Source organism: Siphateles boraxobius, unplaced genomic scaffold, assembly GCF_051911475.1.
Source record: "Siphateles boraxobius isolate OS27281-9 unplaced genomic scaffold, OSU_SipBor_1 19, whole genome shotgun sequence".
NCBI classification, from domain to species: domain Eukaryota; kingdom Metazoa; phylum Chordata; class Actinopteri; order Cypriniformes; family Leuciscidae; genus Siphateles; species Siphateles boraxobius.
The window spans coordinates 163526-285421 of NW_027508799.1; the positions used below are offsets into that span (position 1 = coordinate 163526).

A 121896-nucleotide genomic window follows, 5' to 3' on the forward strand; every position below is an offset into this window, starting at 1 on the left:
CATTTCATTATTTGTGTGTATTCATTTTAATATTGGTTTTTTTACATTTAAAGTGTCATTTAAATATTTGTGTATTCATTTTAATAAAACATTTTAAGTGCCATTGAAATATTTGTGTGTATTCATTTTAATAAAACATTTAAAATGTCTTAAAGTAATCTAATAAATCATATCTCTCAAATCATATCCCTCACAAAAAACACACATATTTGAAGAAACATTTTTATTCATTTTATTCAATCATAAACAACATGTAATATGCATTTTTTTAAAATAATATACACAAAAAAAAACATTTAATAAAATATTTGAAGTGTCTTAAAACAAATCTGATAAATCATGTCAATCAAATCATATCCCTCCATTTTTATTCATTTTATTAAATAATCAACAACATGTAATGTGCAATATTTAAAAATAATAATAATACACACAAAAAAATATAAATCAATATAATGATGTCATAGATAAATGAAGACGCAGGCGCAGTTGATCACACGCAGAACACGGGTTCGAATCCAGCAGGCGGAGGGTGACTTGTTTCAAATGTGACTAAAATATAGCCCTAATAATGTTGCAGGGGAAATTTGTGGGCAAATTCTCGTTTTTCGCGTCTTTTTGGCTTGTGTGCGGGGGCGCAAAGATTGGGCCCCTTCTTTTACGCAGCGAGCGCTCTACCATTTGAGCTAATTCCCCTCGATGATGGAGAAGAGGTGTCCATCGCTCTCAAAGACAAAGACGAGGCGCGATCCCTAGCACGTGTGCAGGTGCTGCAGCGTGATTTCCAATGACCACAAAAAAGAGGCCGCATTTCCTCTGTGCTGGCAACTTTGCACTGGCTACCTTTTAATTGTAGATTTAATTAAAATATTGCGCTTTAAGCCATGCAAGCTTTAATGTTTTCGGCCCGGCAGCAGCAGGGAGGACGTATGTTTAGGCTCGTTGGTCTAGGGGTATGATTCTCTCTTAGGGTGCGAGAGGTCCCGGGTTCAAATCCCGGACGAGCCCATTATCAGGCTTTGCTTTTAATCTCTAAACCCACTGAGAATCATTATTTTTGAAAATAAATAAACATTTTTAAATATTTTTTGTTTACAATACAGAATTATGTGACATCATGCCTCAAGCGGGAGGCATTCTTTGAGTGCACTTCTTCCAAACCTTAAGGATGTCCAAAGGTGTCAGTGTATTTATTTGCGTTTCCGAACTTACCTGTTGCTAAACAATCACTGGATAACTTTTTCACACTGCTTGCTCTTCTCACTCACTCAACCTGAGCAGACAGGATGGTGGAGATTCATTGTTCTAATAATTAGAGGAACAGTTTTTCCTTATTGTGTCTGTGTGCATGCTTCATGTCTGTGGGCATCATACTTTTTTTTACTGAATTCATCACGACTCATTTTCCTTCTTTCATTCCATCTAATCCTCATTCTCAAAGAGCTATATTGATCCCATATTCCTTACATCAATAAAGTGTACACTGTGTTCTTTGCTTCTTGACACTAATACCATTTTCTTCACTGTTATTCCTAAATATAATCATAATTATTATTAATACTTGTTTAAAATTACTGCTTCGCCGGCTGTTTGTGGACTGCATTTATGGCATATTACTATCAAATAACAGTCATCCTTATATTGTTTATGTTACTGTTCACTCAGAGGCCTGTGCCGGTCCGTCTCCATCAGCGGAAACAGCACAGACACCAGCTCTTCCTCATCATCAGCCACCAGCTGAGCTTCCTAGTCACTGGAGAGATCATCTTCCACCTTTCCAGCATGAGTGGATCCGGAACACACTGTTTAAGGCCAACATGCGAACCGAAAAGCCAGAAATAGTGTCCCAGCTGAAGCTTTGGTGGTATCCTCCTCAGCCCCCTTTAATAAACACCCAGCCACCCGCCTCACCTGACCTCTTCTTCTGTCGGCCCATTTTCTTATGGATGCCGCTAAAGATGTGGTTGTTTCCTCTTGTCTGCGTTCGCCCAGACTGTGGTAAGCACAGACTTACAGCGGCAGGACTTTACCGTACCGTGCGCAAGGTCTTGGACATTGATGGGTGGTATGACCTTGCCACTGAGTATCTGGAGTGCAAACGCTGCAAAAAGAAGTATCCAGCTTGGAATGAGGACATCTTAGGACAGCTGGATATGGGCCACCGCAGTCAGTTTCCAGCTTTGCTGACATACAGGTAATTCATAATGACAATCATTCATTATCAGGCGCTTTTATTTGTGTTATTTTTTCCAACCAAAGCATTTGCATGATTATACTGTTGTTTCTTTAGATACTCATGTGACAACCGGGTGGTGAGGATGATGAGGGAGAGGACATTGGGCAACAGTGTGACTCAGCTCTACAAGAAGCTGATGGAATAACACAGTGAGGCATGGACACAGCGTGTCCTGCAGTACCTGACTGCCTGTGAACCATTCACAAGGTCCTCCCTTGTGCAGCCTCCTGTGTTTGCTGAGCCTCCCCTCTTACCTGCCCTTCCTAAACCTAAGTGGCTGTTAGCTGTGTACGCCAGGGATGTTCTGGGGCGACTGGACGAGGTCAAGGCCAAAATAACATCTGTATTTGGCTGTTTTCTCAAGATGGACTCCACAAAAAAGGTATCACAGCCCTGTTTATATCCAGAAATTGTCCAGATATGGATATGTGTGTGTGTGTACATAATGCACAGTTATGAGTTTTTATTTTGTTTTGTTTTTAAAAATCTTTTTTTTTCTTCAATAGGTCACAAAAAAGCTTGCCGGTGCTGCTTCAGGAACAGCTGCCTGGTGCACAAATGTTGGTAACGAACACGGCCAAGTCCTTGTCTCTGTCCTAACAGCCGCCGAGGGACATGCACTGGACCCCATGGCAGCTGGCCTAATGAAACGCTACCGAGAGGCAGGAGAGGCATCCCCAAAGGTGATGTACGTGGACAGAGATTGCTGCAGTCAGCACGGCCAGTCTCAGGTGAAGGCCATGTTTTCGGAGTGGGATGAGCTTGAAGTGCGCCTGGACATCTGGCATTTCATGCGGCGATTTGCTGCAGGTGTCACGACAGAGGCTCATCAGCTCTATGGGATCTTCATGGCACGTCTATCCATGTCCATATTCCAGTGGGATTCAGAGGATGTGGCTGCTCTTCGCCGTGCAAAGGAGGGTGAGCTGGCAGCAAAGAAGACTGGCTACATCTCAGAAAAGGCGGTCAGTGCTAGCATTAACCGGAGGGAGTTGGCACTGCACTGCCGGAGGAGGACCAGGGGGGAGGAGGAGACCACCATATTGATTGGGTCACTGATTGATCAGTTTGACAGTGCGGACGGGAAGGATACTCTGGGAGTTCCACTTCTGAACCATGAACGGATCCAGCAGATATGGAAAGAACAGCGGAAGCATGTACAGTGTATCCAAGACCCAGAGCACTTTCCGCTCTACATAAAGAAGGGGACACTGAAGAAAGGCGGTGTGGAGCTGTGCTGCTACAGGTGTGCTCGAGGCTCTACCTCCTTGGAGTCATTCCACCTCCACCTGAACCGTTTTATTCCAGGTATTACATACATATGGATTAGTAATTTTTCTGTAAAAAAATATAAGCACTGTAACTGCTTCCATTACGTTAAATTAATGTCACATTAATAAATGTCACACTTTTACAGTTCTTTTCTGATGTCATAAAAGCATTGACAAAGCTGTCTTGCCTCACAAATCACTAATAACTCTGGTTATAATGACAATAATTGTTTTTATGTAATTACATAACTCTATTACATGTAACCAGCTACTTCATAGCACCTCATGTGTAGTAAATATATTGTACATATGTGACATATAAAACCCTTTTTTTTTTTTTTTTTTTACTTTTAGGAACCAGTGCCAGTGATGCGCATTTTCAAGCCTATCTCCTTGAGGGCTTGATGCGTTGGAATGATCACCGGATGGAAGATGCCATAAAAGTAGCGTCCTCCATCCGGTCATATGGCAGTGCCATGAGAGAGGTTGTGGACCAGCTTAGCAAGACAGTCTTTGGGAAGCCCTGGGATGAGCGCTATCGCCCTCCTGGAGCATATACAGGCAAGACATTCATTAATTTGTTATTTTGTAATACTCTACTAAGTATCAATTTAGCCTTAAATGTACTAGACAATATATTAAGACATTTTTTTCCCCTTTTATTCTCGTAGGTGAATTGCTAGGAATAGAGTACCTTTACAGCCAGACTGGCAAAACACTGACTCCAGTGCTCCAGAACCCAGAGGATGAAGACAGGCTGGTGGAGGAAATTGATGACCAAGACCTGCAAGATGAGGGGTTTGAGGAAGAGATCACGGAGGACATCACAGTTCCAGTGCTGTACGAGAATGACCCCTGCCATGATCTCGCAAACAGCCCCTCATCTTTGCCTCAGCCTCAGTCCCCAGCATCACTGGCTGATGTATCAATGGCTGACGTGCCACTGGCTGAGCCATCCACATCAACTAGAGAAGGACACCAACTTGCCCCTGCCCCTTCAGTGTTGTCACAGCCATCTGACACTGGAAGCAGTTTCTCCGACGAGGCTCAGGTAAAACACTTTAAGGTCTTTATTTAATTTCAATCTCGTTTTATTCCACATATATTAACATTAATCTGAATTTACTAGGGAGCAGTCATTGGGCCCGATGGCATTGCTGGGTGGGACAAGGTCCAGGATAAGGCAGGTTACCTGGTTGGTCTTCGTGAGGCTCCTTACCTCACTGACCTGCAGGTGACAGAGGCCATTCAGCTGTGGACAGCTCTCCATGACATAGACAAACAGCGGGTCAACTATCAGCCTCGACATCAGCCTCAGCTGACACATGGACGCTTTAAGGCACCAAAGCGGTCCGGAGTCACAACGGGTGTGGAGATTGTAAAACGGTGTCTGATTGGACATCCCGGGGGACCAGCACAGTGGCCCAGCACCAGCCGCTTGGTTGAGGCCATTTGTACAAAGCTGTGTGCTTTACACAAGTCGCCGACCAAGAAGGCTGGAGTTTGCCGCCCCAGGTGGTCTAAAATCCTCTCGGATTACCACCACATCCGAGAGCTGTTGCTTAACAATCGCAGGCTGATGGATGAAACAATGATCCAGCTGTTTGAGCTAAACCAGAAGACACTCATTCAGTGGTAAGCAAGGCACATTATTTTCTTCAAATTAACTGAATACTTTTTTAAACATATATATAATACATGTAATTTATTTTCAGGTTTCAACGGCAGCAGAAAAAACAGGAAATGAGTGTCCTCGCTCAGGGACTGACTCCACCTGACCCAATTGCTGTGGCTGATACGCAGCTTCCTCCACCGAGGGAAAAATTGGATGAAGCGGCATCGACCTCACGCCCAAAACATACATTTACCCTTCCGCCAAATTGAGAAGGACAGGCTCCTCTTCTGCGACCAGGTCGACGGCCTGCTGCTGCCACCACCATGGTGTGCCCCATTGCACCTGCCCCCACAGCATCAGGAGTTGTGCAGCCCATTTCAGCACCTGGGTCATTGTCACTAGTCCTTAACCCAGACATGACCGTGTCAATGGTGATTCCACCTTCTGGTGCTTCAACATCCGGTGCAGGCCCAGCCCGTTACACCCAGAGGAACAGGCGCCGGCGGGTCCAGGAGACGGAAAGCGGAGTCCATAAGAGGAAGTATGTGCGAGGGGTAACCTTTAACATGTGCAGCAAATGTGGGCAGCCCAAAACCAAAGAGTTTGGCCATAGCCGATATGGTAATGCCACATTTTGCTTGCGTGCCTCAAATGGAAAATCTTTAGATGACTGGTTGGCAGAACAGCGCCAGCAAAATACAAGCCAAACTCCACCTCCTCAATAAACAATTTGCTTTTTCCTGTATATATTTTGTATATATTACTGTACATGGTTCCACCCAGTCTTTCATATTGTCCTATATATATATATATATATATATATATATATATATATATATATATATATATATGTGTGTGTTTGTGTCTGTGTACTCATTTCATTATTTGTGTGTATTCATTTTAATATTGGTTTTTTTACATTTAAAGTGTCATTTAAATATTTGTGTATTCATTTTAATAAAACATTTTAAGTGCCATTGAAATATTTGTGTGTATTCATTTTAATAAAACATTTAAAATGTCTTAAAGTAATCTAATAAATCATATCTCTCAAATCATATCCCTCACAAAAAACACACATATTTGAAGAAACATTTTTATTCATTTTATTCAATCATAAACAACATGTAATATGCATTTTTTAAAAATAATATACACAAAAAAAACATTTAATAAAATATTTGAAGTGTCTTAAAACAAATCTGATAAATCATGTCAATCAAATCATATCCCTCCATTTTTATTCATTTTATTAAATAATCAACAACATGTAATGTGCAATATTTAAAAATAATAATAATACACACAAAAAAATATAAATCAATATAATGATGTCATAGATAAATGAAGACGCAGGCGCAGTTGATCACACGCAGAACACGGGTTCGAATCCAGCCCGCGGAGGGTGACTAGTTTCAAACGTGACTAAAATATAGCCCTAATAATGTTGCAGGGGAAATTTGTGGGCAAATTCTCGTTTTTCGCGTCTTTTTGGCTTGTGTGCGGGGGCGCAAAGATTGGGCCCCTTCTTTTACGCAGCGAGCGCTCTACCATTTGAGCTAATTCCCCTCGATGATGGAGAAGAGGTGTCCATCGCTCTCAAAGACAAAGACGAGTCGCGATCCTTAGCACGTGTGCAGGTGCTGCAGCGTGATTTCCAATGACCACAAAAAAGAGGCCGCATTTCCTCTGTGCTGGCAACTTTGCACTGGCTACCTTTTAATTGTAGATTTAATTAAAATATTGCGCTTTAAGCCATGCAAGCTTTAATGTTTTCGGCCCGGCAGCAGCAGGGAGGACGTATGTTTAGGCTCGTTGGTCTAGGGGTATGATTCTCTCTTAGGGTGCGAGAGGTCCCGGGTTCAAATCCCGGACGAGCCCATTATCAGGCTTTGCTTTTAATCTCTTAGGGCAACCAGGATATTTATCAGAAATTGGGGATAAAATGAGCCAGAGAGAGGCCGGTTAGCTCAGTTGGTTAGAGCGCGGTGCTAATAGTGCCAAGGTCAAGGGTTCGAACCCCGTACGGGCAACTCATTTTCTCTCTGGGACCTTCGCTCTGCTCTTCTCGAAAATGTCTGGCGGTCTCCCAGACATGACTGCTGGCTAAACCGCACAAGTACCTGGCCGAATTAGCTCAGTTGGGAGAGCGTTAGACTGAAGATCTAAAGGTCCCTGGTTCAATCCCGGGTTGCGGCAGAGGAACCACGTCCGCCTCTCTTAGTCGAGGCGGTCTATTGACCAAACGCCAGCTCTTATCTACCTGATTCCACCTAGCCTCATCGTTATCTGTCTCTCAGACAGCCAGCTATCAGGGTTTGTTTGTTCCATGGTGTAATGGTTAGCACTCTGGGCTTTGAATCCAGCGATCCGAGTTCAAATCTCGGTGGGACCATCATTTGCCAGGAATGTGTGCAGTACCTCGTTCGAAAAAACATTTTCGGCAGCACTGAGTCGCAAGAGCTCATCTAGGTAGTGCCCCTTGAAGGGGGGCGTAAAAACGATGTACAGCACTGGAGAATGCAGGCATCGATCCCGCTATCTCTCGCATGCTAAGCGAGCGCTCTACCATTTGAGCTAATTCCCCTCGATGATGGAGAGAAGGTGTCCATCGCTCTCAAAGACAAAGACGAGGCGCGATCCCTAGCACGTGTGCAGGTGCTGCAGCGTGATTTCCAATGACCACAAAAAAACAGGCCGCATTTTCTCTGTGCTGGCAACTTTACACTGGCTACCTTTTAATTTAATTTAATCAAAAAATTGCGCTTTGACTCCAGCGATCCGAGTTCAAATCTCGGTGGAACCTTTTTAGGTTCTTTGTGGAAGGGAGGGAAAAAACAGAGGTGATGCGCAACTGCTGACGTGGCGGTGAAATTGGCACTCTCAAACCGAGTCGGAATCGGGGAAACATGGGCTTAAAAAGCAAAGGAATGTGTGCAGTACCTCGTTCAAAAAAACTTTTTCGGCAGCACTGAGCCGCAAGAGCTCATCTAGGTAGTGCCCCTTGAAGGGGGGGCGTAAAAAGGATGGACAGCCCTGGAGAATGCAGGCATTGATCCCACTACCTCTCGCTTGCGCTTGCTGCTTCCTACCGATTGAGCTAAAGTAAGCCCAAAGTAAGCCCACGTGAGCCAATCGCGTTTCTCTGCTGTGGCTTACTTTTGACCAATCGCGTTTCTCTCCTGTGGCTTACTTTTGACCAATCGCGTTTCTCTCCTGTGGCTTACTTTTGACCAATCGCGTTTCTCTCCTGTGGCTTACTTTTGACCAATCGCGTTTCTCTCCCATGGCTTACTTTTGACCAATCGTGTTTCTCTTCTGTGACGTACTTTTGACCAATCAGCGGCTCCTATTATTGTCATCTTTGCAACAGGTAAGGCTATTCTTCATTACTGTATAATCGTTTAATATTTATTCATATACATTGTGTATTTTTGGAAAATTAGACATGCCAATATAGCTAGCTAGCGTGTATATTACAGGTTTACTTCAGTACCTGTGAACCTGTAACTTTTCCCATGATAAAATACAGAAAAGAAAACATGTAGCTACTGTTAAGTTAATTAGCCGGCCGCTAATTAAGCTATATCCTCCTGAGACCAAAAAAAGTTTAGTTAATAATTTAGTATTTTGTGTGTCATTACATTGTTTAGAGCATAAGAAAGTTTTTTGCAAAAACGTTTTTTTTTTTTTTATAATGTTCATATAGGTTATACTATGTCTTCTGTATAGGACACTACTAGGACTCATTTTTTATTATTATTTTATTTAAAAAGACGTGATCTAAAAAAAAACCATTGTTTTTGCCTATTCATGTCTTTAAATAAAATAATAATAAAAAATGAGTCCTAGTGTCCTCTACAGAAGACATAGTATAACCTATATGAACATTAAAAAAAAAAAAAAACGTTTTTGCAAAAAACTTTCTTATGCTCTAAACAATGTAATGACACACATATTACTAAATTAACTACACTTTTTTTGGTCTCAGGAGGATATAGCTTAATTATATCAGTGTTTTATATCCTGAAATTGTTTAGGTTTCAGGATTTTATATACCAAACTTTGTATGAAGATGATTCCCAACTATGTTATAAAAGATAACAGAATGATTTGATATAGACTTCCATTTTGCTTTATGCAATATGTGTGTAAAATGGCCATAAGCGGGTTTTCCCATTTTATACAATGTATCTATGTATCTAATTTGCATATTAATGTATTCTTGGGGCAACATGTAATGAAAAAAGAACCGAATAATGGGAGTTAGTAGTAATTGCCAAGATTTTCATAATAATATCTAATATTTCATATAATTTCTTTCCATATTGTCACCCAAAATGCCTGAAAAACATGATTTAAGTCCTGCTGTGTAGTTTGCTAAATTATTGTAACACACTTAACATACAGGTATCTTTTAGATTGACACAGGTAATAGTCTCTTTCGGATTTTCATTTCAGAAAATGTACGCATACCCCGTTTTTCGTCGCCAGTCAGCAACATCAAACCGTCTCCTCATGGCGCCATCGGCGGAGGCGAAGCAACTTCAAAATGTGGTGTCTGGAAGGGCCAAATCGAAGGAGGAGGTGCTGGCAGAGGCAAGTACTTTTGTCTGCACAAACGGTGGAGATCCCAGTGACCAGTTTTTAGTACTGGCTCACTGCAAACTTCAGTTTGGGATGTACCAGGGTCAGAGATTTAGATGGCTCCTGGAAAACTCTCTGGGGTACGCAGTGTATTTGGGGCTCAGCATTTCCAGTGAGAAAGCGCAGACAACCCCCCTGTCAGAAAATAAACAACTGTTCCTACAGTACACTTCTCATATTAGAGAGATGGCAGAAGAAGTAGAGAAGTATAAGAGGAAGCAGGAAATGCAAGCAGAAGCCCGGGCAACTGGAGACCAGGGCTGCTTGATGGTGGAGTTTGGTGACTTTCAGGGCCGGTCCATGAAGGATGTTTATGAAGACCAGAGCAATGAGGCCGAATCCCTCATCAGGTACTTGGTTAAGGCAGATGCCAGGCCCAACACTAACATGGCCATTTTCAAGGCGTATGTCCTGAAAAGACGGGCTTCTGATATGGGCACCAGTGTACATCAGCCTGCACGTCCACCTGCAGCCTCCAGTACCTCTGCACGTCCACCTGCAACCTCTAGTGCCTCTGCACGTCCACCTACAGCCATCCAAACTGGTTTACAGCAGACCGCCACTGTGAAAGCACTGTTGGCGCGTGGCAAACATTTGTCACCTTCACAGCTGGCAAAAAATCTAATGTCACCAGTTAAACCCTGTGAGTAGGAGTGTAAATATAGAATTTTCCCTACAGCAGTTCTACATGTATTCATTTATCGTCATGGCAAACTTGTCCACTTGTTGTTTCCAGATCCATTACTGCAGTCCACTTTACCTCCTCCGGCAGCAGAACCCCCAGCCAAACATTTGGTCCGAAAGCAGCTTTTCGCTACTGGTAAGTAAGCAACATCTTACATATGTTTGTCTCCATGTATTGATCACAGTAATAGTTTTAACATTTGTGCTCCAGGCACTTCCATTCCCACTGCTGAAGATGATGATGAGGAGCTGGTATTTGCTGCATCACAATGTGAAGCACAGCTAAATACAGGTGTGGCATATGACACAAATGCAAATATTATAAGAATGTTTTGTGGAAACCCACTGAGAATCATTATTTTTGAAAATAAATAAACATTTTTAAATATTTTTTGTTTACAATACAGAATTATGTGACATCATGCCTCAAGCGGGAGGCATTCTTTGAGTGCACTTCTTCCAAACCTTAAGGATGTCCAAAGGTGTCAGTGTATTTATTTGCGTTTCCGAACTTACCTGTTGCTAAACAATCACTGGATAACTTTTTCACACTGCTTGCTCTTCTCACTCACTCAACCTGAGCAGACAGGATGGTGGAGATTCATTGTTCTAATAATTAGAGGAACAGTTTTTCCTTATTGTGTCTGTGTGCATGCTTCATGTCTGTGGGCATCATACTTTTTTTTACTGAATTCATCACGACTCATTTTCCTTCTTTCATTCCATCTAATCCTCATTCTCAAAGAGCTATATTGATCCCATATTCCTTACATCAATAAAGTGTACACTGTGTTCTTTGCTTCTTGACACTAATACCATTTTCTTCACTGTTATTCCTAAATATAATCATAATTATTATTAATACTTGTTTAAAATTACTGCTTCGCCGGCTGTTTGTGGACTGCATTTATGGCATATTACTATCAAATAACAGTCATCCTTATATTGTTTATGTTACTGTTCACTCAGAGGCCTGTGCCGGTCCGTCTCCATCAGCGGAAACAGCACAGACACCAGCTCTTCCTCATCATCAGCCACCAGCTGAGCTTCCTAGTCACTGGAGAGATCATCTTCCACCTTTCCAGCATGAGTGGATCCGGAACACACTGTTTAAGGCCAACATGCGAACCGAAAAGCCAGAAATAGTGTCCCAGCTGAAGCTTTGGTGGTATCCTCCTCAGCCCCCTTTAATAAACACCCAGCCACCCGCCTCACCTGACCTCTTCTTCTGTCGGCCCATTTTCTTATGGATGCCGCTAAAGATGTGGTTGTTTCCTCTTGTCTGCGTTCGCCCAGACTGTGGTAAGCACAGACTTACAGCGGCAGGACTTTACCGTACCGTGCGCAAGGTCTTGGACATTGATGGGTGGTATGACCTTGCCACTGAGTATCTGGAGTGCAAACGCTGCAAAAAGAAGTATCCAGCTTGGAATGAGGACATCTTAGGACAGCTGGATATGGGCCACCGCAGTCAGTTTCCAGCTTTGCTGACATACAGGTAATTCATAATGACAATCATTCATTATCAGGCGCTTTTATTTGTGTTATTTTTTCCAACCAAAGCATTTGCATGATTATACTGTTGTTTCTTTAGATACTCATGTGACAACCGGGTGGTGAGGATGATGAGGGAGAGGACACTGGGCAACAGTGTGACTCAGCTCTACAAGAAGCTGATGGAATAACACAGTGAGGCATGGACACAGCGTGTCCTGCAGTACCTGACTGCCTGTGAACCATTCACAAGGTCCTCCCTTGTGCAGCCTCCTGTGTTTGCTGAGCCTCCCCTCTTACCTGCCCTTCCTAAACCTAAGTGGCTGTTAGCTGTGTACGCCAGGGATGTTCTGGGGCGACTGGACGAGGTCAAGGCCAAAATAACATCTGTATTTGGCTGTTTTCTCAAGATGGACTCCACAAAAAAGGTATCACAGCCCTGTTTATATCCAGAAATTGTCCAGATATGGATATGTGTGTGTGTGTACATAATGCACAGTTATGAGTTTTTATTTTGTTTTGTTTTTAAAAATCTTTTTTTTTCTTCAATAGGTCACAAAAAAGCTTGCCGGTGCTGCTTCAGGAACAGCTGCCTGGTGCACAAATGTTGGTAACGAACACGGCCAAGTCCTTGTCTCTGTCCTAACAGCCGCCGAGGGACATGCACTGGACCCCATGGCAGCTGGCCTAATGAAACGCTACCGAGAGGCAGGAGAGGCATCCCCAAAGGTGATGTACGTGGACAGAGATTGCTGCAGTCAGCACGGCCAGTCTCAGGTGAAGGCCATGTTTTCGGAGTGGGATGAGCTTGAAGTGCGCCTGGACATCTGGCATTTCATGCGGCGATTTGCTGCAGGTGTCACGACAGAGGCTCATCAGCTCTATGGGATCTTCATGGCACGTCTATCCATGTCCATATTCCAGTGGGATTCAGAGGATGTGGCTGCTCTTCGCCGTGCAAAGGAGGGTGAGCTGGCAGCAAAGAAGACTGGCTACATCTCAGAAAAGGCGGTCAGTGCTAGCATTAACCGGAGGGAGTTGGCACTGCACTGCCGGAGGAGGACCAGGGGGGAGGAGGAGACCACCATATTGATTGGGTCACTGATTGATCAGTTTGACAGTGCGGACGGGAAGGATACTCTGGGAGTTCCACTTCTGAACCATGAACGGATCCAGCAGATATGGAAAGAACAGCGGAAGCATGTACAGTGTATCCAAGACCCAGAGCACTTTCCGCTCTACATAAAGAAGGGGACACTGAAGAAAGGCGGTGTGGAGCTGTGCTGCTACAGGTGTGCTCGAGGCTCTACCTCCTTGGAGTCATTCCACCTCCACCTGAACCGTTTTATTCCAGGTATTACATACATATGGATTAGTAATTTTTCTGTAAAAAAATATAAGCACTGTAACTGCTTCCATTACGTTAAATTAATGTCACATTAATAAATGTCACACTTTTACAGTTCTTTTCTGATGTCATAAAAGCATTGACAAAGCTGTCTTGCCTCACAAATCACTAATAACTCTGGTTATAATGACAATAATTGTTTTTATGTAATTACATAACTCTATTACATGTAACCAGCTACTTCATAGCACCTCATGTGTAGTAAATATATTGTACATATGTGACATATAAAACCCTTTTTTTTTTTTTTTTTTTACTTTTAGGAACCAGTGCCAGTGATGCGCATTTTCAAGCCTATCTCCTTGAGGGCTTGATGCGTTGGAATGATCACCGGATGGAAGATGCCATAAAAGTAGCGTCCTCCATCCGGTCATATGGCAGTGCCATGAGAGAGGTTGTGGACCAGCTTAGCAAGACAGTCTTTGGGAAGCCCTGGGATGAGCGCTATCGCCCTCCTGGAGCATATACAGGCAAGACATTCATTAATTTGTTATTTTGTAATACTCTACTAAGTATCAATTTAGCCTTAAATGTACTAGACAATATATTAAGACATTTTTTTCCCCTTTTATTCTCGTAGGTGAATTGCTAGGAATAGAGTACCTTTACAGCCAGACTGGCAAAACACTGACTCCAGTGCTCCAGAACCCAGAGGATGAAGACAGGCTGGTGGAGGAAATTGATGACCAAGACCTGCAAGATGAGGGGTTTGAGGAAGAGATCACGGAGGACATCACAGTTCCAGTGCTGTACGAGAATGACCCCTGCCATGATCTCGCAAACAGCCCCTCATCTTTGCCTCAGCCTCAGTCCCCAGCATCACTGGCTGATGTATCAATGGCTGACGTGCCACTGGCTGAGCCATCCACATCAACTAGAGAAGGACACCAACTTGCCCCTGCCCCTTCAGTGTTGTCACAGCCATCTGACACTGGAAGCAGTTTCTCCGACGAGGCTCAGGTAAAACACTTTAAGGGCTTTATTTAATTTCAATCTCGTTTTATTCCACATATATTAACATTAATCTGAATTTACTAGGGAGCAGTCATTGGGCCCGATGGCATTGCTGGGTGGGACAAGGTCCAGGATATGGCAGGTTACCTGGTCGGTCTTCGTGAGGCTCCTTACCTCACTGACCTGCAGGTGACAGAGGCCATTCAGCTGTGGACAGCTCTCCATGACATAGACAAACAGCGGGTCAACTATCAGCCTCGACATCAGCCTCAGCTGACACATGGACGCTTTAAGGCACCAAAGCGGTCCGGAGTCACAACGGGTGTGGAGATTGTAAAACGGTGTCTGATTGGACATCCCGGGGGACCAGCACAGTGGCCCAGCACCAGCCGCTTGGTTGAGGCCATTTGTACAAAGCTGTGTGCTTTACACAAGTCGCCGACCAAGAAGGCTGGAGTTTGCCGCCCCAGGTGGTCTAAAATCCTCTCGGATTACCACCACATCCGAGAGCTGGTGCTTAACAATCACAGGCTGATGGATGAAACAATGATCCAGCTGTTTGAGCTAAACCAGAAGACACTCATTCAGTGGTAAGCAAGGCACATTATTTTCTTCAAATTAACTGAATACTTTTTTAAACATATATATAATACATGTAATTTATTTTCAGGTTTCAACGGCAGCAGAAAAAACAGGAAATGAGTGTCCTCGCTCAGGGACTGACTCCACCTGACCCAATTGCTGTGGCTGATACGCAGCTTCCTCCACCGAGGGAAAAATTGGATGAAGCGGCATCGACCTCACGCCCAAAACATACATTTACCCTTCCGCCAAATCGAGAAGGACAGGCTCCTCTTCTGCGACCAGGTCGACGGCCTGCTGCTGCCACCACCATGGTGTGCCCCATTGCAAATGCCCCCACAGCATCAGGAGTTGTGCAGCCCATTTCAGCACCTGGGTCATTGTCACTAGTCCTTAACCCAGACATGACTGTGTCAATGGTGATTCCACCTTCTGGTGCTTCAACATCCGGTGCAGGCCCAGCCCGTTACACCCAGAGGAACAGGCGCCGGCGGGCCCAGGAGACGGAAAGCGGAGTCCATAAGAGGAAGTATGTGCGAGGGGTAACCTTTAACATGTGCAGCAAATGTGGGCAGCCCAAAACCAAAGAGTTTGGCCATAGCCGATATGGTAATGCCACATTTTGCTTGGGTGCCTCAAATGGAAAATCTTTAGATGACTGGTTGGCAGAACAGCGCCAGCAAAATACAAGCCAAACTCCACCTCCTCAATAAACAATTTGCTTTTTTCCTGTATATATTTTGTATATATTACTGTACATGGTTCCACCCAGTCTTTCATATTGTCCTATATATATATTTATATATATATATATATATATTTATATATATATATATATATATATATATATATATATATATATATATATATATATATATTTGTGTTTGTGTCTGTGTACTCATTTCATTATTTGTGTGTATTCATTTTAATATTTGTTTTTTTACATTTAAAGTGTCATTTAAATATTTGTGTATTCATTTTAATAAAACATTTTAAGTGTCATTGAAATATTTGTATGTATTCATTTTAATAAAACATTTAAAGTGTCTTAAAGTAATCTAATAAATCATATCAATCAAATCATATCCCTCACAAAAAACACACATATTTGAAGAAACATTTGTATTAATTTTATTCAATCATAAACAACATGTAATATGCAATTTTTAAAAAATAATATACACAAAAAAAAACATTTAATAAAACATTTGAAGTGTCTTACAACAAATCTGATAAATCATGTCAATCAAATCATATCCCTCCATTTTTATTCATTTTATTAAATAATCAACTACATGTAATGTGCAATATTTAAAAATAATAATAATACACACAACAAAAATATAAATCAATATAATGATGTCATAGATAAATGAAGACGCAGGCGCAGTTGATCACACGCAGAACACGGGTTCGAATCCAGCCCGCGGAGGGTGACTTGTTTCAAATGTGACTAAACTCCTGCATAATGCACAGGAATATAGCCCTAATAATGTTGCAGGGGAAATTTGTGGGCAAATTCTCATTTTTCGCGTCTTTTTGGCTTGTGTGCGGGGGCGCAAAGATTGGGCCCATTCTTTTGTGCAGCAAGCGCTCTACCATTTGAGCTAATTCCCCTCGATGATGGAGAGAAGGTGTCCATCGCTCTCAAAGACAAAGACGAGGCGCGATCCCTAGCACGTGTGCAGGTGCTGCAGCGTGATTTCCAATGACCACAAAAAAACAGGACGCATTTCCTCTCTGCTGGCAACTTTGCACTGGCTACCTTTTAATTGTAGATTTAATCAAAAAATTGCGCTTTGAATCCAGCGATCCGAGTTCAAATCTCGGTGGAACCTTTTTAGGTTCTTTGCGGAAGGGAGGGAAAAAACAGAGGTGATGCGCAACTGCTGACGTGGCGGTGAAATTGGCACTCTCAATTCCGAGTCGGAATTGGGGAAACATGGGCTTAAAAAGCAAAGGCTTCATCTGCTTCTTGCTATCGTGCTTCTGGACTCAATGACTTAAATCCTTGCTATCGTGCTTCTGGACTCAATGACTTAAATCCTGCTGCTCATGGGAAAAGTTGACACACGCCAAGGTTCCATGGTGTAATGCTTAGCACTCTGGGCTCTGAATCCAGCGATCTGAGTTCAAATCTCGGTGGGACCTGCTTTTGCCAGGAATGTGTGCAGTACCTCGTTTGAAAAAACTTTTTCGGCAGCACTGAGCCGCAAGAGCTCATCTAGGTAGTGCCCCTTGAAGGGGGGCGTAAAAAGGATGGACAGCACTGGAGAATGCAGGCATCGATCCCACTACCTCTCGCTTGCGCCTACTGCTTCCTACCGATTGAGCCAAAGTAAGCCCAAAGTAAGCCCACGTGAGCCAATCGTGTTTCTCTGCTGTGGCTTACTTTTGACCAATCGCGTTCTCTCCTGTGGCTTACTTTTGACCAATCGTGTTTCTCTCCTGTGGCTTACTTTTGACCAATCGCCTTTCTCTCCTTTGGCTTACTTTTGACCAATCGCGTTTCTCTCCTGGCTCTGCTCTTGTGGCTTACTTTTGACCAATCGGCGACCGCTATTATTAGGCAAGGCAAGGCAAGGCAAGTTTATTTATATAGCACATTTCATACACAATGGTAATTCAAAGTGCTTTACATAGAAGAAATTAAAATAATCAAAAGAAATCAGAATAATTAAAACAGTTTGGAATAAAATATAAAATACAGAAATAATCAAATGAAATCAGAATAATTAAACCATAAAATAAAATACAGTGCAAACAGTAGGACGAACAGTGGCACAGTGCTCATTCAGTAAATGCACAGTTAAACAGATGTGTTTTGAGTCTGGATTTGAATGTGACTACTGTAGGAGCACATCTGATCTCTTCTGGAAGCTGGTTCCAGCTGCGGCTGGCATAGTAGCTAAAAGCTGACTCGCCATGCTTAGAGTGAACCCTTGGTATTTCTAGCCGATGTGATCCTAACGATCTGAGTGATCTGTTGGGTCTATATTCACTGAGCATATCTGGAATGTATTGAGGTCCTAGGCCATTGAATGATTTATATACCAGTAATAATACTTTAAAATCAATCCTAAATGTAACTGGCAGCCAGTGTAAAGACCTGAGGACTGGTGTGATGTGTTCATATTTTCTGGTTCTGCTCAGAATCCTAGCAGCAGCGTTCTGTATGAGCTGCAACTGTCTTATGGTCTTTTTGGGAAGGCCAGTGAGAAGTCCATTACAATAATCCACCCTACTGGTGATGAAAGCATGCACAAGTTTTTCTAAGTCTTGACTGGAAACAAAGCATCTAATTCTTGCAATATTTTTCAGGTGATAATATGCTGATTTAGTTATTGCTTTGACATGACTACTGAAACTAAGGTCTGACTCTAGAGACACACCCAGATTCCTGACTTGATTTTTAGTTGTTTGACCCCTAGACTGAAGGTATGCGTTCACCTTGAGAACTTCATCTTTGTTTCCAAACGCAATGACTTCAGTTTTGTATTTGTTTAACTGAAGAAAGTTTTGGCACATCCAATTGTTTACTTCATCAATGCATTGGCAAAGGGAGTCAATGGGGCTGTAATCGTTAGGCGATAGGGATAAGTAGAGCTGTGTGTCGTCTGCATAGCTATGGTAAGCCATTTGGTTCTTTCTCATTACTTGGCTCATTGGGAGCATGTACAGGTTGAATAGGAGTGGCGCAAGAATTGAGCCTTGAGGGACTCCGCATGTCATGGATGTCCACTCAGACTTATGGTCTCCTATACTCACATAATAACCTCTGCCTCGTAAGTATGACCTGAACCATTTTAGGACTATCCCAGAAAGCCCGACCCAGTTTTCCAGCCTGTCAAGAAGTATTTTGTGATCGACAGTGTCAAATGCAGTACTGAGGTCGAGTAGTACCAGCACTGATAATTAGCCTGTATCAGTATTTAAGCGAATATCATTTATTATCTTTATGAGCGCGGTCTCTGTACTGTGGTGGGGTCGGAAACCAGAGTGAAAATGGTCAAAGTATCCATTCGAGCGTAAGAATTTGATCAGCTGATTGAAGACAACTTTTTCAATGATCTTGCCTATGAAAGGAAGATTTGATATCGGTCAATAGTTGTTTAATATGGTCTTATCCAGATTGCTCTTTTTCATGAGGGGTGTAGGATTACAAATTTTATTTTAAATGTATAATTGAGCTTCCAATACAATAGCATAGAAACTGAGAAAGTTTATTAGTTTGAATTTTGTATCTAAGGTAAATGATGTCACAAACCTGCCTGTTCCTGTCTGTCCAGCTCTCTATTGTAAGTTAAATTGGTCAGAGCACTGAGACTATCACCTTTTGTCTTTATGCACTGCCTGGCCATTAAGATAATGTGAAGGTATCGGTGAAGAGTCTGGCTGATTGGATTAGGATATTTACATTACACTGTTATGCTGATTGGATTAGGATTGGTAACACTCTCAGTCTAGGGCACATCCTTAACCCAGATGCCTCATTTGCATGCTTTTGTTTCCACCTTTATGTAACTCCTCCTCCTGAAAGGGTATATGAACTAAATGTATACTGCCTTAGTTAGACTTGATTGAGATGACTACAGCGACGAAATAAAGAACTTATACCTCAACAATCTCCTGGTCTGCAACTCTATCTTTTCTACACTTGAGAAGAAGAAGTTCACAACAGGGGCTTGACGACAGCAGTTTTCAGGGAGGTCGGAAAACTCCCAGAGAGAAGTGAGGCATTTACCACTTCCAGGAGATCTGCTTCTAAGCTGTGTAACACATTTTTGAAAAAAGATGTGGGAAGTGCGTCAAGGGCACAGGTTGATGTTTTTAGTTGCTGTACGGTTTCTTCCAAAATGTTGCCATCAATTTCTTCGAAATCAGACATAGTGGCTACTTTCTCGTGCTGTTGTCTGATCTGCCTGACCCCAGCGCAACTCAAGGATGAGCTGATCACCTTTCTGATATTATTGATTTTCTCAGAGAAGAAAGAAGTAAACTCACTGCACTTTCTCACTGAGAGCATTTCACTGGGAATCTGGCTTGGGGGGGTTGTCAGTCTCTCTACAGTAGCAAAAAGAGTGCGCGTGTTGTTTATATTGCTGTTTATAATATTCGAGAAAAAAGTCTGTCTAGCTTTGCTTAGTTCCTTATTGAAAGCATGGATGCTGTCTTTGTAGATGTTATAATGGACTACACGTTTTGTCTTCCGCCACATGCGCTCTGCTTTTCTGCATTGTCTTTTCATATTTTGCACTGCTGTTGAGTTTCTCCAAGGTGCTTTTTGCCTGCCACTCTTCTTCCTGACTTTCACAGGAGCAATATCATCAATTACACTCTTAACTTTTGAGTTAAAAGAATCAAGGAGAAAATCAACAGAGTCAGCAGATATGCTTGGTGTTAAAGATATAGCCTTCATAAATAGTAGACTAGTGTTCTCATTTAAGCATCTCTTCTTGACAGACACAGATCTAGCTTCAATGGCAGGAGAGATCAATATATCAAAGAAAATACAAAAATGATCAGACAGTGCTACATCCTTAATAACAATTGATGAAATGTTTAGACCCTTACTGATAAGTAAATCTAGAGTGTGTCCACGATTATGTGTGGGTCCATGTACATGCTGAGTCAGATCAAAAGTTTTTAAAACAGTTTTGATTTCTTTTGCCATATTGTTTTCTGCATTATCTATGTGAATGTTAAAATCTCCAGCAATGGCAAAGCAGTCAAACTCTGAGGAAATTGTTGATAACAGTTCTGTTAAGTTCTCAGCAAAAGCTGGAGAGTATTTTGGAGGCCTGTAAACAATGATAAGTAAATTGCGTGGAGCACCTTTTAACACAATACCCAGATACTCGAAAGACGGGTAATTCCCAAATGATATTTGCTTACATTGATAGACATCTTTATAAAGAGCAGCTAAACCTCCACCTCTTCTGACAGCTCTGCAGACACTCATAAAAGTAAAGTTAGGAGGGGCTGTTTCATTGAGGACTGTTGCACTGCAACTTTCTTCTAGCCAAGTTTCATTTAGCAACATAAAATCCAGGTTGTATGTGGTTATTAAGTCGTTGACTAAAAGTGATTTATTTTTAAGTGAGCGGATGTTTAAAAGTGCTAACTTAACAGTCTTACTTTTTGTCCCCACAGCAATCTTGGTATGTCGTGTAATAGGCACCAGATTAGATGGGTTTGCTGTACGGCTTTTGAAGGCCTTAGACTTTCTATCATGTAATCGAACAGCAATAGAAAAAGATACAGGCACACTGGGTTCCCGCTTGTTCTGTAAACATTTGAGAAAGTTATTGTTATCATAGCGGGGACCCGACACATATCACTGAGAGCTGGTATCAGTTGTTTTTGGTTCACCTCGAGCCGCTGGAGGAGGGTGTGGGCCATGGCGCTGTGGCAGAGGCCGAAGAGCTCTCACAGGAGGAGGGGGAGGGCGAGCTGGGCCCGCAGGCTTTGGTGGTTGTGGGGCCTGGCGTTTTTTGGTTGGTATCTGGGGGCTCGCAGCAAAAGAGTGGGATAGTCTAGTTCCAGCATGCACCAGTTGTTCCATTTTCTCTGAGAAGCACAGAAGTGGAGATGCTGGAGAGAGTGATAATGTTTCCGGTGAGAGGGATTTTTGCTCTGGTGTTATTGAAGGCTGTAATATGCTGTCCTGGTTTCCCTGGCTGTTTTCCAGAAAGTCGTCTATGGGTGCTGTATCTTGGAGCAGTGCTGGTATGTCACAGTCTGTATGTGGTGAGCTCTGTGGGCAGGGCTCAGCTGAGATTGTGTCCGTGAGCAGAGGTTGTTGTGGCTGAGTGGTGTTATCACTGTCCTTGTGTGATGTGTCAACCGCATGTCCATTCAGGTGCTGAAGTGAAATCCTGTGGTCATTCATACTGTATCCAGGTGTGTGTGTGCCATTCAGGTTGAGTGGATTGGCACACATTGCAGAAGGATGACGGAGGGAGAAGTAGATATTGTCCTTTAGCACTCTTGAACCAAGTTTGTTTGGGTGGTGGCCATCCTGTTGAAACAGTTGCCTCTGACTCCAGAAAAGATTGAAGTTATCAATAAAGTTCACTCCTTTTATATTGCAGGTTTTTTGCAGCCATGTATTAAGCCCAAGCAACCGTGAAAACCTGTTTGTTCCTCTTGCTGGGAGTGGTCCACTGATGAATGTTTGAACTTTCAGTCTTTTAAGTGTTTCAAAAAGTTCATTGAAATCCTTTTTAAGAAGTTCCGACTGCTCTTTATGAATATCATTCTTCCCCACATGAATGATGAGTCGATTTGCAGTCTTATGTTTCATCAGAATGTTCTGAAGTTCCCTGTTTACATCAGAAGTTGTTGCTTGTGGAAGGCAGCACGTTGTTGTATCCCTGCTATTAATGTTTCTGATTACGGAGTCGCCCACTATCAGAGTCCTGGGCTCGGCTGCACTGTGAGCTGAGTGCCGCTGTCTGCTCGACCTTGAGCCCCAGTTAGCATCAGTGTTAGCTACTGGCTGATTCTGTCTGTGTGCGATCACATTCATCAAATTTGGGGATTCCTCATTCATTAATACTTCAAATCTGTTCTCAAGATGTATAGGCGGTGGTAGGAGACCAGTGTTTGCAGTCCTTGTCAGAGCCGTATCTGGGGTAGAGGATGCTACTGCAGTAATATGTGATGCTCATGACAATCTGATGTCTCGAGTGCCTTTGGGTCTCGCACCCTGTTTGTGCCATCGATTAGTAAAACGATCGGCTTGTTTCTCTACACTCAGTATGGCCTGTCGAGAAGCACTAGATTCATGGGACTCACCGGCTGAATGCTGAGGACGTCCATGACGAAGCTCTGTTGTGTGTTCCGTCTGGTTTGGTGGTCCCGCAATTAACTTTGTTTCAAGAATTGCAATCCTTTGTAAAAGTCTGTGGCATTTGGAGCAGCAGGTAGATTCCAGAGGAGGCATTTTCTTATCCTTATGAATGTAGGCAGTTGTGTTTTCTCTTCCCCGGAATGTAAGCTTTCAGTGGGAGGCTGGTCGAATAAAATAATTCTGCTTTTTTTTGTAGTAATCCAAGCGTTTGAGCACTGTGCTGATTTGCTGAAGTTAAAATTAGGTGATAAAAGGAGATAAATTATAGAAATATAAAAGCGATAGAGCAAAGCGCGGAGCAGTAAGCGAGAGCGTCCGAACAGTAGCTGAGCAGGAAGTAGTCGTCATCCGTAGTAATTATCGTCATCTTTGCAACAGGTAAGTCTATTCTTCACGACTGTATAATCGATCATTATTTATTCATAAACAGTGTTTGTTTTTAGACAATTAAACATGCCAATAAAGCTAGCTAGCGTGTAATAGCACACGTTTTCTTCTGTACATGTGAACCTGCAACTTTACCATGATATACAGTAAAAAACATGCCACTACTGTCAAGATAATTAGCCGACCGCTAATTAAGCTATATCCTCCTTAAACCATTTTTTTTGTTGTTGTTAATTTAGTATTTTTTTGTGTCATTCATTACATTATTTTGAGCACAAGAAGATTTTTACTAAAACCTTTAAAAAAAAAGTTTAATTCATATATGTTATACTATACTATGTTATACACCAGTATACATATTTATGTTATCTTTTTAAATACTATGTTATACATATTTAAAAAGACATGAATAGGCAAAAACAAGTGTTTTTTTGTTTCAACAAATGATTCTCAACTATGTTATAAAAGATATACCAAAACGATTTGATATACCATTTTAAGTTTTAGATCTGTTTGATGATCATATTATTATGAATTGTCATAAACGCCTTTATGTTATATTTGGTGTTTCTTAGTAATCTCTGCCACAAAAGCTAAACAAAACAAAACGATTTAAGCATGGCATGATACCAGCAAGATTGTACCAAGAAGTGTTATTTATTTTCTTATTAATTAGTTCATCACACTATTTACAATTTGTACACAAGGCAATTCAAAGTGATTCACAGTTGTATAAAAATCAATAATGCTTATGCTCATAATAATAATAATCATTAATTATTATAATATTATAATAATTAATTACATAAAAAAATGCTGTAGTAAAATACTTTCAGTTGGAATATGACAGCTATGTAACGTTCTGTTTATGCCTGTGTCCTTTCAGATTATGTATGCATACCCGGTTTTACAAAGAACCTCTGAGGGTCGACTCCTTATGGGGCCAACTGAGGAGGCCAATAGGAGGAAGATCGTGTTGGCAGGGAGGGCCAGGTGTAAAGAGGAGGTCCTGGCTGAGGCCACTGCCTTTGTGAGGCAGAATGGAGGGAATCCTGGAGACCAGTTCCTGGTTCTGGCTCACTGCAAGATCCAGTTTGGGAAACACCAGGGTCAGAGGTTCCTGTGGCTGCTGAAGAACTCACTGTGGTATTTCTGCTATCTGGTCAGCAGCATTTTGGGGGAGGAGGAGAGGGACAACCCGCTGTCGGACAACAAACACCTGTTCCTCAGATACACCTCGCAGATCAGGGAGGTAGGCGAGGCTGTAGAGGTGTATCAGAAAAAAAACAGGCCATGCTGCAGGATGCCCACAGGACAGGAGACTCTTGGTGTCTGATGGTGGAGTTTGGGGATTTTAAGGGTAGGTCAATAAAGGAGGTGTATGAGGACCCAAGCAAGGAGGCCCAGGCTCTCATCACCTACCTGAAGAAGGCAAAGGCCGGGCCTAACACCAATATGGCCCTTTTCAAAGCATACGTGCTGAAGAGGCAAGCTCCAGCCCACGTGCCCACCGCCACTGTGCCCACTGCATCTGTCCTCACTGCTGCTGTGCCCACTGCCACTGTGTCTGTTCCTCCTCCACCTACTGCCACTAAGAACAGCCCACTGCTGGCAACCAATGTGAAGGCCCTGTTGGCGCGGGGGAAGCATTTATTTGCTTCACAGCTGGCACAAAAGATTTTGTCTCCAGCCAAACCCTGTAAGTGGGTAAGTTTTTTCTTTTTTCTCCAGCCACTGCAGGCTCGAGAGGCCCTGCTCCTACCCCGGCTCGTGCTACTGCCCCTGCTCCTGCCCCTTATCCTGCTCCTCCAGCATTGTGGACCCCTGGCCAGGTGTCCCAGTCGCCTGCAGAGCTTCCTGTCCACTGGAAAGAGCAACTCCCATCTTTCCAGCAAGGCTTTCAACCCCTGTCCCTCTGCACCAAGACCATCCTCACTACAGCCACCCACAGGACTGCAGCGCCCTGCCCAGCCTCCTCTGCAGTCTCCTCCTCTGCACCCTGCCCAGCCTCCTCTGCAGTCTCCTCCTCTGCGCCCTGCCCAGCCTCCTCTGCAGTCTCCTCCTCTGCGCCCTGCCCAGCCTCCTCTGCAGTCTCCTCCTCTGCGCCCTGCTCAGCCTCCTCTGCAGTCTCCTCCACAGCCTTCTGTCCAGCCAAGTGCTGCCTCTGCTCCTGCAACATCAACTGGGTCCAGTGTTGCAGACCAGGCTCCTGTAAGTAAGCTTCTCATTATTCGTGTGCAGGTCCTGCAGCGTGATTTCCAATGACCACAAAAAAAGAGGCCCCATTTCCTCTGTGCTGGAAACTTTGCACTGGCTACCTTTTAATTGTTGATTTAATCAAAAAATTGCGCTTTAAGCCATGGAAGCTGAAATGTTTGCGGCCCGACAGCAGCAGGGAGGATGTATATTTCGGCTCGTTGGTCTAGGGGTATGATTCTCGCTTAGGGTGCGAGAGGTCCCGGGTTCAAATCCCGGACGAGCCCATTATTAGGCTTTGCTGTTAATCTCTTCAGCCTGATTAGGGCAACCAGGATATCTCTGAGCAATTGGGGATAAAATGTGCCAGAGAGAGGCCGGTTAGCTCAGTTGGTTAGAGCGTGGTGCTAATAACGCCAAGGTCGCGAGTTCGATCCCCGTACGGGCCACTCATTTTCTCTCTGTGACCTTCGCTCTGCTCTTCTCGAAAATGACGGGCGGTCTCCCATACATCCATGCTGGCTAAACCTCACAAGTACCTGGCCGAAATAGCTCAGTTGGGGGAGCGTTAGACTGAAGATTTAAAGGTCCCTAGTTCAATCCCGGGTTTCGACAGAGGAACAACCTCCGCCTCTTTTAGTCTACCTGATTTCACCTCTCAGACAGCCAGTTAGCAGGGTGTTTTGGTTCCATGGTGTAATGGTTAGCACTCTGGGCTTTGAATCCAGCGATCCGAGTTAAAATCTCGGTGGAACCTTATTAGGATCTTTGCGGAAGGGAGGGGAAAAACAGAGGTGATGCGCAACTGCTGACGTGGCGGTGAAATTGGCACTCTCAAACCGAGTCGGAATTGGGGAAACATGGGCTTAAAAAGCAAAGGCTTCTTTTGCTCTTTACTATCGCGCTTCTGGACTGAATGACTTAAATCTCTGCACCACATGGGAAAAGTTGACACACGCCGAGGTTCCATGGTGTAAGGGTTAGCACTCTGGGCTCTGAATCCAGTGATCCGAATTCAAATCTCGGTGGGACCTTCATTTGCCAGGCTAAACAGCACAGGTACCTGGCCGAAATAGCTCAGTTGGGAGAGTGTTAGACTGAATATCTAAAGGTCCCTGGTGTAAGGAACTCAGCTTTTTGGAAATATTAATAATCAATAATATCTTGTTATTATTAATTATAAATATTTGGGTCAGTTAATTGGATTAACTTGATGTGGCTGAATTAATATTACAATCAATTAATCAGTTCTTCCAACGAACTATTTTGATTATTAATTTATTCTAATAAAGGGTATCTTCCATGGCCACCGAAGAATAATTATTTCTTCGTCTGTACAGTACTTTGAGCCAGTAGCAAAAACCGTGATCGTAAAGTCACTTGTATTGCAAACAAAACAGAACCAAATACATATTATGTACAAGTTTTATTAACAAAATATAGATATTTATATGAATATAAATAAACTAAACAACATACACACATGAATACATAAATAGGTTAGTGATAGGATGAAATTGGAAACCGGAAGAGGGTCTATGAGAAGAACCATCAGAATTTCATTTTCACATTTCATTGAATTGAATACTTGCATTTGTAATGGGAACAATTCTTGAAGTTGTTGAAAATTGAAGTCGTTGATGGTTCCGGCAGCGTCAAGTGGAAGTTGGTTGAGCGTTCTCTTTCTCCAGGAACGCATGATTGGAAGTGAGGAAGTCAAAAGGATGGGTGATTGGAGTCGTTGTTGGTTGGAGTCTTTGTTCCAAAACTCCTAAGATTGTCCTTGGTTCTTTGTGAGAGAGTCTTCTCTCTCCTGCCCGAGCCCACCTCTGGTTGGAATCAAGGCCTGCTGGGCCCTTGGGGCCCCCGTGGAGGGGGAGGGGGCTCCCCAGTCTCACCAGAACAGTGTTGCGGCTGGATGAAAAAACTAAGAGAGGGCGGTCACTGTTGCCTGCCTCTGATATACCTTGAGAAAGAACCAACCCCTAAGGTTTGAATGGACCTATGAGTAAGGTGACATGTCCGAGAGGGGAAGCGGCTCTTAGTTGATTTATGGTCTTTGTCCCCAGCATGCTTAGACTGTTCATTCAAGCTCAAATAGACATAACAAATTCACATTGCATTCTAAGAGAAGGTGATGTACATCAAAGTGTGTGTCATTAAATGAGGATTAATTTGCTAGGAAGCATGATACAGGTGAGGTTATATTGACCGTTGGGTGGTTGTTCAACCACATACACCCCAATCAAACATACCATGTTGGTATACCTAATAGTACACGAGACAGTAAATCATCACAGTTTCTGTGAGGCATGTTCCTTCATAGATCAGAGTAACACCGCAAAGTTTATTTAATTAAAGATGGTCTCTCTCTCTTAAGCATGTGGCGCATGTGGCCACATTCCTTTGAGGTCGTAAAGTCTGTTATCAGTCTTAAAGTGTTCTGTAACCGGACACCCGGCTGACAAAGTAACTTCATTTGTGAGGTTAGTTTTGGGGGAGAGTTTCATAGACCTTTATATTCATTAAATATAGTGAATATGAATAATTAGTGTGTGTCTGATTGGTCCAGACCCTACACTGGTTCAATCTCGGGTTTCGGCAGAGGAACCACGACCGCCTCCTTTAGGCTACCTGATTCCACCTAGCCTCATCGCTATCTGCCTCTCAGACAGACAGCTGGGAGGGTGTGTTGGTTCCATGGTGTAATGGTTAGCACTCTGGGCTTTGAATCCAGCGATCCGAGTTCAAATCTCGGTAGAACCTTTTTAGGTTCTTCGCGGAAGGGAGGGAAAGAACAGAGGTGATGCGCAACTGCTGACGTGGCGGTGAAATTGGCACTCTCAAACCGAGTCGGAATTGGGGAAACATAGGGTGCTTCTCAATATCCCTCCTCGTCTCCTCGTTCCTCTGTCCTCCATCCTATGACCCGGAAACCGATCGAGCTCAGCCATCTTGAAGGACATCTCAATTCTCTAATTGCACCGCGAGGAGGCGAGGATCGAGGAGTGAGGAGGCTTTCAGAGGAGTCATGAGCGAGGATACACAGGTGTATCCTATGCGGAAGTGTTTTATTGACTAAACGTGACGCACGTATACATTCTCCTCCCCCTTCACATCGGTCACAATCTGTTTTAAAGTATACTTTACCTTTGCAGTTTATATAAACCACACATTACACATATTTCAACAGGGTATCTTGCTTTATTATTATTTATTATGAATTTCTTAAATAAACAAACTGCAACAACATGAGGGCAGATACTTTGAGCGCTGCTGATGACGCTATGAAGTGACGCTCGAGTGATCAAGTATTCCAATGTATAAAAAAGCTTTCATTCGATTCCTCCATCCTCATTTTTGTCATTCATTACATTATTTTGAGCACAAGAAGATTTTTACTAAAACCTTTAAAAAAAAAAGTTTAATTCATATATGTTATACTATACTATGTTATACACCAGTATACATATTTATGTTATCTTTTTAAATACTATGTTATACATATTTAACTCTTCGGGGTCGCCGATCACGCCGGCGTGATCAAGTTACATGACCAGTTTAAGACGTCGAAGCATAAAAACAAAGTCACGTTGAGCGCTGCCGTCCACTTCTGTCGAAAGTGCTGGCTTTAAATTCTATTTTACTTTTTGTTTTGTGTTGATAGACCAAGTAAAAACGGAAATATTTAAACTTTATATAAAAAAATACTGACGCGTTCGTAAAAGAACGCCAGATGTGATGCGACAGGCGTTGCATTTATTCTAATAACTTTGTCGGTTTTTGTCATAAAACAAAACGGAGAAAAATGTGTGAATCTGCTGACTCTGCTATTCAGGCTGCACATTTTAGGGAATGGAGGAGTGGCCAACTGAGCTAAGAAGCAAAATTGAAAGGCAGAGGATTTACGGAGTTGACAAAGAGAGACATATATACGTTATATATAGAGAGAGAGATTATTGCTAGTTTTTGGAAGAGTTTGAGTAGATTTTGAGAGTAGTTTAGGAGTAGTGTAGATAGTTTAGGAGTAGTGTAGATAGTTTAGGAGTAGTGTAGATAGTTTAGGAGTAGTGTAGATAGTTTAGGAGTAGTGTAGATAGTTTAGGTAGTTTAGGAGTAGTTTAGGAGTAGTTTAGGAGTAGTTTAGGAGTAGTGTAGGAGTAGATTTAGATAAACTGTTTTGAGGAGAGGCACAGATAAAAAATAAAAAAACACCTGATATTTGTTGTAAATAGTTGTATGTATAATTTGATTTTGTGTTCATTTTACCTTTTGTATGGTATATTTGCACTATTGAGGAACCCCTCTTACTCAAGGAATGAAAGCCCTGTAATGTAGATATCTGTGTAATTGTACATGAAGTGTTTTGTAGAGTTTCTAAGCAAAAAAGAAAAGAAAAAACGCCTATTGCCACACCTGCTTTTTGCTGCATTTAGTTTAATTTTATCTCAATTTTACATTTTTTTTATGTTGTTTTTGCACTATTTGCGAACCCTCATACTCTGGGAATGCAAGGCCTTAAATATAGCTCTCTGAATAATTGTGTGCACAACATTTTTTTAAAAAGTGGCTGAGCTAATAAGAAAGAAAAAAAGCCTATGGCTACACCCGCTTTTTTTTGTAAATCATATTTTTTTTGTATATAGGTTGATTATATCTGAATTGTACCTATATATGTTGACATTTACAACTTGTGTTTACATTTTAAACCTTTTAAAATGCTTCATTGAGCATGTTTGTGTTTTTTGTAGTAGAAAAGCTATAATTTTTCTATTCGGATTTTGTGTTTTTTGTGCGATTTTGGGTCCAGTATGTTGATACAGTACATCAAAGTGAACAACTAATTCTCTGGTCATATAGGTGATGTTGTGCTGAAAAAAATTATACCAAACATTGGTATGGTAAACATTTGTTTATGTTGCAAAATTTAAAAAAAATAAAAGTACTCAAAAACGTCCAAAATAGCCCAAGACTCCGAAGGGTTAAAAAGACATGAATAGGCAAAAACAAGTGTTTTTTTGTTTCAACAAATGATTCTCAACTATGTTATAAAAGATATACCAAAACGATTTGATATACCATTTTAAGTTTTAGATCTGTTTGATGATCATATTATTATGAATTGTCATAAACGCCTTTATGTAATATTTGGTGTTTCTTAGTAATCTCTGCCACAAAAGCTAAACAAAACAAAACGATTTAAGCATGGCATGATACCAGCAAGATTGTACCAAGAAGTGTTATTTATTTTCTTATTAATAAGTTCATCACACTATTTACAATTTGTACACAAGGCAATTCAAAGTGATTCACAGTTGTATAAAAAACAATAATGCTTATGCTCATAATAATAATAATAATAATCATTAATTATTATAATATTATAATAATTAATTACATAAAAAACAAATGCTGTAGCAAAATACTTTCAGTTGGAATATGACAGCTATGTAACATTCTGTTTATGCCTGTGTCCTTTCAGATTATGTATGCATACCCGGTTTTACGAAGAACCTCTGAGGGTCGACTCCTTATGGGGCCAACTGAGGAGACCAATAGGAGGAAGATCGTGTTGGCAGGGAGGGCCAGGTGTAAGGAGGAGGTCCTGGCTGAGGCCACTGCCTTTTTGAGGCAGAATGGAGGGAATCCTGGAGACCAGTTCCTGGTTCTGGCTCACTGCAAGATCCAGTTTGGGAAACACCAGGCTCAGAGGTTCCTGTGGCTGCTGGAGAACTCATTGGGGTATGCCTGCTATCTGGTCAGCAGCGTTTTGGGGGAGGAGGAGAGGGACAACCCGCTGTCGGACAACAAACACCTGTTCCTCAGATACACCTCGCAGATCAGGGAGGTAGGCGAGGCTGTAGAGGTGTATCAGAAAAAAACAGGTCATGCTGCAGGAGGCCCAGAGGACAGGAGACTCTGGATGTCTGATGGTGGAGTTTGGGGATTTTAAGGGTAGGTCAATGAAGGAGGTGTATGAGGACCCAAGCAAGGAGGCCCAGGCTCTCATCACCTACCTGAAGAAGGCAAAGGCCAGGCCTAACACCAATATGGCCCTTTTCAAAGCATACGTGCTGAAGAGGCAGGCTCTAGCCCACGTGCCCACCACCACTGTGCCCGTTGCATCTGTCCTCACTGCTGCTGTGCCCACTGCCACTGTGTCTGTTCCTCCTCCACCTACTGCCACTAAGAACAGGCCACTGCTGGCGACCAATGTGAAGGCCCTGTTGGCGCGGGGGAAGCATTTATTTGCTTCACAGCTGGCACAAAAGATTTTGTCTCCAGCCAAACCCTGTAATTGGGTAAGTTTTTTCTTTTTTCTCCAGCCACTGCAGGCTCGAGAGGCCCTGCTCCTGCCCCGGCTCGTGCTACTGCCCCTGCTCCTGCCCCTTATCCTGCTCCTCCAGCATTGTGGACCCCTGGCCAGGTGTACCAGTCGCCTGCAGAGCTTCCTGTCCACTGGAAATAGCAACTCCCATCTTTCCAGCAAGGTCTTCAACCCCTGTCCCTCTGCACCAGGACCATCCTCACTACAGCCACCCACAGGACTGCAGCGCCCTGCCCAGCCTCCTCTGCAGTCTCCTCCTCTGCGCCCTGCCCAGCCTCCTCTGCAGTCTCCTCCTCTGCGCCCTGCCCAGCCTCCTCTGCAGTCTCCTCCTCTGCGCCCTGCCCAGCCTCCTCTGCAGTCTCCTCCTCTGCGCCCTGCTCAGCCTCCTCTGCAGTCTCCTCCACAGCCTTCTGTCCAGCCAAGTGCTGCCTCTGCTCCTGCAACATCAACTGGGTCCAGTGTGGCAGACCAGGCTCCTGTAAGTAAGCTTCTCATTATTCGTGTGCAGGTCCTGCAGCGTGATTTCCAATGACCACAAAAAAAGAGGCCGCATTTCCTCTGTGCTGGAAACTTTGCACCGGCTACCTTTTAATTGTAGATTTAATCAAAAAATTGCGCTTTAAGCCATGGAAGCTGAAATGTTTCCGGCCCGGCAGCAGCAAGGAGGATGAATGTTTCGGCTCGTTGGTCTAGGGGTATGATTCTCGCTTAGGGTGCGAGAGGTCCCGGGTTCAAATCCCGGACGAGCCCATTATTAGGCTTTGCTTTTAATCTCTTCAGCCTGATTAGGGCAACCAGGATATTTATATCCCGGGTTTCGGCAGAGGAACCACGTCCGCCTCTTTTAGTCTACCTGATTCCACCTAGCCTCATCGCTATCTGCCTCTCAGACAGCCAGCTATCAGGAAGTGTTGGTTCCACGGTGTAATGGTTAGCACTTTGGGCTTTGAATCCAGCGATCCAAGTTCCAATCTCGGTAGAACCTTTTCAGGTTCTTTGCGGAAGGGTGGGAAAAAACAGAGGTGATGCGCAACTGCTGACGTGGCAGTGAAATTGGCACTCTCAAACAGAGTCGGAACTGGGGGAAACATGGGCTTAAAGAGCAAAGGCTTCATTTGCTCCTTGCTATTGTGCTTTTGGACTCAATGACTTAAATCTCTGCTGCTCATGGGAAAAGTTGACACACGCCAATGTTCCACGGTGTAATGGTTTGCACTCTGGGCTCTGAATCCAGCGATCCGAGTTCAAATCTCGGTGGGACCTGCTTTTGCCAGGAATGTGTGCAGTACCTCGTTCGAAAAAACTTTTTCGGCAGCACTGAGCCGCAAGAGCTCATCTAGGTAGTGCCCCTTGTAGGGGGGCGTAAAAAGGATGGACAGCACTGGAGAATGCAGGCATCGATCCCGCTACCTATCGCATGCTAAGCGAGCGCTCTACCATTTGAGCTAATTCCCCTCGATGATGGAGAAGAGGTGTCCATCGCTCTCAAAGACAAAGACGCACAAGTACTTGGCCGAAATAGCTCAGTTGGGAGAGCGTTAGACTGAAGATCTAAAGGTCCCTGGTTCAATCACGGGTTTCGGCAGAAGAACCACGTCCGCCTCTCTTAGTCGAGGCGGTCTATTGACCAAAGGCCAGCTCTTATCTACCTGATTCCACCTAGCCTCATCGCTATCTGCCTTTCAGACAGCCAGCTATCAGGTTGTGTTTGTTCCATGGTGTAATGGTTAGCACTCTGGGCTTTGAATCCAGCGATCCGAGTTCAAATCTCGGTGGGACCTGCATTTGCCAGGAATGTGTGCAGTACCTCGTTCGAAAAAACATTTTCGGCAGCACTGAGCCGCAAGAGCTCATCTAGGTAGTGCCCCTTGAAGGGGGGCGTAAAAAGGATGGACAGCACTGGAGAATGCAGGCATCAATCCCGCTACCTCTCGCATGCTAAGCGAGCGCTCTACCATTTGAGCTAATTCCCCTCAATGATGGAGAGAAGGTGTCCATCGCTCTCAAAGACAAAGACGAGGCGCGATCCCTAGCACGTGTGCAGGTGCTGCAGCGTGATTTCCAATGACCACAAAAAAACAGGCCGCATTTCCTCTGTGCTGGCAACTTTGCACTGGCTACCTTTTAATTGTAGATTTAATCAAAAAATTGCGCTTTGACTCCAGCGATCCGAGTTCAAATCTCGGTGGAACCTTTTTAGGTTCTTTGTGGAAGGGAGGGAAAAAACAGAGGTGAGGCGCAACTGCTGACGTGGCGGTGAAATTGGAACTCTCAAACCGAGTCGGAATCGGGGAAACATGGGCTTATAAAGCAAAGGCTTCATTTTCTCCTTGCTATCGTGCTTCTGGACTCAATGACTTAAATCTCTGCTGCTCATGGGAAAAGTTGACACACGCCAAGGTTCCATGGTGTAATGGTTAGCACTCTTGGCTCTGAATCCAGCGATCCGAGTTCAAATCTCTGTGGGACCTGCTTTTCCAGGAATGTGTGCAGTACCTCGTTCAAAAAAACTTTTTCGGCAGCACTGAGCCGCAAGAGCTCATCTAGGTAGTGCCCCATGAAGGGGGGGCGTAAAAAGGATGGACAGCCCTGGAGAATGCAGCCATCAATCCCGCTACCTCTCGCATGCTAAGCAAGCGCTCTACCATTTGAGCTAATTTACCATTTGAGGCCGAAGAGCTCTCACAGGAGGAGGGGGAGGGCGAGCTGGGCCCGCAGGCTTTGGTGGTTGTGGGGCCTGGCGTTTTTTTGGTTGGTATCTGGGGGCTCGCAGCAAAAGAGTGGGATAGTCTAGTTCCAGCATGCACCAGTTGTTCCATTTTCTCTGAGAAGCACAGAAGTGGAGATGCTGGAGAGAGTGATAATGTTTCCGGTGAGAGGGATTTTTGCTCTGGTGTTATTGGAGGCTGTAATATGCTGTCCTGGTTTCCCTGGCTGTTTTCCAGAAAGTCGTCTATGGGTGCTGTATCTTGGAGCAGTGCTGGTATGTCACAGTCTGTCTGTGGTGAGCTCTGTGGGCAGGGCTCAGCTGAGATTGTGTCCGTGAGCAGAGGTTGTTGTGGCTGAGTGGTGTTATCACTGTCCTTGTGTGATGTGTCAACCCCATGTCCATTCAGGTGCTGAAGTGAAATCCTGTGGTCATTCATACTGTATCCAGGTGTGTGTGTGCCATTCAGGTTGAGTGGATTGGCACACATTGCAGAAGGATGACGGAGGGAGAAGTAGATATTGTCCTTTAGCACTCTTGAACCAAGTTTGTTTGGGTGGTGGCCATCCTGTTGAAACAGTTGCCTCTGACTCCAGAAAAGATTGAAGTTGTCAATACAGTTCACTCCTTTTATATTGCAGGTTTTTTCAGCCATGTATTAAGCCCAAGCAACCATGAAAACCTGTTTGTTCCTCTTGCTGGGAGTGGTCCACTGATGAATGTTTGAACTTTCAGTCTTTTAAGTGTTTCAAAAAGTTCATTGAAATCCTTTTTAAGAAGTTCCGACTGCTCTTTATGAATATCATTCTTCCCCACATGAATGATGAGTCGATTTGCAGTCTTATGTTTCATCAGAATGTTCTAAAGTTCCCTGTTTACATCAGAAGTTGTTGCTTGTGGAAGGCAGCACATTGTTGTATCCCTGCTATTAATGTTTCTGATTACGGAGTCGCCCACTATCAGAGTCCTGGGCTCGACTGCACTGTGAGCTGAGTGCCGCTGTCTGCTCGACCTTGAGCCCCAGTTAGCATCAGTGTTAGCTACTGGCTGATTCTGTCTGTGTGCGATCACATTCATCAAATTTGGGGATTCCTCATTCATTAATACTTCAAATCTGTTCTCAAGATGTATAGGCGGTGGTAGGAGACCAGTGTTTTTAGTCCTTGTCAGAGCCGTATCTGGGGTAGAGGATGCTACTGCAGTAATATGTGATGCTCGTGACAATCTGATGTCTCGAGTGCCTTTGGGTCTCGCACCCTGTTTGTGCCATCGATTAGTAAAACGATCGGCTTGTTTCTCTACACTCAGTATGGCCTGTCGAGAAGCACTAGATTCATGGGACTCACCGGCTGTATGCTGAGGACGTCCATGACGAAGCTCTGTTGTGTGTTCCGTCTGGTTTGGTGGTCCCGCAATTAACTTTTTTTCAAGAATTGCAATCCTTTGTAAAAGTCTGTGGCAGTTGGAGCAGCAAGTAGATTCCAGAGGAGGCATTTTCTTATCCTTATGAATGTAGGCAGTTGTGTTTTCTCTTCCCCGGAATGTAAGCTTTCAGTGGGAGGCTGGTCGAATAAAATAATTCTGCTTTTTTTTGTAGTAATCCAAGCGTTTGTGCACCGTGCTGATTTGCTGAAGTTAAAATTAGGTGATAAAAGGAGATAAAATATAGAAATATAAAAGCGATAGAGCAAAGCGCGGAGCAGTAAGCGAGAGCGTCCGAACAGTAGCTGAGCAGGAAGTAGTCGTCATCAGTAGTAATTATCGTCATCTTTGCAACAGGTAAGTCTATTCTTCACAACTGTATAATCGATCATTATTTATTAATAAACAGTGTTTGTTTTTAGACAATTAAACATGCCAATAAAGCTAGCTAGCGTGTAATAGCACACGTTTTCTTCTGTACATGTGAACCTGCAACTTTACCATGATATACAGTAAAAAACATGCCACTACTGTCAAGATAATTAGCCGACCGCTAATTAAGCTATATCCTCGTTAAACCATTTTTTTGTTGTTGTTAATTTAGTATTTTTTTGTGTCATTCATTACATTATTTTGAGCACAAGAAGATTTTTACTAAAACCTTTAAAAAAAAAGTTTAATTCATATATGTTATACTATACTATGTTATACACCAGTATACATATTTATGTTATCTTTTTAAATACTATGTTATACATATTTAAAAAGACATGAATAGGCAAAAACAAGTGTTTTTTTGTTTCAACAAATGATTCTCAACTATGTTATAAAAGATATACCAAAACGATTTGATATACCATTTTAAGTTTTAGATCTGTTTGATGATCATATTATTATGAATTGTCATAAACGCCTTTATGTTATATTTGGTGTTTCTTAGTAATCTCTGCCACAAAAGCTAAACAAAACAAAACGATTTAAGCATGGCATGATACCAGCAAGATTGTACCAAGAAGTGTTATTTATTTTCTTATTAATAAGTTCATCACACTATTTACAATTTGTACACAAGGCAATTCAAAGTGATTCACAGTTGTATAAATAACAATAATGCTTATGCTCATAATAATAATAATCATTAATTATTATAATAATATAATAATTAATTACATAAAAAAGAAATGCTGTAGTAAAATACTTTCAGTTGGAATATGACAGCTATGTAACGTTCTGTTTATGCCTGTGTCCTTTCAGATTATGTGTGCATACCCGGTTTTACGAAGAACCTCTGAGGGTCGACTCCTTATGGGGCCAACTGAGGAGGCCAATAGGAGGAAGATCGTGTTGGCAGGGAGGGCCAGGTGTAAGGAGGAGGTCCTGGCTGAGGCCACTGCCTTTGTGAGGCAGAATGGAGGGAATCCTGGAGACCAGTTCCTGGTTCTGGCTCACTGCAAGATCCAGTTTGGGAAACACCAGGGTCAGAGGTTCCTGTGGCTGCTGGAGAACTCACTGGGGTATGCCTGCTATCTGGTCAGCAGCATTTTGGGGGAGGAGGAGAGGGACAACCCGCTGTCTGACAACAAACACCTGTTCCTCAGATACACCTCGCAGATCAGGGAGGTAGGCGAGGCTGTGGAGGTGTATCATATAAAACAGGCCATGCTGCAGGAGGCCCAGAGGACAGGAGACTCTGGATGTCTGATGGTAGAGTTTGGGGATTTTAAGGGTAGGTCAATGAAGGAGGTGTATGAGGACCCAAGCAAGGAGGCCCAGGCTCTCATCACCTACCTGAAGAAGGCAAAGGCCAGGCCTAACACCAATATGGCCCTTTTCAAAGCATACGTGCTGAAGAGGGAGGCTCCAGCCCACGTGCCCACCACCACTGTGCCCACTGCATCTGTCCTCACTGCTGCTGTGCCCACTGCCACTGTGTCTCTTCCTCCTCCACCTACTGCCACTAAGAACAGGCCACTGCTGGCGACCAATGTGAAGGCCCTGTTGGCGCGGGGGAAGCATTTATTTGCTTCACAGCTGGCACAAAAGATTTTGGCTCCAGCCAAACCCTGTTAGTGATTTGCAATCTTTAAAATCATTACAGTATATATTATGCAGTATATATGTCTAACGAAAATACGTGTTCAACAGCTGCAGGACCACGTGTACATCCTGCGTCTGAGTCCGCAGCCCGGAGACAGCTCTTTACATGTGGTGAGTATCACTTAACGCATACAAGTGTGTTGGTGACATGTGCTTAGTGTTTCATGTTATTTTACAGACTCTGTGCTACGGATTTTTTTGAGGAGGAAGATGACCTGGAGATGGCAACTGTAGCCTCGCAAACTGAGGAACAACTTCCTCAAGGTATGTAAATCTTGAACAATATTTTACAAACAATTACAAATAAAACAAAACAGTATTTTTTAAATGACATATTATTTTATTTCACAACACAGAGGAATGGCACTTCTCAGGTGTCAATCTACATTCACTCTTTGAGTGAACATCCTCAAAGGAAAAAAGATCATTTAAAGGTGTATGTAAAAGGTTTTATTTCATTTTTTATCGTAATCACTGACTAAAGCTCATTCTTGTCATCTCACACTTCCCCCCCTCCCCTTGGAATAAGTGGCTGTTGTAGTGTTTGGTCTGCTTCGCTTCACACTTGGCTGATCCCATCTTTTTTTCTTCTTGTATTTCTTCTAATGGTGCTTGGATGAAAAACAGGATGATTTTCACTGCTTCCTTCCATCTTTTCATCATCATGTCATCTCTCTACTAATCATACATGCTTTGCAGTAAACCTTGTAATCGCAGTAGCTGTCCAGCAGAGCTGAGAAAGTCATGCAGTGAAAGTCTAAAACAATAAGATAATTTTGTTGTGTTTTTTTACGCTCCAGCCACTGCAGGCTCGAGAGGCCCTGCTCCTGCCCCGGCTCTTGCTACTGCCCCTGCTCCTGCCCCTTATCCTGCTCCTCCAGCATTGTGGACCCCTGGCCAGGTGTCCCAGTCGCCTGCAGAGCTTCCTGTTCACTGGAAAGAGCAACTCCTATCTTTCCAGCAAGGCCTTCAACCCCTGTCCCTCTGCACCAGGACCATCCTCACTACAGCCACCCACAGGACTGCAGCGCCCTGCCCAGCCTCCTCTGCAGTCTCCTCCTCTGCGCCCTGCCCAGCCTCCTCTGCAGTCTCCTCCTCTGCGCCCTGCCCAGCCTCCTCTGCAGTCTCCTCCTCTGCGCCCTGCCCAGCCTCCTCTGCAGTCTCCTCCTCTGCGCCCTGTTCAGCCTCCTCTGCAGTCTCCTTCACAGCCTTCTGTCCAGCCAAGTGCTGCCTCTGCTCCTGCAACATCAACTGGGTCCAGTGTTGCAGACCAGGCTCCTGTAAGTAAGCTTCTCATTATTCGTGTGCAGGTGCTGCAGCGTGATTTCCAATGACCACAAAAAAAGAGGCCGCATTTCCTCTGTGCTGGAAACTTTGCACTGGCTACCTTTTAATTGTAGATTTAATCAAAAAATTGAGCTTTAAGCCATGCAAGCTGAAATGTTTGCGGCCCGGCAGCAGCAGGGAGGATGTATGTATCGGCTCGTTGGTCTAGGGTTATGATTCTCGCTTAGGGTGCGAGAGGTCCCGGGTTCAAATCCCGGACGAGCCCATTATTAGGCTTTGCTTTTAATCTCTTCAGCCTGATTAGGGCAACCAGGATATTTCTGAGAAATTGGGGATAAAATGTGCCAGAGAGAGGCCGGTTAGCTCAGTTGGTTAGAGCGTGGTGCTAATAACGCCAAGGTCGCGGGTTCGATCCCCGTTACGGGCCACTCATGTTCTCTCTGGGACCTTCGCTCAGTTGGTTAGAGCGTGGTGCTAATAACGCCAAGGTCGCGGGTTCGATCCCCATTACGGGCCACTCATTTTCTCTCTGGGACCTTCGCTCAGTTGGTTAGAGCGTGGTGCTAATAACGCCAAGGTCGCGGGTTCGATCCCCGTTACGGGCCACTCATTTTCTCTCTGGGACCTTCGCTCTGCTCTTCTCGAAAATGACGGGCGGTCTCCCAGACATCACTGCTGGCTAAACCATACAAGTACCTGGCCAAAATAGCTCAGTTGGGAGACAGTTTGACTGAAGATGTGAAGGTCCCTGGTTCAATCCCGGGTTTCGGCAGAGGAACCACGTCCGCCTCTTTTAGTCTACCTGATTCCACCTAGCCTCATCGCTATCTGCCTCTCAGACAGCCAGCTAACAGAGTGTGTTGGTTCCATGGTGTAATGGTTAGCACTCTGTGCTTTGAATCCAGCGATCCGAGTTCAAATCTCGGTGGGACCTGCATTTGCTAGGAATGTGTGCAGTACCTCGTTCGAAAAAACTTTTTCGGCAGCACTGAGCCGCAAGAGCTCATCTAGGTAGTGCCCCTTGAAGGGGGGCGTAAAAAGGATGGACAGCACTGGAGAATGCAGGCATCGATCCCGCTACCTCTCGCATGCTAAGCGAGCGCTCTACCATTTGAGCTAATTCCCCTCGATGATGGAGCGAAGGTGTCCATCGCTCTCAAAGACAAAGACGAGGCGCGATCCCTAGCACGTGTGCAGGTGCTGCAGCGTGATTTCCAATGACCACAAAAAAAGAGGCCGCATTTCCTCTGTGCTGGCAACTTTGCACTGGCTACCTTTTAATTGTAGATTTAATCAAAAAATTGCGCTTTGAATCCAGCGATCCGAGTTCAAATCTCGGTGGAACCTTTATAGGTTCTTTGCGGAAGGGAGGGAAAAAACAGAGGTGATGCGCAACTGCTGACGTGGCGGTGAAATTGGCACTCTCAAACCGAGTCGGAATTGGGGAAACATGGGCTTAAAAAGCAAAGGCTTAATTTGCTCCTTGCTATCGTGCTTCTGGACTCAATGACTTAAATCCTTGCTATCGTGCTTCTGGACTCAATGACTTAAATCTCTGCTGCTCATGGGAAAACTTGACACACGCCAAGGTTCCATGGTGTAATGGTTAGCACTCTGGGCTCTGAATCCAGCGATCCGAGTTCAAATCTCGGTGGGACCTGCTTTTGCCAGGAATGTGTGCAGTACCTCGTTCGAAAAAACTTTTTTGGCAGCACTGAGCCGCAAGAGCTCATCTAGGTAGTGCCCCTTGTAGGGGGGCGTAAAAAGGATGGACAGCACTGGAGAATGCAGGCATCGATCCCACTACCTCTCGCTTGCGCCTACTGCTTCCTACCGATTGAGCCAAAGTAAGCCCAAAGTAAGCCCACGTGAGCCAATCGTGTTTCTCTGCTGTGGCTTACTTTTGACCAATCGCGTTCTCTCCTGTGGCTTACTTTTGACCAATCGTGTTTCTCTCCTGTGGCTTACTTTTGACCAATCGCCTTTCTCTCCTGTGGCTTACTTTTGACCAATCGCGTTTCTCTCCTGGCTCTGCTCCTGTGGCTTACTTTTGACCAATCGGCGACCGCTATTATTATCGTCATCTTTGCAATCTTTGCAACAGGTAAGTCTATTCTTCACGACTGTATAATCGATCATTATTTATTCATAAACAGTGTTTGTTTTTAGACAATTAAACATGCCAATAAATCTAGCTAGCGTGTAATAGCACACGTTTTCTTCTGTACATGTGAACCTGCAACTTTACCATGATATACAGTAAAAAACATGCCACTACTGTCAAGATAATTAGCCGACCGCTAATTAAGCTATATCCTCCTTAAACCATTTTTTTTTGTTGTTAATTTAGTATTTTTTTGTGTCATTCATTACATTATTTTGAGCACAAGAAGATTTTTACTAAAACCTTTAAAAAAAAAAGTTTAATTCATATATGTTATACTATACTATGTTATACACCAGTATACATATTTATGTTATCTTTTTAAATACTATGTTATACATATTTAAAAAGACATGAATAGGCAAAAACAAGTGTTTTTTTGTTTCAACAAATGATTCTCAACTATGTTATAAAAGATATACCAAAACGATTTGATATACCATTTTAAGTTTTAGATCTGTTTGATGATCATATTATTATGAATTGTCATAAACGCCTTTATGTTATATTTGGTGTTTCTTAGTAATCTCTGCCACAAAAGCTAAACAAAACAAAACGATTTAAGTATGGCATGATACCAGCAAGATTGTACCAAGAAGTGTTATTGATTTTCTTATTAATAAGTTCATCACACTATTTACAATTTGTACACAAGGCAATTCAAAGTGATTCACAGTTGTATAAAAACAATAATGCTTATGCTCATAATAATAATAATCATTAATTATTATACTATTATAATAATTAAATACATAAAAAAGAAATGCTGTAGTAAAATACTTTCAGTTGGAATATGACAGCTATGTAACGTTCTGTTTATGCCTGTGTCCTTTCAGATTATGTATGCATACCCGGTTTTACGAAGAACCTCTGAGGGTCGACTCCTTATGGGGCCAACTGAGGAGGCCAATAGGAGGAAGATCGTGTTGGCAGGGAGGGCCAGGTGTAAGGAGGAGGTCCTGGCTGAGGCCACTGCCTTTGTGAGGCAGAATGGAGGGAATCCTGGAGACCAGTTCCTGGTTCTGGCTCACTGCAAGATCCAGTTTGGGAAACACCAGGGTCAGATTTTCCTGTGGCTGCTGGAGAACTCAATGGGGTATGCCTGCTATCTGGTCAGCAGCATTTTGGGGGAGGAGGAGAGGGACAACCCGCTGTCGGACAACAAACACCTGTTCCTCAGATACACCTCGCAGATCAGGGAGGTAGGCGAGGCTGTGGAGGTGTATCATATAAAACAGGCCATGCTGCAGGAGGCCCAGAGGACAGGAGACTCTGGATGTCTGATGGTGGAGTTTGGGGATTTTAAGGGTAGGTCAATGAAGGAGGTGTATGAGGACCCAAGCAAGGAGGCCCAGGCTCTCATCACCTACCTGAAGAAGGCAAAGGCCAGGCCTAACACCAATATGGCCCTTTTCAAAGCATACGTGCTGAAGAGGCAGGCTCCAGCCCACGTGCCCACCACCTCTGTGCCCACTGCATCTGTCCTCACTGCTGCTGTGCCCACTGCCACTGTGTCTGTTCCTCCTCCACCTACTGCCACTAAGAACAGGCCACTGCTGGCGACCAATGTGAAGGCCCTGTTGGCGCGGGGGAAGCATTTATTTGCTTCACAGCTGGCACAAAAGATTTTGGCTCCAGCCAAACCCTGTAAGTGATTTGCAAGCTTTAAAATCATTACAGTATATATTATGCAGTATATATGTCTAACGAAAATACGTGTTCAACAGCTGCAGGACCACGTGTACATCCTGCGTCTGAGTCCGCAGCCCGGAGACAGCTCTTTACATGTGGTGAGTATCACTTAACGCATACAAGTGTGTTGGTGACATGTGCTTAGTGTTTTATGTTATTTTACAGACTCTGCTGCTACGGATTTTTTTGAGGAGGAAGATGACCTGGAGATGGCAACTGTAGCCTCGCAAGCTGAGGAACAACTTCCTCAAGGTATGTAAATCTTAAACAATATTTTACAAACAATTACAAATAAAACAAAACAGTATTTTTTAAATGACATATTATTTTATTTCACAACACAGAGGAATGGCACTTCTCAGGTGTCAATCTACATTCACTCTTTGAGTGAACATCCTCAAAGGAAAAAAGATCATTTAAAGGTGTATGTAAAAGGTTTTATTTCATTTTTTATCGTAATCACTGACTAAAGCTCATTCTTGTCATCTCACACTTCCCCCACTCCCCTTGGAATAAGTGGCTGTTGTAGTGTTTGGTCTGCTTCGCTTCACACTTGGCTGATCCCATCTTTTTTTCTTCTTGTATTTCTTCTAATGGTGCTTGGATGAAAAACAGGATGATTTTCACTGCTTCCTTCCATGTTTTCATCATCATGTCATCTCTCTACTAATCATACATGCGTTGCAGTAAACCTTGTAATCGCAGTAGCTGTCCAGCAGAGCTGAGAAAGTCATGCAGTGAAAGTCTAAAACAATAAGATAATTTTGTTGTGTTTTTTTACGCTCCAGCCACTGCAGGCTCGAGAGGCCCTGCTCCTGCCCCGGCTCGTGCTACTGTCCTCTGCAGTCTCCTCCTCTGCGCCCTGCCCAGCCCCTCTGCAGTCTCCTCCTCTGCGCCCTGCTCAGCCTCCTCTGCAGTCTCCTCCACAGCCTTCTGTCCAGCCAAGTGCTGCCTCTGCTCCTGCAACATCAACTGGGTCCAGTGTTGCAGACCAGGCTCCTGTAAGTAAGCTTCTCATTATTCGTGTGCAGGTCCTGCAGCGTGATTTCCAATGACCACAAAAAAGGATTATTAGGCTTTGCGATTACGAGCCCATTATTAGGCTTTGCTTTTAATCTCTTCAGCCTGATTAGGGCAACCAGGATATTTATATCCCGGGTTTCGGCAGAGGAACCACGTCCGCCTCTTTTAGTCTACCTGATTCCACCTAGCCTCATCGCTATCTGCCTCTCAGACAGCCAGCTATCAGGAAGTGTTGGTTCCATGGTGTAATGGTTAGCACTTTGGGCTTTGAATCCAGCGATCCAAGTTCCAATCTCGGTAGAACCTTTTTAGGTTCTTTGCGGAAGGGTGGGAAAAAGCAGAGGTGATGCGCAACTGCTGACGTGGCAGTGAAATTGGCAATCTCAAACAGAGTCGGAATTGGGGAAACATGGGCTTAAAAAGCAAAGGCTTCATTTGCTCCTTGCTATCGTGCTTTTGGACTCAATGACTTAAATCTCTTGAATCCCGAGAGGTCCCGGGTTCAAATCCCGGACGAGCCCATTATCAGGCTTTGCTTTTAATCTCTTCAGTCTGATTAGGGCAACCAGGATATTTCTGAGAAATTGGGGATAAAATGAGCCAGAGAGAGGCCGGTTAGCTCAGTTGGTTAGAGCGTGGTGCTAATAGTGCCAAGGTCAAGGGTTCGATCCCCGTACGGGCAACTCATTTTCTCTCTGGGACCTTCGCTCTGCTCTTCTCGAAAATGACTGGCGGTCTCCCAGACATGGCTGCTGGCTAGACCGCACAAGTACCTGGCCGAAATAGCTCATTTGGGAGAGGGTTAGACTGAAGATCTAAAGGTCCCTGGTTCAATCCTGGGTTTCGGCAGAGGAACCACGTCTGAGTCGAGGCGGTCTATTGACCAAACGCCAGCTCTTATCTACCTGATTCCACCTAGCCTCATCGCTATCTGCCTCTCAGACAGCCAGCTATCAGGGTGTGTTTGTTCCATGGTGTAATGGTTAGCACTCTGGGCTTTGAATCCAGCGATCCGAGTTCAAATCTCGGTGGGACCTGCTTTTCCAGGAATGTGTGCAGTACCTCGTTCAAAAAAACTTTTTCGGCAGCACTGAGCCGCAAGAGCTCATCTAGGTAGTGCCCCTTGAAGGGGGGGCGCAAAAAGGATGGACAGCCCTGGAGAATGCAGGCATCGATCCTGCTACCTCTCGCATGCTAAGCAAGCGCTCTACCATTTGAGCTAATTCCCCTCGATGATGGAGAGAATGTGTCCATCGCTCTCAAAGACAAAGACGATGCGCGATCCCTAGCACGTGTGCAGGTGCTGCAGCGTGATTTCCAATGACCACAAAAAAACAGGACGCATTTCCTCTCTGCTGGCAACTTTGCACTGGCTACCTTTTAATTGTAGAATAAATCAAAAAATTGCGCTTTGAATCCAGCGATCCGAGTTCAAATCTCGGTGGAACCTTTTTAGGTTCTTTGCGGAAGGGAGAGAAAAAACAGAGGTGATGCGCAACTGCTGACGTGGCGGTGAAATTGGCACTCTCAAACCGAGTCGGAATTGGGGAAACATGGGCTTAAAAAAGCAAAGGCTTCATTTGCTCCTTGCTATCGTACTTCTGGACTCAATGACTTAAATCCTTGCTATCGTGCTTCTGGACTCAATGACTTAAATCCTGCTGCTCATGGGAAAAGTTGACACACGCCAAGGTTCCATGGTGTAATGGTTAGCACTCTGGGCTCTGAATCCAGCGATCCGAGTTCAAATCTCGGTGGGACCTGCTTTTGCCAGGAATGTGTGCAGTACCTCGTTCGAAAAAACTTTTTCGGCAGCACTGAGCCGCAAGAGCTCATCTAGGTAGTGCCCCTTGTAGGGGGGCGTAAAAAGGATGGACAGCACTGGAGAATGCAGGCATCGATCCCACTACCTCTCGCTTGCGCCTACTGCTTCCTACCGATTGAGCCAAAGTAAGCCCAAAGTAAGCCCACGTGAGCCAATCGTGTTTCTCTGCTGTGGCTTACTTTTGACCAATCGCGTTCTCTCCTGTGGCTTACTTTTGACCAATCGTGTTTCTCTCCTGTGGCTTACTTTTGACCAATCGCCTTTCTCTCCTGTGGCTTACTTTTGACCAATCGCGTTTCTCTCCTGGCTCTGCTCCTGTGGCTTACTTTTGACCAATCGGCGACCGCTATTATTAGGCAAGGCAAGGCAAGGCAAGGCAAGTTTATTTATATAGCACATTTCATACACAATGGTAATTCAAAGTGCTTTACATAGAAGAAATTAAAATAATCAAAAGAAATCAGAATAATTAAAACAGTTTGGAATAAAATATAAAATACAGAAATAATCAAATGAAATCAGAATAATTAAAACATAAAATAAAATACAGTGCAAACAGTCGGACGAACAGTGGCACAGTGCTCATTCAGTAAATGCACAGTTAAACAGATGTGTTTTGAGTCTGGATTTGAATGTGACTACTGTAGGAGCACATCTGATCTCTTCTGGAAGCTGGTTCCAGCTGCGGCTGGCATAGTAGCTAAAAACAGACTCGCCATGCTTAGAGTGAACCCTTGGTATTTCTAGCCGATGTGATCCAAATGATCTGAGTGATCTGTTGGGTTTATATTCACTGAGCATATCCTAGGCCATTGAATGATTTATATACCAGTAATAATACTTTAAAATCAATCCTAAATGTAACTGGCAGCCAGTGTAAAGACCTGAGGACTGGTGTGATGTGTTCATATTTTCTGATTCTGCTCAGAATCCTAGCAGCAGCGTTCTGTATGAGCTGCAACTGTCTTATGGTCTTTTTGGGAAGGCCAGTGAGAAGTCCATTACAATAATCCACCCTACTGGTGATGAAAGCATGCACAAGTTTTTCTAAGTCTTGACTGGAAACAAAGCATCTAATTCTTGCAATATTTTTCAGGTGATAATATGCTGATTTAGTTATTGCTTTGACATGACTACTGAAACTAAGGTCTGACTCTAGAGACACACCCAGATTCCTGACTTGATTTTTAGTTGTTTGACCCCTAGACTGAAGGTATGCGTTCACCTTGAGAACTTCATCTTTGTTTCCAAACGCAATGACTTCAGTTTTGTCTTTGTTTAACTGAAGAAAGTTTTGGCACATCCAATTGTTTACTTCATCAATGCATTGGCAAAGGGAGTCAATGGGGCTGTAATCGTTAGGCGATAGGGATAAGTAGAGCTGTGTGTCGTCTGCATAGCTATGGTAAGCCATTTGGTTCTTTCTCATTATTTGGCTCATTGGGAGCATGTACAGGTTGAATAGGAGTGGCGCAAGAATTGAGCCTTGAGGGACTCCGCATGTCATGGATGTCCACTCAGACTTATGGTCTCCTATACTCACATAATAACCTCTGCCTCCTAAGTATGACCTGAACCATTTTAGGACTATCCCAGAAAGCCCGATCCAGTTTTCCAGCCTGTCAAGAAGTATTTTGTGATCGACAGTGTCAAATGCAGCACTGAGGTCGAGTAGTACCAGCACTGATAATTTGCCTGTATCAGTATTTAAGCGAATATCATTTATTATCTTTATGAGCGCGGCCTCTGTACTGTGGTGCGGTCGGAAACCAGATTGAAAATGGTCAAAGTATCCATTCGAGCTTAAGAATTTGTTCAGCTGATTGAAGACAACTTTTTCAATGATCTTGCCTATGAAAGGAAGATTTGATATCGGTCTATAGTTGTTTAATATGGTCTTATCCAGATTGCTCTTTTTCAGGAGGGGCTTGACGACAGCAGTTTTCAGGGAGGTCGGAAAACTCCCAGAGAGAAGTGAGGCATTTACCACTTCCAGGAGATCTGCTTCTAAGCTGTGTAACACATTTTTGAAAAAAGATGTGGGAAGTGCGTCAAGGGCGCAGGTTGATGTTTTTTGTTGCTTCCAAAATTTTGCCATCAATTTCTTCGAAATCAGACATAGTGGCTACTTTCTCGTGCTGTTGTCTGATCTGCCTGACCCCAGCGCAACTCAAGGATGAGCTGATCACCTTTCTGATATTATTGATTTTCTCAGAGAAGAAAGAAGTAAACTCACTGCACTTTCTCACTGAGAGCATTTCACTGGGAATCTGGCTTGGGGGGGTTGTCAGTCTCTCTACAGTAGCAAAAAGAGTGCGCGTGTTGTTTATATTGCTGTTTATAATATTCGAGAAAAAAGTCTGTCTAGCTTTGCTTAGTTCCTTATTGAAAGCATGGATGCTCTCTTTGTAGATGTTATAATGGACTACAAGTTTTGTCTTCCGCCACATGCGCTCTGCTTTTCTCCATTGTCTTTTCATATTTTGCACTGCTGTTGAGTTTCTCCAAGGTGCTTTTTGTCTGCCACTCTTCTTCCTGACTTTCACAGGAGCAATATCATCAATTACACTCTTAACTTTTGAGTTAAAAGAATCAAGGAGAAAATCAACAGAGTCAGCAGATATGCTTGGTGTTAAAGATATAGCCTTCATAAATAGTACACTAGTGTTCTCATTTAAATATCTCTTCTTGACAGACACAGATCTAGCTTCAATGGCAGGAGAGATCAATATATCAAAGAAAATACAAAAATGATCAGACAGTGCTACATCCTTAATAACAATTGATGAAATGTTTAGACCCTTACTGATAAGTAAATCTAGAGTGTGTCCACGATTATGTGTGGGTCCATGTACATGCTGAGTCAGATCAAAAGTTTTTAAAACAGTTTTGATTTCTTTTGCCATATTGTTTTCTGCATTATCTATGTGAATGTTAAAATCTCCAGCAATGGCAAAGCAGTCAAACTCTGAGGAAATTGTTGATAACAGTTCTGTTAAGTTCTCAGTAAAAGCTGGAGAGTATTTTGGAGGCCTGTAAACAATGATAAGTAAAATGCGTGGAGCACCTTTTAACACAATACCGAGATACTCGAAAGACAGGTAATTCCCAAATGATATTTGCTTACATTGATAGACATCTTTATAAAGAGCAGCTAAACCCCCACCTCTTCTGACAGCTCTGCAGACACTCATAAAAGTAAAGTTAGGAGGGGCTGTTTCATTGAGGACTGTTGCACTGCAACTTTCTTCTAGCCAAGTTTCATTTAGCAACATAAATTCCAGGTTGTATGTGGTTATTAAGTCGTTGACTAAAAGTGATTTATTTTTAAGTGAGCGGATGTTTAAAAGTGCTAACTTAACAGTCTTACTTTTTGTCCCCACAGCAATCTTGGTATGTCGTGTAATAGGCACCAGATTAGATGGGTTTGCTGTATGGCTTTTGAAGGCCTTAGACTTTCTATCATGTAATCGAACAGCAATAGAAAAAGATACAGGCACACTGGGTTCCCGCTTGTTCTGTAAACATTTGAGAAAGTTATTGTTATCATAGCGGGGACCCGACACATATCACTGAGAGCTGGTATCAGTTGTTTTTGGTTCACCTCGAGCCGCTGGGGGAGGGTGTGGGCCCTGGCGCTGTGGCAGAGGCCGAAGAGCTCTCACAGGAGGAGGGGGAGGGCTTTGGTGGTTGTGGGGCCTGGCGTTTTTTGGTTGGTATCTGGGAGCTCGCAGCAAAAGAGTGGGATAGTCTAGTTCCAGCATGCACCAGTTGTTCCATTTTCTCTGAGAAGCACAGAAGTGGAGATGCTGGAGAGAGTGATAATGTTTCCGGTGAGAGGGATTTTTGCTCTGGTGTTATTGGAGGCTGTAATATGCTGTCCTGGTTTCCCTGGCTGTTTTCCAGAAAGTCGTCTATGGGTGCTGTATCTTGGAGCAGTGCTGGTATGTCACAGTCTGTCTGTGGTGAGCTCTGTGGGCAGGGCTCAGGTGAGATTGTGTCCGTGAGCAGAGGTTGTTGTGGCTGAGTGGTGTTATCACTGTCCTTGTGTGATGTGTCAACCGCATGTCCATTCAGGTGCTGAAGTGAAATCCTGTGGTCATTCATACTGTATCCAGGTGTGTGTGTGCCATTCAGGTTGAGTGGATTGGCACACATTGCAGAAGGATGACGGAGGGAGAAGTAGATATTGTCCTTTAGCACTCTTGAACCAAGTTTGTTTGGGTGGTGGCCATCCTGTTGAAACAGTTGCCTCTGACTCCAGAAAAGATTGAAGTTGTCAATAAAGTTCACTCCTTTTATATTGCAGGTTTTTTGCAGCCATGTATTAAGCCCAAGCAACCGTGAAAACCTGTTTGTTCCTCTTGCTGGGAGTGGTCCACTGATGAATGTTTGAACTTTCAGTCTTTTAAGTGTTTCAAAAAGTTCATTGAAATCCTTTTTAAGAAGTTCCGACTGCTCTTTATGAATATCATTCTTCCCCACATGAATGATGAGTCGATTTGCAGTCTTATGTTTCATCAGAATGTTCTGAAGTTCCCTGTTTACATCAGAAGTTGTTGCTTGTGGAAGGCAGCACGTTGTTGTATCCCTGCTATTAATGTTTCTGATTACGGAGTCACCCACTATCAGAGTCCTGGGCTCGGCTGCACTGTGAGCTGAGTGCCGCTGTCTGCTCGACCTTGAGCCCCAGTTAGCATCAGTGTTAGCTACTGGCTGATTCTGTCTGTGTGTGATCACATTCATCAAATTTGGGGATTCCTCATTCATTAATACTTCAAATCTGTTCTCAAGATGTATAGGCGGTGGTAGGAGACCAGTGTTTGCAGTCCTTGTCAGAGCCGTATCTGGGGTAGAGGATGCTACTGCAGTAATGTGTGATGCTCGTGACAATCTGATGTCTCGAGTGCCTTTGGGTCTCGCACCCTGTTTGTGCCATCGATTAGTAAAACGATCGGCTTGTTTCTCTACACTCAGTATGGCCTGTCGAGAAGCACTAGATTCATGGGACTCACCGGCTGTATGCTGAGGACGTCCATGACGAAGCTCTGTTGTGTGTTCCGTCTGGTTTGGTGGTGCCGCAATTAACTTTGTTTCAAGAATTGCAATCCTTTGTAAAAGTCTGTGGCAGTTGGAGCAGCAAGTAGATTCCAGAGGAGGCATTTTCTTATCCTTATGAATGTAGGCAGTTGTGTTTTCTCTTCCCCGGAATGTAAGCTTTCAGTGGGAGGCTGGTCGAATAAAATAATTCTGCTTTTTTTTGTAGTAATCCAAGCGTTTGAGCACTGTGCTGATTTGCTGAAGTTAAAATTAGATGATAAAGGAGATAAATTATAGAAATATAAAAGCGATAGAGCAAAGCGCGGAGCAGTAAGCGAGAGCGTCCGAACAGTAGCTGAGCAGGAAGTAGTCGTCATCAGTAGTAATTATCGTCATCTTTGCAACAGGTAAGTCTATTCTTCACGACTGTATAATCGATCATTATTTATTCATAAACAGTGTTTGTTTTTAGACAATTAAACATGCCAATAAAGCTAGCTAGCGTGTAATAGCACACGTTTTCTTCTGTACATGTGAACCTGCAACTTTACCATGATATACAGTAAAAAACATGCCACTACTGTCAAGATAATTAGCCGACCGCTAATTAAGCTATATCCTCCTTAAACCATTTTTTTGTTGTTGTTAATTTAGTATTTTTTTGTGTCATTCATTACATTATTTTGAGCACAAGAAGATTTTTACTAAAACCTTTAAAAAAAAAGTTTAATTCATATATGTTATACTATACTATGTTATACACCAGTATACATATTTATGTTATCTTTTTAAATACTATGTTATACATATTTAAAAAGACATGAATAGGCAAAAACAAGTGTTTTTTTGTTTCAACAAATGATTCTCAACTATGTTATAAAAGATATACCAAAACGATTTGATATACCATTTTAAGTTTTAGATCTGTTTGATGATCATATTATTATGAATTGTCATAAACGCCTTTATGTTATATTTGGTGTTTCTCAGTAATCTCTGCCACAAAAGCTAAACAAAACAAAACGATTTAAGCATGGCATGATACCAGCAAGATTGTACCAAGAAGTGTTATTGATTTTCTTATTAATAAGTTCATCACACTATTTACAATTTGTACACAAGGCAATTCAAAGTGATTCACAGTTGTATAAAAAACAATAATGCTTATGCTCATAATAATAATTATAATATTCATTAATTATTATAATATTATAATAATTAATTACATAAAAAGAAATGCTGTAGTAAAATACTTTCAGTTGGAATATGACAGCTATGTAACGTTCTGTTTATGCCTGTGTCCTTTCAGATTATGTATGCATACCCGGTTTTACGAAGAACCTCTGAGGGTCGACTCCTTATGCGGCCAACTGAGGAGGCCAATAGGAGGAAGATCGTGTTGGCAGGGAGGGCCAGGTGTAAGGAGGAGGTCCTGGCTGAGGCCACTGCCTTTGTGAGGCAGAATGGAGGGAATCCTGGAGACCAGTTCCTGGTTATGGCTCAATGCAAGATCCAGTTTGGGAAACACCAGGGTCAGAGGTTCCTGTGGCTGCTGGAGAACTCACTGGGGTATGCCTGCTATCTGGTCAGCAGCATTTTGGGGGAGGAGGAGAGGGACAACCCGCTGTCGGACAACAAACACCTGTTCCTCAGATACACCTCGCAGATCAGGGAGGTAGGCGAGGCTGTGGAGGTGAATAATATAAAACAGGCCATGCTGCAGGAGGCCCAGAGGACAGGAGACTCTGGATGTCTGATGGTGGAGTTTGGGGATTTTAAGGGTAGGTCAATGAAGGAGGTGTATGAGGACCCAAGCAAGGAGGCCCAGGCTCTCATCACCTACCTGAAGAAGGCAAAGGCCAGGCCTAACACCAATATGGCCCTTTTCAAAGCATACGTGCTGAAGAGGCAGGCTCCAGCCCACGTGCCCACCACCACTGTGCCCACTGCATCTGTCCTCACTGCTGCTGTGCCCACTGCCACTGTGTCTGTTCCTCCTCCACCTACTGCCACTAAGAACAGGCCACTGCTGGCGACCAATGTGAAGGCCCTGTTGGCGCGGGGGAAGCATTTATTTGCTTCACAGCTGGCACAAAAGATTTTGGCTCCAGCCAAACCCTGTAAGTGATTTGCAAGCTTTAAAATCATTACAGTATATATATTATGCAGTATATATGTCTGACGAAAATACGTGTTCAACAGCTGCAGGACCAGCTGTACATCCTGCGTCTGAGTCCGCAGCCCGGAGACAGCTCTTTACATGTGGTGAGTATCACTTAACGCATACAAGTGTGTTGGTGACATGTGCTTAGTGTTTTATGTTATTTTACAGACTCTGCTGCTACGGATTTTTTTGAGGAGGAAGATGACCTGGAGATGGCAACTGTAGCCTCGCAAGCTGAGGAACAAATTCCTCAAGGTATGTAAATCTTAAACAATATTTTACAAACAATTACAAATAAAACAAAACAGTATTTTTTAAATGACATATTATTTTATTTCACAACACAGAGGAATGGCACTTCTCAGGTGGAAAAAAGATAGGAAAAAAGATAATTTAAAGGTGTATGTAAAAGGTTTTATTTCATTTTTTATCGTAATCACTGACTAAAGCTCATTCTTGTCATCTCACACTCCCCTTGGAATAAGTGGCTGTTGTAGTGTTTGGTCTGCTTCGCTTCACACTTGGCTGATCCCATCTTTTTTTCTTCTTGTATTTCTTCTAATGGTGCTTGGATGAAAAACAGGATGATTTTCACTGCTTCCTTCCATCTTTTCATCATCATGTCATCTCTCTACTAATCATACATGCTTTGCAGTAAACCTTGTAATCGCAGTAGCTGTCCAGCAGAGCTGAGAAAGTCATGCAGTGAAAGTCTAAAACAATAAGATAATTTTGTTGTGTTTTTTTACGCTCCAGCCACTGCAGGCTCGAGAGGCCCTGCCCCTGCCCCGGCTCGTGCTACTGCCCCTGCTCCTGCCCCTTATCCTGCTCCTCCAGCATTGTGGACCCCTGGCCAGGTGTCCCAGTCGCCTGCAGAGCTTCCTGTCCACTGGAAAGAGCATCTCCCATCTTTCCAGCAAGGCTTTCAACCCCTGTCCTTTTGCACCAGGACCATCCTCACTACAGCCACCCACAGGACTGCAGCGCCCTGCCCAGCCTCCTCTGCAGTCTCCTCCTCTGCACCCTGCCCAGCCTCCTCTGCAGTCTCCTCCTGTGCACCCTGCCCAGCCTCCTCTGCAGTCTCCTCCTCTGCGCCCTGCCCAGCCTCCTCTGCAGTCTCCTCCTCTGCGCCCTGCTCAGCCTCCTCTGCAGTCTCCTCCACAGCCTTCTGTCCAGCCAAGTGCTGCCTCTGCTCCTGCAACATCAACTGGGTCCAGTGTTGCAGACCAGGCTCCTGTAAGTAAGCTTCTCATTATTCGTGTGCAGGTCCTGCAGCGTGATTTCCAATGACCACAAAAAAAGAGGCCCCATTTCCTCTGTGCTGGAAACTTTGCACCGGCTACCTTTTAATTGTTGATTTAATAAGAAAATTGCGCTTTAAGCCATGGAAGCTGAAATGTTTGCGGCCCGACAGCAGCACGGAGGATGTATGTTTCGGCTCGTTGGTCTAGGGGTATGATTCTCGCTTAGGGTGCGAGAGGTCCCGGGTTCAAATCCCGGACGAGCCCATTATTAGGCTTTGCTTTTAATCTCTTCAGCCTGATTAGGGCAACCAGGATATTTCTGAGCAATTGGGGATAAAATGTGCCAGAGAGAGGCCGGTTAGCTCAGTTGGTTAGAGCGTGGTGCTAATAACCCCAAGGTCGCGGGTTCGATCCCCGTACGGGCCACTCATTTTCTCTCTGTGACCTTCGTTCTGCTCTTCTCGAAAATGACGGGCAGTCTCCCATACATCCATGCTGGCTAAACCACACAAGTACCTGGCCGAAATAGCTCAGTTGGGAGAGCGTTAGACTGAAGATCTAAAGGTCCCTGGTTCAATCCCGGGTTTCGGCAGAGGAACAACCTCTGCCTCTTTTACTCTACCTTATTCCACCTCTCAGACAGCCAGTTAGCAGGGTGTTTTGGTTTCATGGTGTAATGGTTAGCACTCTGGGCTTTGAATCCAGCGATCCGAGTTCAAATCTCGGTGGAACCTTTTTAGGATCTTTGCGGAAGGGAGGGGAAAAACAGAGGTGATGCGCAACTGCTGACGTAGCGGTGAAATTGGCACTCTCAAACCGAGTCGGAATTGGGGAAACATGGGCTTAAAAGGCAAAGGCTTCTTTTGCTCCTTGCTATCGCGCTTCTGGACTGAATGACTTAAATCTCTGCACCTCATGGGAAAAGTTGACACACGCCGAGGTTCCATGGTGTAAGGGTTAGCACTCTGGGCTCTGAATCCAGTGATCCGAATTCAAATCTCGGTGGGACCTTCATTTGCCAGGCTAAACAGCACGAGTATCTGGCCGAAATAGCTCAGTTGGGAGAGTGTTAGACTGAAGATCTAAAGGTCCCTGGTTCAATCTCGGGTTTCGGCAGAGGAACCACGCCCGCCTCCTTTAGGCTACCTGATTCCACCTAGCCTCATCGCTATCTGCCTCTCAGACAGACAGCTGGGAGGGTGTGTTGGTTCCATGGTGTAATGGTTAGCACTCTGGGCTTTGAATCCAGCGATCCGAGTTCAAATCTCGGTAGAACATTTTTTAGGTTCTTCGCGGAAGGGAGGGAAAAAACAGAGGTGATGCGCAACTGCTGACGTGGCGGTGAAATTGCCACTCTCAAACCGAGTCGGAATTGGGGAAACATAGGGTGCTTCTCAATATCCCTCCTCGTCTCCTCGTTCCTCTGTCCTCCATCCTATGACCCGGAAACCGATCGAGCTCAGCCATCTTGAAGGACATCTCAATTCTCTAATTGCACCGCGAGGAGGCGAGGATCGAGGAGTGAGGAGGCTTTCAGAGGAGTCATGAGCGAGGATACACAGGTGTATCCTATGCGGAAGTGTTTTATTGACTAAACGTGACGCACGTATACATTCTCCTCCCCCTTCACATCGGTCACAATCTGTTTTAAAGTGTACTTTACCTTTGCAGTTTATATAAACCACACATTACACATATTTCAACAGGGTATCTTGCTTTATTATTATTTATTATGAATTTCTTAAATAAACAAACTGCAACAACATGAGGGCAGATCCTTTGAGCGCTGCTGATGACGCTATGAAGTGACGCTCGAGTGATCAAGTATTCCAATGTATAAAAAAGCTTTCATTCGATTCCTCCATCCTCATTTTTGTCATTCATTACATTATTTTGAGCACAAGAAGATTTTTACTAAAACCTTTTAAAAAAAAAGTTTAATTCATGTTATACTATACTATGTTATACACCAGTATACATATTTATTTTATCTTTTTAAATACTATGTTATACATATTTAAAAATACATGAATAGGCAAAAACAAGTGTTTTTTTGTTTCAACAAATGACTCTCAACTATGTTATAAAAGATATACCAAAACGATTTGATATACCATTTTAAGTTTTAGATCTGTTTGATGATCATATTATTATGAATTGTCATAAACGCCTTTATGTTATATTTGGTGTTTCTTAGTAATCTCTGCCACAAAAGCTAAACAAAACAAAACGATTTAAGCATGGCATGATACCAGCAAGATTGTACCAAGAAGTGTTATTTATTTTCTTATTAATAAGTTCATCACACTATTATCACACCACACTAATAATAATAATATTCATTAATTATTATAATATTATAATAATTTAATTACATAAAAAACAAATGCTGTAGCAAAATACTTTCAGTTGGAATATGACAGCTATGTAACGTTCTGTTTATGCCTGTGTCCTTTCAGATTATGTATGCATACCCGGTTTTACGAAGAACCTCTGAGGGTCGACTCCTTATGGGGCCAACTGAGGAGGCCAATAGGAGGAAGATCGTGTTGGCAGGGAGGGCCAATGTTGTGGTTTTCAATCTTTCTGAAAAATAACTTCACAGAGATCTTTGATGCCAGAAATAATTAGACTTTATTTTCGAACGCCGTCCCGTTCCATAGAACGGCGCTCTAACGCTCTCTGGCCCTCTGGCCTTCCAGTGCGCTCCCGAGTACATTTTGGTTCAGAGTTATATACATACTTCTTCTTCCAAAGAAGGTAACACACCCTATAGATAGTTTTGGGTAAAGGTCTTTTACCATGTGACTTCTCAGAATAGAATTTTCTGCAGCAAACAACATTCCATTCAAGGTCTTTCACATACACAGAGGAAATCCAAAGTCACAGACAGAAGAAATAATTGTGTCCAAATATATAGCAAAATTACTTGTTTTCTAAATAATAAAATCTTCTACATTCCCTCCTCTGAGGCTTATCTAAGCCTCACTTTCACTAGCTTTTTCCAGAGTGTAATTTCAAAATCCAGCTCCCTCAGTTATGCTACCTGGTGACTCAATTTGAGTCACTCATTCTCCTTTCCAATTACTGGATTAAGCCACCACACTCCGGAGGAGCACTCGAGCCAAACATCTTCTTCCATACATTTTATTTCTTTTAGTTGTTCTTTCTTTTTTGTTTATTGGAAAAAGTAAAAGAATCGAGGTCTCCTAGTCAGACAAACTGAAACATTGTTATAAGTGTGTGTATACCTTTGTTCTTGCATTGCATGTATTTGTCACAGTTATGTAGACTATATCAAACATAAAAGTCTCTTATACTATTGAAAGTTTTCTTGCGGTGCAGATGTCCTCTCGGGTCTGGCTCATCAATTATCTTCTTCGTCCTCAATTCCTCATTTAATGGAATCAACATCCAGGGTTTGTAAATATCAATTTGGTTGCCCTCTCAAATTAGTTTTCATTATCTTTTTTCCGCATTTTCATTCGTTTAACCGTGGTTTTCCAACTAGTGATCTTACTATACAAAGTACAAAACAGAATAATAACCCACTTTCAATATCTCTAATTGAGAAAATCATAATTTTCCAGACTTTACATTAAGTTTTCCTTAACTTTTGCTCTTAAGGTTTTTTAACATGATCATAATCGCTAAATTTTCCTCCCTGCGCAATATTATTTAGTAAAAGTGCAACACTGATCACCAAACATAAGTCATTCTACTTTTTTTATATAATTGTTTTTCTCCTAATGCAGACAAAGCATTATAATAAATATCTGCTTATTATAGTAGTCTAATTGATTTATTATGCATTTTTGTTCTACTTGATCCATATGACTATTAATTCAAAATATGGCTGGGTAAACATAACTCTCTCATTTTTATCACTTCTTATGAGAGAATATCATTTCTTAGATTCGAAGAATCCATCTTTTAGTCAGTCAATTTTAGTGAACAGAACACTTTACACCCATCTAATAAATTGCAATACATTTCACTTACTTTCTATTTTATTACCAAATTTAAACAATAAATTCCATTTTGACCTTTTTAATCTTGCGTGTTGCTTCTCATTCTCATTGTAGCTCCTCAGTTCAAGACTAAACTGAATACATTTTCTTCGTTTCTACTAATTTCTAAATAAACTATCATGAATAAACTAATTATGTGTCATGTAATCACTCTAACTAAGAAAGCTTCAGAGCAATGTTACATTTATCTCATAAAAGTCATTCAATAAACTTATTAGACAATTAGAAAAATAACTCTAGAGAACAACTTTTTGCACTCTTACATATTCCTTATATGTACATTTCTTTTTCTTTATATCTAACAATCTAAAAGTTTGTCTATCATCCTTTTAAACCATTAGCATTATAACTTAATTATTATTAAAACTTCCTTGTATTCGTATGCAATTTATTTTCAATCTTCAATACTTCTGTTTAGTTGACCCATTATCTGACGTTATTTTTGCTTAGACTTCCAATCTAAGGATTACTTCTCTGTCAGAGATTTAATTTCTGTTCCTGCCCTCCTCTGTTGATTTCATTGCTTTTACCCATCTATATCATGTCCACATGGTATACTGATATATGGCCTATTTTTGTCGCTGTTCTTTTCTTAACTTTGTTTTTGCCACAAATTTCACAAAACTTTGCAAAAATGCCTTTTAATTTAAAATGCCTTTAATTTTATCTTCATTTTAATTTTTAATTTCCTTATCTTACTCCCCCCTTTGCGCACTGGTTTAAAACCATTGCGCATCTGGACTGAGAATATTCAAAAGTATTCATTGGTTCGACAATCTGTCCTTCATGTGAAATGCCAAATATCTATTTTTGACCCCCCTCTGGTGCCATTTAGATTGTTCACAAGGGCTTGTTTGTTACTGAATTTCAATAACTTCTTGTAAGTCTATAAACTTTCTATAAGTACTACTTAATATTAGTCAATTGCATATTGAATCAAATCTTATAAATTCAATTTTGACATTGAATATTTGTTAATACCCAGTGTTAATACTTGCTTTAATTTCAACTGTAGCCTTAAATTAATTAAGTATATCCTTGTATTGACAAGTTACATCTGAGTACCCATTAAGATTTATTTTAAAGTTATTTTTAGTTCTAAAATTTTCCTTCATGTATTGTCTTAATTCCCATTATGCTATATCAATTTCTTAAATTAATTGTTAACATTATTTTAGTTTCTTTTCTTTTTTTCATTATCATTGTTTTCTATGTTGCTTTAATATATTTTTACTTTCAATCATTTTTGTTATGGTGGGGTTATTATTAAGTTGCTACTGAATCTATTCAAGGGCTGAACATTCAATCATAGGAAAGTTGGTTGATGTTGACTATTGTTTGAGCTTGTACTCATCTCTGTTGAGTCTCTCTTTTGCACAGTTCTTCTCATTCCTGTGTTTCTGGTTAAGTTTGTCTTTTCTTCCATTCATGATTTGATTATTCTGTTAACCTTGTCATCAATCATTAGATCTTTCACCAGGGTGTCTCCAGTGAGTCGTTCGTTGCAATGGACTCTTTCTCTCATTGTCAGCATGTCCTTGATCCCTCACTTCAGTTGTGGGGGCTTGCTGAAGTCAGTTGGTTTATTTTAAGTTGAGAGGCATGGACTCAAATGTCACACTGTTGATCACTTCTTCTGAAATTACAAAGCATAGTTACTGGTTCTTTTTGTCAGACTCGTCCCAGAATCCTTCCTGGAATTGAGCTGCTGCTATCTGTAAATTAAAGCTTAATTATTTTTGTTAGTGACAACAACATATAATTTCAATCATCTGCTCATCTGTCCCATTGTCCTTCTCGATGTTACCTGTAGAAAGGTCATGTGGGCTGAGTGGTGTCCTTTCTGCCTTCATTAACAGCAGGACTTTAATCCATATATTCTCATTTGTTTTTCATAAATTTGACTTTTGATCATTATTTGCAACTTTTTGCATTTTTCTCACAATAAATTTCAATGTACTCTTATAATTACTCAATTCAACTCAGTTATCTCTTTGTCTTGAGTTCCACTATAAGCACATTATTTATTAGGCATCTTGGACAATACTCAACCCACTTTGACAAAAGTTACAAGACAATATTTCATACTTTTGACAAAGATCCGCTCCATCATGATATGCTGAAAAGAAAGGCAGACGTGTTATGCTGCAAAGGAAGTCAGATATGTTATGCGCTGCGCAAATGTGGCACTGTTTTTTCTATTTTTATTTTTCTCTTTTTATTCTTTGTTTTTTCATATTGTTACTTCAGTTCCTGACCAGGAAATTTAACCATATGCATCCATGGTCATTATTTTATTGGGCAGAATTTGCCCTGTGGGCCCACATGTTAAATTTTAAATACAGCTGTATTGGCAAAATAATTGATTTGCCTTAGTGTCTCTTCAGACACCATCTCTCACTCATTCACACTCAGTGTCTCTCTCACACACGCTGGCCAGCATACACTCTTACAGGTTGTGCTCTAAATGTGGCATCCTATAATTTTAGCCAAGGGTTGATCAGGTCAACACAGCTATCTCAAACACTACTGTGAAGTGTCAATGATCATAAGGTTTAGTTTAACACCGTTGTTATAATCCTTTTTTTCTTTTTACAAATTCTAATAGACTAAGTATTTTAGAATAATAAGCCTGCCAATTGTAATTTTTCAAATACATTTTGTCATTTGTTTTTCTGATTTTTCCTAATCTTTTTTGTTTTTGTTTTTTTGCTCATGAGCTGCTTTAAGAAATTGGAGATCTCTGCGTAATCTTGGATCCATGGCCAACAACATTTCCATCTCATTATCCCAGTTCTGACAGCATTTTTTGCGATTTCATAAGCTTGGACTTTTGGAGTAATTTTTTCTCCAATCTATATCTCTAAAAACTTAGCAAAACAAAATGGAGTGACCAGTATCATTGTTTAGCAAACAATAATAATAATTCTTTGACATTTTGCGTCTATCTTTTTCTTTGCTACAGAATAATTTTTCATGCTTTTAGCCCTATAATTGTTTAATATAATAGCCCTCACTATAACAAATCCAGCCTCAGTTTGAACTAGTGAGTTGAGCACCCACTTCTCTCTTTCAGTGTATTCTCTTTCTTTTTTATATGGCTGGACTTGAACCTACTGGAAAAGCAAAGAGGGTTAGTTTAGCAGAGAATATAAAGAATTGCTTATGAGACCAGTGAATAATCAGAATGAATAAAGTTAATATAATAACTAAATTTGAAGCAGTCTCTAGAGTGATCATTGAAGTTGCCACACCTGTGTTGCCCGTAAGGGAAGGGTTTCGGTCAGTTCTTCTGTTTTTAGATGATCAGTCTGTTGAAGCTTCTTGGCTGTCGCTCTGCATGTGTCGTCAGCCTAGCTGTCACTCAAGGCTTGGTGTAAACAGGAATATAGGCTCTGTTGTTTCTCTGCCCCTTCTCAGTTTGGGCTTTGATAGATTTTGCCACAGCTTTGCATCTCAGGATTTTCCTCTTGTCCTCAGGAAAAAGTCTCCAGTGAAATAGTGAACGTTTCACCTTTTCCAGCATTAAATCAGTCTTTCTCCATGCCAGAAAGTGGTCATCTTCAGAAGGGGAGCTGAAAGCCCCTCACCCTCTCTTCTTCTTCTCTCTGCAGTCGTCTTTGACCTTTCACCTCTTCCATTCGACACTGAAGCCATCTGAAACTTGAACACTCAGAGAGCTGCATAGATCAAATTAGTCTTTATAAATATTTGTTCCTGAGCTATTAGCTCTTTATCTAAATTCCACTTTTAACCATCTTTTTCCTAGTTCTTTTTTACTATATAATAATCACTGGTTGACAACAGCAGTTCTCCCATTCTATTTTTAGTAAAGCAAGTTCTTCGTTGCAGGAAAAAGCAAGCTATTTCTTCATTGCAATATCAGCAATAATCTAACTTTGATTTTCTGAGTATAATACAATTAAATAATTTTCCCTATCATAAAATCAGCCTTCAATCGTTCTTCTGTATTTGCATGCTGTGCTCAAAATAATCTAACATGGTGAATACATTTTTCCTCACCCATTCCCAACAATTCCCATTTACTACAATTCTAAGATTGCTGTAAATTATTTATGACTGTTGAAACTTTGTCACTCAATCTTGTTCACTTTTAGCACACTGCACAAGTTATTTTTTCTTAGCACAACCTTAATTATCTACAATGGAATCATTTTTCTCACTTTGTCTTCAGGGATAATGAGATACAAATTTTAGACGTCTTCAGATATAAGATATAATATATTAAGCACGTGCATTCTTATTTATTTATCCATTAATATATATCAGTCCATTTATTAATATATATTTTATACTTTAACTTATTTATACTACAATAATCTGCAAGACTAATATCTTGAAACAATTGTTTTCTTTTACTATTTCCTTTACTTTTAATACTCATTTATAAAGTACTTGTCTCTCAAGCACATTCACACATTCCTTGTCACCTATTTTTAACCACAGTCACAGTCAAGCAGACACACAGGACAGGATCCTACATTCACTCTACTCACACAACACATTGACAATACAATAACTTTAAACTATAAGACCTCTGCGATTCACTCCCTCCGACACAACAGAGTCATATACTACATAGCTTTTCCGTACAGTCCCTTGTTTACCTATAACAAGGCGGTAACCAAAAGCTAAACTTATCTGTGCAATATTCGCCATCCTTCCAGGCCCTCTTGGCGAAATCCACATAAAACTTACCCAGTCCCTTGTTAACCTATAACAAGGCGGTAACAATAAACCAAACTTAATCTGTGCACATGCAATTAACTTATTATCCTCAAGGCCCTCTTAATAAGTAACACAGAGTTCTGGTAACCTTTACCAGTATACTTAATGATACCCAATACCATTAAAATCTACAATAAGTTGGTAACCTTTACCAGTATACTTAATGATACCCAATACCATTAAAATCTACAATAAGTTGGTAACCTTTACCAATAAACTCAAACTCTTGCTAATCATCCATCCAGGCCCTCTTGATTTAGCAAACACAGATTCTTACATACGTACGACAAAACATTTAGCGGCACGTCAGCAGTACCAATATTCATACAACCTGCATCAGATTATATAAACACTGGCAAACACTAACGGGAGCTCCGCCGCGCTATAACACAGTACTTGATATCATCAACAACAATAGACACTTATTTCTATAATCAAAGATCCTCTTTTCAATTTTTTAGTTCTTTAAACTTGGAGAAGCATTTTAAAGGGTCTTACCACTCTGGCTCACTGGTGACAACACATACTTTTTCAAAAGCAAAAATTGCTCACCTCAAATTACAGTGGCCACTGTTGTCTGTGTCGGTCACCAGTGTTGCCTTTCGTGGTTCCTTCAGCCTCAACCCAAGTCCTGCCGGGGTCGCCAAATGTTGTGGTTTTCAATCTTTCTGAAAAATAACTTCACAGAGATCTTTGATGCCAGAAATAATTAGACTTTATTTTCGAACGCCGTCCTGTTCCATAGAACGGCTCTCTAACGCTCTCTGGCCCTCTGGCCTTCCAGTGCGCTCCCGAGTACATTTTGGTTCAGAGTTATATACATACTTCTTCTTCCAAAGAAGGTAACACACCCTATAGATAGTTTTGGGTAAAGGTCTTTTACCATGTGACTTCTCAGAATAGAATTTTCTGCAGCAAACAACATTCCATTCAAGGTCTTTCACATACACAGAGGAAATCCAAAGTCACAGACAGAAGAAATAATTGTGTCCAAATATATAGCAAAATTACTTGTTTTCTAAATAATAAAATCTTCTACATAAGGAGGAGGTCCTGGCTGAGGCCACTGCCTTTGTGAGGCAGAATGGAGGGAATCCTGGAGACCAGTTCCTGGTTCTGGCTCACTGCAAGATCCAGTTTGGGAAACACCAGGGTCAGATTTTCCTGTGGCTGCTGGAGAACTCACTGGGGTATGCCTGCTATCTGGTCAGCAGCATTTTGGGGGAGGAGGAGAGGGACAACCCGCTGTCGGACAACAAACACCTGTTCCTCAGATACACCTCGCAGATCAGGGAGGTAGGCGAGGCTGTGGAGGTGTATCATATAAAACAGGCCATGCTGCAGGAGGCCCAGAGGACAGGAGACTCTGGATGTCTGATGGTGGAGTTTGGGGATTTTAAGGGTAGGTCAATGAAGGAGGCGTATGAGGACCCAAGCAAGGAGGCCCAGGCTCTCATCACCTACCTGAAGAAGGCAAAGGCCAGGCCTAACACCAATATGGCCCTTTTCAAAGCATACGTGCTGAAGAGGCAGGCTCCAGCCCACGTGCCCACCACCACTGTGCCCACTGCATCTGTCCTCACTGCTGCTGTGCCCACTGCCACTGTGTCTGTTCCTCCTCCACCTACTGCCACTAAGAACAGGCCACTGCTGGCGACCAATGTGAAGGCCATGTTGGCGCGGGGGAAGCATTTATTTGCTTCACAGCTGGCACAAAAGATTTTGTCTCCAGCCAAACCCTGTAAGTGATTTGCAAGCTTTAAAATCATTACAGTATATATTATGCAGTATATATGTCTAACGAAAATACGTGTTCAACAGCTGCAGGACCACGTGTACATCCTGCGTCTGAGTCCGCAGCCCGGAGACAGCTCTTTACATGTGGTGAGTATCACTTAACGCATACAAGTGTGTTGGTGACATGTGCTTAGTGTTTTATGTTATTTTACAGACTCTGCTGCTACGGATTTTTTTGAGGAGGAAGATGACCTGGAGATGGCAACTGTAGCCTCGCAAGCTGAGGAACAACTTCCTCAAGGTATGTAAATCTTGAACAATATTTTACAAACAATTACAAATAAAACAAAACAGTATTTTTTAAATTACATATTATTTTATTTCACAACACAGAGGAATGGCACTTCTCAGGTGTCAATCTACATTCACTCTTTGAGTGAACATCCTCAAAGGAAAAAAGATAATTTAAAGGTGTATGTAAAAGGTTTTATTTCATTTTTTATCGTAATCACTGACTAAAGCTCATTCTTGTGATCTCACACTTCCCCCACTCCCCTTGGAATAAGTGGCTGTTGTAGTGTTTGGTCTGCTTCGCTTCACACTTGGCTGATCCCATCTTTTTTTCTTCTTGTATTTCTTCTAATGGTGCTTGGATGAAAAACAGGATGATTTTCACTGCTTCCTTCCATCTTTTCATCATCATGTCATCTCTCTACTAATCATACATGCTTTGCAGTAAACCTTGTAATCGCAGTAGCTGTCCAGCAGAGCTGAGAAAGTCATGCAGTGAAAGTCTAAAACAATAAGATAATTTTGTTGTTTTTTTACGCTCCTGCCACTGCAGGCTCGAGAGGCCCTGCTCCTGCCGCGGCTCGTGCTACTGTCCTCTGCAGTCTCCTCCTCTGCGCCCTGCCCAGCCCCTCTGCAGTCTCCTCCTCTGCACCCTTATCAGCCTCCTCTGCAGTCTCCTCCACAGCCTTCTGTCCAGCCAAGTGCTGCCTCTGCTCCTGCAACATCAACTGGGTCCAGTGTTGCAGACCAGGCTCCTGTAAGTAAGCTTCTCATTATTCGTGTGCAGGTCCTGCAGCGTGATTTCCAATGACCACAAAAAAGGATTTTTAGGTTTTGCGATTACGAGCCCATTATTAGGCTTTGCTTTTAATCTCTTCAGCCTGATTAGGGCAACCAGGATATTTATATCCCGGGTTTCGGCAGAGGAACCACGTCCGCCTCTTTTAGTCTACCTGATTCCACCTAGCCTCATCGCTATCTGCCTCTCAGACAGCCAGCTATCAGGAAGTGTTGGTTCCATGGTGTAATGGTTAGCACTTTGGGCTTTGAATCCAGCGATCCAAATTCCAATCTCGGTAGAACCTTTTTAGGTTCTTTGCGGAAGGGTGGGAAAAAGCAGAGGTGATGCGCAACTGCTGACGTGGCAGTGAAATTGGCAATCTCAAACAGAGTCGGAATTGGGGAAACATGGGCTTAAAAAGCAAAGGCTTCATTTGCTCCTTGCTATCGTGCTTTTGGACTCAATGACTTAAATCTCTGCTGCTCATGGGAAAAGTTGACACACGCCAAGGTTCCATGGTGTAATGGTTTGCACTCTTGGCTCTGAATCCAGCGATCCGAGTTCAAATCTCGGTGGCACCTGCTTTTGCCAGGAATGTGTGCAGTACCTCGTTCAAAAAAACATTTTCGGCAGCACTGAGCCGCAAGAGCTCATCTAGGTAGTGCCTCTTGAAGGGGGGCGTAAAAAGGATGGATAGCACTGGAGAATGCAGGCATCGATCCCGCTACCTCTCGCATGCTAAGCGAGCGCTCTACCATTTGAGCTAATTCCCCTCGATGATGGAGAGGAGGTGTCCATCGCGCTCAAAGACAAAGACGAGGTGCGATCACTGGCTACCTTTTAATTGTAGATCCGAGTTCAAATCTCGGTGGGACCTGCATTTGCCAGGAATGTGTGCAGTACCTCGTTCGAAAAAACATTTTCGGCAGCACTGAGCCGTAAGAGCTCATCTAGGTAGTGCCCCTTGAAGGGGGGCGTAAAAAGGATGGACAGCACTGGAGAATGCAGGCATCAATCCCACTACCTCTCGCTTGCGCCTACTGCTTCCTACCGATTGAGCCAAAGTAAGCCCAAAGTAAGCCCACGTGAGCCAATCGTGTTTCTCTGCTGTGACTTACTTTTGACCAATCGCGTTCTCTCCTGTGGCTTACTTTTGACCAATCGTTTTTCTCTCCTGTGGCTTACTTTTGACCAATCGCCTTTCTCTCTTGTGGCTTACTTTTGACCAATCGCGTTTCACTCCTGGCTCTGCTCCTGTGGCTTACTTTTGACCAATCCGCGACCGCTATTATTATCGTCATCTTTGCAATCTTTGCAACAGGTAAGTCTATTCTTCACGACTGTATAATCGATCATTATTCATTCATAAACAGTGTTTGTTTTTGGACAATTAAACATGCCAATAAAGCTAGCTAGCGTGTAATAGCACACGTTTTATTCTGTACATGTGAACCTGCAACTTTACCATGATATACAGTAAAAAACATGCCACTACTGTCAAGATAATTAGCCGACCGCTAATTAAGCTATATCCTCCTTAAACCATTTTTTTGTTGTTGTTAATTTAGTATTTTTTTGTGTCATTCATTACATTATTATATACATTACTCCAGCCCACGTGCCCACCACCACTGTGCCCACTGCATCTGTCCTCACTGATGCTGTGCCCACTGCCACTGTGTCTGTTCCTCCTCCACCTACTGCCACTAAGAACAGGCCACTGCTGGCGACCAATGTGTAGGCCCTGTTGGCGCGGGGGAAGCATTTATTTGCTTCACAGCTGGCACAAAAGATTTTGTCTCCAGCCAAACCCTGTAAGTGGGTAAGTTTTTTCTTTTTTCTCCAGCCACTGCAGGCTCTAGAGGCCCTGCTCCTGCCCCGGCTCGTGCTACTGCCCCTGCTCCTGCCCCTTATCCTGCTCCTCCAGCATTGTGGACCCCTGGCCAGGTGTCCCAGTCGCCTGCAGAGCTTCCTGTCCACTGGAAAGAGCAACTCCAATCTTTCCAGCAAGGCCTTCAACCCCTGTCCCTCTGCACCAGGACCATCCTCACTACAGCCACCCACAGGACTGCAGCGCCCTGCCCAGCCTCCTCTGCAGTCTCCTCCTCTGCGGCCTGCCCAGCCTCCTCTGCAGTCTCCTCCTCTGCGCCCTGCCCAGCCCCTCTGCAGTCTCCTCCTCTGCGCCCTGCTCAGCCTCCTCTGCAGTCTCCTCCACAGCCTTCTGTCCAGCCAAGTGCTGCCTCTGCTCCTGCAACATCAACTGGGTCCAGTGTTGCAGACCAGGCTCCTATAAGTAAGCTTCTCATTAATGCGTGTGCAGGTCCTGCAGCGTGATTTCCAATGACCACAAAAAAAGAGGCCGCATTTCCTCTGTGCTGGAAACTTTGCACTGGCTACCTTTTAATAGTAGATTTAATCAAAAAATTGCGCTTTAAGCCATGGAAGCTGAAATGTTTGCGGCCCGGCAGCAGCAGGGAGGATGTATGTTTCGGATCGTTGGTCTAGGGGTATGATTCTCGCTTAGGGTGCGAGAGGTCCGGGGTTCAAATCCCAGACGAGCCCATTATTAGGCTTTGCTTTTAATCTCTTCAGCCTGATTAGGGCAACCAGGATATTTGTGAGAAATTGGGGATAAAATGTGCCAGAGAGAGGCCGGTTAGCTCAGTTGCTTAGAGCGTGGTGCTAATAACGCCAAGGTGGCGGGTTTTCATCCCCGTACGGGCCACTCATTTTCTCTCTGGGACCTTCGCTCTGCTCTTCTCGAAAATGACGGGCGGTCTCCCAGACATCCCTGCTGGCTAAACCATACAAGTATCTGGCCGAAATAGCTCAGTTGTGAGAGCGTTAGACTGAAGATCTAAAGGTCCCTGGTTCAATACCGGGTTTCGGCAGAGGAACCAGGTCCGCCTCTTTTAGTCTACCTGATTCCACCTAGCCTCATCGCTATCTGCCTCTCAGACAGCCAGTTAGCAGAGTGTGTTGGTTCCATGGTGTAATGATTAGCACTCTGGGCTTTGAATCCAGAAATCTGAGTTCAAATCTCAGTGGAACCTTTTTAGGTTCTTTGCGGAAGGGAGGGAAAAAACAGAAGTGATGCGCAACTGCTGACGTGGCGGTGAAATTGGCACTCTCAAACCGAGTCGGAATTGGGGAAACATGGGCTTAAAAAGCAAAGTCTTCATTTGCTCCTTGCTATCGTGCTTCTGGACTCAATGACTTAAATCCTTGCTATCGTGCTTCTGGACTCAATGACTTAAATCTCTGCTGCTCATGGGAAAAGTTGACACACGCCAAGGTTCCATGGTGTAATGGTTAGCCATCTGGGCTCTGAATCCAGCGATCCGAGTTCAAATCTCGGTGGGACCTGCTTTTGCCAGGAATGTGTGCAGTACCTCGTTCGAAAAAACTTTTTCGGCAGCACTGAGCCGCAAGAGCTCATCTAGGTAGTGCCCCTTGAAGTGGGGCGTAAAAAGGATGGATAGCACTGGAGAATGCAGGCATCGATCCCGCTACCTCTCGCATGCTAAGCGAGCGCTCTACCATTTGAGCTAATTCCCCTCGATGATGGAGAGGAGGTGTCCATCGCGCTCAAAGACAAAGACGAGGTGCGATCACTGGCTACCTTTTAATTGTAGATTCGAGTTCAAATCTCGGTGGGACCTGCATTTGCCAGGAATGTGTGCAGTACCTCGTTCGAAAAAACATTTTCGGCAGCACTGAGCCGTAAGAGCTCATCTAGGTAGTGCCCCTTGAAGGGGGGCGTAAAAAGGATGGACAGCACTGGAGAATGCAGGCATCGATCCCACTACCTCTCGCTTGCGCCTACTGCTTCCTACCAATTGAGCCAAAGTAAGCCCAAAGTAAGCCCACGTGAGCCAATCGTGTTTCTCTGCTGTGACTTACTTTTGACCAATCGCGTTCTCTCCTGTGGCTTACTTTTGACCAATCGTTTTTCTCTCCTGTGGCTTACTTTTGACCAATCGCCTTTCTCTCTTGTGGCTTACTTTTGACCAATCGCGTTTCACTCCTGGCTCTGCTCCTGTGGCTTACTTTTGACCAATCGGCGACCGCTATTATTATCGTCATCTTTGCAATCTTTGCAACAGGTAAGTCTATTCTTCACGACTGTATAATCGATCATTATTCATTCATAAACAGTGTTTGTTTTTGGACAATTAAACATGCCAATAAAGCTAGCTAGCGTGTAATAGCACACGTTTTATTCTGTACATGTGAACCTGCAACTTTACCATGATATACAGTAAAAAACATGCCACTACTGTCAAGATAATTAGCCGACCGCTAATTAAGCTATATCCTCCTTAAACCATTTTTTTGTTGTTGTTAATTTAGTATTTTTTTGTGTCATTCATTACATTATTATATACATTACTCCAGCCCACGTGCCCACCACCACTGTGCCCACTGCATCTGTCCTCACTGATGCTGTGCCCACTGCCACTGTGTCTGTTCCTCCTCCACCTACTGCCACTAAGAACAGGCCACTGCTGGCGACCAATGTGTAGGCCCTGTTGGCGCGGGGGAAGCATTTATTTGCTTCACAGCTGGCACAAAAGATTTTGTCTCCAGCCAAACCCTGTAAGTGGGTAAGTTTTTTCTTTTTTCTCCAGCCACTGCAGGCTCGAGAGGCCCTGCTCCTGCCCCGGCTCGTGCTACTGCCCCTGCTCCTGCCCCTTATCCTGCTCCTCCAGCATTGTGGACCCCTGGCCAGGTGTCCCAGTCGCCTGCAGAGCTTCCTGTCCACTGGAAAGAGCAACTCCAATCTTTCCAGCAAGGCCTTCAACACCTGTCCCTCTGCACCAGGACCATCCTCACTACAGCCACCCACAGGACTGCAGCGCCCTGCCCAGCCTCCTCTGCAGTCTCCTCCTCTGCGGCCTGCCCAGCCTCCTCTGCAGTCTCCTCCTCTGCGCCCTGCCCAGCCCCTCTGCAGTCTCCTCCTCTGCGCCCTGCTCAGCCTCCTCTGCAGTCTCCTCCACAGCCTTCTGTCCAGCCAAGTGCTGCCTCTGTTCCTGCAACATCAACTGGGTCCAGTGTTGCAGACCAGGCTCCTGTAAGTAAGCTTCTCATTATTCGTGTGCAGGTCCTGCAGCGTGATTTCCAATGACCACAAAAAAAGAGGCCGCGTTTCCTCTGTGCTGGAAACTTTGCACTGGCTACCTTTTAATAGTAGATTTAATCAAAAAATTGCGCTTTAAGCCATGGAAGCTGAAATGTTTGCGGCCCGGCAGCAGCAGGGAGGATGTATGTTTCGGATCGTTGGTCTAGGGGTATGATTCTCGCTTAGGGTGCGAGAGGTCCGGGGTTCAAATCCCAGACGAGCCCATTATTAGGCTTTGCTTTTAATCTCTTCAGCCTGATTAGGGCAACCAGGATATTTGTGAGAAATTGGGGATAAAATGTGCCAGAGAGAGGCCGGTTAGCTCAGTTGCTTAGAGCGTGGTGCTAATAACGCCAAGGTGGCGGGTTTTCATCCCAGTACGGGCCACTCATTTTCTCTCTGGGACCTTCGCTCTGCTCTTCTCGAAAATGACGGGCGGTCTCCCAGACATCCCTGCTGGCTAAACCATACAAGTATCTGGCCGAAATAGCTCAGTTGGGAGAGCGTTAGACTGAAGATCTAAAGGTCCCTGGTTCAATACCGGGTTTCGGCAGAGGAACCACGTCCGCCTCTTTTAGTCTACCTGATTCCACCTAGCCTCATCGCTATCTGCCTCTCAGACAGCCAGCTAGCAGAGTGTGTTGGTTCCATGGTGTAATGATTAGCACTCTGGGCTTTGAATCCAGAAATCTGAGTTCAAATCTCGGTGGAACCTTTTTAGGTTATTTGCGGAAGGGAGGGAAAAAACAGAAGTGATGCGCAACTGCTGACGTGGCGGTGAAATTGGCACTCTCAAACCGAGTCGGAATTGGGGAAACATGGGCTTAAAAAGCAAAGGCTTCATTTGCTCCTTGCTATCGTGCTTCTGGACTCAATGACTTAAATCCTTGCTATCGTGCTTCTGGACTCAATGACTTAAATCTCTGCTGCTCATGGGAAAAGTTGACACACGCCAAGGTTCCATGGTGTAATGGTTAGCACTCTGGGCTCTGAATCCAGCGATCCGAGTTCAAATCTCGGTGGGACCTGCTTTTGCCAGGAATGTGTGCAGTACCTCGTTCGAAAAAACTTTTTCGGCAGCACTGAGCCGCAAGAGCTCATCTAGGTAGTGCCCCTTGAAGTGGGGCGTAAAAAGGATGGACAGCACTGGAGAATGCAGGCATCGATCCCACTACCTCTCGCTTGCGCCTACTGCTTCCTACCGATTGAGCCAAAGTAAGCCCAAAGTAAGCCCACGTGAGCCAATTGTGTTTCTCTGCTGTGGCTTACTTTTGACCAATCGTGTTCTCTCCTGTGGCTTACTTTTGACCAATCGTGTTTCTCTCCTGTGGCTTACTTTTGACCAATCGCCTTTCTCTCCTGTGGCTTACTTTTGACCAATCGCGTTTCTCTCCTGGCTCTGCTCCTGTGGCTTACTTTTGACCAATCGGCGACCGCTGTTATTATCGTCATCTTTGCAATCTTTGCAACAGTTAAGTCTATTCTTCACGACTCTATAATCGATCATTATTTATTCATAAACAGTGTTTGTTTTTAGACAATTAAACATGGCAATAAAGCCAGCTAGCGTGTAATAGCACACGTTTTCTTCTGTACATGTGAACCTGCAACTTTACCATGATATACAGTAAAAAAAATTGTCACTACTGTCAAGATAATTAGCCGACCGCTAATTAAGCTATATCCTCCTTAAACCATTTTTTTGTTGTTGTTAATTTAGTATTTTTTGTGTCATTCATTACATTATTTTGAGCACAAGAAGATTTTTACTAAAACCTTTAAAAAAAAAAGTTTAATTCATATATGTTATACTATACTATGTTATACACCAGTATACATATTTATGTTATCTTTTTAAATACTATGTTATACATATTTAAAAAGACATGAATAGGCAAAAACAAGTGTTTTTTTGTTTCAACAAATGATTCTCAACTATGTTATAAAAGATATACCAAAACGATTTGATATACCATTTTAAGTTTTAGATCTGTTTGATGATCATATTATTATGAATTGTCATAAACGCCTTTATGTTATATTTGGTGTTTCTTAGTAATCTCTGCCACAAAAGCTAAACAAAACAAAACAATTTAAGCATGGCATGATACCAGCAAGATTGTACCAAGAAGTGTTATTTATTTTCTTATTAATTAGTTCATCACACTATTTACAATTTGTACACAAGGCAATTCAAAGTGATTCACAGTTGTATAAAAAACAATAATGCTTATGCTCATAATAATAATAATCATTAATTATTATAATATTATAATAATTAATTACATAAAAAAAATGCTGTAGTAAAATACTGTAGGATTACAAATTTTATTTTAAATGTATAATTGAGCTTCCAATACAATAGCATAGAAACTGAGAAAGTTTATTAGTGTGAATTTTGTATCTAAGGTAAATGATGTCACAAACCTGCCTGTTCCTGTCTGTCCAGCTCTCTATTGTAAGTTAAATTGGTCAGAGCACTGAGACTATCACCTTTTGTCTTTATGCACTGCCTGGCCATTAAGATAATGTGAAGGTATCGGTGAAGAGTCTGGCTGATTGGATTAGGATATTTACATTACACTGTTATGATGATTGGATTAGGATTGGTAACACTCTCAGTCTAGGGCACATCCTTAACCCAGATGCCTCATTTGCATGCTTTTGTTTCCACCTTTATGTAACTCCTCCTCCTGAAAGGGTATATGAACTAAATGTATACTGCCTTAGTTAGACTTGATTGAGATGACTACAGCGACGAAATAAAGAACTTATACCTCAACAATCTCCTGGTTTGCAACTCTATCTTTTCTACACTTGAGAAGAAGAAGTTCACAACAGATGGTGCCCTGTGACCCGGATGGAGAAACTGAAACTCAACAAAGAATGAACTTTTGAAACCTCAAAGCTCAAAGATCTCAACAAAGATCTGACTTTCCAGTTCCAGACTGAATCTTTTGAATCCAGAAAGATCTCAACAAAGCTGCCTGAGTTCGCGAACTGAATCTCAACAAAGATCTCAACAAAGCTGACTGTGTTCCAGAACTGAATCTCAACAAAGATCTCAACAAAGCTAACTGAGTTCCAGAACCAAGCTCAACAAAGATCTCTGACTGAGTTTCCAGACGGAATTTTTTCCATACAACAATAATTTGGTGAGTTTCACTCCATTCAAAGAACCGTTGAAAAACCAGTAAAAATTATCCTCTGTGCCGTCAGAGAAAGAGTTATCAGACAGCTGTAGTGTTTGATTACCTAAAGTTATCCTTTAAAAGTTGTCTTTTAAAGATGAAAATATATCCTCTGTTCAGGCAGGGACGTTTTTAACATCACATGTTAAAAAGATATCCTCTGTGTCAGGCAGGGAAGATTAGTATTATTTTGCTAATTATTTGTTTTGTTGTTTGTTACCTTGTGGTGTTACCCTCTAAAAAAATTCTTTTAGAGAAGAGAGTTTGATTCTCTGAATAGTCAGGGAAGTTGTTGGTATCCTCTGTGCAGACAGGGAAGATTTTAGCATTCAAGTTAAAATATTGTTAGCCTCTGTGCAAGCAGAGAAGAGGTAGTCTTACAGGCTATTTATTTTGGTTACCCTTTTAAAAGTTTTTCTTTTAGAGAGGAAAGTTTGATCCTCTGTTTCAGGCAGGGAAGAGTTAGCAATACATGCTAGTAATTTTGTTTTATCCTCTAAAAAGTTAGGAAGGTGAAAGATCCTTTCCGTTTCCTTCAGGGAAGATTAGCGTAACGTGCTAATATTTTGTGTTTCATCCTCTGTTTCTGGCAGGGAAGTTAAATGTGATGTGTTGGTAACAAGGAAGTTTAACAATAGTTGATTTGTGTTAACAAGCGTACCCTCTGTAATCAGAGAAGTTTAGTGTTTGTTTGTGTGGTAACAAAGAAATCCACAAAATGATTAAGAAAAGTGCTAGACTAATCTCCACAACTAAAAAAGGTGGTCTTGCTAATCCTTTGTGGTCAGATAGCGAATTTAAAACACTGTTAGGAGAACAGATGGATCTAATAGTCACTGAAAAAGTTAGACAAGAACTAACACAGAAATATGAGATTCATCCAGATAAGATTTGGTCTATTGAAGAATGCAAGAAGGTGTTAGGTGCATGTATCAGAAAGAAAAACATGAAAGGCATAATCTGTTGCCATAGGGAATTTAGCTTATCCATTGCACAAGAACAATCTAGGTGTATAGCTAAATTAAAAGAACAGAACAAACAAATGCACACTAAGGTGGGCCATAACAAGGCCTCAACCAAATGTGACTCAGAAGACCAACAGTCAGATGAAACTTATCCTGACTTAAAAGCATTCTTTGAAACAGATGTAGACATCCCATCAGTAACTGATAAGCCTGTAGATTCAGTAAAGGTTTGTGTTGCAAGAAGATCTCAGGGAATTGAGGGAACTGAAAGTGTTCCTACCAACTCTTCTGTTGTCCAAAACCAAACTGTTGCCAAAGTACTCGGACCTAGAGACATAGAAAGACTATCCCAAAGCTTACCTTCAGTACGCACTGATGTTTCTGAATTTAGAAGGGCATTGATCAGTCAAATGCGTCTTTACGACATGTCGTTGGCAGAAGTCACACAGCTGATGTCACAAATTCTAACTGAATCTGAATTCAACAGTTTGAGTCTGCTGTTACTTCTGAACTACAACATGCCAGAAAAGATGAATTGAGAGAGGGAGTTCTGAAAGCGTTGAAGAACATTGTTGGACCTAAAATTGACTGGTCGAAGATCACTAGTTCTTTACAGAAGAAGGGTGAAACTGTTAGTGAGTACACTCAAAGATTTTGCCAGTCAGCAGCAGCATACAGTGGTATAGCTGACACTTCAGAGAAGGTGCTAGAAGATAATGGTCCCCTAGTTCGCACATGGTTTGATGGTCTGTTGTCAGAACATAGAAAAGCATTGCCTTTCTTAGACTTAACATGGTCCACTAGAACCATACAAAACAACTTAGACAGTTTGGCTGCATGGGAAAGAAGCTCTGATGACAAGGAAAGAGTAAAAATTGCTACAGCATCCTTTAAGGTCAACACAGAGAATCAACAGAAACGCAAATGTCCTAAGAGAGAGGGCAGTAGTTGTTATTATTGTGGTAAACATGGACATTGGGGAAAAGAGTGTAGGAAAAACAAAAAGAACTTTAAACAAGTTAACAATGTTACTCAGCTCCTACTCAGTCTGCTTGCTACTCTGAAGCAGCCCGTCCCCTCGTCATTAAACTGGGGCAGCTGGTTGACGCGTTAAACATTTGGGCTGTGAGTGCTTTATTTCCCCACTAACTTGCAACAGAGATAAAATACTTCTTTTTTTGTTTAATAGAACAAAAGGAAAGTGACTATCTCAGTTTTTTCCTTTGGGGGACACTGGTTAAAGTAGACTCACAGCCTTAAATGTTATTTTACAGCACAGGCCTTTCATCATTAATAGTGTTAGGTCAGACTGTAAACGTAAAAAAAGCCCTCATGCAGTGTCCACAATAATCCCGAATATTGTCTTACAGCGTGCACCTGTCACGAATCCGTCCTCATGTATGATGTCTGCTATGACTGAAGTTTTGTTAGAGGATGAAGGAGAAATTACTCACGATTGTGTTACGCTTACATATACACCTATGAGTGAAGTAAAAGAAAAAGGTAACAGACGAGCAGGTTATGCAGTAACGTCCACCACGGAAGTGTTAGCTTCAGGACGTCTTCCAGATCATTTTTCAGCTCAAGCTGCAGAACTAGTAGCCCTAACAAGAGCATGCAAGCTAGCTTCAGGATCAGTTGCTAATATCTACACAGATTCCAGATATGCTTTTGGGGTAATTCATGATTTTGGTGTCATTTGGCAAACCAGACAGTTTATAACTTCTGCTGGATCCCCCATTAAGCATGCTGAATTAGTGAAAGATCTAATGTTTTCCATGAAACTTCCAAAGAAATTAGCAGTGATCAAAGTGAAAGCACATCTCACAACTAATACTACAGAAGCTAAAGGTAATGCTCTTGCTGATATGGCAGCTAAACAGGCTTGTTTCTATGCAACTGTACAAGTGTGTTCAGGTAGTGCAGCACAGAAGACAATTATGCCTCCTGAATCAATAATTGATCTGTACAAAGACGTTCCTCTGTATGAAGCATGGACATGGTTAGACAAAGGAGCCACAGTGGATTCATCTGGTTGCTGGACCAAAGGGGGAAAGTATGTCGCTCCCGAATCACTGCTGCCATATTTGGCTCAACAAATACACAGTTTAGGTCACAGTGGTCCAGCAACGATGAATCACAGGTTCTCAAATCAGTGGTGGAATCCAAAATTCAGAAATGTAGCCACAGAAACAGCCAAGAGGTGTGTTACATGTCAGAAAAATAATGATATACCAGCAGCCACTACACCAGCAGCACATACCCCAGCTCCACCAGGACCATTTCGTCACCTGCAAGTTGATTACATATCATTGCCTCGTTGTAAGGGAAAAACTGATGTTTTGGTAGTAATAGACAAGTTCTCAAGATGGGTAGAAGCTTATCCAACAGGGCGTGCTACAGCTGCACATACTGCTAAATGTCTTGTCACTGATTTCATTCCCAGATGGGGATTACCAGATTGGATTGACTCAGATCAAGGTACACACTTCACAGGACAGATAGTCAAGGAAGTGTCTAGAATGTTGCAGATTAAGTGGAACCTCCACTGCCCCTATAGGCCACAAGCATCAGGACAGGTTGAACGTGCAAACAGAACAATCAAAATCAGGCTAAGCAAAATGCATCAGGAAGGAGTACCATGGGTTGAAGCGTTGCCAGCAGTACTGTGTAGTATGAGAGCATCACCTAACAGAACAGTAGGACTGAGCCCTCATGAGATTATTACTGGACGCCCCATGCAGATGCCAGGTGTGATTGATCTTAGAAATGCTGATGTACACATTACCTCAGATGCCCTGATTGCTTACTGTGAAAACCTAACAAAGGCGGTACAGAGTGCCAGAGGGAGAGTTGAGTCATGTTGGCAGACTTCACCAGAAGGGGGACACACAATCATCCCAGGTCAATGGGTCATGATAAAGTCATTCAGAAATAAGCCATTAGAACCAAAGTGGCATGGGCCACATCAAGTAATGTTGATTACAGCCGCTGCAGTATTGTGTCAGGGAAGGAAAACCTGGACTCATTGTACACACTGTAAGGTTGTTCCCCCACCAACAGGGATAGGTTAGGACACAGAACCAGTGAGGAGCCCCGGGAAGAACCGAATGCAATAGGCTTCGGGGGTTAACCCTGGGGTGAAGACTCCCTCATAGGCCCTATCCTAGTCCATCCTTACCTCACTGTTCTTTAGGTGTCAAAGGAATTAAGAAATAGGGAGAGATGGAACGACAATAGCAGACCCAGAAAAAGTTTACAACCCTAGTGTTTGAACAAATACTGCTCTACTGCTTAGCAGACTCGGAAAAGTTTACAACCCTAGTGTTTGAACAAATACTGCTCTCCTGTCTTTTGTTTTCTTTCTTACTCTGTGCAGATACCACTGATGACTTCCCGAGACCCATACGCACTGACCTCGTCATCTGCGTATGAAGCCACAAGAAAACCTCAAGAAACAACTTGACCCTCTTCCGAGCCAACTATCACAAAAGGATAAAGAAAAGAAAAAAAAAAAATACACAACGCAGAGACTCACATACGAAACCTTCAGTCATCCATCAACATGATCAAGATTGTCGTACCAGTAACATCACAGACACTCTCGCTTCGCACAAGATAATGATCTTACAGAACAGAGTGGCCTTAGATTACATTCTAGCAACGGAAGGAGCCTGCACCATCATCGGACCTGAGTGCTGCACCGGGTTTTAATGGATCCAACAGAGAACTTGAACAAAATCCAACAAGACATTCTTGATCTTTCAGCAAAATTACACCAGATGACTGAAGTAAATTTTTCATGGTTCGGAAACTTGATTGGGAAACCCTGGCTGTGGATAAAGGAAATAGCAATTCTGCTGTTATTTCTTCTAATAGCGTACTATCTATGCGTCCACAGTATCAAGTGTTTCATTCAACAAATGACTCACGCCCCTCACAAAGAAATGACAGTTCCAAACAGAAAAGACTATTACCCTTAAGAACTTCACGGACCCTAAATTTGCATGTTTGTTTCTGTGTCAGCATGCAATTGCAGAAAAGCAAACATAGAACACGCATTATGTGCCTGTAACGATCACAAGTTACAAGAATGAACTTTTAAGTCTTTAAATTTGTATTTTGTGAGAGTTATTTAGAACTCTCAAAGGGGGAACTGTAGGATTACAAATTTTATTTTAAATGTATAATTGAGCTTCCAATACAATAGCATAGAAACTGAGAAAGTTTATTAGTGTGAATTTTGTATCTAAGGTAAATGATGTCACAAACCTGCCTGTTCCTGTCTGTCCAGCTCTCTATTGTAAGTTAAATTGGTCAGAGCACTGAGACTATCACCTTTTGTCTTTATGCACTGCCTGGCCATTAAGATAATGTGAAGGTATCGGTGAAGAGTCTGGCTGATTGGATTAGGATATTTACATTACACTGTTATGCTGATTGGATTAGGATTGGTAACACTCTCAGTCTAGGGCACATCCTTAACCCAGATGCCTCATTTGCATGCTTTTGTTTCCACCTTTATGTAACTCCTCCTCCTGAAAGGGTATATGAACTAAATGTATACTGCCTTAGTTAGACTTGATTGAGATGACTACAGCGACGAAATAAAGAACTTATACCTCAACAATCTCCTGGTTTGCAACTCTATCTTTTCTACACTTGAGAAGAAGAAGTTCACAACAATACTTTCAGTTGGAATATGACAGCTATGTAACGTTCTGTTTATGCCTGTGTCCTTTCAGATTATGTATGCATACCCGGTTTTACGAAGAACCTCTGAGGGTCGACTCCTTATGGGGCCAACTGAGGAGGCCAATAGGAGGAAGATCGTGTTGGCAGGGAGGGCCAGGTGTAAAGAGGAGGTCTTGGCTGAGGCCACTGCCTTTGTGAGGCAGAATGGAGGGAATCCTGGAGACCAGTTCCTGGTTCTGGCTCACTGCAAGATCCAGTTTGGGAAACACCAGGGTCAGAGGTTCCTCAGGCTGCTGAAGAACTCACTGTGGTATGCCTGCTATCTGGTCAGCAGCATTTTGGGGGAGGAGGAGAGGGACAACCCGCTGTCGGACAACAAACACCGGTTCCTCAGATACACCTCGCAGATCAGGGAGGTAGGCGAGGCTGTAGAGGTGTATCAGAAAAAAACAGGCCATGCTGCAGGATGCCCACAGGACAGGAGACTCTTGGTGTCTGATGGTGGAGTTTGGGGATTTTAAGGGTAGGTCAATAAAGGAGGTGTATGAGGACCCAAGCAAGGAGGCCCAGGCTCTCATCACCTACCTGAAGAAGGCAAAGGCCGGGCCTAACACCAATATGGCCCTTTTCAAAGCATACGTGCTGAAGAGGCAGGCTCCAGCCCACGTGCCCACCGCCACTGTGCCCACTGCATCTGTCCTCACTGCTGCTGTGCCCACTGCCACTGTGTCTGTTCCTCCTCCACCTACTGCCACTAAGAACAGCCCACTGCTGGCGACCAATGTGAAGGCCCTGTTGGCGCGGGGGAAGCATTTATTTGCTTCACAGCTGGCACAAAAGATTTTGTCTCCAGCCAAACCCTGTAAGTGGGTAAGTTTTTTCTTTTTTCTCCAGCCACTGCAGGCTCGAGAGGCCCTGCTCCTGCCCCGGCTCGTGCTACTGCCCCTGCTCCTGCCCCTTATCCTGCTCCTCCAGCATTGTGGACCCCTGGCCAGGTGTCCCAGTCGCCTGCAGAGCTTCCTGTCCACTGGAAAGAGCAACTCCCATCTTTCCAGCAAGGCTTTCAACCCCTGTCCCTCTGCACCAAGACCATCCTCACTACAGCCACCCACAGGACTCCTGGGACTTTGAATCCAGCGATTCGAGTTAAAATCTCGGTGGAACCTTTTTAGGATCTTTGCGGAAGGGAGGGGAAAAACAGAGGTGATGTGCAACTGCTGACGTGGCGGTGAAATTGGCACTCTCAAACCGAGTCGGAATTGGGGAAACATGGGCTTAAAAAGCAAAGGCTTCTTTTGCTCCTTGCTATCGCGCTTCTGGACTGAATGACTTACATCTCTGCACCACAAGGGAAAAGTTGACACACGCCGAGGTTCCATGGTGTAAGGGTTCGCACTCTGGGCTCTGAATCCAGTGATCCGAATTCAAATCTCGGTGGGACCTTCATTTGCCAGGCTAAACAGCATAAGTACCTGGCCGAAATAGCTCAGTTGGGAGAGTGTTAGACTGAAGATCTAAAGGTCCCTGGTTCAATCTCGGGTTTCGGCAGAGGAACCACGCCCGCCTCCTTTAGGCTACCTGATTCCACCTAGCCTCATCGCTATCTGCCTCTCAGACAGACAGCTGGGAGGGTGTGTTGGTTCCATGGTGTAATGGTTAGCACTCTGGGCTAGGTGGCGATCCGAGTTCAAATCTCGGTAGAACCTTTTTAGGTTCTTCGCGGAAGGGAGGGAAAAAACAGAGGTGATGCGCAACTGCTGACGTGGCGGTGAAATTGGCACTCTCAAACCGAGTCGGAATTGGGGAAACATAGGGTGCTTCTCAATATCCCTCCTCGTCTCCTCGTTCCTCTGTCCTCCATCCTATGACCCGGAAACCGATCGAGCTCAGCCATCTTGAAGGACATCTCAATTACCTAATTGCACCGCGAGGAGGCGAGGATCGAGGAGTGAGGAGGCTTTCAGAGGACTCATGAGCGAGGATACACAGGTGTATCCTATGCGGAAGTGTTTTATTGACTAAACGTGACGCACGTATACATTCTCCTCCCCCTTCACATCGGTCACAATCTGTTTTAAAGTATACTTTACCTTTGCAGTTTATATAAACCACACATTACACATATTTCAACAGGGTATCTTGCTTTATTATTATTTATTATGAATTTCTTAAATAAACAAACTGCAACAACATGAGGGCAGATCCTTTGAGCGCTGCTGATGACGCTATGAAGTGACGCTCGAGTGATCAAGTATTCCAATGTATAAAAAAGCTTTCATTCGATTCCTCCATCCTCATTTTTGTCATTCATTACATTATTTTGAGCACAAGAAGATTTTTACTAAAACCTTTAAAAAAAAAAGTTTAATTCATATATGTTATACTATACTATGTTATACACCAGTATACATATTTATGTTATCTTTTTAAATACTATGTTATACATATTTAAAAAGACATGAATAGGCAAAAACAAGTGTTTTTTTGTTTCAACAAATGATTCTCAACTATGTTATAAAAGATATACCAAAACGATTTGATATACCATTTTAAGTTTTAGATCTGTTTGATGATCATATTATTATGAATTGTCATAAACGCCTTTATGTTATATTTGGTGTTTCTTAGTAATCTCTGCCACAAAAGCTAAACAAAACAAAACGATTTAAGCATGGCATGATACCAGCAAGATTGTACCAAGAAGTGTTATTTATTTTCTTATTAATTAGTTCATCACACTATTTACAATTTGTACACAAGGCAATTCAAAGTGATTCACAGTTGTATAAAAAACAATAATGCTTATGCTCATAATAATAATAATCATTAATTATTATAATATTATAATAATTAATTACATAAAAAAAAATGCTGTAGTAAAATACTTTCAGTTGGAATATGACAGCTATGTAACGTTCTGTTTATGCCTGTGTCCTTTCAGATTATGTATGCATACCCGGTTTTACGAAGAACCTCTGAGGGTCGACTCCTTATGGGGCCAACTGAGGAGGCCAATAGGAGGAAGATCGTGTTGGCAGGGAGGGCCAGGTGTAAAGAGGAGGTCCTGGCTGAGGCCACTGCCTTTGTGAGGCAGAATGGAGGGAATCCTGGAGACCAGTTCCTGGTTCTGGCTCACTGCAAGATCCAGTTTGGGAAACACCAGGGTCAGAGGTTCCTGTGGCTGCTGAAGAACTCACTGTGGTATGCCTGCTATCTGGTCAGCAGCGTTTTGGGGGAGGAGGAGAGGGACAACCCGCTGTCGGACAACAAACACCTGTTCCTCAGATACACCTCGCAGATCAGGGAGGTAGGCGAGGCTGTAGAGGTGTATCAGAAAAAAAACAGGTCATGCTGCAGGAGGCCCAGAGGACAGGAGACTCTGGATGTCTGATGGTGGAGTTTGGGGATTTTAAGGGTAGGTCAATGAAGGAGGTGTATGAGGACCCAAGCAAGGAGGCCCAGGCTCTCATCACCTACCTGAAGAAGGCAAAGGCCAGGCCTAACACCAATATGGCCCTTTTCAAACCATACGTGCTGAAGAGGCAGGCTCTAGCCCACGTGCTCACCACCACTGTGCCCATTGCATCTGTCCTCACTGCTGCTGTGCCCACTGCCACTGTGTCTGTTCCTCCTCCACCTACTGCCACTAAGAACAGCCCACTGCTGGCGACCAATGTGAAGGCCCTGTTGGCGTGGGGGAAGCATTCATCTGCTTCACAGCTGGCACAAAAGATTTTGTCTCCAGCCAAACCCTGTAAGTGATTTGCAAGCTTTAAAATCATTACAGTATATATTATGCAGTATATATGTCTAACGAAAATACGTGTTCAACAGCTGCAGGACCACGTGTACCACCTGCGTCTGAGTCCGCAGCCCGGAGACAGCTCTTTACATGTGGTGAGTATCACTTAACGCATACAAGTGTGTTGGTGACATGTGCTTAGTGTTTTATGTTATTTTACAGACTCTGCTGCTACGGATTTTTTTGAGGAGGAAGATGACCTGGAGATGGCAACTGTAGCCTCGCAAGCTGAGGAACAACTTCCTCAAGGTATGTAAATCTTAAACAATATTTTACAAACAATTACAAATAAAACAAAACAGTATTTTTTAAATGACATATTATTTTATTTCACAACACAGAGGAATGGCACTTCTCAGGTGTCAATCTACATTCACTCTTTGAGTGAACATCCTCAAAGGAAAAAAGATAATTTAAAGGTGTATGTAAAAGGTTTTATTTCATTTTTTATCGTAATCATTGACTAAAGCTCATTCTTGTCATCTCAAACTTCCCCCACTCTCTTTAGGCCACCACGTTAGGGAAGGGGTCGGCGGACAGCTTAAAAGGTAGTTCGTGGTAGGAGGTTAGTGGACCCCCGCGCGACGCCCCCTAGATGATTTTTCGGGGCCCGGCCGACGGCGCCACGCCGCAGGGGGGGCCCGACGGGGCGGGCCAGAGGCGTCGCCTCGGGCCCGGGGGCCTCGGGGGCCCCGCGGGAGGACGACGAAATCCGGCCCCCTCGCTCGCAATCCGGGCATCGGCCACAAGGGGGCGACTCGCCGACCACCCGCAGTCGATCCGACGCGCGGCGAACAGGTTGCGGGCGGGCGTCCACGGAGCGCACGCGCATCCCCCTGACCGCCTTTTCGCGCAATTCCCTGACCACACCCACCGACCACGAAGCGCCCGTTCGTCCCACCTGTGACCTGCGAACAGCCTGGGACCGCCCCCTGACCACGCCCACTGACACGAACAGCCTATTCGTCCCCCTTACCGCCTGTGTGACCACGAACGGCCTTTTCGCCCACGGCCAACCAAAGTGACGGCCCGGGGCCCCGCCCACTGACACGAACAGCCTATTCGTCCCCCTAACCACCTATGTGACCACGAACGGCCTATTCATCCCAACGACCACCTATGTGACCACGAACGGCCTATTCGTCCCCCTGACCGCCTGTGTGACCACGAACGGCCTATTCATCCCACCGACCACCTATGTGACCACGAACGGCCTATTCGTCCCCCTGACCGCCTGTGTGACCAAGAACAGCCTATTCATCCCACCGACCACCTATGTGACCAAGAACGGCCTATTCGTCCTCCTGACCGCCTGTGTGACCACGAACAGCCTATTCATCCCACTGACCACCTATGTGACCACGAACGGCCTATTCGTCCCTCTGACCGCCTGTGTGACCACGGACAGCCTATTCGTCCCACTGACCGCCTGTGTGACCACGAACGGCCTGTTCGTCCACGGCCAATCTAAATGACAGCCCGTGGCCCTGCTCAGTGACCAAGGACAGCCTATTCGTCCCACTGACAGCCTATGTGACCACGAACGGCCTGTTCGTCCACGGCCAATCTAAATGACAGCCCGTGGCCCTGCCCACTGACCACGTACAGCCTATTCATCCCACTGACCGCCTATGTGACCACGAACAGCCTATTCATCCCACTGACCACCTAAGTGACCACGAACAGCCTATTCATCCCACTGACCGCATATGTGACCACGAACAGCCTATTCATCCCACTGACAGCCTGTGTGACCACGAACGGCCTGTTCGTCCACGGCCAATCTAAGTGACAGCCCGTGGCCCTGCCCAGTGACCATGGACAGCCTATTCATCCCACTGACCGCCTATGTGACCACGAACAGCCTATTCATCCCACTGACTGCCTATGTGACCACGAATGGCCTGTTAGGTCCACGGCCAATCTAAGTGACAGCATGTGGCCCTGCCCACTGACCATGGACAGCCTATTCGTCCCACTGACCGCCTATTTGACCACGAACGGCCTGTTCGTCCACGGCCAATCTAAATGACAGCCCGTGGCCCTGCCCACTGACCACGTACAGCCTATTCATCCCACTGACCGCCTATGTGACCATGAACAGCCTATTCATCCCACTGACCACCTATGTGACCACGAACAGCCTATTCATCCCACTGACCGCATATGTGACCACGAACAGCCTATTCATCCCACTGACAGCCTGTGTGACCACGAACGGCCTGTTCGTCCACGGCCAATCTAAGTGACAGCCCGTGGCCCTGCCCACTGACCATGGACAGCCTATTCGTCCCACTGACCGCCTATGTGACCACGAACGGCCTGTTCGTCCCACTGGCTGCCTATGTGACGACGAACGGCCTGTTAGGTCCACGGCCAATCTAAGTGACAGCCCGTGGCCCTGCCCAGTGACCATGGACAGCCTGTTCGTCCCACTGACCGCCTATGTGACCACGAACGGCCTGTTCGTCCACGGCCAATCTAAGTGACAGCCCGTGGCCCTGCCCACTGACCACGGACAGCCTATTCATCCCACTGACCGCCTATGTGACCACGAACAGCCTATTCATCCCACTGACTGCCTATGTGACCACGAACGGCCTGTTAGGTCCACGGCCAATCTAAGTGACAGCCCGTGGCCCTGCCCACTGACCATGGACAGCCTATTCGTCCCACTGACCGCCTATGTGACCACGAACGGCCTGTTCGTCCATGGCCAATCTAAGTGACAGCCCGTGGCCCTGCCCAGTGACCATGGACAGCCTATTCGTCCCACTGACCGCCTAGTGACCACGAACGGCCTGCTCGTCCATGGCCAATCTAACTGACAGCCCGTGGCCCTGCCCAGTGACCATGGACAGCCTATTCGTCCCACTGACCGCCTAGTGACCACGAACGGCCTGTTCGTCCATGGCCAATCTAAGTGACAGCCCGTGGCCCTGCCCAGTGACCATGGACAGCCTATTCGTCCCACTGACCGCCTAGTGACCACGAACGGCCTGTTCGTCCATGGCCAATCTAAGTGACAGCCCGTGGCCCTGCCCACTGACCACGGACAGCCTATTCGTCCCACTATGTGACCGCCTATGTGACCACGAATGGACTGTCCACGAACAGCCTATTTGGACCCTGTCAAATAAGTTACAGGTGGGCAAAGTAAGGGCCCACTGAAAATGGACTGTCCACAGACAGCCTATTTGGACCCTGTCAAATAAGTTACAGGTGGGCAAAGTAAGGGCCCACCTGTAACTTATTTGACGGGGTCCAAATAGGCTGTCCGTGGTCAATGCATTAATAGGTCATAATTCATAATTACAGTGGTTTTATGTGGTCAAACCTACTGTAAACCACACTGGGGACACAACACAACACACTGATGTACATTAAAACTATTAAATATGCATAATTAGCCTAAAAATGGACTATCCACGACCAGCCTATTTGGACCCTGTTGAATAAGTTACAGGTGGGATCTTTTCTATATTTTAATGTCATGATTGATTAAAAAATGCATAAAAATAATTAAATATCAATTTTACGATAATCTATGGGCCCCACTGAGCGATTTGCAGCCTTCAGAACCCCGAAATTCCACTGTCCACGAACAGCCTAAATTTTTGAATGGGATAAGTTGCAGGTGGGACGTCCAGATCTCAGCCTCTGGACACAATTTGGAGATGAAACCTGCACTCCTGTTCTCATCTGGACATGCCCTGCCCATGGTGTGAATTTCAAAGAGATTGGAGAAACTTGAAAATCCGACCCAAAAAATCTCAAAATCTTTGAGAATTTTTGGGTCGGATTTTCAAGTTTCTCCAAACTCCCTGAAATTCACAGCACTGTCTGGGCACGTCCAGATGAGTGCAGGAGCGCAGGTTTCAGCTCCAAATTGTGTCCAGAGGCTGAGATCTGGACGTCCCACGTACAATCTATCCCATTCAAAAATTTAGGCTGTTCGTGGACAGTGGAATTTCGGGGTTCTGAAGGCTGCAAATCGCTCAGGGGGGCCCAGAGATGAACGTAAAATTGATATTTAATCAATTTTATTCATTTTTATCAGTCATGACATCAAAATATAAAACAGCATCCCACCTGCAACTTATTTGAATGGCCTGTTTGTCCACGGCCAATCTAAGTGACAGCCCGTGGCCCTGCCCACTGACCACAGAGAGCCTATTCGTCCCGCTGACCGCATATGTGATCACGAATGGACTGTCCATGAACAGCCTATTTGGACCCTGTCGAATAAGCTACAGGTGGGATGCTGTTTTTTACTTAGACATTTTCAGCGGGTGAATCCCCGTAAAGATTAGGCGATTTCATCACATGTGGTGAAGTCCCACCTGCAACTTATTTGACGGGGTCCAAATAGGCTGCCCGTGGTCAATGCATTAATAGGTCATATTTCATAATTACAGTGGTTTTATTAGGTGAAACCTACTGTACACCACACAGGGGCCACAATACAACACACTGATGTACATTAAAGCTATTAATTATGCATAATTAGCCTAAAAATGGACTGTCCACGGACAGCATTTAGGGCACCAATCAAATAGGTTACAGGTGGGATGCTGTTTTTGACTCTAACGCACTTAACGGGGTACTACGGACCCCAGTCTTTGCGGACCGTCTGAGGGGACCCTGAGGGGCCACAGATTTCAAATTGGAGCCATTCGGAGCTATTGGGACCGTTACGTGCGGATGTCCACCAAACGCCTATGAAAATGAATGGGATAAGTTGCACGTGTCAGTGGCTCCCGCGCGGCCCCCGGGGGTCCGAGGGGCCCCAAACTCGGCATAAAGTTGCGTCGCGTGGCCCTCTGCGACAGACCGAGCGGGCTAGGTCGAGACATGCCAAGTTTATTTTTAGCTATTTTTTATGCACCTCTCTGTCTCCCATTGATCTCTATGGGAGCATGTGTCTGCTAGGGTTAATTCAGCAGTTAGGATTAGAGGGCCTACTAGGCTCAGGAAGCATCTAGAGCCACGATACTCTGGGGCCCGATTCGGGGGCCCGTGGCGGTCGTCCGTGACGAATCTCGAGGTCCTACGACCTTTTGACCCCTTAGGGCAACTGTTTATTTGACGTCCCACGTGCAACTTATTCCATGGGGCTGTTGGTGGCCAATAAGCGCCAAAAAAGGTCAGAGGGACGCGGAACTCTAGAACCCGTCCCCGGGGCCCGTGACGAGACGCGTGTGTCGGTTTCGGGCCGATCGGGCGTTTCCTTCAAACCGTTTGGCTGAAACACATACTTAGAACCGACCTAGAACCACCAAATCCGTGATCTAGAACCGGGGGCCCCCGGACCCCCGCCGTGCCGAATTTGGGGCCGCTGCGACCTTTCGACCCCTTTTGGCCCCTGTTTTTTTGACGTCCCACGTGCAACTTATTCCATGGGGCTGTTGGTGGCCAATTAGCGTGAAAAAAGGTCAGAGGGTCGCGGAACTCTAGAACCCGTCCCAGGGCCCCGTGACGGGACGCATACGTCAGTTTCGGGCCGATCGGACCTTTCTGTCCACCCTTCACAGAGCACATGGTCCAATTAATGGCAGCCCTCTTGCACACACAGAAAGACATATGCTCAGTAGAACCAAAGTGAGGAGATTTTTGCACTAAAAAATGATACGCTCGGAACCGATCTAGAACCCTGCGATCCGGGATCTAGAACCGGGGGCCCCCCGACTACCAGGGCGGCGAATTTGGAGGCGGTGCGACCTTTCGACCCCTGTATTTCCGCCCTCCCACGTGCAACTTATTCAGTTCAAACTTCACAGGCTCTTCCAGGTCAAGGGGGGCTTTTTTCGGCCAAACGAGCAGTTTTGGGCACGGAACTCTAGAACCCGTCCCCGGGGCCCGTGAAGGGACGCATATGTCTGTTTCGGGCCGGTCGGGTGTTTCCTTCGAACCGTTTTGCTGAAACACATACTTAGAACCGATCTAGAACCACCAAACCCGTGATCTAGAACCGGGGGCCCCCGGACAACCGTCGTGCGGAATTTGGGGCCGCTGCGACCTTTCGACCCCTTTTGGCCCCTGTTTATTTGACGTCCCACGTGCAACTTATTCCATGGGGCTGTTGGTGGCCAATTAGTGCGAAAAAAGGTCAGAGGGACTCGGAACTCTAGAACCCGTCCCAGGGCCCCGTGACGGGATGCATACGTCGGTTTCGGGCCGATCGGACCTTTCTGTCCACCCTTCACCGAGCACATGGTCCAATGAATGGCAGCCCTCTTGCACACACAGAAAGACATATGCTCTGTAGAACCAAAAGTGAGGAGATTTTTGCACAAAAAAACGATACACTTGGAACCGATCTAGAACCCTGCGATCCGGGATCTAGAACCGGGGGCCCCTCGACTACCAGGGCGGCGAATTTGGAGGCGGTGCGACCTTTCGACCCCTGTGTTTTCGGCCTCCCACGTGCAACTTGTTCAGTTCAAACTTCACAGGCGCTTCCAGGTCAAGGGGGTGTTTTTTGGCCAAACGAGCAGCTCTGGACGCGGAACTCTAGAACCCGTCCCAGGGGCCCGTGACGGGACGCATACGTCAGTTTCGGGCCGATCGGGCGTTTCCTTCGAACCGTTTTGCTGAAACACATACTCGGAACCGATTTAGAACCACCAAACCCGTGATCTAGAACCCGGGGCCCCCGGACCACCGCCGTGCCTTTCGACCCCTTTTGGCCCCTGTTTTTTTGACGTCTCACGTGCAACTTGTTCCATGGGGCTGTTGGTGGCCAATTAGCGCAAAAAAAGGTCAGAGGGACGCGGAACTCTAGAACCCGTCCCAGGGGCCCGTGACGGGACGTACGTGTCAATTTCGGGCCGATCGGACCACCGTCCACCAAGTACCTGTGAAATCGTATTGAATAAGTTGCACGTGTCACTGAACCTCGTTCGGCCCCTGGAGGTGCTAGGGGCCCGAAACTTCTTGGAAAGCTGCGTCACTCGGCCCCGGAAGGCACACAGAGAGGGGAGCGTCTAGTCACACAAAAAAACCACTTTTGGCCCAATGTCCACAGAACACCTATGAAAATCAATGGGATAAGTTGTACGTGGGACGCTTTGCCGTTCGGCCCCCGGGGGCCCTGGCGGCCCCAAACTTGATCTGCCTGCTGTCACTGGGGCCCAGAAAGACCCTGGGGGATGGAGAAAGCTGAACCATGTGTGGATCAGGCCGAACCGCCGAAACGCACACTTGGGAACCACGTAGAACCTTGAAACTAAGGATCTCGCCCCGGGGCCCGCTGGGCTACCCTCACGCCGAATTTCGAGGCCCTGTGACTTTTCGGCTCAGAGTTAGAGACACAGTGACTTGAGACAAAAAACAGGTGGTTAGGGGTCAAAATAGGCACTTTGTGGTACTGAGGAAGACTACGGTGAAGTTTAGGTGGTCGAGGGACCCCATAGGCACTTCGTGGCAATGGAGAAGAAAATAGGTGGTTAGGGGTCAAAATAGGCACTTCGTGGTACTGAGGAAGACTACGGTGAAGTTTAGGTGGTTAGGGGACCCCATAGGCACTTCGTGGCAATGGAGAAGAAAATAGGTGGTTAGGGGTCAAAATAGGCACTTCGTGGTACTGAGGAAGACTACGGTGAAGTTTAGGTGGTTAGGGGACCCCATAGGCACTTTGTGGCAATGAAGAAGAAAATAGGTGGTTAGGGGTCAAAATAGGCACTTCGTGGCACTGAGGAAGACTAAGGTGAAGTTTAGGTGGTTAGGGGACCCCATAGGCACTTCGTGGCAATGAAGAAGAAAATAGGTGGTTAGGGGTCAAAATAGGCACTTCATGGTACTGAAGAGGACTATGGTGAAGAGTAGGTAGTTGGCGGACCCCAAAAGCACTTGGTGGACTCCCACGCGGTGCAATGGCACCCCCAGAGGCGTCCACAGAGAGCCTATGGTAATATATGCTAATCTCGGCCACTTTATATGCGATTTTGGAAAAGTGACACGGCACCGCTGAATAAGCAGCTCGTGTCGTCCATTTCGAGCACGCGGACCTCGAAGTGTCGGTGCTGACAATGGCAACTTAAATGAATGGGCAAAATACCACGAACAGCCTGGGTTCCCTTACTCCCCTTGAAATAAGTGGCTGTTGTAGTGTTTGGTCTGCTTCGCTTCACACTTGGCTGATCCCATCTTTTTTTCTTCTTGTATTTCTTCTAATGGTGCTTGGATGAAAAACAGGATGATTTTCACTGCTTCCTTCCATCTTTTCATCATCTTGTCATCTCTCTACTAATCATACATGCTTTGCAGTAAACCTTGTAATCGCAGTAGCTGTCCAGCAGAGCTGAGAAAGTCATGCAGTGAAAGTCTAAAACAATAAGATAATTTTGTTGTGTTTTTTTACGCTCCAGCCACTGCAGGCTCGAGAGGCCCTGCTCCTGCCCCGGCTCGTGCTACTGCCCCTGCTCCTGCCCCTTATCCTGCTCCTCCAGCATTGTGGACCCCTGGCCAGGTGTCCCAGTCGCCTGCAGAGCTTCCTGTCCACTGGAAAGAGCAACTTCCATCTTTCCAGCAAGGCCTTCAACCCCTGTCCCTCTGCACCAGGACCATCCTCACTACAGCCACCCACAGGACTGCAGCGCCCTGCCCAGCCTCCTCTGCAGTCTCCTCCTCTGCGCCCTGCCCAGCCTCCTCTGCAGTCTCCTCCTCTGCGCCCTGCCCAGCCTCCTCTGCAGTCTCCTCCTCTGCGCCCTGCCCAGCCTCCTCTGCAGTCTCCTCCTCTGCGCCCTGTTCAGCCTCCTCTGCAGTCTCCTCCACAGCCTTCTGTCCAGCCAAGTGCTGCCCCTGCTCCTGCAACATCAACTGGGTCCAGTGTTGCAGACCAGGCTCCTGTATCTAAGCTTCTCATTATTCGTGTGCAGGTGCTGCAGCGTGATTTCCAATGACGTCCACGTCCGCCTCTTTTAGTCTACCTGATTCCACCTAGCCTCATCGCTATCTGCCTCTCAGACAGCCAGCTATCAGGAAGTGTTGGTTCCATGGTGTAATGGTTAGCACTTTGGGCTTTGAATCCAGCGATCCAAGTTCCAATCTCGGTAGAACCTTTTTAGGTTCTTTGCGGAAGGGTGGGAAAAAGCAGAGGTGATGCGCAACTGCTGACGTGGCAGTGAAATTGGCAATCTCAAACAGAGTCGGAATTGGGGAAACATGGGCTTAAAAAGCAAAGGCTTCATTTGCTCCTTGCTATCGTGCTTTTGGACTCAATGACTTAAATCTCTCCTGCTCATGGGAAAAGTTGACACACGCCAAGGTTCCATGGTGTAATGGTTTGCACTCTTGGCTCTGAATCCAGCGATCCGAGTTCAAATCTCGGTGGGACCTGCTTTTGCCAGGAATGTGTGCAGTACCTCGTTCGAAAAAACATTTTCGGCAGCACTGAGCCGCAAGAGCTCATCTAGGTAGTGCCCCTTGAAGGGGGGCGTAAAAAGGATGGACAGCACTGGAGAATGCAGGCATCGATCCCACTACCTCTCGCTTGCGCCTACTGCTTCCTACCGATTGAGCCAAAGTAAGCCCAAAGTAAGCCCACGTGAGCCAATCGTGTTTCTCTGCTGTGGCTTACTTTTGACCAATCGCGTTCTCTCCTGTGGCTTACTTTTGACCAATCGTTTTTCTCTCCTGTGGCTTACTTTTGACCAATCGCCTTTCTCTCCTGTGGCTTACTTTTGACCAATCGCGTTTCTCTCCTGGCTCTGCTCCTGTGGCTTACTTTTGACCAATCGGCGACCGCTATTATTATCGTCATCTTTGCAATCTTTCCAACAGGTAAGTCTATTCTTCACGACTGTATAATCGATCATTATTCATTCATAAACAGTGTTTGTTTTTGGACAATTAAACATGCCAATAAAGCTAGCTAGCGTGTAATAGCACACGTTTTATTCTGTACATGTGAACCTGCAACTTTACCATGATATACAGTAAAAAACATGCCACTACTGTCAAGATAATTAGCCGACCGCTAATTAAGCTATATCCTCCTTAAACCATTTTTTGTTGTTGTTAATTTAGTATTTTTTTGTGTCATTCATTACATTATTATATACATTACTCCAGCCCACGTGCCCACTACCACTGTGCCCACTGCATCTGTCCTCACTGATGCTGTGCCCACTGCCACTGTGTCTGTTCCTCCTCCACCTACTGCCACTAAGAACAGGCCACTGCTGGCGACCAATGTGTAGGCCCTGTTGGCGCGGGGGAAGCATTTATTTGCTTCACAGCTGGCACAAAAGATTTTGTCTCCAGCCAAACCCTGTAAGTGGGTAAGTTTTTTTCTTTTTTCTCCAGCCACTGCAGGCTCCAGAGGCCCTGCTCCTGCCCCGGCTCGTGCTACTGCCCTTGCTCCTGCCCCTTATCCTGCTCCTCCAGCATTGTTGACCCCTGGCCAGGTGTCCCAGTCGCCTGCAGAGCTTCCTGTCCACTGGAAAGAGCAACTCCAATCTTTCCAGCAAGGCCTTCAACCCCTGTCCCTCTCCACCAGGACCATCCTCACTACAGCCACCCACAGGACTGCAGCGCCCTGCCCAGCCTCCTCTGCAGTCTCCTCCTCTGCGGCCTGCCCAGCCTCCTCTGCAGTCTCCTCCTCTGCGCCCTGCCCAGCCCCTCTGCAGTCTCCTCCTCTGCGCCCTGCTCAGCCTCCTCTGCAGTCTCCTCCACAGCCTTCTGTCCAGCCAAGTGCTGCCTCTGCTCCTGCAACATCAACTGGGTCCAGTGTTGCAGACCAGGCTCCTGTAAGTAAGCTTCTCATTATTCGTGTGCAGGTCCTGCAGCGTGATTTCCAATGACCACAAAAAAAGAGGCCGCTTTTCCTCTGTGCTGGAAACTTTGCACTGGCTACCTTTTAATAGTAGATTTAATCAAAAAATTGCGCTTTAAGCCATGGAAGCTGAAATGTTTGCGGCCCGGCAGCAGCAGGGAGGATGTATGTTTCGGCTCGTTGGTCTAGGGGTATGATTCTCGCTTAGGGTGCGAGAGGTCCCGGGTTCAAATCCCAGACGAGCCCATTATTAGGCTTTGCTTTTAATCTCTTCAGCCTGATTAGGGCAACCAGGATATTTGTGAGAAATTGGGGATAAAATGTGCCAGAGAGAGGCCGGTTAGCTCAGTTGCTTAGAGCGTGGTGCTAATAACGCCAAGGTGGCGGGTTTTCATCCCCGTACGGGCCACTCATTTTCTCTCTGGGACCTTCGCTCTGCTCTTCTCGAAAATGACAGGCGGTCTCCCAGACATACCTGCTGGCTAAACCATACAAGTATCTGGCTGAAATAGCTCAGTTGGGAGAGCGTTAGACTGAAGATCTAAAGGTCCCTGGTTCAATACCGGGTTTCGGCAGAGGAACCACGTCCGCCTCTTTTAGTCTACCTGATTCCACCTAGCCTCATCGCTATCTCCCTCTCAGACAGCCAGCTAGCAGAGTGTGTTGGTTCCATGGTGTAATGATTAGCACTCTGGTCTTTGAATCCAGAAATCCGAGTTCCAATCTCGGTGGAACCTTTTTAGGTTCTTTGCGGAAGGGAGGGAAGAAACAGAGGTGATGCGCAACTGCTGACGTGGCGGTGAAATTGGCACTCTCAAACTGAGTCGGAATTGGGGAAACATGGGCTTAAAAAGCAAAGGCTTCATTTGCTCCTTGCTATCGTGCTTCTGGACTCAATGACTTAAATCCTTGCTATCGTGCTTCTGGACTCAATGACTTAAATCTCTGCTGCTCATGGGAAAAGTTGACACACGCCAAGGTTCCATGGTGTAATGGTTAGCACTCTGGGCTCTGAATCCAGCGATCCGAGTTCAAATCTCGGTGGGACCTGCTTTTGCCAGGAATGTGTGCAGTACCTCGTTCGAAAAAACTTTTTCGGCAGCACTGAGCCGCAAGAGCTCATCTAGGTAGTGCCCCTTGAAGTGGGGCGTAAAAAGGATGGACAGCACTGGAGAATGCAGGCATCGATCCCACTACCTCTCGCTTGCGCCTACTGCTTCCTACCGATTGAGCCAAAGTAAGCCCAAAGTAAGCCCACGTGAGCCAATTGTGTTTCTATGCTGTGGCTTACTTTTGACCAATCGCGTTCTCTCCTGTGGCTTACTTTTGACCAATCGTGTTTCTCTCCTGTGGCTTACTTTTGACCAATCGCCTTTCTCTCCTGTGGCTTACTTTTGACCAATCGCGTTTCTCTCCTGGCTCTGCTCCTGTGGCTTACTTTTGACCAATCGGCGACCACTGTTATTATCGTCATCTTTGCAATCTTTGCAACAGGTAAGTCTATTCTTCACGACTCTATAATCGATCATTATTTATTCATAAACAGTGTTTGTTTTTAGACAATTAAACATGGCAATAAAGCCAGCTAGCGTGTAATAGCACACGTTTTCTTCTGTACATGTGAACCTGCAACTTTACCATGATATACAGTAAAAAACATGTCACTACTGTCAAGATAATTAGCCGACCGCTAATTAAGCTATATCCTCCTTAAACCATTTTTTTGTTGTTGTTGTTAATTTAGTATTTTTTGTGTCATTCATTACATTATTTTGAGCACAAGAAGATTTTTACTAAAACCTTTTAAAAAAAAAGTTTAATTCATATATGTTATACTATACTATGTTATACACCAGTATACATATTTATGTTATCTTTTTAAATACTATGTTATACATATTTAAAAATACATGAATAGGCAAAAACAAGTGTTTTTTTGTTTCAACAAATGACTCTCAACTATGTTATAAAAGATATACCAAAACGATTTGATATACCATTTTAAGTTTTAGATCTGTTTGATGATCATATTATTATGAATTGTCATAAACGCCTTTATGTAATATTTGGTGTTTCTTAGTAATCTCTGCCACAAAAGCTAAACAAAACAAAACGATTTAAGCATGGCATGATACCAGCAAGATTGTACCAAGAAGTGTTATTTATTTTCTTATTAATAAGTTCATCACACTATTTACAATTTGTACACAAGGCAATTCAAAGTGATTCACAGTTGTATAAAAAACAATAATGCTTATGCTCATAATAATAATAATCATTAATTATTATAATATTATAATAATTAATTACATTAAAAAAATGCTGTAGTAAAATACTTTCAGTTGGAATATGACAGCTATGTAACGTTCTGTTTATGCCTGTGTCCTTTCAGATTATGTATGCATACCCGGTTTTACGAAGAACCTCTGAGGGTCGACTCCTTATGGGGCCAACTGAGGAGGCCAATAGGAGGAAGATCGTGTTGGCAGGGAGGGCCAGGTGTAAAGAGGAGGTCCTGGCTGAGGCCACTGCCTTTGTGAGGCAGAATGGAGGGAATCCTGGAGACCAGTTCCTGGTTCTGGCTCACTGCAAGATCCAGTTTGGGAAACACCAGGGTCAGAGGTTCCTGTGGCTGCTGAAGAACTCACTGTGGTATGCCTGCTATCTGGTCAGCAGCATTTTGGGGGAGGAGGAGAGGGACAACCCGCTGTCGGACAACAAACACCTGTTCCTCAGATACACCTCGCAGATCAGGGAGGTAGGCGAGGCTGTAGAGGTGTATCAGAAAAAAACAGGCCATGCTGCAGGAGGCCCAGAGGACAGGAGACTCTTGGTGTCTGATGGTGGAGTTTGGGGATTTTAAGGGTAGGTCAATAATGGAGGTGTATGAGGACCCAAGCAAGGAGGCCCAGGCTCTCATCACCTACCTGAAGAAGGCAAAGGCCGGGCCTAACACCAATATGGCCCTTTTCAAAGCATACGTGCTGAAGAGGCAGGCTCCAGCCCACGTGCCCACCGCCACTGTGCCCACTGCATCTGTCCTCACTGCTGCTGTGCCCACTGCCACTGTGTCTGTTCCTCCTCCACCTACTGCCACTAAGAACAGCCCACTGCTGGCGACCAATGTGAAGGCCCTGTTGGCGCGGGGGAAGCAATTATTTGCTTCACAGCTGGCACAAAAGATTTTGTCTCCAGCCATACCCTGTAAGTGGGTAAGTTTTTTCTTTTTTCTCCAGCCACTGCAGGCTCGAGAGGCCCTGCTCCTGCCCCGGCTCGTGCTACTGCCCCTGCTCCTGCCCCTTATCCTGCTCCTCCAGCATTGTGGACCCCTGGCCAGGTGTCCCAGTCGCCTGCAGAGCTTCCTGTCCACTGGAAAGAGCAACTCCCATCTTTCCAGCAAGGCTTTCAACCCCTGTCCTTTTGCACCAGGACCATCCTCACTACAGCCACCCACAGGACTGCAGCGCCCTGCCCAGCCTCCTCTGCAGTCTCCTCCTCTGCACCCTGCCCAGCCTCCTCTGCAGTCTCCTCCTGTGCACCCTGCCCAGCCTCCTCTGCAGTCTCCTTCTCTGCGCCCTGCCCAGCCTCCTCTGCAGTCTCCTCCTCTGCGCCCTGCTCAGCCTCCTCTGCAGTCTCCTCCACAGCCTTCTGTCCAGCCAAGTGCTGCCTCTGCTCCTGCAACATCAACTGGGTCCAGTGTTGCAGACCAGGCTCCTGTAAGTAAGCTTCTCATTATTCGTGTGCAGGTCCTGCAGCGTGATTTCCAATGACCACAAAAAAAGAGGCCCCATTTCCTCTGTGCTGGAAACTTTGCACCGGCTACCTTTTAATTGTTGATTTAATAAGAAAATTGCGCTTTAAGCCATGGAAGCTGAAATGTTTGCGGCCCGACAGCAGCACGGAGGATGTATGTTTCGGCTCGTTGGTCTAGGGGTATGATTCTCGCTTAGGGTGCGAGAGGTCCCGGGTTCAAATCCCGGACGAGCCCATTATTAGGCTTTGCTTTTAATCTCTTCAGCCTGAATAGGGCAACCAGGATATTTCTGAGCAATTGGGGATAAAATGTGCCAGAGAGAGGCCGGTTAGCTCAGTTGGTTAGAGCGTGGTGCTAATAACGCCAAGGTCGCGGGTTCGATCCCCGTACGGGCCACTCATTTTCTCTCTGTGACCTTCGTTCTGCTTTTCTCGAAAATGACAGGCGGTCTCCCATACATCCATGCTGGCTAAACCACACAAGTACCTGGCCGAAATAGCTCAGTTGGGAGAGCGTTAGACTGAAGATCTAAAGGTCCCTGGTTCAATCCCGGGTTTCGGCAGAGGAACAACCTCCGCCTCTTTTACTCTACCTTATTCCACCTCTCAGACAGCCAGTTAGCAGGGTGTTTTGGTTTCATGGTGTAATGGTTAGCACTCTGGGCTTTGAATCCAGCGATCCGAGTTCAAATCTCGGTGGAACCTTTTTAGGATCTTTGCGGAAGGGAGGGGAAAAACAGAGGTGATGCGCAACTGCTGACGTGGCGGTGAAATTGACACTCTCAAACCGAGTCGGAATTGGGGAAACATGGGCTTAAAAGGCAAAGGCTTCTTTTGCTCCTTGCTATCGCGCTTCTGGACTGAATGACTGAAATCTCTGCACCTCATGGGAAAAGTTGACACACGCCGAGGTTCCATGGTGTAAGGGTTAGCACTCTGGGCTCTGAATCCAGTGATCCGAATTCAAATCTCGGTGGGACCTTCATTTACCAGGCTAAACAGCACGAGTATCTGGCCGAAATAGCTCAGTTGGGAGAGTGTTAGACTGAAGATCTAAAGGTCCCTGGTTCAATCTCGGGTTTCGGCAGAGGAACCACGCCCGCCTCCTTTAGGCCACCTGATTCCACCTAGCCTCATCGCTATCTGCCTCTCAGACAGACAGCTGGGAGGGTGTGTTGGTTCCATGGTGTAATGGTTAGCACTCTGGGCTTTGAATCCAGCGATCCGAGTTCAAATCTCGGTAGAACATTTTTTAGGTTCTTCGCGGAAGGGAGGGAAAAAACAGAGGTGATGCGCAACTGCTGACGTGGCGGTGAAATTGGCACTCTCAAACCGAGTCGGAATTGGGGAAACATAGGGTGCTTCTCAATATCCCTCCTCGTCTCCTCGTTCCTCTGTCCTCCATCCTATGACCCGGAAACCGATCGAGCTCAGCCATCTTGAAGGACATCTCAATTCTCTAATTGCACCGCGAGGAGGCGAGGATCGAGGAGTGAGGAGGCTTTCAGAGGAGTCATGAGCGAGGATACACAGGTGTATCCTATGCGGAAGTGTTTTATTGACTAAACGTGACGCACGTATACATTCTCCTCCCCCTTCACATCGGTCACAATCTGTTTTAAAGTGTACTTTACCTTTGCAGTTTATATAAACCACACATTACACATATTTCAACAGGGTATCTTGCTTTATTATTATTTATTATGAATTTCTTAAATAAACAAACTGCAACAACATGAGGGCAGATCCTTTGAGCGCTGCTGATGACGCTATGAAGTGACGCTCGAGTGATCAAGTATTCCAATGTATAAAAAAGCTTTCATTCGATTCCTCCATCCTCATTTTTGTCATTCATTACATTATTTTGAGCACAAGTAGATTTTTACTAAAACCTTTAAAAAAAAAAGTTTAATTCATATATGTTATACTATACTATGTTATACACCAGTATACATATTTATGTTATCTTTTTAAATACTATGTTATACATATTTAAAAATACATGAATAGGCAAAAACAAGTGTTTTTTTGTTTCAACAAATGACTCTCAACTATGTTATAAAAGATATACCAAAACGATTTGATATACCATTTTAAGTTTTAGATCTGTTTGATGATCATATTATTATGAATTGTCATAAACGCCTTTATGTAATATTTGGTGTTTCTTAGTAATCTCTGCCACAAAAGCTAAACAAAACAAAACGATTTAAGCATGGCATGATACCAGCAAGATTGTACCAAGAAGTGTTATTTATTTTCTTATTAATAAGTTCATCACACTATTTACAATTTGTACACAAGGCAATTCAAAGTGATTCACAGTTGTATAAAAAACAATAATGCTTATGCTCATAATAATAATAATCATTAATTATTATAATATTATAATAATTAATTACATTAAAAAAATGCTGTAGTAAAATACTTTCAGTTGGAATATGACAGCTATGTAACGTTCTGTTTATGCCTGTGTCCTTTCAGATTATGTATGCATACCCGGTTTTACGAAGAACCTCTGAGGGTCGACTCCTTATGGGGCCAACTGAGGAGGCCAATAGGAGGAAGATCGTGTTGGCAGGGAGGGCCAGGTGTAAAGAGGAGGTCCTGGCTGAGGCCACTGCCTTTGTGAGGCAGAATGGAGGGAATCCTGGAGACCAGTTCCTGGTTCTGGCTCACTGCAAGATCCAGTTTGGGAAACACCAGGGTCAGAGGTTCCTGTGGCTGCTGAAGAACTCACTGTGGTATGCCTGCTATCTGGTCAGCAGCATTTTGGGGGAGGAGGAGAGGGACAACCCGCTGTCGGACAACAAACACCTGTTCCTCAGATACACCTCGCAGATCAGGGAGGTAGGCGAGGCTGTAGAGGTGTATCAGAAAAAAACAGGCCATGCTGCAGGAGGCCCAGAGGACAGGAGACTCTTGGTGTCTGATGGTGGAGTTTGGGGATTTTAAGGGTAGGTCAATAATGGAGGTGTATGAGGACCCAAGCAAGGAGGCCCAGGCTCTCATCACCTACCTGAAGAAGGCAAAGGCCGGGCCTAACACCAATATGGCCCTTTTCAAAGCATACGTGCTGAAGAGGCAGGCTCCAGCCCACGTGCCCACCGCCACTGTGCCCACTGCATCTGTCCTCACTGCTGCTGTGCCCACTGCCACTGTGTCTGTTCCTCCTCCACCTACTGCCACTAAGAACAGCCCACTGCTGGCGACCAATGTGAAGGCCCTGTTGGCGCGGGGGAAGCAATTATTTGCTTCACAGCTGGCACAAAAGATTTTGTCTCCAGCCATACCCTGTAAGTGGGTAAGTTTTTTCTTTTTTCTCCAGCCACTGCAGGCTCGAGAGGCCCTGCTCCTGCCCCGGCTCGTGCTACTGCCCCTGCTCCTGCCCCTTATCCTGCTCCTCCAGCATTGTGGACCCCTGGCCAGGTGTCCCAGTCGCCTGCAGAGCTTCCTGTCCACTGGAAAGAGCATCTCCCATCTTTCCAGCAAGGCTTTCAACCCCTGTCCTTTTGCACCAGGACCATCCTCACTACAGCCACCCACAGGACTGCAGCGCCCTGCCCAGCCTCCTCTGCAGTCTCCTCCTCTGCACCCTGCCCAGCCTCCTCTGCAGTCTCCTCCTGTGCACCCTGCCCAGCCTCCTCTGCAGTCTCCTTCTCTGCGCCCTGCCCAGCCTCCTCTGCAGTCTCCTCCTCTGCGCCCTGCTCAGCCTCCTCTGCAGTCTCCTCCACAGCCTTCTGTCCAGCCAAGTGCTGCCTCTGCTCCTGCAACATCAACTGGGTCCAGTGTTGCAGACCAGGCTCCTGTAAGTAAGCTTCTCATTATTCGTGTGCAGGTCCTGCAGCGTGATTTCCAATGACCACAAAAAAAGAGGCCCCATTTCCTCTGTGCTGGAAACTTTGCACCGGCTACCTTTTAATTGTTGATTTAATAAGAAAATTGCGCTTTAAGCCATGGAAGCTGAAATGTTTGCGGCCCGACAGCAGCACGGAGGATGTATGTTTCGGCTCGTTGGTCTAGGGGTATGATTCTCGCTTAGGGTGCGAGAGGTCCCGGGTTCAAATCCCGGACGAGCCCATTATTAGGCTTTGCTTTTAATCTCTTCAGCCTGAATAGGGCAACCAGGATATTTCTGAGCAATTGGGGATAAAATGTGCCAGAGAGAGGCCGGTTAGCTCAGTTGGTTAGAGCGTGGTGCTAATAACGCCAAGGTCGCGGGTTCGATCCCCGTACGGGCCACTCATTTTCTCTCTGTGACCTTCGTTCTGCTTTTCTCGAAAATGACAGGCGGTCTCCCATACATCCATGCTGGCTAAACCACACAAGTACCTGGCCGAAATAGCTCAGTTGGGAGAGCGTTAGACTGAAGATCTAAAGGTCCCTGGTTCAATCCCGGGTTTCGGCAGAGGAACAACCTCCGCCTCTTTTACTCTACCTTATTCCACCTCTCAGACAGCCAGTTAGCAGGGTGTTTTGGTTTCATGGTGTAATGGTTAGCACTCTGGGCTTTGAATCCAGCGATCCGAGTTCAAATCTCGGTGGAACCTTTTTAGGATCTTTGCGGAAGGGAGGGGAAAAACAGAGGTGATGCGCAACTGCTGACGTGGCGGTGAAATTGACACTCTCAAACCGAGTCGGAATTGGGGAAACATGGGCTTAAAAGGCAAAGGCTTCTTTTGCTCCTTGCTATCGCGCTTCTGGACTGAATGACTGAAATCTCTGCACCTCATGGGAAAAGTTGACACACGCCGAGGTTCCATGGTGTAAGGGTTAGCACTCTGGGCTCTGAATCCAGTGATCCGAATTCAAATCTCGGTGGGACCTTCATTTACCAGGCTAAACAGCACGAGTATCTGGCCGAAATAGCTCAGTTGGGAGAGTGTTAGACTGAAGATCTAAAGGTCCCTGGTTCAATCTCGGGTTTCGGCAGAGGAACCACGCCCGCCTCCTTTAGGCCACCTGATTCCACCTAGCCTCATCGCTATCTGCCTCTCAGACAGACAGCTGGGAGGGTGTGTTGGTTCCATGGTGTAATGGTTAGCACTCTGGGCTTTGAATCCAGCGATCCGAGTTCAAATCTCGGTAGAACATTTTTTAGGTTCTTCGCGGAAGGGAGGGAAAAAACAGAGGTGATGCGCAACTGCTGACGTGGCGGTGAAATTGGCACTCTCAAACCGAGTCGGAATTGGGGAAACATAGGGTGCTTCTCAATATCCCTCCTCGTCTCCTCGTTCCTCTGTCCTCCATCCTATGACCCGGAAACCGATCGAGCTCAGCCATCTTGAAGGACATCTCAATTCTCTAATTGCACCGCGAGGAGGCGAGGATCGAGGAGTGAGGAGGCTTTCAGAGGAGTCATGAGCGAGGATACACAGGTGTATCCTATGCGGAAGTGTTTTATTGACTAAACGTGACGCACGTATACATTCTCCTCCCCCTTCACATCGGTCACAATCTGTTTTAAAGTGTACTTTACCTTTGCAGTTTATATAAACCACACATTACACATATTTCAACAGGGTATCTTGCTTTATTATTATTTATTATGAATTTCTTAAATAAACAAACTGCAACAACATGAGGGCAGATCCTTTGAGCGCTGCTGATGACGCTATGAAGTGACGCTCGAGTGATCAAGTATTCCAATGTATAAAAAAGCTTTCATTCGATTCCTCCATCCTCATTTTTGTCATTCATTACATTATTTTGAGCACAAGTAGATTTTTACTAAAACCTTTAAAAAAAAAAGTTTAATTCATATATGTTATACTATACTATGTTATACACCAGTATACATATTTATGTTATCTTTTTAAATACTATGTTATACATATTTAAAAATACATGAATAGGCAAAAACAAGTGTTTTTTTGTTTCAACAAATGACTCTCAACTATGTTATAAAAGATATACCAAAACGATTTGATATACCATTTTAAGTTTTAGATCTGTTTGATGATCATATTATTATGAATTGTCATAAACGCCTTTATGTAATATTTGGTGTTTCTTAGTAATCTCTGCCACAAAAGCTAAACAAAACAAAACGATTTAAGCATGGCATGATACCAGCAAGATTGTACCAAGAAGTGTTATTTATTTTCTTATTAATAAGTTCATCACACTATTTACAATTTGTACACAAGGCAATTCAAAGTGATTCACAGTTGTATAAAAAACAATAATGCTTATGCTCATAATAATAATAATAATATTAATTAATTATTATAATATTATAATAATTAATTACATAAAAAACAAATGCTGTAGCAAAATACTTTCAGTTGGAATATGACAGCTATGTAACGTTCTGTTTATGCCTGTGTCCTTTCAGATTATGTATGCATACCCGGTTTTACGAAGAACCTCTGAGGGTCGACTCCTTATGGGGCCAACTGAGGAGGCCAATAGGAGGAAGATCGTGTTGGCAGGGAGGGCCAGGTGTAAGGAGGAGGTCCTGGCTGAGGCCACTGCCTTTTTGAGGCAGAATGGAGGGAATCCTGGAGACCAGTTCCTGGTTCTGGCTCACTGCAAGATCCAGTTTGGGAAACACCAGGGTCAGAGGTTCCTGTGGCTGCTGGAGAACTCACTGGGGTATGCCTGCTATCTGGTCAGCAGCGTTTTGGGGGAGGAGGAGAGGGACAACCCGCTGTCGGACAACAAACACCTGTTCCTCAGATACACCTCGCAGATCAGGGAGGTAGGCGAGGCTGTAGAGGTGTATCAGAAAAAAACAGGTCATGCTGCAGGAGGCCCAGAGGACAGGAGACTCTGGATGTCTGATGGTGGAGTTTGGGGATTTTAAGGGTAGGTCAATGAAGGAGGTGTATGAGGACCCAAGCAAGGAGGCCCAGGATCTCATCACCTACCTGAAGAAGGCAAAGGCCAGGCCTAACACCAATATGGCCCTTTTCAAAGCATACGTGCTGAAGAGGCAGGCTCCAGCCCACGTGCCCACCACCACTGTGCCCACTGCATCTGTCCTCACTGCTGCTGTGCCCACTGCCACTGTGACTGTTCCTCCTCCACCTACTGCCACTAAGAACAGGCCACTGCTGGCGACCAATGTGAAGGCCCTGTTGGCGCGGGGGAAGCATTTATTTGCTTCACAGCTGGCACAAAAGATTTTGTCTCCAGCCAAACCCTGTAAGTGGGTAAGTTTTTTCTTTTTTCTCCAGCCACTGCAGGCTCGAGAGGCCCTGCTCCTGCCCCGGCTCGTGCTACTGCCCCTTCTCCTGCCCCTTATCCTGCTCCTCCAGCATTGTGGACCCCTGGCCAGGTGTACCAGTCGCCTGCAGAGCTTCCTGTCCACTGGAAAGAGCAACTCCCATCTTTCCAGCAAGGCCTTCAACCCCTGTCCCTCTGCACCAGGACCATCCTCACTACAGCCACCCACAGGCCTGCAGCGCCCTGCCCAGCCTCCTATGCAGTCTCCTCCTTTGCGCCCTTCCCAGCCTCCTCTGCAGTCTCCTCCTCTGCGCCCTGCCCAGCCTCCTCTGCAGTCTCCTCCTCTGCGCCCTGCCCAGTCTCCTCTGCAGTCTCCTCCTCTGCGCCCTGTTCAGCCTCCTCTGCAGTATCCTCCACAGCCTTCTGTCCAGCCAAGTGCTGCCTCTGCTCCTGCAACAACAACTGGGTCCAGTGTTGCAGACCAGGCTCCTGTAAGTAAGCTTCTCATTATTCGTGTGCAGGTGCTGCAGCGTGATTTCCAATGACCACAAAAAAAGAGGCCGCATTTCCTCTGTGTTGGAAACTTTGCACTGGCTACCTTTTAATTGTAGATTTAATCAAAAAATTGCGCTTTAAGCCATGCAAGCTGAAATGGCTCGGCAGCAGCAGGGAGGATGTATGTTTCGGCTCATTGGTATAGGGGTATGATTTTCGCTTAGGGTGCGAGAGGTCCCGGGTTCAAATCCCGGACGAGCCCATTATTAGGCTTTGCTTTTAATCTCTTCAGCCTGATTAGGGCAACCAGGATATTTATATCCCGGGTTTCGGCAGAGGAACCACGTCCGCCTCTTTTAGTCTACCTGATTCCACCTAGCCTCATCGCTATCTGCCTCTCAGACAGCCAGCTATCAGGAAGTGTTGGTTCCATGGTGTAATGGTTAGCACTTTGGGCTTTGAATCCAGCGATCCAAATTCCAATCTCGGTAGAACCATTTCAGGTTATTTGCGGAAGGGTGGGAAAAAACAGAGGTGATGCGCAACTCCTGACGTGAAAGTGAAATTGGCACTCTCAAACAGAGTCGGAATTGGGGAAACATGGGCTTAAAAAGCAAAGGCTTCATTTGCTCCTTGCTATCGTGCTTTTGGACTCAATGACTTAAATCTCTGCTGCTCATGGGAAAAGTTGACACACGCCAAGGTTCCACGGTGTAATGGTTTGCACTCTGGGCTTTGAATCCAGCGATCCAAGTTCCAATCTCGGTAGAACCATTTCAGGTTATTTGCGGAAGGGTGGGAAAAAACAGAGGTGATGCGCAACTCCTGACGTGAAAGTGAAATTGGCACTCTCAAACAGAGTCGGAATTGGGGAAACATGGGCTTAAAAAGCAAAGGCTTCATTTGCTCCTTGCTATCGTGCTTTTGGACTCAATGACTTAAATCTCTGCTGCTCATGGGAAAAGTTGACACACGCCAAGGTTCCACGGTGTAATGGTTTGCACTCTGGGCTCTGAATCCAGCGATCCGAGTTCAAATCTCGGTGGGACCTGCTTTTGCCAGGAATGTGTGCAGTACCTCGTTCGAAAAAACTTTTTCGGCAGCACTGAGCCGCAAGAGCTCATCTAGGTAGTGCCCCTTGAAGGGGGGCGTAAAAAGGATGGACAGCACTGGAGAATGCAGGCATCGATCCCGCTACCTCTCGCATGCTAAGCGAGCGCTCTACCATTTGAGCTAATTCCCCTCGATGATGGAGAAGAGGTGTCCATCGCTCTCAAAGACAAAGACGAGGCGCGATCCCTAGCACGTGTGCAGGTGCTGCAGCGTGATTTCCAATGACCACAAAAAAGAGGCCGCATTTCCTCTGTGCTGGCAACTTTGCACTGGCTACCTTTTAATTTAATTTAATCAAAAAATTGCGCTTTGACTCCAGCGATCCGAGTTCAAATCTCGGTGGAACCTTTTTAGGTTCTTTGTGGAAGGGAGGGAAAAAACAGAGGTGATGCGCAACTGCTGACGTGGCGGTGAAATTGGCACTCTCAAACCGAGTCGGAATCGGGGAAACATGGGCTTAAAAAGCAAAGGCTTCATTTGCTCCTTGCTATCGTGCTTCTGGACTCAATGACTTAAATCTCTGCTGCTCATGGGAAAATTTGACACACTCCATGGTGTAATGGTTAGCACTCTGGGCTCTGAATCCAGCGATCCGAGTTCAAATCTCGGTGGGACCTGCTTTTCCAGGAATGTGTGCAGCACCTCGTTCAAAAAAACTTTTTCGGCAGCACTGAGCCGCAAGAGCTCATCTAGGTAGTGCCCCTTGAAGGGGGGCCGTAAAAAGGATGGACAGCCTTGGAGAATGCAGGCATCGATCCCACTACCTCTCGCTTGCGCTTGCTGCTTCCTACCGATTGAGCTAAAGTAAGCCCAAAGTAAGCCCACGTGAGCCAATCGCGTTTCTCTGCTGTGGCTTACTTTTGACCAATCGCGTTTCTCTCCTGTGGCTTACTTTTGACCAATCGCGTTTCTGTCCTGTGGCTTACTTTTGACCAATCGCGTTTCTCTCCTGTGGCTTACTTTTGACCAATCGCGTTTCTCTCCCATGGCTTACTTTTGACCAATCGTGTTTCTCTTCTGTGACGTACTTTTGACCAATCAGCGGCTCCTATTATTGTCATCTTTGCAACAGGTAAGGCTATTCTTCATTACTGTATAATCGTTTAATATTTATTCATATACATTGTGTATTTTTGGAAAATTAGACATGCCAATATAGCTAGCTAGCGTGTATATTACAGGTTTACTTCAGTACCTGTGAACCTGTAACTTTTCCCATGATAAAATACAGAAAAGAAAACATGTAGCTACTGTTAAGTTAATTAGCCGGCCGCTAATTAAGCTATATCCTCCTGAGACCAAAAAAAGTTTAGTTAATAATTTAGTATTTTGTGTGTCATTAAATTGTTTAGAGCATAAGAAAGTTTTTTGCAAAAACGTTTTTTTTTTTTTATAATGTTCATATAGGTTATACTATGTCTTCTGTATAGGACACTACTAGGACTCATTTTTTATTATTATTTTATTTAAAAAGACGTGATCTAAAAAAAAAACATTGTTTTTGCCTATTCATGTCTTTAAATAAAATAATAATAAAAAATGAGTCCTAGTGTCCTCTACAGAAGACATAGTATAACCTATATGAACATTATAAAAAAAAAACAACCTTTTTGCAAAAAACTTTCTTATGCTCTAAACAATGTAATGACACACATAATACTAAATTAACTACACTTTTTTTGGTCTCAGGAGGATATAGCTTAATTATATCAGTGTTTTATATCCTGAAATTGTTTAGGTTTCAGGATTTTATATACCAAACTTTGTATGAAGATGATTCCCAACTATGTTATAAAAGATAACAGAATGATTTGATATAGACTTCCATTTTGCTTTATGCAATATGTGTGTAAAATGGCCATAAGCGGGTTTTCCCATTTTATACAATGTATCTATGTATCTAATTTGCATATTAATGTATTCTTGGGACAACATGTAATGAAAAAAGAAGTGTAATAATGGGAGTTAGTAGTAATTGCCAAGATTTTCATAATAATATCTAATATTTCATATAATTTCTTTCCATATTGTCACCCAAAATGCCTGAAAAACATGATTTAAGTCCTGCTGTGTAGTTTGCTAAATTATTGTATCACACTTAACATACAGGTATCTTTTAGATTGACACAGGTAATAGTCTCTTTCTGATTTTCATTTCAGAAAATGTACGCATACCCCGTTTTTCGTCGCCAGTCAGCAACATCAAACCGTCTCCTCATGGCGCCATCGGCGGAGGCGAAGCAACTTCAAAATGTGGTGTCTGGAAGGGCCAAATCGAAGGAGGAGGTGCTGGCAGAGGCAAGTACTTTTGTCTGCACAAACGGTGGAGATCCCAGTGACCAGTTTTTAGTACTGGCTCACTGCAAACTTCAGTTTGGGATGTACCAGGGTCAGAGATTTAGATGGCTCCTGGAAAACTCTCTGGGGTACGCAGTGTATTTGGTGCTCAGCATTTCCAGTGAGAAAGCGCAGACAACCCCCCTGTCAGAAAATAAACAACTGTTCCTACAGTACACTTCTCATATTAGAGAGATGGCAGAAGAAGTAGAGAAGTATAAGAGGAAGCAGGAAATGCAAGCAGAAGCCCGGGCAACTGGAGACCAGGGCTGCTTGATGGTGGAGTTTGGTGACTTTCAGGGCCGGTCCATGAAGGATGTTTATGAAGACCAGAGCAATGAGGCCGAATCCCTCATCAGGTACTTGGTTAAGGCAGATGCCAGGCCCAACACTAACATGGCCATTTTCAAGGCGTATGTCCTGAAAAGACGGGCTTCTGATATGGGCACCAGTGTACATCAGCCTGCACGTCCACCTGCAGCCTCCAGTACCTCTGCACTTCCACCTGCAACCTCTAGTGCCTCTGCACGTCCACCTACAGCCATCCAAACTGGTTTACAGCAGACCGCCACTGTGAAAGCACTGTTGGCGCATGGCAAACATTTGTCACCTTCACAGCTGGCAAAAAAACTAATGTCACCAGTTAAACCCTGTGAGTAGGAGTGTAAATATAGAATTTTCCCTACAGCAGTTCTACATGTATTCATTTATCGTCATGGCAAACTTGTCCACTTGTTGTTTCCAGATCCATTACTGCAGTCCACTTTACCTCCTCCGGCAGCAGAACCCCCAGCCAAACATTTGGTCCCAAAGCAGCTTTTCGCTACTGGTAAGTAAGCAACATCTTACATATGTTTGTCTCCATGTATTGATCACAGTAATAGTTTTAACATTTGTGCTCCAGGCACTTCCATTCCCACTGCTGAAGATGATGATGAGGAGCTGGTATTTGCTGCATCACAATGTGAAGCACAGCTAAATACAGGTGTGGCATATGACACAAATGCAAATATTATAAGAATGTTTTGTGGAAACCCACTGAGAATCATTATTTTTGAAAATAAATAAACATTTTAAAATATTTTTTGTTTACAATACAGAATTATGTGACATCATGCCTCAAGCGGGAGGCATTCTTTGAGTGCACTTCTTCCAAACCTTAAGGATGTCCAAAGGTGTCAGTGTATATATTTGCGTTTCCGAACTTACCTGTTGCTAAACAATCACTGGATAACTTTTTCACACCGCTTGCTCTTCTCACTCACTCAACCTGAGCAGACAGGATGGTGGAGATTCATTGTTCTAATAATTAGAGGAACAGTTTTTCCTTATTGTGTCTGTGTGCATGCTTCATGTCTGTGGGCATCATACTTTTTTTTACTGAATTCATCACGACTCATTTTCCTTCTTTCATTCCATCTAATCCTCATTCTCAAAGAGCTATATTGATCCCATATTCCTTACATCAATAAAGTGTACACTGTGTTCTTTGCTTCTTGACACTAATACCATTTTCTTCACTGTTATTCCTAAATATAATCATAATTATTATTAATACTTGTTTAAAATTACTGCTTCGCCGGCTGTTTGTGGACTGCATTTATGGCATATTACTATCAAATAACAGTCATCCTTATATTGTTTATGTTACTGTTCACTCAGAGGCCTGTGCCGGTCCGTCTCCATCAGCGGAAACAGCACAGACACCAGCTCTTCCTCATCATCAGCCACCAGCTGAGCTTCCTAGTCACTGGAGAGATCATCTTCCACCTTTCCAGCATGAGTGGATCCGGAACACACTGTTTAAGGCCAACATGCGAACCGAAAAGCCAGAAATAGTGTCCCAGCTGAAGCTTTGGTGGTATCCTCCTCAGCCCCCTTTAATAAACACCCAGCCACCCGCCTCACCTGACCTCTTCTTCTGTCGGCCCATTTTCTTATGGATGCCGCTAAAGATGTGGTTGTTTCCTCTTGTCTGCGTTCGCCCAGACTGTGGTAAGCACAGACTTACAGCGGCTGGACTTTACCGTACCGTGCGCAAGGTCTTGGACATTGATGGGTGGTATGACCTTGCCACTGAGTATCTGGAGTGCAAACGCTGCAAAAAGAAGTATCCAGCTTGGAATGAGGACATCTTAGGACAGCTGGATATGGGCCACCGCAGTCAGTTTCCAGCTTTGCTGACATACAGGTAATTCATAATGACAATCATTCATTATCAGGCGCTTTTATTTGTGTTATTTTTTCCAACCAAAGCATTTGCATGATTATACTGTTGTTTCTTTAGATACTCATGTGACAACCGGGTGGTGAGGATGATGAGGGAGAGGACACTGGGCAACAGTGTGACTCAGCTCTACAAGAAGCTGATGGAACAACACAGTGAGGCATGGACACAGCGTGTCCTGCAGTACCTGACTGCCTGTGAACCATTCACAAGGTCCTCCCTTGTGCAGCCTCCTGTGTTTGCTGAGCCTCCCCTTTTACCTGCGCTTCCTAAACCTAAGTGGAACTAGGGGGCGCGGCACGGCTGCTGACCCTGTGCTTCTCCGTTCGTTTGTTTGTTGTTTGTGAATTTTTGGCGTTAATCGTGTTGTAAACTTTTGTTTTGTTCACGTCCTTGAGTTAAGCAACATGGAAATGGATTACTTGCGCGCAGTGGTGATCTTTTTTATCCTATATGCTGTCGTTAGAGAGAACTTTGCCCTAGCCGGGAACAATGAAGGAAGTGAACGAACGTCGCCACTGATTACATACTCGAGGGAATTTCTTCTTGCCCTAAGGAATAAAGCTGTGTCTGTGGACTTAAATCACGTATCATCAACCCCTCATGGAAAAGCCCAAGGTAGGAAAACGAAAAAAAGAGGCTCGAGGGGGGGCGTTCGTAACAGGTTGAGAAGGCGAGGAAACAGACACCCGCTTCCCATCATAACTCTGTCAAACGTCAGATCATTAAATAATAAACTGGATGAGATCACAACACGTCTCCGATTTGATGAGGATTTTCGGAGGAGTAATTTGCTCTGCTTCACAGAGACATGGCTTCACGAGGACAGCACTTGCATTGATATGGAGGGATTTACAGTTATAAGAGCAGATCGTGATAAGGTGTCATCTCAAAAATCCATCGGGGGAGGACTCTGTATGTTTATTGACAGCGCTTGGGCTTCACAATTCAAAGTACTCAAGAGAGTGTGCACTAGAGACTATGAGCTGCTGTCTGTATCTATCAGGCCGTTTTACCTTCCGCGGGAGTTTGGGCAAATCACCATTATTCTTGTTTATGTCCCAGGGCCTAATAACAAAGAAGCTGCGGAAATAATAACCGACAGCTTCAATGCTGCTCTCTCCCGATCAGCAGATCAGCCGGTGTTTATTTTGGGGGATTTCAACACATGTCAGCTGTCACCTCATCTACCCACTCTGCAGCAGTATGTCACCACGCCCACTCGCTCCACTCGCATACTGGATCAGTGCTTCGGTAACATCCCAGACGCATATAAGGCAGTGAGTCGCCCTCCTCTTGGTAAGTCCGATCACAATGTCATTCATCTCCTTCCAACATACAGACAGAAACTCAGGCGTGAAAAACCACTCCTGAAAACTGTACGTCAATGGACTGAGGATGGGGAGGAGGAGCTAAGAGATTGTTTTGACTCTACAGATTGGCGCATGTTTTTTGACGCATGCTCTGATCATCACGAATTGACAGACACAATCACATGCTATATCAAGTTCTGTGAAGAAACTGTTATCACTTCCAAGATAGTTCAAGTGTTTAGTAATAACAAGCCATGGCTCTCAAAGGATCTTAAAATGTGTCTGAATGAGAAAAGGGCTGCATTTTTGAGAGGAGAAGCTGACTTAGTAAAGGAGAAAGAGAAGGATTTCAAGCGTAAAGCTTTTACAGCAAAAATAGATTTTAAGAATAAGGTTGAGCAAAGATTTTGTACAGGCAATGCAAAACAAGCATGGGAGGGATTAAATACAATAATGGGTAGGGAAAGAAAAAAACAAAGTGTAAACGTGGCAGATTGTGGCACATTTGTTAATGATTAAACATTTTCTATGGAAGATACGATGTGAGAGACCCAAAAATAGGGTGCAATATTACCTGTGATCAGATTGGTAGTTATGAACATATACAGCTTTCTGAAGAAGAAGTAGCCATGTGTCTCTCTAAAATCAGACCAAACAAAGCCCCTGGGCCTGATGGCCTCCAAGGAAGGGTGCTAAAGGTATGCTCTCAACAGCTTAAAGTGGTTCTTACTCAGCTGTTCCAAATTTTGCTGAATTGTGGTGTTTTTCCAAACGTATGGAAGAAGTCCACAATAATACCTGTGCCTAAGGTCTCTAGGGCTACAGACCTTGGAGACTTTAGACCGGTGGCACTCACTCCACTCTTAGCCAAGTGTATGGAGAGAGTGGTCAGCACCCATCTTATGGCTTCTGTTGGGAATCAACTTGACCCCCTTCAATTTGCCTATAGGTCACACAGGGGCACAGAGGACGCAACTCTTACTCTTGTAAATCAAATAGCTAAACATCTGCAACAACCAAAATCACTTGCTCGGGTTCTTTTTATTGATTTTACATCTGCTTTTAATACTATGCAAATTGATATTCTTTTAGAACAACTTCATAGGATGAATGTGAATGGTGGGCTCATTCACTGGATTAGAAGTTTATTAACTGACTGCCCTCAGAGAGTCTTAATGAATGGGGTCTACTCAGATGAGCTTGTCATAAATACTGGAGCACCACAAGGCTGCGTGTTGTCACCTCTGTTGTTTTCAATCTATATAAATGACATGACTGTGCACAGCACCAATGTTAGTTTACTTAAGTATGCTGATGACATGGCCTTGGTAGGACTTCTCACAGAAAATAATGCAGCACATGAGGAAGCTTATTTTAGCCAAGTCACTTTACTGCAGGACTGGTGTCAGACTGTTAAACTGGAAATTAATGTGACTAAAACAAAAGAACTTATAATACGAACGAAACCAAGAGGGGCCAGTAACATCACCCCTGTTGTACTTAACAGCCGGCCTGTGGAAGTAGTGGAAAATTTTAAGTACTTGGGTACAATCATTGATTGCACTTTAAGTTTTAATGTTAACTCAGAGAGTATTTTTAAGAGAGCTAACCAGCGATTGTTTTTAATTAGAAAGCTGAGGAGCTTCAAGGTCAGTCAACACATTCTTGAGATGGCATATAGGGGTCTGGTAGAAAGCATTTTACAGTTCAATATAACAGCTTGGTATTGCAATCTGAATGTGAAAGACAAAAACAAGCTTTCCAAAATTGTTAATATTGCAGGGAAGGTGATTGGCAAGTCACAAAGGCAGCTTGGGGATGTGTATGATAGGGCGGTACTCAGGAAGGCCAGACAGATATCAGCAGACACCCTACACCCACTCAACTCAGAGTTTGAGTTGCTCCTATCTGGCCGTAGATTCAGGGTCCCAAGGGCGAGCCGGAACATTTATAAGAGATCCTTTATTCCCCATGCCATACAGGAACTTAATTTAAACTGAAAGCGTCTTTGTGTTTTATATAACTTCTAATCGGCTGCGCTGCTTTCCATTTTCTGTTGTTGTATGTTGACGGTGGTAGTGTCATACTTTTAAACTGTGTGTATTTTGTCATTTTAACTGTTGTGTCACTGATGCATATATGTTTGGAGAAGTCAAAGACAAATTTCCACCAAGGTGGACAATAAAGTCTAATAATAATAATAATAATAATAAGTGGCTGTTAGCTGTGTACGCCAGGGATGTTCTGGGGCGACTGGACGAGGTCAAGGCCAAAATAACATCTGTATTTGGCTCTGTTCTCAAGATGGACTCCACAAAAAAGGTATCACAGCCCTGTTTATATCCAGAAATTGTCCAGATATGGATATGTGTGTGTGTGTGTACATAATGCACAGTTATGAGTTTTTATTTTGTTTTGTTTTTAAAAATCTTTTTTTTCTTCAATAGGTCACAAAAAAACTTGCCGGTGCTGCTTCAGGAACAGCTGCCTGGTGCACAAATGTTGGTAACGAACACGGCCAAGTCCTTGTCTCTGTCCTAACAGCCGCCGAGGGACATGCACTGGACCCCATGGCAGCTGGCCTAATGAAACGCTACCGAGAGGCAGGAGAGGCATCCCCAAAGGTGATGTACGTGGACAGAGATTGCAGCAGTCAGCACGGCCAGTCTCAGGTGAAGGCCATGTTTTCGGAGTGGGATGAGCTTGAAGTGCGCCTGGACATCTGGCATTTCATGCGGCGATTTGCTGCAGGTGTCACGACAGAGGCTCATCCGCTCTATGGGATCTTCATGGCACGTCTATCCATGTCCATATTCCAGTGGGATTCAGAGGATGTGGCTGCTCTTCGCCGTGCAAAGGAGGGTGAGCTGGCAGCAAAGAAGACTGGCTACATCTCAGAAAAGGCGGTCAGTGCTCGCATTAACCGGAGGGAGTTGGCACTGCACTGCCGGAGGAGGACCAGGGGGGAGGAGGAGACCACCATATTAATTGGGTCACTGATTGATCAGTTTGACAGTGCGGACGGGAAGGATACTCTGGGAGTTCCACTTCTGAACCATGAACGGATCCAGCAGATATGGAAAGAACAGCGGAAGCATGTACAGTGTATCCAAGACCCAGAGCACTTTCCGCTCTACATAAAGAAGGGGACACTGAAGAAAGGCGGTGTGGAGCTGTGCTGCTACAGGTGTGCTCGAGGCTCTACCTCCTTGGAGTCATTCCGCCTCCACCTGAACCGTTTTATTCCAGGTATTACATACATATGGATTAGTAATTTTTCTGTAAAAAAATATAAGCACTGTAACTGCTTCCATTACGTTAAATTAATGTCACATTAATAAATGTCACACTTTTACAGTTCTTTTCTGATGTCATAAAAGCATTGACAAAGCTGTCTTGCCTCACAAATCACTAATAACTCTGGTTATAATGACAATAATTTTTTTATGTAATTACATAACTCTATTACATGTAACCAGCTACTTCATAGCACCTCATGTGTAGTAAATATATTGTACATATGTGACATATAAAACCCTTTTTTTTTTTTTTTTTTTACTTTTAGGAACCAGTGCCAGTGATGCGCATTTTCAAGCTTATCTCCTTGAGGGCTTGATGCGTTGGAATGATGACCGGATGGAAGATGCCATAAAAGGAGCGTCCTCCATCCGGTCATATGGCAGTCCCATGAGAGAGGTTGTGGACCAGCTTAGCAAGACAGTCTTTGGGAAGCCCTGGGATGAGCGCTATCGCCCTCCTGGAGCATATACAGGCAAGACATTCATTAATTTGTTATTTTGTAATACTCTACTAAGTATCAATTTAGCCTTAAATGTACTAGACAAAATATTAAGACATAGTTTTTCCCCTTTTATTCTCGTAGGTGAATTGCTAGGAATAGAGTACCTTTACAGCCAGACTGGCAAAACACTGACTCCAGTGCTCCAGAACCCAGAGGATGAAGACAGGCTGGTGGAGGAAATTGATGACCAAGACCTGCAAGATGAGGGGTTTGAGGAAGAGATCACGGAGGACATCACAGTTCCAGTGCTGTACGAGAATGACCCCTGCCATGATCTCGCAAACAGCCCCTCATCTTTGCCTCAGCCTCAGTCCCCAGCATCACTGGCTGATGTATCAATGGCTGACGTGTCACTGGCTGAGCCATCCACATCAACTAGAGAAGGACACCATCTTGCCCCTGCCCCTTCAGTGTTGTCACAGCCATCTGACACTGGAAGCAGTTTCTCCGACGAGGCTCAGGTAAAACACTTTAAGGGCTTTATTTAATTTCAATCTCGTTTTATTCCACATATATTAACATTAATCTGAATTTACTAGGGAGCAGTCATTGGGCCCGATGGCATTGCTGGGTGGGACAAGGTCCAGGATATGGCAGGTTACCTGGTTGTTCTTCGTGAGGCTCCTTACCTCACTGACCTGCAGGTGACAGAGGCCATTCAGCTGTGGACAGCTCTCCATGACATAGACAAACAGCGGGTCAACTATCAGCCTCGACATCAGCCTCAGCTGACACATGGACGCTTTAAGGCACCAAAGCGGTCCGGAGTCACACCGGGTGTGGAGAGTGTAAAACGGTGTCTGATTGGACATCCCGGGGGACCAGCACAGTGGCCCAGCACCAGCCGCTTGGTTGAGGCCATTTGTACAAAGCTGTGTGCTTTACACAAGTCGCCGACCAAGAAGGCTGGAGTTTGCCGCCCCAGGTGGTCTAAAATCCTCTCGGATTACCACCACATCCGAGAGCTGGTGCTTAACAATCACAGGCTGATGGATGAAACAATGATCCAGCTGTTTGAGCTAAACCAGAAGACACTCATTCAGTGGTAAGCAAGGCACATTATTTTCTTCAAATTAACTGAATACTTTTTTAAACATATATATAATACATGTAATTTATTTTCAGGTTTCAACGGCAGCAGAAAAAACAGGAAATGAGTGTCCTCGCTCAGGGACTGACTCCACCTGACCCAATTGCTGTGGCTGATACGCAGCTTCCTCCACCGAGGGAAAAATTGGATGAAGCGGCATCGACCTCACGCCCAAAACATACATTTACCCTTCCGCCAAATCGAGAAGGACAGGCTCCTCTTCTGCGACCAGGTCGACGGCCTGCTGCTGCCACCACCATGGTGTGCCCCATTGCAAATGCCCCCACAGCATCAGGAGTTGTGCAGCCCATTTCAGCACCTGGGTCATTGTCACTAGTCCTTAACCCAGACATGACCGTGTCAATGGTGATTCCACCTTCTGGTGCTTCAACATCCGGTGCAGGCCCAGCCCGTTACACCCAGAGGAACAGGCGCCGGCGGGCCCAGGAGACGGAAAGCGGAGTCCATAAGAGGAAGTATGTGCGAGGGGTAACCTTTAACATGTGCAGCAAATGTGGGCAGCCCAAAACCAAAGAGTTTGGCCATAGCCGATATGGTAATGCCACATTTTGCTTGCGTGCCTCAAATGGAAAATCTTTAGATGACTGGTTGGCAGAACAGCGCCAGCAAAATACAAGCCAAACTCCACCTCCTCAATAAACAATTTGCTTTTTTCCTGTATATATTTTGTATATATTACTGTACATGGTTCCACCCAGTCTTTCATATTGTCCTATATATATATATATATATATATATATATATATATATATATATATATATATATATATATATATATATATATATATGTATATATGTGTGTTTGTGTCTGTGTACTCATTTCATTATTTGTGTGTATTCATTTTAATATTTGTTTTTTTACATTTAAAGTGTCATTTAAATATTTGTGTATTCATTTTAATAAAACATTTTAAGTGCCATTGAAATATTTGTGTGTATTCATTTTAATAAAACATTTAAAGTGTCTTAAAGTAATCTAATAAATCATATCTCTCAAATCATATCCCTCACAAAAAACACGCATATTTGAAGAAACATTTTTATTCATTTTATTCAATCATAAACAACATGTAATATGCATTTTTTTTAAATAATATACACAAAAAAAACATTTAATAAAATATTTGAAGTGTCTTAAAACAAATCTGATAAATCATGTCAATCAAATCATATCCCTCCATTTTTATTCATTTTATTAAATAATCAACAACATGTAATGTGCAATATTTAAAAATAATAATAATACACACAAAAAAATATAAATCAATATAATGATGTCATAGATAAATGAAGACGCAGGCGCAGTTGATCACACGCAGAACACAGGTTCAAATCCAGCCCGCGGAGGGTGACTTGTTTCAAATGTGACTAAAATATAGCCCTAATAATGTTGCAGGGGAAATTTGTGGGCAAATTCTCGTTTTTCGCGTCTTTTTGGCTTGTGTGCGGGGGCGCAAAGATTGGGCCCCTTCTTTTGCGCAGCGAGCGCTCTACCATTTGAGCTAATTCCCCTCGATGATGGAGAAGAGGTGTCCATCGCTCTCAAAGACAAAGACGAGGCGCGATCCCTAGCACGTGTGCAGGTGCTGCAGCGTGATTTCCAATGACCACAAAAAAGAGGCTGCATTTCCTCTGTGCTGGCAACTTTGCACTGGCTACCTTTTAATTGTAGATTTAATTAAAATATTGCGCTTTAAGCCATGAAAGCTTTAATGTTTTCGGCCCGGGCAGCAGCAGGGAGGACGTATGTTTAGGCTCGTTGGTCTAGGAGTATGATTCTCTCTTAGGGTGCGAGAGGTCCCGGGTTCAAATGCCGGACGAGCCCATTATCAGGCTTTGCTTTTAATCTCTTCAGCCTGATTAGGGCAACCAGGATATTTATGAGAAATTGGGGATAAAATGAGCCAGAGAGAGGCCGGTTAGCTCAGTTGGTTAGAGCGCGGTGCTAATAGTGCCAAGGTCAAGGGTTCGATCCCCGTACGGGCAACTCATTTTCTCTCTGGGACCTTCGCTCTGCTCTTCTCGAAAATGACTGGCGGTCTCCCAGACATGGCTGCTGGCTAAACCGCACAAGTACCTGGCCGAATTAGCTCAGTTGGGAGAGCGTTAGACTGAAGATCTGAAGGTCCCTGGTTCAATCCCGGGTTTCGGCAGAGGAACCACGTCCGCCTCTCTTAGTCGAGGCGGTCTATTGACTAAACGCCAGCTCTTATCTACCTGATTCCACCTAGCCTCATCGTTATCTGCCTCTCAGACAGCCAGGTATCAGGGTGTGTTTGTTCCATGGTGTAATGGTTAGCACTCTGGGCTTTGAATCCAGCGATCTGTGTTCAAATCTCGGTGGGACCATCATTTGCCAGGAATGTGTGCAGTACCTCGTTCGAAAAAACATTTTCGGCAGCACTTAGTCGCAAGAGCTCATCTAGGTAGTGCCCCTTGAAGGGGGGCGTAAAAAGGATGTACAGCACTGGAGAATGCAGGCATCGATCCCGCTACCTCTCGCATGCTAAGCGAGCGCTCTACCATTTGAGCTAATTCCCCTCGATGATGGAGAGAAGGTGTCCATCGCTCTCAAAGACAAAGACGAGGCGCGATCCCTAGCACGTGTGCAGGTGCTGCAGCGTGATTTCCAATGACCACAAAAAAACAGGCCGCATTTTCTCTGTGCTGGCAACTTTGCACTGGCTACCTTTTAATTTAATTTAATCAAAAAATTGCGCTTTGACTCCAGCGATCCGAGTTCAAATCTCGGTGGAACCTTTTTAGGTTCTTTGTGGAAGGGAGGGAAAAAACAGAGGTGATGCGCAACTGCTGACGTGGCGGTGAAATTGGCACTCTCAAACCGAGTCGGAATCGGGGAAACATGGGCTTAAAAAGCAAAGGCTTCATTTGCTCCTTGCTATCGTGCTTCTGGACTCAATGACTTAAATCTCTGCTGCTCATGGGAAAATTTGACACACGCCAAGGTTCCATGGTGTAATGGTTAGCACTCTGGGCTCTGAATCCAGCGATCCGAGTTCAAATCTCGGTGGGACCTGCTTTTCCAGGAATGTGTGCAGTACCTCGTTCAAAAAAACTTTTTCGGCAGCACTGAGCCGCAAGAGCTCATCTAGGTAGTGCCCCTTGAAGGGGGGGCGTAAAAAGGATGGACAGCCCTGAAGAATGCAGGCATCGATCCCACTACCTCTCGCTTGCGCTTGCTGCTTCCTACCGATTGAGCTAAAGTAAGCCCAAAGTAAGCCCACGTGAGCCAATCGCGTTTCTCTGCTGTGGCTTACTTTTGACCAATCGCGTTTCTCTCCTGTGGCTTACTTTTGACCAATCGCGTTTCTCTCCTGTGGCTTACTTTTGACCAATCGCGTTTCTCTCCTGTGGCTTACTTTTGACCAATCGCGTTTCTCTCCCATGGCTTACTTTTGACCAATCGTGTTTCTCTTCTGTGACGTACTTTTGACCAATCAGCGGCTCCTATTATTGTCATCTTTGCAACAGGTAAGGCTATTCTTCATTACTGTATAATCGTTTAATATTTATTCATATACATTGTGTATTTTTGGAAAATTAGACATGCCAATATAGCTAGCTAGCGTGTATATTACAGGTTTACTTCAGTACCTGTGAACCTGTAACTTTTCCCATGATAAAATACAGAAAAGAAAACATGTAGCTACTGTTAAGTTAATTAGCCGCTAATTAAGCTATATCCTCCTGAGACCAAAAAAAGTTTAGTTAATAATTTAGTATTTTGTGTGTCATTACATTGTTTAGAGCATAAGAAAGTTTTTTGCAAAAACGTTTTTTTTTTTTTTTAATAATGTTCATATAGGTTATACTATGTCTTCTGTATAGGACACTACTAGGACTCATTTTTTATTATTATTTTATTTAAAAAGACGTGATCTAAAAAAAAAACATTGTTTTTGCCTATTCATGTCTTTAAATAAAATAATAATAAAAAATGAGTCCTAGTGTCCTCTACAGAAGACATAGTATAACCTATATGAACATTATAAAAAAAAAAAACCTTTTTGCAAAAAACTTTCTTATGCTCTAAACAATGTAATGACACACATAATACTAAATTAACTACACTTTTTTTGGTCTCAGGAGGA

At 44.3% G+C, this 121896-nt stretch overlaps 40 non-coding genes across 40 annotated transcripts; all 40 read left to right on the forward strand.

The window, feature by feature from the left end:
• The first annotated feature begins 936 nt into the window (after positions 1 to 936).
• Positions 937 to 1008, forward strand: trnap-agg (transfer RNA proline (anticodon AGG)). Its single transcript has one exon. It is a non-coding gene; the product is annotated as a tRNA-Pro (tRNA).
• A 5923-nt stretch (positions 1009 to 6931) lies between these two features.
• trnap-agg (transfer RNA proline (anticodon AGG)) lies at positions 6932 to 7003 on the forward strand. Its single transcript has one exon. It is a non-coding gene; the product is annotated as a tRNA-Pro (tRNA).
• A 442-nt stretch (positions 7004 to 7445) lies between these two features.
• trnaq-uug (transfer RNA glutamine (anticodon UUG)) lies at positions 7446 to 7517 on the forward strand. The gene has a single exon. It is a non-coding gene; the product is annotated as a tRNA-Gln (tRNA).
• An 18027-nt stretch (positions 7518 to 25544) lies between these two features.
• On the forward strand, positions 25545 to 25616 carry trnap-agg (transfer RNA proline (anticodon AGG)). Its single transcript has one exon. It is a non-coding gene; the product is annotated as a tRNA-Pro (tRNA).
• An 88-nt stretch (positions 25617 to 25704) lies between these two features.
• trnai-aau (transfer RNA isoleucine (anticodon AAU)) lies at positions 25705 to 25778 on the forward strand. The gene has a single exon. It is a non-coding gene; the product is annotated as a tRNA-Ile (tRNA).
• A 236-nt stretch (positions 25779 to 26014) lies between these two features.
• On the forward strand, positions 26015 to 26086 carry trnaq-uug (transfer RNA glutamine (anticodon UUG)). Its single transcript has one exon. It is a non-coding gene; the product is annotated as a tRNA-Gln (tRNA).
• A 1937-nt stretch (positions 26087 to 28023) lies between these two features.
• Positions 28024 to 28095, forward strand: trnaq-uug (transfer RNA glutamine (anticodon UUG)). The gene has a single exon. It is a non-coding gene; the product is annotated as a tRNA-Gln (tRNA).
• Positions 28096 to 32335: 4240 nt separating this feature from the next.
• On the forward strand, positions 32336 to 32407 carry trnap-agg (transfer RNA proline (anticodon AGG)). The gene has a single exon. It is a non-coding gene; the product is annotated as a tRNA-Pro (tRNA).
• Positions 32408 to 33169: 762 nt separating this feature from the next.
• On the forward strand, positions 33170 to 33242 carry trnaf-gaa (transfer RNA phenylalanine (anticodon GAA)). Its single transcript has one exon. It is a non-coding gene; the product is annotated as a tRNA-Phe (tRNA).
• Positions 33243 to 33366: 124 nt separating this feature from the next.
• trnaq-uug (transfer RNA glutamine (anticodon UUG)) lies at positions 33367 to 33438 on the forward strand. The gene has a single exon. It is a non-coding gene; the product is annotated as a tRNA-Gln (tRNA).
• A 5925-nt stretch (positions 33439 to 39363) lies between these two features.
• On the forward strand, positions 39364 to 39435 carry trnap-agg (transfer RNA proline (anticodon AGG)). Its single transcript has one exon. It is a non-coding gene; the product is annotated as a tRNA-Pro (tRNA).
• Positions 39436 to 39523: 88 nt separating this feature from the next.
• trnai-aau (transfer RNA isoleucine (anticodon AAU)) lies at positions 39524 to 39598 on the forward strand. The gene has a single exon. It is a non-coding gene; the product is annotated as a tRNA-Ile (tRNA).
• A 103-nt stretch (positions 39599 to 39701) lies between these two features.
• On the forward strand, positions 39702 to 39780 carry trnai-aau (transfer RNA isoleucine (anticodon AAU)). The gene has a single exon. It is a non-coding gene; the product is annotated as a tRNA-Ile (tRNA).
• A 978-nt stretch (positions 39781 to 40758) lies between these two features.
• Positions 40759 to 40830, forward strand: trnaq-cug (transfer RNA glutamine (anticodon CUG)). Its single transcript has one exon. It is a non-coding gene; the product is annotated as a tRNA-Gln (tRNA).
• A 4184-nt stretch (positions 40831 to 45014) lies between these two features.
• trnaq-uug (transfer RNA glutamine (anticodon UUG)) lies at positions 45015 to 45086 on the forward strand. The gene has a single exon. It is a non-coding gene; the product is annotated as a tRNA-Gln (tRNA).
• A 654-nt stretch (positions 45087 to 45740) lies between these two features.
• trnaq-cug (transfer RNA glutamine (anticodon CUG)) lies at positions 45741 to 45812 on the forward strand. Its single transcript has one exon. It is a non-coding gene; the product is annotated as a tRNA-Gln (tRNA).
• An 8702-nt stretch (positions 45813 to 54514) lies between these two features.
• Positions 54515 to 54586, forward strand: trnap-agg (transfer RNA proline (anticodon AGG)). The gene has a single exon. It is a non-coding gene; the product is annotated as a tRNA-Pro (tRNA).
• Positions 54587 to 54674: 88 nt separating this feature from the next.
• trnai-aau (transfer RNA isoleucine (anticodon AAU)) lies at positions 54675 to 54748 on the forward strand. Its single transcript has one exon. It is a non-coding gene; the product is annotated as a tRNA-Ile (tRNA).
• A 93-nt stretch (positions 54749 to 54841) lies between these two features.
• trnaf-gaa (transfer RNA phenylalanine (anticodon GAA)) lies at positions 54842 to 54914 on the forward strand. The gene has a single exon. It is a non-coding gene; the product is annotated as a tRNA-Phe (tRNA).
• Positions 54915 to 54984: 70 nt separating this feature from the next.
• On the forward strand, positions 54985 to 55056 carry trnaq-uug (transfer RNA glutamine (anticodon UUG)). Its single transcript has one exon. It is a non-coding gene; the product is annotated as a tRNA-Gln (tRNA).
• A 309-nt stretch (positions 55057 to 55365) lies between these two features.
• On the forward strand, positions 55366 to 55438 carry trnaf-gaa (transfer RNA phenylalanine (anticodon GAA)). Its single transcript has one exon. It is a non-coding gene; the product is annotated as a tRNA-Phe (tRNA).
• Positions 55439 to 68729: 13291 nt separating this feature from the next.
• Positions 68730 to 68802, forward strand: trnaf-gaa (transfer RNA phenylalanine (anticodon GAA)). Its single transcript has one exon. It is a non-coding gene; the product is annotated as a tRNA-Phe (tRNA).
• Positions 68803 to 68892: 90 nt separating this feature from the next.
• On the forward strand, positions 68893 to 68964 carry trnaq-uug (transfer RNA glutamine (anticodon UUG)). The gene has a single exon. It is a non-coding gene; the product is annotated as a tRNA-Gln (tRNA).
• A 2549-nt stretch (positions 68965 to 71513) lies between these two features.
• Positions 71514 to 71586, forward strand: trnaf-gaa (transfer RNA phenylalanine (anticodon GAA)). Its single transcript has one exon. It is a non-coding gene; the product is annotated as a tRNA-Phe (tRNA).
• Positions 71587 to 71989: 403 nt separating this feature from the next.
• On the forward strand, positions 71990 to 72061 carry trnaq-cug (transfer RNA glutamine (anticodon CUG)). Its single transcript has one exon. It is a non-coding gene; the product is annotated as a tRNA-Gln (tRNA).
• A 9298-nt stretch (positions 72062 to 81359) lies between these two features.
• Positions 81360 to 81432, forward strand: trnaf-gaa (transfer RNA phenylalanine (anticodon GAA)). The gene has a single exon. It is a non-coding gene; the product is annotated as a tRNA-Phe (tRNA).
• A 13205-nt stretch (positions 81433 to 94637) lies between these two features.
• trnap-agg (transfer RNA proline (anticodon AGG)) lies at positions 94638 to 94709 on the forward strand. The gene has a single exon. It is a non-coding gene; the product is annotated as a tRNA-Pro (tRNA).
• Positions 94710 to 94965: 256 nt separating this feature from the next.
• trnaf-gaa (transfer RNA phenylalanine (anticodon GAA)) lies at positions 94966 to 95038 on the forward strand. Its single transcript has one exon. It is a non-coding gene; the product is annotated as a tRNA-Phe (tRNA).
• Positions 95039 to 95441: 403 nt separating this feature from the next.
• Positions 95442 to 95513, forward strand: trnaq-cug (transfer RNA glutamine (anticodon CUG)). Its single transcript has one exon. It is a non-coding gene; the product is annotated as a tRNA-Gln (tRNA).
• A 2866-nt stretch (positions 95514 to 98379) lies between these two features.
• Positions 98380 to 98451, forward strand: trnap-agg (transfer RNA proline (anticodon AGG)). Its single transcript has one exon. It is a non-coding gene; the product is annotated as a tRNA-Pro (tRNA).
• An 88-nt stretch (positions 98452 to 98539) lies between these two features.
• On the forward strand, positions 98540 to 98613 carry trnai-aau (transfer RNA isoleucine (anticodon AAU)). The gene has a single exon. It is a non-coding gene; the product is annotated as a tRNA-Ile (tRNA).
• Positions 98614 to 98706: 93 nt separating this feature from the next.
• Positions 98707 to 98779, forward strand: trnaf-gaa (transfer RNA phenylalanine (anticodon GAA)). The gene has a single exon. It is a non-coding gene; the product is annotated as a tRNA-Phe (tRNA).
• Positions 98780 to 98849: 70 nt separating this feature from the next.
• On the forward strand, positions 98850 to 98921 carry trnaq-uug (transfer RNA glutamine (anticodon UUG)). The gene has a single exon. It is a non-coding gene; the product is annotated as a tRNA-Gln (tRNA).
• A 309-nt stretch (positions 98922 to 99230) lies between these two features.
• trnaf-gaa (transfer RNA phenylalanine (anticodon GAA)) lies at positions 99231 to 99303 on the forward strand. Its single transcript has one exon. It is a non-coding gene; the product is annotated as a tRNA-Phe (tRNA).
• A 2921-nt stretch (positions 99304 to 102224) lies between these two features.
• trnap-agg (transfer RNA proline (anticodon AGG)) lies at positions 102225 to 102296 on the forward strand. Its single transcript has one exon. It is a non-coding gene; the product is annotated as a tRNA-Pro (tRNA).
• Positions 102297 to 102384: 88 nt separating this feature from the next.
• Positions 102385 to 102458, forward strand: trnai-aau (transfer RNA isoleucine (anticodon AAU)). Its single transcript has one exon. It is a non-coding gene; the product is annotated as a tRNA-Ile (tRNA).
• A 93-nt stretch (positions 102459 to 102551) lies between these two features.
• trnaf-gaa (transfer RNA phenylalanine (anticodon GAA)) lies at positions 102552 to 102624 on the forward strand. Its single transcript has one exon. It is a non-coding gene; the product is annotated as a tRNA-Phe (tRNA).
• A 70-nt stretch (positions 102625 to 102694) lies between these two features.
• trnaq-uug (transfer RNA glutamine (anticodon UUG)) lies at positions 102695 to 102766 on the forward strand. Its single transcript has one exon. It is a non-coding gene; the product is annotated as a tRNA-Gln (tRNA).
• Positions 102767 to 103075: 309 nt separating this feature from the next.
• On the forward strand, positions 103076 to 103148 carry trnaf-gaa (transfer RNA phenylalanine (anticodon GAA)). The gene has a single exon. It is a non-coding gene; the product is annotated as a tRNA-Phe (tRNA).
• Positions 103149 to 120749: 17601 nt separating this feature from the next.
• Positions 120750 to 120821, forward strand: trnaq-cug (transfer RNA glutamine (anticodon CUG)). Its single transcript has one exon. It is a non-coding gene; the product is annotated as a tRNA-Gln (tRNA).
• Positions 120822 to 121896: the final 1075 nt, after the last annotated feature.